A 144179-nucleotide genomic window follows, 5' to 3' on the forward strand; every position below is an offset into this window, starting at 1 on the left:
AACCCACCTCTTCAGGAAACACTATCCTTCCTCTTCGCCTTGTCTACTTGTTGTTAACTAGTTGTACGAACTCTTGTTTTATTGTTTTATTGGATCGTGTTTATTCGATACATTTATTTGTTTTAGCTCTTGCTCATTTGATTTTACTATATTGTATCATCTGGATATTGCACTTTTACTTTTGCGCTAGGTATACTCTTAGTTGCTTGTTTTAGAAGAGAATGCACTTAAGACTCCTGGTGATTAGTAGTTTCGTTCCCTACCTGTGTTGAATGCACTTATTGTAAGTCACTTTGGATAAAAGCGTCTGCTAAATTACTGTAATGTAATGTAACGTAAGGAAGCGCTGAAGGGAGATGGTGGTGGGGGGGGGGGGGGGGGGGGACTGGGGACTGGGACACAATAATGTGCATCTTATTTGAGATGTGATGATGAAAACTTAAATCAAAAGACAAGTTATCAAGGTAGAGCTGTATTGTGTCTACGTATTTAAGAGAGCTACCTGTGTCAATGACAGACGGGGTGGTCTCAGATGACCGGGTAGAGAGGCTGTCTGGTCATCAAAAGGTATGAGTGTGGAAGTGTCCCTAAGCAAGACACTGTTATGTTGGCACAGCATTTTTTTTTTATTATATGGAAAAGTCAAAGTCAGGACTATCTGATTGATCTGTATGTCTGAGTATTAGCCAACAAGTGATTTTGGATCCACACTTGACATGTGTTCATTTTTATTTTGTTTACAGTTTGTTAAAAGTGCTATACTGCCTCACAAGTTATAGCATTCTTAGACGATTTCTTTCAAAACAACCACTTACTCTTAGTCATTATTTGGGGGATTTGATCGTCTAAATCTGAAAAAGATGTGTCCTAATGTCCTAAAGAAGGTGGAATTAAGATTACTGTTAAAGTATTGTTTAAATCTAAGACAGGGAGGATTCTAAGAGATTGAAACAGAGGAGAGCGGGAACGCATAGGCTACTGTGTCATTTTAGATTTTTAGCTATAACCATTACTTTATACTTTGGGCTGTTCAAAAATAGCAGATCTACAAGCTTGTAGCGCGGCACTCGATGTTGTAGATCTGCTATTTTTGAAAAATCTTGAAAATACCTATATATTTTAAAAACATTTTAAAGGTTTCATGACGTTCAGTTTTACCAGACATTAAAAGTCTTTGTCATGGTCCTTCAAACGTGTATAGAAAGTTTTAACAAAAAATTCCACTCCATTGATCCATGGCATCCATTTTTCTCTCACATTTCTAAAGCCTTTTCAACTGCAATGAAAAAATAAATCTTTGCCTGCGGGTGTCGCTGGTGAGGGATTTTGCCTGTCAATCATCGCCTCTGCTCCGCCCCCCCCCCCCCCCCCCCCAAAGGAAAGGATACGGGAGGGGAGGGGCGAGGAGGAGAGTGGGCCGGATTAATCGACTGTGACCTCACTGTCGAAGGGCCAAGCTCAGATTACTTTTCAGCCTAATTATTCAGAAAACCCCAGACCACAGAAAATCCACTGAATGTTCAAAGTTCAGATTTTTTGGGTGTAATTGAGGTGAAAAAAAAAAAAAAAGTGAAAATGAATGTCATAGAACCTTTAATTCAAATCTTTGCTTCTGGAGGTCCCTGGTACAACATATTTTACAAACGTTCGCTTTTTACGCAATTACAGGCCAAGTGGAGTATGAAAACTTTGCCTGATGTGCATTAGTGCCAAATACTGTGCGGAAAAAGCTTTGTAGCATGTGTGGTGCCCCTTTGGATATAACGGTTTACTCTGTATTTATTTAAACATCCCTCGATGTATGGATCAAATGTGTAAAAGATCGACCAAAGTGTTCATGAATTTTGGCATTTTGTGCAAAACAAAGTGAACAAAGTTTGAAAGCCACATGCACAGCAAGCCATATTGGAAAGAAATTGGGCCTCTTCCTTACTTCCTTCACAGGTGTTAATGATAGTAATGAAGGCTCTGTTCTATTTAGTGTAGCACACTGTGGTTCTCAAACGTTTTAATTTCAAGGACCCCCGCAACTCTGAGAGTGTACAAATGGATGAAAATTAGCATCCCTGCTAACTCTGACTTATTTACACTACATTGCCACTCCACTGATCTAGTTTTACTGCTGTGTTCTAATATATACTGACCCCCCCCAAATAAACAAATGAAGTAAAGCAATTGCCTATTAGCTTTTCTAAATGTTCTACATTATCCTAGTAGAAGTAGATTTTTGATTGATGACTGATTGCTTGATGACACTTTATTGTCAGAGTAATCCAAAATGTGTCTTGCATTGGCAACCAGAACGCTCGCCCCAAAACACACAATTGTTTAACTTAAGTAAAAGTATCAGCACTGCAATGTAGAAACACACTGTTACAAGTAAAACATTTACTTGCGTAAAAGTACAAAAGTATTAGCATCAAAATATACTTAAAGTACCAACAGTAAAAGTACTCATTATGCAGAATGTCCCATTTCACAAGTTATCATGGGCCGGATTCATAAAGGGATTTACGACCATATTTTGTACGTACCGGCATTTAGGACAAATCCTACACCTAAAGTCGGATTCATGAATATTTTTTGGTCTGTTGTTTTGTGCGTCAGGTGCGCACGTTCTCAGGTCAGCCCGAGGCTGTCTTACCAGGGCTGAAATGTGCGTATAGAATGCTTTATTCTTCATGCCAAAATCAATTACAACAGTGGCAAACCTCAAATAAAATATATATGTGCCCAACATTTGTCAACACATATAGGCCTATATAAAAGATAAATAAAAAATGTCAAACGATGTAACCTTGCTTGTAGCCTATGCATAATATAGACATGATGTAGATTCCACCGCTTTTTATTTATTTTCTAGGCTATCGGTTCCATTTAGAGCTGAATTATTAGGACCCTCAGTGTGTTTGCCAGCGGGCCATCCAGCCAAAGTGTCACGTAATAATGAAAATAGGCTATCATGCCTTAATGAAACTGCGGAGGGACTGACGCACCAGTGTCCGTGCCGCGGTATTAATTTGTAGGCTAATAGCCTACTGTAGGCTACTCTACTGTATATTGATCACATGAACGCCACACACAACAGCCTAATAAATGTTACCATCTGATGAGGAAACTATAGTGATGAAAGCTGTGTCCAGAAGATACATTCCCCATTCAGACATAGGACAGTGATATATTAATCAAAAATTAACTAATTTAATCAATAAGTAATCAATAAGCTCTGGTCCATAATCGGATAGCAGCGTTCCACTTGTATGCCCTGGATTTATTTTCAACATCATCTTTTTACCTGGTAAACGTGAGCAATGTTATATCCTTTCCAGGTTATCTATTATTTGCTGGCGGGGTTAAACCTTGTAAACATTACACATTACGTTCAGCTGATCCATCGTGCAATAGTGGGACTCGCTTCCAGACAGATCAGAACGATGTTCAAGTTCTCTGTCAGTGTCAAGGCAATGCGGCCGACAGCTCTGCGTAGGTTTGGACGAGAAGTTAAACTTCTGCAGCTCCAGTGTTGCCAGATTTTGTGAGAGAAATAAGCAACCAGGTCTATGAAAATAAGCCCAAAAGAAGCAACTGGCACTTAGGCCATTTATTTTAAGCACTTTAATTAAACCGTTGTGAGCTTGTAGATCTGCTATATTTAAAAAAAAAATCTAAAATGTGGAATATTTGGAAGATTTTTTAAACATTCTAACAACACAAATCTGCCTCCAGCTGGCACAAAACATTTTCAGATGGGGCTTATAGGGATAAATTAGCCTGCTACATATTAACTTGGGGGTCCATGACATAAAAATATTTGAGAACCACCGGTTAAAACAATTGAACAATTGTGAAGCAAGCCAAAATAACCAACTACACTTTAGAAACAAGCCCAAAAAACCGCACACCACTACCAATAAAGCAACTTTACAGAAAAATAAGCGCAAATTCGCTTATAATAAGCGGACATGGCAACACTGTGCCGTAAAGTGACTTTAAAGTTGGATGCTGTTGGATGCAAACTTTGAGATTAATCAGCTCCTACACCTGGTCATACGCACGTCTCTGTCATATACGAACCCCTTTATGAATTGCACGTCCGTTTGTTCTACCAACTACACAACTACACATTTTTTAAAATAGTGAAAATAGCCGATCTACAAAGCTTTCAATTGTGAGCTTGTAGAACAGTTTTGCTATTATTATAGTAAAAATAGAAAGACAAAAACATTCAAATTGGGCTTAAGTGGTCACTTTTTCGCCACCCTGTAGCTTTTCTCTGAAATGACACCTGGCCAGTTCCATTGCTGTCAGCAGAAATGTGAGGCATGATGCAGTGGATGTGAAAATGGAACATGATGAACGTGTGCTCCTCTGTTACATAAATATGTGAGGTTGTGAGAGCGGCCGGTCATACCTGTTCTGTTCCTGCAGGACAAACGACATACTGGCAGGTGAGGATAATGTCGCTCACATCTAAACAACACACACATTGTTTTATTAGAACATTCTTTTACAGCAATATCTAGTATTTTTCTTAAAAGGGCCGGGGGGTGTAAGTGATTTATATATTTGTTTTGTGTTTTTATGTACAGTAAGTGTATATTGTCTGTAATCATTACTATAGTGTTAATTTTGGTGACTAAGACTAAGGCCTAGTACACACATTTAAAGCACTTCAGGCATGATTCACGCATGATTCATGGGCGGGGTGAAGCCGTTTCAATTCTTTCCCTATGGAAGTCACGTGGTTTTGATGCACTGACTTGTCTCATGGGGAGGAGGGGTGAAGCGGTGAAGCCATACGACAAGTCAGCGCATCAAAATTATTATTATAGTCGACTAAATCTACAGTTGATTTAGTCGACTAAAATGTATTTTGGCGGTGCCTTGATGGCGTGTTAATGCATGGCTGATTTTACACTTGGTTGCAGGCTGAAAATAGCCGATCTGCAAGCTCTCAACGGGTCGCCGTCGCCGAATATTTTTCGTCATAGTTTTAGTCGACGAAATCAACACTGGTGCGTGCGTGCGTGTGCGTGCGTGTATGTATTACAGACATGCAGGCAGTGAGCAGTGTGTTCCTGGCCACGGTGATGCTGTCAAGCAGTGTGCCGGGGGTCTGTTCAGACACTGAGGACCGCCCACCCGCAATAGACGCGGCAGCCAACTTCGCCATCGACCTGCACAACCGTCTCAACCGCTATGAACATGCCTTTAAGGTCATGTCTATACTGTCAGAGCATGTACAGGTAGGCACCTGAAGACCATGCTGCCATGCAATTAGCAGGAACTATGAATAATAATGATAATAATAATAGTATTATTAATAGCAATAATACATTTTTATACGTTGGCCAAGTGGTTAAGGCGCGTACCACATAATGCAGGGGTGGGCATCTTTGTTGATGGAGAGTGCCACTATATTTCCACACTCCACATTGCATTTACTGTCGGGCAGACACCTCTTATCTCCGTATTTTAACTTTCTTCGTAAATTCATGCATTCTATGTCACACAAAAGTAGCAAAGATAGCCGATCTACAAGCTCAAAACGCGTCGCCATGCGACGCGTTTTGAGCTTGTAGATCTGCTATTTTTGCTATTTTTTTATTTGAATCTTGAATTCGTTTTTTATTGGAATCCTGAAAAGTAAATGTTTTTATTTAATTTCAAATGCATTCAGTTATACTTATGTTAACTTCATGAACTTAAATACAAATACATTGGAAATTAAAAAAAAGACTGAAGTAATTAAAGGGGGTCATGTTTGCATGTTTGGAATTGTAACAGCTGAAATAAATAATATATCAGTATTCCGATATGAGCCTGCGGGCCGCATTAAGTGAAGGTGGGGGCTGCATGTGGCCCCCGGGCCGCCAGTTGCCCCATGTATGACACAATGGTCTCTGACGACTGACTTTGAGTTCTGGATTCGATTCCCGAGCCCGACTCTCTCTCTCCCCTGTTTCCTGTTCTTTCACTGTGGACTATCAATAAAGGCAGATAAAGCCCCTCCCCCCCCAAAAAAAAAGTTAGAACAATGTTGTCAGCAGGGAGTGATGGGCGGGAGGAGTAGGACAAAGTCTACATCCTCCCGACGGGGGTTCCTCACTGGCAGGTGAGCCAGTAGGATACAACAGCAAGCAGTGACAACTCACAGAAATGTGTTTGGGGAGGAATTAATTGGCATAACGACTAAGCTGGGGAGAAAAAGGGTCAAAGTAATTGGCCAATCTAAATTTTTGAAAAATATAAAAAGATTATTGCATATTTAGACAAGTCAGACCTCAAAAGAAATACATCTGACCATACTGTAACATCTTGCATGATTGTATTTATGTAAAGTATTGTTTAAATAAATAAAATGAATCAAATCAAATGCCTATATGCCCATACCCAAAATAAATATACTGGCTATGTCTATATATATGGCTGGCATATTATACCTGTATAATAACATGAATGCTAACCATCGTGACTACTAATTGAAGCCGAGGCCGAATTGGGCCAAATCGCATGGATGAGCCCTGACAGCACATGGTTGGTGCTACAGACTCCAAATTTCGCACACAGATAGCTCAGACCTTTGCCTACGATCTTAGCTAGGCCTCGACCCGACCCGATATGCGGTTTTCCGGAACCAACGCGAAAGGTTCGGAATCTCCATATGCGGAGTCCTGACTACTAATCCCATCCCAACAATACAATCAGAGAGCCGTGCGCCTTTGGAACCTCAACCACTAAGGAACAACTCACGGCCAAAGCACTGCTCCATTTCCCTCCCAACTTGCTACAAAAATCACTCATGCAAAAGTATATAAGTAATTCTACTTAATTTACAACCTTCACATGTGCCTCATTTTAAAATAATCATAAAGTGTCATAAAGTGTCTGCTCCAAATTTACTTCCGGGTGGTCAATCTCACCTGCCAATCACTTCTCGCACAAGCGCTGACTCATTGTGACATCACACCATAAAGGGCTCTGACATCACGTGGCATACGTGTCAGATGAAAGTATATAAGCCGGCTTCTAAGCTAAGTCCAGCACTCTTGACAGACCTCTGCATATAGTCTATAAGCAGCTCTCAAAAACAGATACATAGATCCCCATATATGGGCATGAAAGGGAAACAGACAGACAGATCCAGAGATCTCCATAATATAGTCAAAACGGGTCCAATGACAACAGGTATAATGGGGTTTGCATTAAAGGGGGAACCGGCACTGTGTCTGCAAGGGCTCTGACATCACGTGGCATACGTGTCAGATGAAAGTATATAAGCCGGCTTCTAAGCTAAGTCCAGCACTCTTGACAGACCTCTGCATATAGTCTATAAGCAGCTCTCAAAAACAGATACATAGATCCCCATATATGGGCATGAAAGGGAAACAGACAGACAGATCCAGAGATCTCCATAATAAAGTCAAAACGGGTCCAATGACAACAGGTATAATGGGGTTTGCATTAAAGGGGGAACCGGCACTGTGTCTGCAAGGGCTCTGACATCACGTGGCATACGTGTCAGATGAAAGTATATAAGCCGGCTTCTAAGCTAAGTCCAGCACTCTTGACAGACCTCTGCATATAGTCTATAAGCAGCTCTCAAAAACAGATACATAGATCCCCATATATGGGCATGAAAGGGAAACAGACAGACAGATCCAGAGATCTCCATAATAAAGTCAAAACGGGTCCAATGACAACAGGTATAATGGGGTTTGCATTAAAGGGGGAACCGGCACTGTGTCTGCAACACAGTCGAAGGCACAGACAGATACAGAGATCTCCATTATGGGCATAAAGGGACACAGACAACCAGATACAGAGATCTCCATATATGGGCATAAAACTATGACAGGGGATCAGATGGGACAGTCAACATCTGCTGGCCAGACAGGAGGAGCAGACGGAGGAGGAGACAGTGTTCCTGATGTCCCTGACGTTGTTATTTTTGCACCAGGAGACCAGACACAACCTCGAGACATTGTTCTGTACAGAACTCCAGCTGATGCACCTAATCACAGACAAACTACACATATCAATTCACTCCATCCTATGTATGACCCAGCTGCCTATCCCTTGATCTTGCCATATGGAGATGCTGGCTTCAGCATCGACAATCCCATCCTCAAGGTTAATGCAAATTCAGCCAGAGGCAAAGTCACTCTTCAGGAGTTCTTCAGATTCCATCTACAACAAAGAACTAATTCTTTCAACACCCTTCTGAAGTCAGGGAGACTTACTCAAGAATACTTCTGTGATCAATACTCCAAAATTGAAAGTTGCCGGATGAAATTCTACAGGAGTAGGGAACAACAAGACAAGTACAGGGCCCACCAGTATTCAGGTCTGGATGATGCCCTAACTGCACAGCAAGCACAGCCAGGACAGACTGAGGCCACCAGGATTGGTCAACAGATAATTCTTCCAGGCTCACACACTGGTAGCCCCAGATACCAATTCAAGCGCTTTCAAGATGCCCTTGCCATAGCAGCCAGATATAGAAGGTTTGACCTCTTCATTACCATGACGTCAAACGCAAGGAGTGAAGGTGTACTGAGTAACATCTTTCCAGGACAGCAGCCCACTGACAGACCAGACATTGTTAACAAAGTTTTCAAAAGGAGTTTGGATGAGCTCCTCCACGACACAACGCTCGGCGTCTTTGGGAAGATGAAGGCTAGAATACACACTATTGAAGGACAGATGAGAGGACTGAAACATGCCCACATACTGCTACTCCTACATGAGATTTTGACTGTCGATGACATTGATCAAATAATTAGAGCAGACATACCTGACAAACAAAAGGAGCCAGAGCTGTATGAGCTGGTGTGTCGATTCATGCTACATGGACCCTGTGGCCCGGCCTACCCTAACAGCCCCTGCATGGTCAATGGTATCTGTACTAAGAAATTCCCTAAAAACTTCTGTGCCAACACACGACTGCCTCATGATGGTCATGGCTACCCAGAGTACAGACGGCCCATTGTCGGTCACACCCATAAGAAGAATGACTTTCTGTTTGACAGCAGGTGGGTCGTTCCTTACAACGCTTGGGTCCTACTTAAATATAAATGCCACATCAATGTTGAATTTGTTGGCTCCTTCCGTACCATCAAGTACCTGTACAAATACGTCCATAAAGGAGTTGATGTTGGCACTCTCGATATTGAAGACAGGGATGAGATCTCCAGATTCATCAATGCCAGTGTTATGTTGAATCCCTGATCATAACCTCAAATTGAAAGTAGGCGCACCAGTCAAGCTGCTTAGAAACCTGCAATCAGGTCCTGACCGCACTCTCAAGAATGGCACCAGAATGGTGGTAATGCAAATGATGGACAGAGTCATTGAGTGTGAGATTGCAGTAGGCACAAACAGGGGTGAAACAATCTTCCTACCAAGAATACCTCACTATGACAGAGGTGAGCTTCCCTTCACCTTCATTAGACGACAGTTCCCTATCCGCTTAGCATTCTCTGTTACAATCAATAAGGGTCAGGGCCAAGAGAATGAACGAGTTGGCATCTACTTGCCTAAACCTGTGTTCGCTCATGGCCAACTCTACACAGCCTTCTCTAGAGGAAAGAGAGCCAGCGCTGTAAAAGTTTTCATTGTGGATAATGACAAGGGCATTACTGACAACATTGTTTATAGCGAACTCCTTTAGGATAATGGGCATAAATGGACACAGACAGACACAGAGATCTCCATATACGGGCATAAAAGGGACACACCCAGACACATACAGAGATGTCCATATATCACAGACACAGATAGCTCCATATATGGGCATAAATGCACACACAGATGGGCATAAATGGACACAGGCAAACAGATGGCCAAAACGGGTCCTATGACAACAGGTATAATGGGGTTTGATTTAAAGGGTGGAGCATTCATTCCCTATTTACATCGTTCCTGTGTAGGCCGGTCCCCGACTAGACCCTCGGCAACCCGAAGGGCTAGACGCTCGGCCGCCCGAAGGGCGGCCGAGCTTCTAGTCCTACTATAATTCTAGTAACCTCTGTCCGTAGTGGTGAGTGAGTGAGTGAGTGAGTGAGTGAGTAGGTGAAGCTACCCGGTTCTCCTCAGTGGCTGGACCAATTGCTCTGATTTTGCACACAGCCATTGACCATTACCATCTGAACTTAACTGTGAAGCCCGTTTTTCAATTTCATCAAATCTCAGCTTCTTATTAGCGTTTTTGTGTCAAACACTGTCGCCATGGTTACGGGGCTGCCCAGCTATGGGACGAACTGCCTCCCGGGTTGCCAGATCATGTGCGCATATCCCCCCACGGATGCGTCGACCGGGTATGGTCTAGTGTAATTAAATGTAATAGCCAAATTTTGTATCGTCTGAAAATGTGGACTATGTTTTAAACTGATATTTGTTGTGTGTTGTTTTGTAGCTGTATCCTCCAGCTCGTGTGAAGTTCAGCATGTCAGTGAGGGTTGGTGAAACAGTCTGCAGGAACCAACCTGGCATCCATCTGCCTTCATGTCAATTCCTGGAACCCTCACGCATGCATGTAAGATTATGAGTTTTCACTTGATCCTAAATGTAGGCCTACTTGGTTCACTGGGGTCACCCAGGGCTTTATACTAGGTCTGATAGTTATTCCCTCTTCCCTGAAAATAAAAGGAACCAAATGGACCCTTGCTAGTCCATTTTTGGTACCATTTGGAGTTACCCCCTCCAAATGACTGATTTCATTCATAGCTTGAATATAAGGAGATTTTTCTTGGGATAATATCGTGAGACTGAGCGTTGTTTTGGAGTTTATAAATAGAGTTTTCATAATGTTTTGCTGTTTTAAAAGAACGGAACCCCATTTTGGTTTAGGAATGCGCCAAAAAAAATCATCAATCAATGCTTCATGAGGTGTGTAATCGATAGAAAATGTGTAATTTTTTGAGTGAACTACTCCTTTAACTAACGCCCATGGTATATCATGCACAGTATTCACCTGTTTCCTAGGCTGTGTGTTTTCCACTTCCTGTCGATTTGATCCAATGAAATCCAATGAAACTGGTCAGATGACCAATGAAATCGACAGGAAGTGGAAAACACACAGTCTAGGAAACAGGTGCATACATCTGCTGCCATGCTCACGCAGCTTTAAATCTTATCTCAGGTACTATGTGTAAATATGTACATAATGGCTTTGTTTTCTTTGATTCATCTCTCTTCCCACTTCTTCTTCGCTTGCTTTTTTCCCCTCCTATGGATATAGCACAACGATAGAACTTGCACGAAAACAAATTTCACCCAATTGTTTTTTTTACTTCTGTAAAACTGTCATGTGACAACTGACAATAAAGCTGATTCAGATTCTGATAATGTTATGTGTTCACTTTTCAGATCATGACCTGCCGTTTCGTTGTGCTGTGCGTTCCCAACTCTCAAGTTCCAAGCCACCTGCTGGAGGATCATTGTGTCACTGGAGCTGGGCAGAGGTCTCACAGCGACATGGGATCCACACTCTGAAGTCACAAGCGACCATCAGTCTTGCCGTGTCTGCTTATTATCAGTGGTGGAAAAAGTACTCACATTTTTTACTTAAGTAAAATTAGGACGAAAAAAAGGACGAAATTTAAACCGAAGTTTAAACCAGTGGTTCTCAAACATTTTCATGTCCACCCAATGACCCCCCAAATGAATATGCATTTTCCCCCCCCCTCTATAATCTATAGCAGATTTGTGTTGTTAAAATGTTTTGAAAAAATATTCAAAATGTGTTTAGCTTTTTTCAAGATTTGTTTGAATATAGCAGATCTACAAGTCCTGACGTCACTACCAGTAGAGGGCGCTTTTCGCAGGTTCATGGCTTTACTTTTTGTGTTGATATCCTCATTGGGGAATCTTAGATCGCTTCATATAGACCCCTTAACAGACGACGTCATACTGGCTGCGTGCAGCCAGTATGCGCGCAACGAAACCCATTATATCAGGTCTCGTTAGGACGCGTCTCACTAGCCAACACACACAAGAGGGGGTTGGGGTGTGCTGAAACCAGTGCACCCCGAAACAGGTTGGGAATTGATTGCGTGAAACAATCACCTGTGCGTCCAGGCTCAATGTTAGTAAACAAATAATTGGTCTATAAGAACTGTGTTCCAAAAATAAACACACCGCCCTGGTGAATTTACTCATATGGATATGAAGCATCGACTGAAGGTGTAAATGTGCACATTTACCCAAAGAGTGACACAATATAAGCACTAGAAACGAGTCAAACAACCCAAAGACTACATTTCCCATGAACGCGGCTGCTGTAGGGACAGTGATATCAGACCCGGAAGTAGTAGTTCTGAAGACTTTTAAGGCAGAATTCATTCCATTTTCGCCAGAAACAGGCTGTATCAAATATGAATGAATATCATAAACGATGCAGAGCCACCCCCCTGACAAAAACGCTGGGGTGGTGTGTTTATGTTTGGAACACAGTTCTTATATGACGTGATCTAAGATTCCCAAATGGGGATTTCAACACAAACAATAAAGCCACGAACCTGTGGCCAGTGGCAGTGACATCAGACTTCAGTGTTCTACTGTATTTGAACCTTTTTTAGGGGCTCAGCTGTAGTTCTGGGCACAGCCCTGACTATAGTCTGTTCATTAAACCCACAAGATTTGGATGTTAGGCTACTTTGTATCTGCTTGATTGGATGGGCCAGCTGTGACCACTACCTTGGATTGTATCAGCTAAAGTGAGAGAGGCTGTGTGTGCAATTATACATGACATAGTCTGTTAATGAATGCATTTATGGTGAAATGTAACGCCAAAATGAAATACGATGAGTACGGGGAATGGAAATAACGTGTGAAGTGAAGCCAGCCAGTCCCATGTAAGCCAGTGCCAGGCTATTTGTTGGCGCTGTTACCAACTCATAGATAGACCAGTTGGTTCTCAAACTGTGGGTCGGGACCCAGATGACAGTGAAGTGACAATTTAAGGACTTATAAGACCATAAATTGTCTTAAAAGACTTTAAAGATGCTAATCTCAAAGTCTTCTACCGGAAATACACCCGGTTGTCAAATTATTGGCTCAGTAATGCGTCAAAAACAAAAAGAAACTCCCTGAATTCAAGGCTTCATGATGTGTGTAATTGATCGAAAATAAGTAGTTTTTTTGGGTGAACTATTCCTTTAAAAGTCCTTAAATTGTCACTTTGGAAATGTGCTACCATGTATACACTTATACAGGGTATACAGGTATAGGATACAGGGTACATACCCCGTATACCCTGCCAAAGAAAATAACTGCCAGACTACATTATAGGCTCTATTCACAGCAGCCATATTATGAAGACATTCACAGGTGTTACCAATGATACTAATGAAGGCTCTGTTCCATTCTGGTCAAACAGAGTCAGGGTGCTGATACTGTGCATGTTGGCCCACTGGAAACACTCTGTTACACCAGTGGGTCTACAGTTGGGGTCCAGGGACCCTCATGGGCTTCCAAATGGCCCCTTACGGGTCCATTTGGTTCCATTTGTACACTCTCAGAGTTATGGGGGTCGTGGAAACCACTGTGCTACACTAAATGGAACAGAGCCTTCATTAGTATCATTGGTAACACCTGGGAAGGAAGTGATAATATGGCTGCTGTGCATAGAGCCTATTGGCTACAGCAGAGCTCTGGGCTACTGGGCTCTTGGGCTCCCTACCTCCCTCTAGTGGCTGTAGTGGAACTGCTCATAGGGCTGCTGCCACTTGTGTCAAGTATAGCGCCGGGGATAACAGTACAAGGCCTATATACTATGGCCTAATACCACGTGCTGCTGTTACAAATGGATGCGACCCTTTCCTAACTCCCAAGCTGTCTGTTGCTAGTCCAGTGGATCGCACTTTGCACTGGCTCCCAGTTAATTATAGAATACATTTTAAGACTTGTCTTGTAATCACACACAGAACCCCCCAGCAGGCACCTCCATATCTATGTGGCCTACTCCAACCTTATGTGCCCAGAAGGTCTCTGAGATCCTCATCCAAAAAGCCTTGCTGGTTGTGCCTCCCTCTTAATCTTTTGAAAATAGCTGATCTACAAGCTCACAAAAAGGTGAAACATTTATGGTGAAATGTAACGCTGAAATGAAATGCGATGAGTACAGGGAATGGAAATAATAACGTCTGAAGTGAAGCCAGTCCCATTAAGCCAGTGCCAGGCTATTTGTTGGCGCTGTTACAGTACCAACTCATAGACCAGTCGGTTGTCAAACTCAATCCAGATGACAGTGAAGTGACCGTTTAAGGACTTTTAAGACCTTGAATTGTCTTAAAACACTTTTAAGACTTTTTTAATAGGCTTACTTTTTAATCTTCCCCAAAATAATCATATTTGAACTGGGGACCTCCACATCTATGTGACCTACTCCAACCTTATGTGCCCAGAAGGTCTCTGAGATGCTCATCCCATAAGCCCTGCTTGGTTGTTCCTCCCACAAAACTAAAAACTAAAGGTGATCGAGCCTTTGCTAGTTTTGCCCCCAGGCTAATGGAATGATCTCGCCTTCCACCTAAAAACTGTGGCCTCATGTGGACCTTTTTAAAAAAATCACACCCTGTGTGAAGGAAGCGGTGCCTTTGATGAGTGGCCTCCTGGTGGCGCTATAATAGGGCGGGGCGGGGCTTCAGCAATTAATGCTCGTCCCTATTGGTGGTGTAAGTCCACATACCAAATTTGGACTTGGTGGCATGCTGCAAACTGGAGTTATAGCAGTTGGAAGTCCCGTGCTCATCCCGTGCTGAAACGGACGACGGACAGAACATAAGCTGGGGGTCCCTGGACCCCTCTTTGATAGCCAGTGGCACGTGTGGGCAATGAGGGGAGAGTTGGCGTAGGCAATCTCCAAGTCTGTGTGTGTGTGTGTGTGTGTGTCTGTGTGTGTGTGTGTGTGTGTGTGTGTGTGTGTGTGTGTGTGTGTGTGTGTGTGTGTGTGTGTGTGTGTGTGTGTGTGCGTGTGTTTGTATGTGTTTCTTCTTTGCCGTCAGGCTCATACGGACAAAGTCAAGTGTAGAGAACATAAGCTGGGGGTCCCTGGACCCCTCTTTGATAGGCAGTGGCACGTGTGGGCAATGAGGGGAGAGTTGGCGTAGGCAATCTCCAAGTCTGTGTGTGTGTGTGTGTGTGTGCGTGTGTTTGTATGTGTTTCTTCTTTGCCGTCAGGCTCATACGGACAAAGTCAAGTGTAGAGAACATAAGCTGGGGGTCCCTGGACCCCTCTTTGATAGGCAGTGGCACGTGTGGGCAATGAGGGGAGAGTTGGCGTAGGCAATCTCCAAGTCTGTGTGTGTGTGTGTGTGTGTGTGTGTGTGTGTGTGTGTGTGTGTGTGTGTGTGTGTGTGTGTGTGTGTGTGTGTGTGTGTGCGTGTGTTTGTATGTGTTTCTTCGTTGCCGTCAGGCTCATACGGACATACGGACAAAGTCAAGTGTAGAGCGGTTGGCACCGCTAAAAAACGTTTAAAGACTCACCTATTCAAACAGGCCTTTACATAGCCTTTTATGATTACAGATGTTGTGTTGTAACACAATCCTGCATTGATTTCTTGATTACTTGATTTTCACCGGCTGATTGGTTAAATGCCGATTGTTTTATGTTTCATTTTGCTTTTATTGTTGTGAAGCACTTTGTGACTCTGATGTCTGTGAAATGTGCTCTGCAAATAAAATGTACTTAGGCTACTTACTTACACTTTATAGGCCAAGTGTGAGCTGGGGTCAGCTATAGTTCTGGAAATGTAACGCCAAAATGAAATGTGATGAGTACAGGGAATGGAACTAACGTGTGAAGTGAAGCCAGTCCCATTAAGTTGTTAATGAGTTTATGAGTTACCAACTCATATAGACCTCGCCCCAGCAGGGCGAGCAAGGCTGGGGCGTGCCGCGGGCATAATGTTTAAGACCACAATGATATATTACTGACTATTACTGGGCAATCGATCAATAATGCTCATCACCACTTTCACTACTACATGGCTGTTATATACTTACCTCACTCTGGATTGCTGTTGGTACATATTCGTTAATATGTTCATTGTTGATAGACTGTACATATGCATTAATATATTCATTGTTGATAGACTGTTGATATAATATATTCACTACACAACCATTATATGAATTCATATTCATTGTTGTATTCACACGCACGCACGCGCACACGCACACGCACACGCACACACACACACACACACACACACACACACACACACACACACACACACACACACACACACACACGCGTAGCTGATCTACGCAAATCCGCGTTCCTGATCCAATTTTTCAATATTTATAATTATTTATAAGTAAATAGGAGGCCAGTCTTAACTAGAGCAATACTATATTTAAAATATTTGCTCATAACGTGGACAGTAGTTTAGGCCTCCCAGTGATTACAGATTTGGAGTTATGCAGTTTTTATTATAGCTCTGCCTTGGCCTCCTATGTACTTCAATTGGATCAGGAATGCGACAAAAACACAAACATCTCCTTGAATTCAAGGCTTCATGGGCTTCATGAGTAATTGATTAAAAACAAATCTTTTTGGGGGGGGAACTACCCCTTGGCAGTACTAGGGCTCATTCACTTTGAACCTTTTTAGGGGCTCAGCTGTAGTTCTGGGCACAGCCCTGACTATAGTCTATTCATTAAACCCACTAGATTTGGGTTGCTGTGACCACTACCTTGGACTGTATCAGCTAAGTGAGAGAGGCTGTGTGTGCAATTACACATGACATAGTCTGTTAATGAATGCATTTATGGTGAAATGTAACTCTGAAATGATATGCGATGCGTACAGGGAACGGAAATAAACGTTAGGCGAGACCATTTTATTAAGGTCAGGGATTAAGCCATGTGCCAGGCTATTTGTTGGCTCTGTTACCAACTCATGCCCACTCTGTACTAAAACTGTGGGTCGGAACCCAGATGACAGTGAAGTGACATTTTAAGGACTTATAAGATCTATAAATTGTCTTAAAACCTTTTAAGACATTTTTAATAGGCCTACCTAAAACAGAGGAAAAAAGAAAGAAAAATTGCTGCATCAAAAGTAATAAACAAACCTATCCTATAAAAACTTGTCAAACATTGGCCATATTGTCAAATGATAGAAGAAAGATCGAGGCCAACATTGTGAAAATAGCTTGTAGATCTGCTATTTTCACTATTTCTATCAAAAAGTCAAACAAGATTCAGTGCCTCAACTCCTACAATTTCAGGTGCTTGTCAGGGTGGGGGGGTCCCCAGTTCAAGTATGATTCTTTTGGTGGGTCGCGGCCTGCAAAGTTTGAGAACCACTGCGATGGACATCTGAACTGTGACCCTGACTACAAAAACATCAAAACTAAAGTTTTGATGTTTAGGAATTTTTGATGTTTAGGAATTTAGGGAAGTTTCCTCCTGAAACGGGCTGGAGTGGAAACTTGTATGAAGTAGCATGCAATGGACATACTCAAGTAAAAAATCCTCAAAATGATACTCGAGTACGGTATTTAAGTACATTTACTTATTTACTTATAATTATCTAAGAAATAAAAGTAATATTAACATGTTCCAAATCATTTATCTGACAAGATATGCTGTAATGGCCAAATGAATTTCACCCAGCTGCACCCCACCACCCTGCCAATTAAAGATGATTTTTATAGCCACTGGCATGACATAAACCACATTGCTAAGACGTATCATGTGGATGTTGGAAGTATAACTTTACAATTGTATTAATAGATTTGAAATGTTGAATTTTAATGGCTACATGGATATTACTGCAATGTCAATAGGAATGAAAGGACCTTTTAAAGGCATCTCCTACTTTTACTTTCTGCACATCCTGCACTAAACACCTCATATAAAGCAGGCTGAGACGGGCCCATCCAGAGCTCATTGCAGAGGAGTTCAGAGTTCCATTTCGTGGTGAGTGAGACTTCATTCGTCCTTCATAGTCCTATTAATTTATTAGACATGTTAGCTATTCATACTGAGTCATATAAATGTTTTAGAGACGTCAGCTATTCATCGTCGTATAAATGTTATACTGATGTTGGCTATTCATAGTCATATAAATGTATCAGACAATGTTAGCTATTCATTTTGATCATGACTCCATGCATAGTGCCACATAGCTACACACATGATCCGAGGTTACACACACGTAAGAATGAGGGGACAGAATAATTGATTTTATATTGTACATATTTCAATGATTTTGTATTGTTTTATTTATAGTGATATGGTTTAGGCCAGATTGGAATTTGCTTTTGTTCATTCATTTCTATTTAGACAATTTCAATAATGTTGCGATTTTTTTACCAGATACTTTCTTACTCTTAATAAAGTAATTATTTGGAAGAGTACTTTTACATCTACTATTAGTTATTATTTTAAAGTAACAATATTTTTACTTGAGTACAGTTTGGCTAGTCTACCCGACTCTGAATGTAACCTTAATTCATACGATGGAATTAAAGTGTATAAGAAAAAATAGCTAGCATTGCTTCAGGACGAATTAAAAAAACAAGAAACATGGCTGTAATGGGGAAAAAAATAAAAACAAACCAAACAAAAGTTTGGAGTTGGAAAAGTATAATTTTATTTCATAGTCTGTAAATAATATTGAAATGGATCACTCTTTTTATAGATGTGGAACTAATGAGAAATAAAAAAATGTCCCTCTTACGAAGTGGTGTGTGGCAAGAATGAACATTTGGATGCATATAATCTAATTTAATTCATGATTATAAATAGTAGTGTATTAAATCATTCAACTCATGTTAATGTCTTCAAAATGATGTTTTTTTTCCCCCACACTTAAGGGTTGCACACAAAGTTTCACTGCTACTGGTAGAGGGGAAAAGTGAGTGTTCATCATTTTCCTATTAAACCTACAATACGCTATAACCATAAGAATAGTCCTACATAGTCCTACAGTTATCTGCTCAGATCTCAAGTCAGCAAAGGCATCAACACTATCTATTTGTCCGTCTACAGAAAGCCGCCACCATGAGTACGGACGCAGAGATGGAGCAGTACGGCAAGGCCGCCATTTACCTCCGTAAGCCAGAGAAGGAGAGAATGGAGTCTCAAAGTGCGCCCTTTGATGCCAAAACGGCAGCATATGTGGCCGATAAGGCTGAGCTGTACCTCAAGTGTAAAATTATAAAGAAGGACGGTGACAAACTCACCGTGGAAACGCTCTTGGATAAGCAGGTAGGTAGAGGTGTATCTAAAATAAAAGAGCGGAACAGTATAACTGTAATCACAATACATTCATTTTTTTCTTTTTTAGCAAAGAACCGTACCTGAGGCTGATGTCACCCCTATGAACCCTCCCAAGTATGACAAAATTGAGGACATGGCCATGATGACCCACCTCACTGAAGCCACCGTCCTGTATAACCTCAAAGAGCGTTATGCAGCATGGATGATCTATGTAAGGTTTTCTACATGCTGAGAACAGTACAACATTGCACCGGTCCATAGCAGAGAAACACGGACTACAAGTTATATTTCACATCAAGTGAAAACCATAGAATAACAAATTCAAACAAACTCATGGTTCTGAAGTGAACACTCTTGTAACAGAAGAATACTCTGTTACAAGTAAAAGTCCAGAATAAAAAAATACTACTTAAAGTACCAAAAGTAAAAGTACTACATTTTTGAAAATAGCAGATCTACAAGCTCACAACGCGTCGCGAAGCGACGCGTTGTGAGCTTGTAGATCGTCTATTTTCGAATAGCCTATGTATTAAATAGGGCTAACGTGGTTAATGTATGTTTCATTGTATCATAATTTATATCTGAAAAGTAACTAGTAACTCAAGTTTTCAAATAAATGTAGTGGATTAAAAGTACAATATTTGCCTCTGAGATGTAGTGGAGTAGAAGTAAAAGTATTGGAAATACTCAACTTTACACCACTGTTAGTTCATGCCACTTGCAACTTGTGACTAATCCCAGCTCTAGTGATCCGTTGTCCCTGATATGTGGCATGCTCAGTGCTATGTTGTGTGATGTTAATGTTCTCTCTCTCTTCTCCCCTTCAGACCTACTCTGGCTTGTTCTGTGCAACTGTGAACCCCTACAAGTGGCTCCCAGTGTACGACCAGGAGGTTGTAAATGCCTACAGAGGCAAGAAGCGTATTGAGGCTCCCCCCCACATCTTCTCTGTCTCTGACAACGCCTATCAGTTCATGCTGATGGGTACGTACTAGTCAGGACAATGTAAACAAAATATATAACTATAATGGTTTTGTGCTGTATCCATGACTAAAAGTTTGCTTTACATTTTACAGACAAAGAGAACCAGTCTGTCCTGATCACGTAAGTTTCCCCATCTACTAGGAATTCAAAAAAGAACATTGTACACAAATTCACTAACTGCATTTCTCTGAATGTATGCATTTATAACCAGTGGAGAATCCGGTGCTGGAAAGACTGTGAACACCAAGCGTGTCATCCAGTACTTTGCAACAGCTAGTTCTGCAAGTGGAGAAAAAGCGGCCGACAGTGGTAAAATCAAGGTATAATGTCCGGGTTTTTAACTTTAACAAATACATGTTTTCGAACATAAAGCATTTGTGTGCAATATAACAATCGAATTTGAAAGAATTCTGACCACATTTTTAATTGGGCGATGTCTAAAACATTCTAGGGGTCACTGGAGGATCAGATTATCGCAGCCAATCCCTTGCTGGAGGCCTATGGTAATGCCAAGACTGTGAGGAATGACAACTCCTCTCGCTTTGTAAGTGTAAATAATGACATTTTATGAGAATACCTGCAATATTTCCACAATGTAGAGGGATGCAACAAATTGTGCTATATATCAAACAGGGTAAATTCATCAGAATCCATTTCAACACAACGGGTAAACTGTCCAGTGCTGATATTGAGACCTGTAAGTATGAAGTTCACAGATTATACATTTTATATGCGTTAATTTGAGGATTACATTTTGAGTTATGAACAACCCATATAGATTATTATTATGATTATTATCATCATTATTATCATTATTATTATGAGCTATGTACAACCCACATAGATCTGCTGGAGAAGTCCAGAGTGACCTACCAGCTTCCTGCAGAGAGAGGTTACCACATCTTTTTCCAGATGATGACCGACCACAAACCTGAGATTATTCGTAAGTGGAATTACTGATGATGCAGTGAGAACATAAATGAATGAATAAAAACACAATGTCACCCTTTTTTTTTATCCCTTTTCAGAAATGTGCTTGATCACCAACAACCCCTACGACTTCCCGTTGATCAGCATGGGTCAGATCACTGTGGCCAGCATTAATGACAAAGAGGAGTTGGACGCTACTGATGTCAGTGAACATTGTTACCCCCCCACACACACACGCACCCCGACAAGCACTTGGAATTGTAGAAGTTGAGGCATTACACTTAGTTTGACTCGGTTCCACAGATAAATATTGTGAAAATAGCCGATCTATATATTTTGTATTTTGTTTAGTTTGCCTCTTTCTTAGGTAATATTTGACAATTTGGCCAAAGTTTGACAATTTGTAGTTTGTTGATGACTTTTGACACAGTAATGGTCTTATTTGTTTTATTTATTCATTTTATAGGTGTTACAAGGTCTTGAAAGTCCTTAAATTTACACTTTCGAAATGTGCAGATACCCTGCATACACTTATACTGTATGTTGTTTTGTTTACTGTTGAGTTGTACACAGTTTTAAAGGATGTTTGTTAATCTAATGGTTAATCTCAACATTTTGTACATCTCTGCTTATTGACATCAGGATGCTATTGACATCCTGGGCTTCGACGCTGAGCAGAAACAGTACATCTACAAGTTCACCGGTGCAGTGATGCATCATGGGGTCTTGAAGTTCAAACAGAAGCAGCGTGAGGAGCAGGCTGAGCCTGACGGCACGGAGGGTGAGCTGCATCTTTATTTATATTGTTTTATTTGTATTTGTTGGTATTATTATTATTATTATTAATGATGGCACAGAGGGTGAGCTGCATCTTCAACTAAGGAATTAAAATAATGCATACTTTGTCACAATTGTATTTACTATATTCTATTCTAAATGAACTAAGCTAAATATATTTTCAGTAGATTTCCATTATTCATTTTTTGATATTATGCAGTTGAGACTGATGGTTATTTGGTTTACCTATGATCCTATACTATCTCTATGCATTTAACGTATCACCTTACTGTATTCTTACTGTAAGTCGCTCTCTGGATTAAGAGCGTCTGCTAAATGCCTAAATTGTAAATTGCAAATTGTATGAACATTTCAGAGGCTGACAAGATTTGCTACCTGTTGGGCCTGAACTCAGCAGAGATGCTTAAGGCATACTGCTACCCCAGAGTGAAAGTCGGAAACGAGTATGTCACTAAGGGACAGACTGTGCCACAGGTGAGTAAGTTAGCAAACTCCCCATTGCAGTTAGAACTGCAGACTCACTCCCAATCTTCCGCTGTAACCTGAAGACTTCACCTTAGCCGCACTGGCCGTAGCACTTGCCCTTGATGACCTTGCAGGCTTATGCAAAGACTAAAATGCAATTTAGATAGTTATGATATGTAGACAGATGCCAGGTTCAATTGTAGACCTGGCATCCTATAGTGTGTATGGTTTCAATGTAGAGATTATTGATGTTATGAGCTTGTGCTGTTTAGACTGATGATAGGTTCTTGGTTTACCTATGACTGCTAAATGCCTAAATTCTAAATTCTAAATTGTGTAATTCACACCCCTACTAATAACATTCCTATTTCCTTAGGTAATGAACTCAGTCGGTGCCTTGGCCAAGTCCATCTATGAGAAGCTGTTCTTGTGGATGGTCATTAGGATCAACGAGATGCTGGACACCAAGCAGCAGAGAAACTACTACATTGGTGTGCTGGACATCGCTGGTTTTGAAATCTTTGACGTAAGCATGGACTTTTTTTTTTTTTAAAGTGGGAGACTAATTATTTTTGTCAGAATTACACAATTACAAGAGATTGGGCTAATGATATTTCCACTCACAGTTCAACACCCTGGAGCAGCTGTGCATCAACTTCACCAATGAGAAACTGCAACAGTTTTTCAACCACACCATGTTTGTTCTGGAACAAGAGGAATACAAGAAAGAGGGAATCCCCTGGGATCTCATTGACTTCGGCATGGACTTGGCTGTCTGCATTGAGCTCATTGAAAAGGTAGGTACATGGACTTGGCCGTCTGAATTGAGCTCCTTGAGAAGGTATACAATTATTTTGTGCTTTAATGGACATGACATAATTTTTTTCATTGGCGCCAAGTTTTTGTTTTTGGTGATGTGTCTCATTTGTCTCCTTTACAAAGCCCTTGGGCATCTTCTCCATCCTTGAAGAGGAGTGCATGTTCCCAAAGGCTTCAGACAAAACTTTCAACGACAAGTTGCATGGCACGCATCTTGGGAAGAACAAGGCCTTTGAGAAGCCCAAACCTGCCAAAGGCAAGGGTGAGGCCCACTTCTCCCTGGTCCACTACGCTGGAACTGTGGACTACAGCATCACAGGCTGGCTGGAGAAGAACAAAGACCCGTTGAACGACTCTGTGGTGCAGCTGTACCAGAAGTCAACAGTTAAACTGCTGGCTGTGTTGTATCCCCTACCTGAGCCTGAAGGTATGTTTATTAATATCATAACCTCCTATAATTCCCCAAAACTCTGTCACCGAAACCTGTCACCAAAACCTGTTCTGCCCGGTTCTCCTCAGTGGCTGGAGCAAAGGGAGGCAAGAAGAAGGGTGGTTCCATGCAGACTGTGTCTAGTGCTTTCAGGGTAAGAATATTCATTCATTATTATCAACATTATATTCCTGTAAAAATGAAGCATTATTATTATCAACATTATATCCATGTACGAAATAGGCACGTCTTTTCATGTTGGAATTAAACAATTTCTGTATCACAAGTTGTAAGCTTGTAGAGCAGCTATCTTTGAATGGCTGAAGTTTAAAATCGGGCTTAAGTGGTTAATGTATGTTTTAGAACAATCTAAATCTGTAAAGTAACTAGTATCTAAAGTGTTCAAATAATTGTAGAGGAGGAAAAAGTACACTATCACTTTTTTCACTCTTTTATGTCTCAATAGGAGAACTTTTTTACTAATAATAAGCCTACTCTCAATAGGCAAACTTGGGGTTGCTGATGACCAACTTGAGGAGCACTCATCCTCACTTTGTGCGTTGCCTCATTCCCAACGAGTCCAAGACTCCAGGTAAACAGAAAAAGAAGAAATATATAGAAATTTTGTTGCTTTCGGGCAGAAACCAGCTAACTCCATTTTTTAGCTTTTAATTTTTTTTCATAAATCAGTGCTATTAAACACCCTTTACATCTGTGTGTTGATTAAAAAAATATTGAACCAATGAAAAGTATTAAAAAGCGCTTCTGACAAAACCAGCTAACGCCAGTGGATCCTCAAACTTTCTGCTAAACCAGCTAACTCCAGCAAAAGGGGGTGGAGTTAGCTGGTTCCGCTGACTCCAACCTCATTGTGAGCTTGGAGGTCCATTCAGCTGTTTTTATCAATGATGAACTCCTAACTCCACTTTTTGTTTTGTCTTTTAATTTCCTGAAAAATGAACATTTTGGAGTTAGCTTGAGTTAGCTGGTTTCTGCCCGACAGCGCATATATATATATATATATATATATATATATATATATATATATATATATATATATATATATATAAACAATGATTGTGAGGTGGTCATTTAATGCAACTTTGGCCAGTGTGTAACTATTCTGTCCTAATAATAATAATGGAGCAACATATTTACAGGCCTGATGGAGAACTTCCTGGTCATCCATCAGCTGAGGTGTAACGGTGTGCTGGAGGGCATCAGGATTTGCAGGAAGGGCTTCCCCAGCAGAATTCCCTATGCTGACTTCAAGCAGAGGTATTCATTCCTTTTTTCCAGCAGCTTTTAGTTCCTAACCTATTAACGCAAAATGACCATGAACTTTTACAAAACAGGTACAAAGTACTGAATGCCAGCGCATGTCCCGATGGCGCGTTCATGGACAACAAGAAAGCTTCAGAGAAGCTGCTTGGGTCCATTGACGTACCTGTAGATGAGTACAAGTTTGGACACACCAAGGTAAACACACTGCAAATCTTGTTTAACGTTATCGACAGAGGACTAAAAGTTGATGCTACAGTTGTTCAGTTACATTGTAACATTGTATTGTAGGTGTTCTTCAAAGCTGGTCTGCTGGGTGTCCTTGAGGAGATGCGAGATGAAAAGCTGTTTGCTCTGGTCACAATGACTCAGGCTCTCGCACGAGGTTACGTCATGAGGAAGGAGTTTGTCAAGATGATGGCGAGACGGTACTTTGAAAACATTATTTATTCATTATTTTGTATCATTTTTAATAATAATAATGTGTTATAGTAAAGTATAAAGAACACTTTTCCCATTACTTTTCAATACAATTTTTGTTATAGTGTCAAATCACTTTAATAAAAGCTTTTGGTGACGGTGGCAAGGAAAAACTCCCCCCTTAAACGGGGGAAGAAGCCTGGAAGAGAACCAGGCTCTAGGGTGTGAGGCCATCTGGCCTTTACCTTGTCGGGTAAAGGCCAGATAGCAATAATAACGACACCAATAGTAACAACTATAATGACACCATTATAACAGCTGTATAATAACAGCTTGCAGTCGTATTTTGCAGCTCGGCAGGGTTCCACAATCAGTGGTGGAAAGTAACTACTTACAATGTTGAAGTATTTTGTTACTTTACTGGAGTATTTCCAATGTTCAATACTTTTACTTCTTCTTTTTACTCCACTGCAATTATTTGAAAACCTTAGTTACTAGTTACTTTGTAGAATTGAATTATTATTTAAAAAAAGTACATTAACCACTTCAGCCCTATACTTTGGCTATTTGAAAATAGCCGATCTACAAGCAACGCGTCACTTTGCAACATGTGAACTTGTAGATCTACCATTTTCAAAAGATTTTTTTATACATTTTAAAACTTGTGAAATGCAAAATGAGTACTTTACTTTTGGTACTTTAAGTATATTTTGATGCCAGTATCGCTATACTTTTATTTTAAGTACATTTTGAATACCAGACTTTTACTTGTAACAGAGTATTTCCACATTGCAGTATTGATACTTTTACTGAAGTAACAAATGTGAGTATACTTCTTCCATCACTGTCCACAATCATGACACACTTCAACCGTTTTCCCACAGAGAGGCCATTTACTCCATCCAGTTCAACGTGCGCTCATTCTGCAATGTGAAAAACTGGCCATGGATGGCGCTGTACTTCAAGATCAAGCCTCTTCTGCAGAGCGCTGAGACTGAGAAGGAGCTGATGAACATGAAGGAGAACTACGAAAAGATGAAGGTCGACCTGGCCGCGGCCCTGGCCACGAAAAAGACACTGGAAGAGAAGATGGTGGCTCTGGTGCAGGAGAAAAATAACCTTGCACAGGCATCGGCGTCGGTAAGTAACTGCACTTGTACAGGAAATGTTGATAATATTTCATATTGTTTATCATCCTATCTCAAATCTTTTATCTAATGTAGAATGTAGATGGCAGGGAATGTCTGGTGGTCGAACGGCTGTTGGCATCAATGTATAGCTACATGGCTACCAGCACAAAGGCCTGACCCGATCTATCGTTCTTCTGTGGGGGCGGTTGAATCTGCATACGCCACTGCTCCTCACCCACACACAACTATAGTATATCCTTTTGGAGGAGGTTGATAGCCTCCAGCTTCTTCCTTGTCCTCACCTCCGCCAACGCCTCCGTACCGTCCAGGCTCTGACAATGACAGAGCCTGCCTTTTTCACCAGCTTGTTCAGCCAGTTAATGTCCCCTGTGTTAATATACCCCCCCCCCCTCCCCCCCAGGAAGCAGCTGCAAAACGAATCTCATATATCTGACACAGAACAAATGCTGCAACAAGTTCCCTCACATATCTTTTTCGTTGACAACCAGGGAGATGAAGCACTGAACGATGCCGAGGAGAGATGTGAGGGTCTTATTAAAAGTAAGATCCAGTTGGAGGCAAAGGTCAAAGAGACGACCGAGAGACTGGAGGACGAGGAGGAGATCAACGCGGAACTGACCGCCAAAAAGAGGAAGCTGGAAGACGAATGCTCTGAGCTCAAGAAGGACATCGATGACCTGGAGCTCACCTTGGCCAAAGTGGAGAAGGAGAAGCACGCCACTGAAAACAAGGTTCGTGATCATACATTCTCCGGGGTTTTTATCAAGTTAAGTAGTCGTTGCTGTCAGTCGAAACCTCCTATCTCCATACTTTAACTTGTTGTGATTTTTCGCAAATTAACGGCCTACTTGATCATGTTGGGTTCATTTGGTGAAGAACCTGACTGAGGAGATGGCCTCTCAGGATGAATAACTTATTAACACTGTCTATGTTGGGTTCATTTAGGCGAAGAACCTGACTGAAGAGATGGCCTCTCAGGATGAAGGACTTATTAACACTGTCTATGTTGGGTTCATTTAGGTGAAGAACCTGACTGAGGAGATGGCCTCTCAGGATGAAGGACTTGCTAAGCTGACCAAGGAGAAGAAAGCCCTCCAAGAGGCACATCAGCAGACCCTGGATGACCTGCAGGCAGAGGAAGACAAAGTCAACACTCTGACCAAGGCCAAGACCAAGCTGGAACAGCAAGTCGATGATGTGAGTTCATAGAAGTGAACATACACTGTGTGTTTATTGCTGTTAATGAATGAATCATAAGAACAATAATATTATTATGTGCAGTTGGAGGGTTCTCTGGAGCAAGAGAAGAAGCTCCGCATGGACCTGGAGAGAGCCAAGAGAAAGCTTGAGGGTGATCTGAAACTGACCCAGGAATCCATCATGGACCTGGAGAATGACAAGCAGCAGTCTGATGAGAAGATAAAGAAGTAACGTGGACCACAATATGAATAATTAATGAATCATTTGCCTAATAATAATAATAATAATAATAATAATAATAATAATGAATAAACAATATTAAATGCCATGGAGAAAAAAACTATACCTAATATGATGTACTGTATTCCACAGGAAGGACTTCGAAACGAGCCAACTTCTGAGTAAGATTGAGGATGAACAATCTTTGGGGGCCCAGCTGCAGAAGAAGATCAAAGAACTCCAGGTATTTTTTTCCCCCTTTCTGTAAAATCATTAATAATAAGTACGTGTATTAGGATTTTAATATGTTAATCTAAAATCATAAATTTGAAAGGCTCGTATTGAAGAACTGGAGGAGGAGATCGAGGCGGAGCGTGCTGCTCGTGCCAAGGTTGAGAAGCAGAGAGCTGACCTCTCCAGGGAACTTGAAGAGATCAGCGAGAGGCTGGAGGAGGCTGGTGGAGCCACCGCCTCTCAGATCGAGATGAACAAGAAGCGTGAGGCTGAGTTCCAGAAGCTGCGTCGTGACCTTGAAGAGTCCACCCTGCAGCATGAGGCCACCGCCTCTGGCCTCCGTAAGAAACAGGCCGACAGCGTGGCTGAACTGGGTGAACAGATCGACAACCTCCAGAGAGTCAAGCAGAAACTGGAGAAGGAGAAGAGTGAATACAAGATGGAGATCGACGATCTGTCCAGCAACATGGAAGCTGTCGCTAAGGCAAAGGTAATACAAAATACTTGGTTCTATGAACCAAAACCTCAAAAAATGAGGGAATAAATGATTGATTGATTAATTTTCTTTATTAAAGTGTAATGCTTCCAAGGAAGTCCAGTCCATATGGACTTACAGGACACTTCTCCACTTCATGTAACAAACAATGAACAAACATGACAATTCAGAAACAATGATCCAACAGGTAGGTTACTTCAGTGATTGAATATGTCCCAATGTTAATTAACAGGGAAATCTTGAGAAGATGTGCCGCACCCTTGAGGACCAACTTGGTGAAATCAAGGCCAAGAGTGATGAGAATGTTCGCCAGATAAATGATGTTTCAGCTCAAAGAGCAAGACTGTTGACAGAAAACGGTAAATGTTCACCGTAAAGTCTACTTTGCCTACGTGGTTTGTCATACTTAAGCAAATTCCCTAATTAGAGATAATGCTTTCATCAGCAATTATCCCAGGTATTCAACAAAGATTTATTTAAATGTTTGAAACAAATATTCAAATTTCTAACCAGGTGAGTTTGGTCGTCAACTTGAGGAGAAAGAAGGTCTCGTCTCTCAACTCACCAGAGGCAAGCAGGCCTTCACCCAGCAGATTGAGGAGTTGAAGAGACATGTTGAAGAGGAGGTTAAGGTAAGCAGTTAGAACTGCAGACTCACTCCCAATCTTCCGCTGTAATCTGAAGACTCACCTCTTCACACTCCACCTTAGACACTTGCCCTATAGCCTTGATGACCTTGCAGGCTTATGCAAAGGTTAAAATGTAATTTAGATAGCATGTTATGTAGACAGATGCCAGGATCATTTGTTGATCTGGCATCCTATAGTAACGGTTTGTATGGTTTCAATGTACAGATTATTATATATTTTTATATTATACTGATATACTGAGGTTCTTGGTTTACCTATGATCCTAGATTATCATTTCTATGTATTTGATGTATTAAGTCGCCCTGGATTAAGGATTGTAAGGAACAACTTTTTTTACACATTTTTACAAATAGGCCTAATTTGCATCTTTTTGTAATTTTAACCATGCATCTGACATTAATTTGGCATTGTTTTCTTTTGACAGGCAAAGAATTCCCTTGCTCATGGTGTGCAGTCAGCTCGCCATGACTGTGATCTTCTGAGGGAGCAGTTTGAGGAGGAGCAGGAGGCCAAGGCTGAACTGCAGCGTGGAATGTCCAAGGCCAACGCTGAGGTGTGTCAGTGGAGGAGCAAGTATGAGACTGATGCTGTCCAACGCACTGAGGAGCTGGAGGAAGCTAAGTAAGTGGTCAATGTTTTACACCAGTGGTTCTAAAACCGTTTTTTGCCTATAGGACCCACAAATTGATATTTGGCTGCAGACCCTCCCATCTGTTTTGTGCCAGGGACCCCCCAGCAGAGAAGATTATTCAACATTTTTCAAACACTTTCAAGATTTTTTCAATAATGGTCAAAAATAGCTTGTATGTCTGCTATTTTTGAATAGCCAACGTATAAATAGATAAAGTGGTTAAAATAATTGTGATGCTCTATTAACACATTTTGCTGGGGACCCCCTGGAACCCCCCACTATCAGGCACCACTCACTATACAAAATACTGCCCACAATATAATTTGATTCCATTCAAAACCGACCAACAGGAAGAAGCTCGCCCAGCGTCTTCAGGAAGCTGAGGAGCAAATTGAGGCTGTGAATTCCAAGTGCGCCTCTCTGGAGAAAACCAAACAGAGACTCCAGGGTGAAGTGGAAGACCTCATGATTGATGTGGAGAGGGCCAACGGTTTGGCTGCCAACCTTGACAAGAAACAGAGGAACTTTGATAAGGTGCTTTGACATTCATCCTTTTAAAACAAAATAATCCTCCTTAAAGTGGGGTAAATAACACATGTCATTACTAACGGTGTGCAGTCCTCACGGTTGAGGTAAATGACACATTTCATTACAATGGTGTGCAGGTCTTTACAGTGGAGGTAAATGACACATTTAATTACAAACGGTGTACAGGTCCTTAAAGTGGGGTAAATGACACGTCATGTCATTACAAACGGTGTTCAGGTCCTTAAAGTGGGGTAAATAACACATGTCATTACAAACGGTGTGCAGGTCTTGGCAGACTGGAAGCAGAAATATGAAGAGGGACAGGCAGAGCTGGAAGGAGCTCAGAAAGAGGCTCGTTCTCTCAGCACTGAGATGTTTAAGATTAAGAATTCCTACGAGGAGTCTCTGGACCACCTGGAGACCATGAAGCGTGAGAACAAGAACCTGCAACGTGAGTTTCTCTCTACACATTTATTTTAATAACAGTAAGAAATTCATTAAATGTTCAAGATCAATAAGTGGATTAGGCCACACCAACTTAATTCAAATGCAATTGCTGATTGAAAAGTTCCTCATTGACAATTTTCAATCAACTGCAGAGGAGATCTCAGACCTGACTGAACAGATCGGTGAGACTGGAAAGAGCATCCATGAGTTGGAGAAGTCCAAGAAACAGACGGAGACAGAGAAGTCAGAGATCCAGACAGCCCTGGAGGAAGCTGAGGTAAAACCTTTAGGTTCTAGATGAAGAATGCAATTGTCTCTATCTTGGATTTCTTTCATGTTTGTATTCAAACAGTATATGATCAATGTTACATTAAAAGGTCCTACAACCTTTTGATCCCGTATTACATTTTAGGGTACTCTGGAGCATGAGGAGTCCAAGATTCTTCGTGTCCAGCTGGAGCTCAACCAGATCAAGGGTGAGGTGGACAGGAAGCTGGCAGAGAAGGACGAAGAGATGGAGGGGATCAAGAGGAACAGCCAGCGGGTGATTGACTCCATGCAGAACAATCTGGACTCTGAGGTCAGGAGCAGGAACGATGCCCTGAGGATCAAGAAGAAGATGGAGGGAGACCTGAACGAGATGGAGGTTCAGCTGAGTCACTCCAACCGCCAGGCTGCTGAGGCCCAGAAGCAGCTGAGGAATGTCCAGGGAATGCTTAAGGTGCAAAAGCATAGTAGTTAGACACGTATCCAAACAGTGGAGCTGCTCTGAACAATGAGTGGTCACATTCTGATGTTTCTCTTAACATGACCACCTCAAATGTGATTTATTTTAGGATGCCCAACTGCACCTTGACGATGCTCTCAGAGCCCAAGAAGATCTGAAGGAGCAAGCTACCATGGTGGAGCGTAGGAACGGCCTCATGGTCGCGGAGATTGAGGAGCTGAGAGTGGCTCTGGAACAGACAGAGAGAGGCCGCAAAGTGGCTGAACAAGAACTGGTGGATTCTAGTGAACGTGCTGGCCTGTTGCACTCTCAGGTAAGTCAGAGGAAAACTCTCAACATCAAATATTTAACATACAAGTCAAGCATACTTAAATTGCTAAACTGAATCTTTATTTTAGAACACAAGCCTTTTGGGCACCAAGAAGAAACTTGAGACTGACCTGATCCAGGTCCAAGGTGAAGTGGATGACAGTGTTTCAGAAGCAAGGAATGCTGAGGACAAGGCCAAGAAAGCCATCACTGATGTAAGTTAGGATGTCCGCCCCTTGTCCAATATACCAGGACAATTACAGTAGATAATATCCTTATGGCATGCTTAATATAAACATATACAATACAATACACCTCGCTCATGACAATAATCCCTCATTTCTTAGTCTTTATGTCAAAAATATGTGCTCGGGGAGACAAAGAAAAGTCTGAACCCAGCATTCCGAGGTGTTGGCTTCAGGCAGATGGCCGACACTATTATCTGTTTATTATTTAATGAGCTATTGTCTCACAGTCAACATGTGAATTGTGTGGTTAAGTATAATCTATGTACCATGTTTGTATATTGCAATTTTCTTGGCAAGTGTGTGGCAGCGGCATGGATACCAAAATGTATTTTCCTTGAGGGAAACGTATATTTTATCTTAATACAAAAATGACTTTCCAGGCTGCTATGATGGCCGAGGAGCTGAAGAAGGAACAGGACACCAGTTCTCACCTGGAGAGGATGAAGAAGAATCTGGAGATCACAGTCAAGGACCTGCAGCACCGTCTGGATGAGGCGGAGAACCTGGCTATGAAGGGAGGCAAGAAGCAGCTCCAGAAACTGGAGGGCAGGGTAAGATGTAATTAACTTCAACACAGGTTATAGTCAATGAAATAAGAAGAAATCATTTGATAATGTATAATTCAACTGTGAAGGTGCGTGAACTGGAGGGAGAGGTCGACTCTGCACAGAGAGGTGGAGCAGATGCTATTAAAGGTGTCCGCAAGTACGAGAGGAGAGTGAAGGAGCTGACATACCAGGTACTGTGTATAATCATGTTCACTTTAATGACCATCATGCCCATTGACAAGATGAATAGATTGCATGAACATAGAACTAACGTTATAAATTCACTCTCACTTCAGACTGAAGAGGACAAGAAGAATCTTGGCAGGCTTCAGGATCTAGTGGACAAGCTGCAGATGAAGGTGAAGGGCTACAAGAGGCAGGCTGAGGAAGCGGTAAGACAAATATACATAGTGATGCATTTTTTGTTGTGGTTGCCATGGGGCATAGTGTTGTTGTCATAGTGTAACTAAGGATTAACTCATTAAAACTGCGGACAGCATCTGAGTCATAATCATTTTAACCACTTTAACCATATTTTAAACTTTGGATATTGAAAAATAGCAGATATACAAGCTCATAGCGCGTCACTTTGTGCCGTGCTATGAGCTTGTAGATCTGCTTTTTTTTCAACATTCAACATTTTTTAATATATATATTTTTCAAAGCAAACATTTTCAACTCAAATCTTTGCTTCTGGGGGGTTCCCTGGAAAAAATAATATTTTAGATGGGGGTCGGCGGCCAAATACAATTTTGGGGGTCCTTGACATGAAAACGTTTGAGAACCACTGACATAGAAACATACGTTTTCCAGAAAACTGTTAGGATTTAGAAGACATTTTTAGAATCGGCCTCAGGTCTTAATGGGTTAATGGGAATCGGTAGAGTAAAAATTATGCCGACATGACCAACAGCCAAGCATTTTTCAGTGCCCATCTTGCTGCTTCCCACGAGCGGCACGCAGAATCTCTAGCTTGCCATGCTTCTGCAGTATGGCATGTGCACCAGGCACCACGGAACTGCACTGCACTGCACACATGGGTGTTGTGAAAACGACGTTGTGAAAAAGATTTTGTTGCCTATAAGCTGCATATTTTTGGGCTCGGGGTGTCGAACAAGAACACAACCTTGATTGTGCCGTTCCAATGATAACCTGTCAAGGCTCATTCATGTGGCCCCAAGGCACCGCATGAACATGCTGCATGGGCCACTGAATTATTCACAACCACACATTCCTGCAATTGTCTTGTTTGGGCTATAATAGGCTCTATGCACAGCAGCCATATTGGGAATGAATTGGGCCCCTTCCTTACTTCCTTCACAGGTGTTACCAATGATACTAATTAAGGCTCTGTTCCATTTAGTGTGGCATAGTGGTTGTCTTATTTTCAAGGACCCCCATAACTCTGAGAGTGTACAAATGGAACCAAATGGACCCGTACACTCTCAGAGTTACACACCCACCATTATTTGGGAACCAAAATGGAGTGTTTCTAGTGGGCCAACATGCACGATATCAGCACCCTGACCAGAATGGAACAGAGCCTTCATTAGTACCATTGGTAACACCTGTGAAGGAAGTAAGAAGAGGCCCAATGTCTTTCCAATATGGCTGCTGTGCATAGAGCCTATTGTCAGATGCTCTTTTCAAATATGGAGGCTGTGAACCATCTCTACCATATTGTAGGAGGAAGCGGCCAACACTCACCTGTCCAAGTGCAGAAAGGTTCAGCATGAGCTGGAGGAGGCTGAAGAGCGTGCTGACATCGCTGAAGGCCAGGTCAACAAGATGAGAGCTAAAAGTCGTGACTCCAAGGTAATACATGTGCAATATGAACTGAAGGTTCATTATCTTCAACCAAGATTTAACTAAAGATTCATGTTGAATATCTAAAATGATGTTCCTATTGTTACAGGGAAAAGAAGCTGCTGAATAAGTTCTCCAATTCAAGTCACCATACAAAGTTGTAAAATATGACCCATTGTATTCATAAAGTCATACAATATGACCCATTGTATTCAATAAAGGTGGCAACAAAATGATGTTGTTTTTCTTGTAGTCATTACTTTGTCCTGTCAATACTTTTTATTGTGAGGTTTGAATTCTGGGTCCAACTCACATGTCCACTACTATACCATTGTGTAAACCCATTGCAAAGATAAGTATAGTGTACCTAACAGAGGGTGGCGAATAGCAATATTACAAATACATTTACAGACTTGCGCGCGCGCACGCACGCACGCACGCACGCACGCACGCACGCACACACACACACACACACACACACACACACACACACACACACACACACACACACACACACACACACACACACACACACACACACACACTAAATAAGAAAAACCTAATTTGGTTCCGTTGGACCACTTAGAGTCAATTTGGTTCCATTGATACTCAAATACATTGTAAGTCAAATACCCTGTCACCCCCCAGTAAACGCCTGGAATCGCCTCCAGGCAGACCCATTGTTTCATCTAATAGAAAAAATATCCACATGTCAATTCCTTTCTCACACCACGTCACTCCTCCCAGCCTATGTAATAGATTCAATGGACATGATTAACACCCTAAAAAAAGTGGGGGATATTGAAGGGGAAGTGATCATGCATGGCCACATTGGATGTTGAGAGCTTATACCTGTCCTGTATGGTCCGCAAAGGTTTAAACCCACAGACAGTAATGCCTTGCTGAGAGCTGACAGTTTCCATCCAAATACCGCTGAAACGCAGCCTTCCGATTGGCCAGAAACAGACTTCAAAACACAAGCGGATCTCCTAGATATGCGCGTCATTTTATGTCGACAACTGCTGCAGAGCCTGATTCCAGGGAAGATTTCAGTTCAGACAGTGGGCAAGTGATGATGCATTTAGCATTAGTCACCCTCTGAAGCCAGGTCAGACAGCTGTGAGCTATGGCTCAGCCATGGTAGGCCAGATGTCCAGGAGTCTGCCCTCAGTCTGCACTGGCACTGCCAGACTGACACAATGAGGAACATAATATAACGTTCTAGCCAGTCAATATGTCCCCTCGGCTTCAAGTGCCCTACACAACCAGTACAGTTCCTACATGTAGTTCAGCGCTTGTGGGAGAATAAAATAGAGTGGGATGACCCGCAGTTACGAGAGGAGTTACTCCGTTTATGGCGTTCATGGGAGGCCGAGCTGGAACACCTGCCAGAGATAACACTGCCCAGGTGCTACTCCAGCCCCAAGATGGACCATCACAGCAGTATGAGAAACGTTCATATTTTCTGCGACGCCTCAGAGAAGGCATATGTGTCCGTGGCCTATCTTTGGACCGAGAACCCAGAGGGCAAGGTGGAGGTCTCCTTCCTGGCTGCACGGTCACGCGTCGCTACCCAAAAAACAGCAGTCTATCCCTCAAGGTGATCACCACGGAGTTGTCTCTCCCAATCTGCAGCTGCATATTATGGTCTGATTCACTGACTGTTTTTACATGGTTGCTGTCAGACTACAAAGTTTTTTGTGGGCACTCGAGTGGCGGAAATCCAAGAGCTCACAGAATCTGCTACGCGGAGATACGTGCCAACAGCCGATAACATCACGCGGGGGCTCGCTCTTCAGGCCCTGTGTGATGGCAGCAGGTGGACCCAAGGCCCAGCATTTCTGAAGCAGCCACCAGGGGAGTGGCCTGAGACGCTGTGTTCGACCCACAGTGAACCAGAGGATGAGATAAGACGATACAAGCTGTTACTGTTATGGCAATTTCAGTGTCACCATGGCTAAAATGCATGTAAAGGAGTTAAATATTGTTACTGTAGCCTATTTGTCCAGAGGCGTTGTCTTCATTTACAATGTCAGTTTTTGGCTCCCTGGCTACTACACAGTAAAATCCTGAGTGTTAGATTACTTGTGTAACCTTTTAAATGAAACAAAAGTTAGTTTTGAATCTGAAAAGAAAGTAAAAAGAAAAAATATATTTAATACATTTAAATATAATTAAAAGAACCACCACTAAATAAGGAAAGAACAGAGGTCTAATTTAGCAAAACACATTTTTGGAACAAAATGCCTCAAATCATGAATGCATTGTCCGATTGCCGTGAAAGGCATAAGAAGAAATGGTACCCTTCTCACATTGGCCTATTATAGCGCCACCAGGAGGCCACAATTACATACCTGACCTGTGCTCCGAGGAGCACTTTTTCTAGTTATTTTATTATTTTATTTTTCTGTTTACTAAATAGCTGGAGAGACGGGGAGACCCCTGTTACTGAACAGAAACACTATAGCCAATGATTAATGTCACAATATAGCCATTTAAGACTTATTTTAACAAAACAAAACAACAACACTTCTAGAGATCAAGATGTGAGTGTGTAACTGTGATGGAATAATAGGAATATATTTCAGTGCCATCCTGGTTGTACTTCCTATTTTCACAGTGATAACGTGATGTACTTATAGTCATCGTGGCTCCTTCAATTCAGCTTTCGGGGTCAAGTTAGCCGTTTCATGAAAGGAAAACATTACCAGTCCCCAGTGGTGGAAGAAGTACTCACAACATGTTTTACTTAAGTAAAAGTATCAATACTGCAATGTAGAAATACTCTATAATAATAGTACAAAAGAATAGGTATCAAAATATATCTAAAGTACAAAAGTAAAAGTACTAAAAGTAAAAGTATTGTGCATAATGTTCCATATTCACAAGTTCAAAATGTATACAAAATATTTTGAAAATAGCCGATCTACAAGCACACAATGCGTCACATCGCGACGCATTGTGTGCTTGTAGATCAGCTATTTTCAGTAGATGAGAATGTAGTGAGATTGTAGCAGATCTACACGCTTGTAGATCTGCTACAATATCTGTAGATCTGCTACAATCTGAGATTGTAGTGAGATTGTAGCAGATCTGCAAGCTCACAATGTTTTGAAAAAATATTCAAAATGTTTAGCTTTTTTCAAGATTTGTTTGAACATAGCAGATCTACAAGATCTACTTGTAGATGGGCTATTTTCAAACATCCGATGCATATAGGATGCATATAGGTTAAATTATTTATTTTGGGCTTGTTTCCATACACCTGGTTGCTTATTTCTTATTTCCATGACATGAAAAAGTTTCAGAACCACTGTGCTAGAGGACTCTTGTGTAACTCACTGCGTGTGGTGTGGCGTTTACGATTCTAAACCATTTCTCCTTCTCATTCCAGAATCAGTAGATGTTTCAATACGCTAATTATTACGTAGACTGCTACCTCTTCAAACAGAAGTGCTTTGGTAGCCTACATAACTACAGTAGTGTGCATGATTGGGCTGCCTTTTTTAGTTTTATATGATCAATTCCTATATGTTTTAGATTCTCTTGTATTCACTTTTAAAAGGTGTTTTACTGCAGTCGCCTTTCCAGCTTGAATTGTTGTCTTATTATACTGTAAAATCCCTTGTTAATTTGTTACAAATGGATACATTACCACAGAGGGATTTTACTGTGTATTAAGGATCACAAGGGAAATAATATACTTTCTGTTATAATCTATATATTGTATGTGTTTTACTTGGATACATTTTTACCAATTAAAATCAATCAATCAATCAATCATCAACATACTGAACAAATAACGGTGAAAAGGAGGTAAACGGTATTACAGGTTTTAATCACAACCTTAATGTCACATAATATTATGTTAGTGTTCACACTAACATTTGTGAACTTAGCAATAGAAGCTCTCCACTCAGTGTAGCCACTCCCATCAAAACCAGTGAAGTCATCACACTGTCTGGGATCCTGTTAAAAAAACTAAGCATAGTTTTCATACCCTGATGAAGACATAATATGTCGAAACGTTGGTAACTTATAAATAAAAAGGTTTATTGCATCGTGGCTGCGAGTCTGTGCGACCTCTCCTTTCCCTTTTTAAAAAAAACTAAGCACACACACACACACACACACACGCACGCACGCACGCACACACACACGCACGCGCACGCGCACACACACACACACACACACACACACACACACACACACACACACACACACACACACACACACACACACACACACACACACACACACACACACACACACACAAACACACACACACACACACACACACACACACACACACACACACACACACACACACACACACACACACACGCTGAGCAAAATAAAGAATGCTGTATTATTACTGTCAAAAATGGAATGTGAGCTTTTGACTTGCTCACACTTGTGCGTATCATCTGTTGAAAAGCTCACCGGGGAATGACACGGTATAAGCTACTGCATAGTTCATGTTCAACACACACTCATTGAAAACATTCCGAAGTCTTAGTGAATACCGAGGGGCCTGCTGCCTCTGACAGCACCTTAATCCATTTAGACCGGGAACGCAGCTGTGTGTCAATTTGGTATTTTTATTGGCTATTAAAAAATAGCAGATATACAAGCTCATAGCGCGGCACCGAGAGGAGGTTTCCACCCGACAGAGACGATATTTATTTCAAATATTAAATAGCGAGGATGGAACCTGAAGACAGCTGCATCATGGGTAATGAAACTGGTAGAGCATGGTGCCTCAAAGTACATTATCGTCACCTTGCTAAACTAATGGCCTAAGTCATTTTTTGAGGAAAATTATATTTTTGCCTATAAGTCAGCTCCTCATGACACTGGCCACCGCTGGTAAAATCGCCTATCTCCTAATTGAAAAGGATCATGCTGTTCCCTCCCATTTTAGTATAATGGCCTAACTCCCTGGTGTGACTTAGGTCAAAATAGTCACATGGTTTTGTGACTTAGGCCAAATTATTTACTGATTTAGGCCATTTCTTTACAATTTTTTTTGGCCAAAGTCAGATTTAATCCTATTTAAACCTATTTAAATCTCTTATGTTACATAACTGACAGACAGTGTTATTTTTCTTTTAATAGTCATAATTTGTTATAAACATTTTGGGTGAAATGATTAAGAAATATCATAGTTTTGTTTTGGATCATTTTTTTATTTTTCCTGAATTAAAAAAAAAACGACAGGCCATTAGTTTAGCAAGGCGACGTTATAGTAGAACGACAATTTCCCATCTTTGTTCTAATATTGTGGCTGTGGGTGTCACTCACTTTGGAGAAGTTTGACCTATAATAGAGAAATAAATAACTCTCTGAAACCACCTGCACTGCATGCACTGTGTGCTTGCTTGTAGAACCACTACGTTAGGCCTATACAAAGCCTGCAGATACACCTATAAAAACATAGATACGACCTAAATGAACGAAATACTTTTACTCCTATACACCCATACAAGATGTAACAAAGAGGCGAGCGGAGTGGGAAGCCAGAAACATGTCTAGTGTGAGAGCAGACGTGTGGCCAATTGCATTTTAGGGAAGAAAAAAAAAACAGCCAACCTAAAGGCCAAACCACACCAAATGTAAGTATAGTCGCAAGTCCTTGCAACAAAACCGTTTTAAGGTCAGCCACACCAATGCAACTCCTTGCAACTGCCATTGGGGATAATGGTTGCAAGTAGTTGCATGTTGCAAGGACTGGAGTTGCATGGCGAATCATTGGTGTGGATGTGGAGTGGGCTTAAAAGTACTCAGTACTTTACAGCCTTCCTAGAAATATACTCGAGTAAAAGTAAAATATTTGTCTTGAAAATGCAAGCCCAAATAAGCAAACGAGCCCAACAAAGCGCAACACGCAGCTACCAATATTTACAAGTGACTTAACAGAAAAACAAGCCCAAAGTCGCTTATAATAAGCAGACATGGCAACACTGCATTTAAGTTGTCCAGGAAACACAGCTGGGTATTAGGTTTATGATGCTGAAACAGTTGAATGGAACTAATAAAGTTTCCATTGAAGGGTGTCCACAACACAGGGGGTTCCTCCATAAGTATGCATTCCATTGCAGCCAGAAGAAATATCCTGTGGTCACACCTCATAGAACTTTACCATATACAGTGGCGTAAAGTAACTAAGTACATTTACTCAAGTACTGTACTTAAGTACACTTTTGAGGATTGTTTTTACTTAACTGGAGTATTTCCAATTTTCTGTACTTTTACCTCTACTGTCTCCACTACACCTCAAAGCCAAATATTGTACTTTTACTCCACTACAAGTTTTTGAAAACTTTAGTTACTAGTTGCTTAGCAAAATGTGATTATTTTTACAAAACATACATTAAAACACTTCAGCCCTACATACATTTCGGCCATTTGAAAATAGCAGATCTATGAGTAGGCTACTTTCTACTTTTGGTGCTTTAAGTACATTTTGGTACCAATACTTTCCAGACTTGTACTTAATTTTACTCTACATTGCAGTATGGTACTTTTACTTAGGGAAAACAATTAGAATACTTTTTTCACCACTGACCATATATCTCTCACAAGGAGGTGCTGGAGAGCTATAATTGTCTCATTCACAAACCATTCTCTCACTCTCTCTATCTCTCTCTCTCTCTTTCTCTCTCTCTCCCCCTTAAACAGTGTAAATACAGTCACAGTCTCTCTCACACACACACACACACACACACACACACACACACACACACACACACACACACACACACACACACACACACACACACACACACACACACACACACACAGACACACACACACACACACACACACACACACACACACACACACACACACACTGGCACATGCACAATGGCGCATGCTGTCTTCACACAGCTTATGGGAGCCAAGAAAGAAGCAAGCAGCGATACGTGAATGAAGGAGAAGCCGAGGCGTCAATTAAAGGGACTGTGAGTGGTCTTTTTTTTTGTGGGGGGGGGGGGTTCAAACAAAATGATTCTTGTTGAAAAGTTAAAGCTATATTCTGATGGTAGACACATGTTTGTTCAGTAACAGGGGTCTCCACATATCTCTAGCTCTTTCAATAAACAGAAGATTCATTTCCCAGGTGGATTGCCAATTTCATCCAATCAGGAGAGAGATAATCCATGTATTTCTTTATACTAGACCAGTATTACAATCATGTCTGCTACAGTGGTGTAAAGTAACTATGTACATTTACTTAAGTAATGTACTTGAGTACAATTTTGAGGTAGGCTACTTCTACTTTACTGGAGTATATTCACAATTTTCAAATCTTTTACTGCTACTCCACTACATCTCAGAGGCAAATATTGTACTTACTCCACCACAATTATTTGAAAACTTTAGTTAATAGTTACTTTGCAGATATAAGTTATTACATTATAAAACATACATTAACCACTTTATCCCTAGTTTAAACATAGGCCATTTGAAAATAGCCGATCTACAAGCTCACTTGACACAAGCTTGTGAGCCTGTAGATCTGCTATTTTAAAAAATGTTAGTACTTTTACCTTTGGTACTTTAAGTACATTTTGATACCAATACTTTTGTACTTTCACTCAAGTAAATGTTTAATTCCGAACTTTCACTTGTAACAGAGCACTTCCACATTGCAGCATTGATACTTTTACCTAAGCAAAACATTTGAGTACTTTCCATTACTTGCTTACACAGCACCTTTTAAGGAGAAGGAGAATGGAGTGCAGGGTCAGTGTCGTTCACTACCTGAGCTGGGGCTTCATCGTGTGTGCGCTGGCCTACCTTCTGAAGCAGACCAGGGAACACACCCCTTACGGGCGCTACGTGGACGCCCCCGGCCGGCCTCCGGGGGTCACCTTCCCCGCTAGACTGGCCTGGGTCATCCAGGAGGCGCCCTGCGTTCTGGTGCCGGCGCTCCTTCTCCTCACCACGGACACACAGCCTGGCCTGGGGAGACATATCCTGCTCTGGACCTTCTGCCTGCACTACGTCCAAAGGTCAGTGCTTCTATACGTGGTTCTGACCACTTAAACCCTCTAGTCTAGGCTTCGGTAAAAAAAAAAAACAGGAACCTCTTTCTTAGTCCACTTCCTCCCGGGCGTTTCTGTGTTTATTCCTACTAACAACAACACTACATGTTTAGGGCAGTGGTGCTGACAGATCATTTTGAGAGATTAAGACTTTGTAAACTAGACCTGAGTTGGCTCTGTACTTGGGACCGCTATTTCTCTCCGTCTACTCTACATCAAATCTCTTCGCCTTCTCTTCGATCTTCCATAATACATCTGTAGATCGGCTATTTTTATGTCATGGACCCCTGAATTGATACGTATACGGCCACAGACCCCCATTTGAATTAAAGTGTTCCTCATTTGGCCTGGGACCCCCTGGAACCCCCTCATAGAACCCTGATGTTCCTGGACCCAGACATTGAACACGACTGGCTTAGGCGCGCGGGTGGCGCAGTGGTAAAGTCACTGCCCACCACCACGGAGGTTGAGGGTTCGAATCCACTGTAATAATAATTGTCTACTCTAAATTAAAAAAAGAAGAAAGAAAACGACTGGCTTGATGGAAAGACGCTGCAAGGGTTATGGCGCGTTCACAGGGGCAGAAACAAAGATACAAGCTGCCATTCATTTTTCAACGGAAGCCAGCGATAGCAAGATACAAAGATACAATAAGCTACAAATTCAAGTTGAGCTGGGTTCAACTTCCAGATACAAAGATACAAAACCACAAACTGTAGCTCCGATGACGTTGATGACGTCAAAGACCTTGTTGAGCAACACAGATACAAATCGACAGAGGGACAAATATGCTGGGTATCTTGGTATCTTTGTATCCGCCCATGTGAACACAGCATTAGGAGGTCAGTTCTCTCTTATAACCCTTTAAGACCGGGAACGCATCTGTGTGTCATTTTTAGATTTCTTTGGCTATTCTAAAATAGCAGATATACTGTACAAGCTCTTAGCGCGGCATTCTGTGCCACGCTATGAGCTTGTATATCTGCTATTTTTGATAAATCACAAACATTTGTGCAAATATTAGATTTTTTTTTGGGGGGGACTTTTCTAACTCAAATCTTTGCTTCTGGGGGTCCCTGGAACTAAATGTTTTACCAATGTTCGCTTAAAAAAATATGTATTTTTTTCACAATTCACGATTTTAAAAAAAATAGCAGATCTACAAGCTCGTAGCGTAAGTGATGCACTGATGATCAGGTGCACTGGGCCCAGGCGTCTCCTCCAGTACAGTTCTGCCTAATAGGCCCCAAGGGCTGTTTCCTACTGTAGGTTTACATTTCCTTTGTGCTACAATATGCAGTGCTGTAAAACAGTCTTTTGTTTTTTCTTTTCTACATCGCAATGAAATGGTCCGTCATCATCAAGTTCTACACAAACAGTAAAAGCGCAAAATGTGAATCTTGTCCCTCTTGCAATCAATCTCTCATATTATATAGTAATGTGTAACCTTTTTTTTTTGCGTGGCCCACCGGCCGTTTTGCGGCCCGTAAATGGCGCGGCCGTTCTGGAATTTTCCCGAATTTCCCAGTGGCCAGGACGCCCCTGGTTTCCCTCCTCGTTCATATACCCTCTTTGACACATATCAGCATGTCCAGGATGAGATGTGAGGATATTCAGCTGCTCTCATCCTGACGGTGCACGTACAGAAGCCACTGTCGACCATGTTTACACACTCACTCCAGATGGCCACATTGCATATCTGTATTTTAACTTTTTTCGCCATTCTATGTCACACAAAAGTAGCAAAAATAGCCGATCTACGACCTCAAAACGCGTCGCAATGCGACGCGTTTTGAGCTTGTAGATCTGCTATTTTTGAATTGGAATCCAGAATTAGTTTTTGCTATTTTTGAATTGGAATCCTGAAAAGTAACATTTTGATGTAATTTCAAATGCATTTAGTTACTTACTTATGTTAACTTTATGAACTTAAATACAAATACAGTGGACATAAAAAAGACAGTAAAAATGTAATACTAGTCATTAAGCTACTAACATACTGTAGACGTAAGACGTAATTAAAGCGGGTCATGTTTGCATGTTTGGAATTGTAACAGCTGAAATCAATGATATATCAGTAATTCGATATTAACCTGCGGGCCGCATTAAGTGAAGGTGGGGGCTGGGCCGCCAGTTGCCCATGTATGTGATAGACTGAGGGGACTGAGGGGGGTAGATAATAGGCTGGTGAGGGGACAGACTGCAGGCAACAAGACTATGGCAGAAAGAGCTCCATCTCACCCCTCCCAAACAGGGATTATGTACCGCTCTGATTATGTTGTCTTAACCACGGCTGGCTGAGTACTACAGGAGCGCGGAGGTGGTTCCATGAGTACATGACTTTGGAATGTCTTTTATATATACTGTCTATTAAACTCTGACACAAAGTTACTTCCCCACCCGCCCATAATGAGTTTGGAGAATAGGGAGTGATGAATATTTTCCCTGTAATCAACCCATTAAGGCCTGATAAGTACATTCTAAACCAGTAGTTCTTTCAAGATTTTTTTTTTGAAACATAGCAGATATACAAGCTCGCACTGTGAGCTTGTAGATCTGCTATTTTTGAATAGCCAACGCTAACATCTAAAATGACACAGATGCTTCCCCGATATTTGTCATGGGTGGTGTTGACCGTAGTACCATGTGGATCATTATTTCTATTTTATTTTATGTTTTTCGAATAGGGGTCCGTGGACCCCTAGTCATCCATGGTGTAATTACAAGGGTCCAGTGAAAATATGAAATATATTTATATATGTATACATATAAGACCATAAGGCCTTAAGACATACCGTAAAAAAATAAAAAAAATAACCGTAAGCCTAAAGCCGGAAAACAGCAGATCTACAAGCTCGCAATGCGTCGCGCTGCGACGCGTTGTGAGCTTATAGATCAGCTATTTTCCGGTGCATGACACATGGCGCACAACTAAGTATAAATCATGTTTAACTCTAATTCCAATCCCTAAACCTAACCTCTAAATGTCTAATCCTAACCTGAATGTTTTTCTGATTGTTAACGTATCCATAAAAGCTTTTTTTTAACTATAAAACAACCATTTGTCTTGTGAGGACCAGGAAAACGGACCTCACAATGATATGTCTTCAAATTCTACTATACTTGGTCCTCACAAATATAATAATACACACACACACACACACACACACACACACACACACACACACACACACACACACACACACACACACACACACACACACACCACAGGGACTGCAGGAATGTGGAATGACATTATGAATGGTATTTGCGAGACTTTGATATAATCTCCCTGGAGTTCAACGTGGCATGGAAATGCGTAACCCAAACTGACCCAGATGTACACTGCAAAACTTACACACTGTAAAACTTAAACTTAAAGGGATAGTTCACCCCCAAAATGCCTTTTTTTCTATCGATTACACACCCCATGGAGTCTTGAATTCATGGAGATTTTTTGTTTTTTTATCACATTACTGAGCCAATAACTTGATGGAGACTCAAAGTGTCAACTTTGAGTCTCCTACCGGAGACATTAACATCTTCCTGCCGGTCATCAAGTTAGTGGCTCAGGAATGCGACAAAGACTAAAAACTCTCCATGAATTCAAGGCTTCATGGGGTGTGTAATTGATAGAAAATAAGTAATTTTCTGGGTGAACTATCCCTTTAAATCATTGTATGATTTACAGTGTGTTTTTGGTCATGTCATCCGTCGTTGCATGTTGCTCGGGTAGTGCCACCAGGGCTTCAAAAGGTGGGAGTTGCTTTAATACCTGTTATTTATCAATGTCCAAATGTGGGTTGTGGAGTAACACACCCATGTGTGTGCTATACACACCCAGTTTGAGCCACACACAATGAGCACTAATGCATGTACTGTAGGCTTTAAATTATAGTTCCCAGACAGTGCTTTAACTAAAGCTGCACTATGCAACTTTCCTATATTCCTGAGCAAGTCCAGAAATGTTTACCATTACACTGGTCTGCTTGCTCAGGGGATAAATTATATCTTGACCATCATGTCAAGATATACTTTATTTAAAGTAACTTAAGTATACTTTTGAGGTACTTTTACTTTACTGGAGTATTTCAAATTGTCTATACTTTTACCTATACTCCACTACATCTCGGATACAAATATTGTACTTTTACTCCACTACAATTATTTGAAAACTTTTGTTACTAGTTACTTTGCAGATATAAATTATTACATTATAAAACATGAATTAACCACTTTAGCCTTATTTTATAACTAGGCTATTTGAAAACAGCCGATCTACAAGCTCACAACCCGTCGCATCACAACGCGTTGTGAGCTTGTAGATCTGCTATTTTTAAACATTTTTGTGTTTTGGTACTTTAAGTACATTTTGATACCAATACTTTTGTGCTTTTACTCAAGTAAAGCTTTAATTCCAGACTTTTACTTGTAACAGAGTACTTCTGCATTGCAGTATTGATACTTTTACTCAAGTAAAACATTTGAGTTATGTTTCCTCCACTGCTCAATAACAGCAGGGAGACTAAATACAACCACCCCAATTGTATATTGTATTAACATAACATACTCTACCATACAGATTGGACACGATTACATTTTATTCATAACATTCAAACATTTTCATAGCAAGGACCCCCAAATGAATATGTGTCTGCAGACCTCCCCCCTTCTGAAAATATGTTGTGCCACAGACCAGTGGTGTGTTCTAGATTTTTTTGGAGGGTATACTATGATTATTCCCTGCCTCCCACACGCACGGCATGCACGCGTCTATAATTAATTAAATGTAAAAATGTGCGCGCGTGCCTCGCGCGCGTGTGTGGCCCACACGCAATATGCTTTGTACTGATTTTCTAGTGTTTCTGATGTCTGATCACCTGAGCTCAACCACTTCCGAGCTTGGATGCATTTTCAATGCAAAGCAAGGATTATTACCATGTAAGAGCACAAGGAATGAAGTACTCTAATCACTGCCTGATTAGAGTACTTCATTAGTATTTGCGTCGTTGAGTTAATGTGTGAATTCCGTCGCAGCCATTACTTATCACCTCAAGAACAATAGCTATACACATGATAAGCCATCAACTCAGAGTTAGCCCACATTCTTGCTGCCCCCCAGCCACTCCTGGAGTCCTGGGCAGTAGCGTATCAGACCGTATCAACGTATCAGATACGCTGTTTTGAACAGTTTTTGAAGGTATTCGGTGGCGACGCAAAAAATCTACAGGGCATACTACATATACAGCGTACCACGGTAGAACACATCACTGCCACAGACCCCCATACATGATCTGTGTGGATTTGGAAAATATTCCACAATTTCCATATTTTTTTCCAAGATGTTCTTCTTTGAAAATAGCCTATCTACAATGTGAGCTTGTAGATCGGCTATTTTCAAAAATCCAATGTATTTGTATATAGGTTAAAAGTGCTCATGTGGCCTGTCGCTTTTGTTGGCCTTGTTTTCATAAATCTGGTTGCTTATTTCTCTGGCAAAATCTGGCAACAACAACAAAAGGCGGCACGGGTTCCCGAGTGACAGACACGCTGCTCGCGCACACACATATTACACACACACACACACACACACACACACACACACACACACACACACACACACACACACACACACACACACACACACACACACACAGGCAGCTCACCGACCACAGGAGTGGACGGTAATATTGCAGGGGAGGGTCTGTTGCTGTTTGGTCAGGTCCATTGATCCTCTAGCCATGGTTGCTGCTGCTGTAATGTGCTCTCATTGGCTGTGGTGTGCATCTCCTCGCAGACCCCTGTCATACTGTATGATACTGTGAGATGTCTAGTCGGCGACATAGCCGAATAACTAACCTGGTAGTTATTTGAAAACGGTCGGAAAGCCATCCCAGAGCGGATGATCGCGGCAGAATCGTCTCGCAGAGCCTTTCACACACAGCGAGCATTATCTCGCGGATCAAAGGCCGATCTGCGTCAGATCGGGAGGTTTTGTCGGCGCGCGCCAAAAAAGGTCGCCGACAGCATAATCGGACCAAATATCCTGCAGTGTGTACCTGCCTTAAGGAGCCATGTTCAAAAGGAACATGTATGTCTCCTAGTACAGTGTTTATCAACCCTGGCAAAGGGCCCAATTTTGGGCCGCGAGTACTGCTGAGGTGTGCCGCGCCGTTTGAAGAAAGTGTGAACCCAGCCCCTCGAGAACAATAGCGGTGATCGTCCGTCAATCGATACGGCCATCATCCGTTTCACACACAGCCACGCCCGAGTCCATTCAGTGTAGCGACCATCACCCATAGGAATGCAAATATGTTGTCCTACCTGGTACTGTATAAAAGGGGCACAGGGTACATGCTTTGGCACTCAGTATTATTACTACAAGATGATGAGAGCTCCACCAGCAAAGAAGAGATGCACCCAGGGTCAGAAGACGCTTTTATTTCTAGGTTAAATTCTAGGTGTGCCCTGGGATATTATCCCATAATTAAAACCTGTTCAACACCTTTGTTTAAGCTAATTTGCTTGAGGTACAGTAACTTCACTAGGCAAAGAAAACACACCTTTATGGACATTTAAAGGTTTTATTGAATAAGATGGAATGAATGAAATGGAAAGGAATGGAAATAGATAAAGTAATGGAATGTGTTGTAATGTAATATAGTAATGATAATGGAATGGAATGGAGGGGTGGAGGGTTCCGGGGGAGGGTCGCCGACCCTGGAGTCTTTGGGGAGGAGGTCGTTAGCGTCGTCGCACGGCACACGCGGACGGCCGATGGCGTAGTCAGCATGGCACAACGCGGACAGCCGATGGCGTCGTCAGCACGGCACACGTGGACTGAAACCCCCAAAGAGATACAAAAGGGCAACTACTTGATCATGATACTGACGAGATGAAGATGTGATACTGATCGTGATAATGGCATAATACTGACGTGGAACTGACAATGATACTGACGGTATCATTGCGGGGAGCGCTGTGGGGCAAGAGCGCTGCGGAGCGTGCTATGGGGGCGAGAGAGCTGCGGAGCGCACTGTGGAAACTCTGAGGCAGGAGCCTGTTGGAGTGGAATGATACTGACATGATACTGACCATGATACAGACATGATAATGACTATGGTACCAACATGACACTAACGTGATGTTGGACGCGATACTGATGTGATACTGACACGGATACTGACCATGATACTGACATGATACTGATACTGACCATGATACTGACATGATACTGATACTGACATGATACTGATACTGTCCATGATACTGGTACTGACCATGATACTGATACTGACCATGATACTGACAAAATACTGAAATGATACTGACGATGATATTGACAATGATACTGACGGTATCATTGCGGAGAGCTCTGTGGGGCGAGAGCGTTGCGGAGAGCAATGGGGCTTGAGCGCTGCGGAGAGCGCTGCGGAGAGGGCTGTGGGGCGAGAATGCTGCGGGAGCGAGAGCGCTGCAAGCGCGCTGAGAGGCGAGCGCTCTGTGGAGAGCGCTGTGGGTGCGAGGGCTCTGTGGAGAGCGCTGTGGGGGTGAGTGTTCTGTGTAGAGTGCTGTGGGGGTGAGTGTTCTGTGGAGAGCGCTGTGGGGGTGAGATGGCTGCAAAGAGCGCTGTGGGGGTGAGTGTTCTGTGGGGAGCACTGTGGGTGCAAAATCGCTGCAGAGAGCGCTGTGGGTGCGAGAGCTCTGTGGAGAGCGCTGTGGGGGTGAGTGTTCTGTGGAGAGCACTGAGGGGGTGAGATCGCTGCAGAGAGCGCTGAGGGTGCGAGAGCTCTGTGGAGAGCGCTGTGGTGGTGAGTGTTCTGTGGAGAGCGCTGAGGGGGTGAGATCGCTGCAGAGAGCACTGTGGGAGCGAGGGCGCTGCAAGAGCGCTGTGGGGGTGAGTGTCCTGTGGAGAGCGCTGTGGGGGTGAGTGTTCTGTGGAGAGCGCTGCAGAGAGCACTGTGGGAGCGAGGGCGCTGCAAGAGCGCTGTGGGGGTGAGTGTCCTGTGGAGAGCGCTGTGGGGATGAGTGTTCTGTGGAGAGCGCTGCAGAGAGCGCTGTGGGGGCGAGAGCTCTGTGGAGAGAGCTCTGGGTGTGAGAGTTCTGTGGAGAGCTCTGTGGGTGCGAGATCGCTGCAGAGAGCGCTGTGGGAGCGAGGGCGCTGCAAGAGCGCTGTGGGGGTGAGTGTTCTGTGGAGAGCGCTGCAGAGAGCGCTGTGGGGGCGAGAGCTCCGTGGAGAGCGCTCTGGGTGTGAGAGTTCTGTGGAGAGCACTGTGGAGAGCACTGTGGGTGCGAGATCGCTGCAGAGAACGCTGTGGGGTGAGAGCTCTGGGGAGAGTGCTGTGGTTGCGAGATCGCTGCAGAGAGCGCTAGGGGCGAGGGCGCTGCAGGAAGCACTGTGGGGGCGAGGGCGCGGCAGAGGGCGCTGTGGGGCAAGAGCTCTGTGGAGAGCGCTGCGGGGGTGAGAGTTCTGTGGAGAACACTGGAGAGCACTGTGGGTGCGAGATCAACGCAAAGAACGCTGTGGGGCGAGAGCTATGTGGGGAGTGCTGTGGGTGCGAAGCGCTGCAGAGCGCTGTGGGGCGAGCGCACTGTGGAGGCGATAGTATGGAGGTAGCAGACTAAGGATTAGCCTGCTCTGTTTGACGGGCCCCCAAAAAAAAACACGAATAGCTGGTCTAGACTGGGGAAGAAATTTGAAAATGACCGAGTGGCTAACTGATGAGAGAGACTGGGGTGTGGAGGAGTGGGAACGGAGGATGGAAGAAAGTAGCCGTCGTTACCGTGTGGCAGGGCTAGAGTGGGGGGGGAGAGTTGGGAAACAGTTCCACTGTTGGAGTGGAATGATACTGACGTGATACTGACCACGATGCAGACATGATAATTACTATGGTACTAACATGACGCTGACGTGATGTTGGACATGAACGCGATACTGACATGGTTACTGACCATGATACTGATACATGAAAGGGGTGGGGGATAGAAGGGCGAGGCAAAGGAGTGGCAGGGAAGGATGGTGTAGCTCTGGAAGCCGTCACCAGCTAAGGCTGCTGGCCTGAAACGGCTTTAGGAGTGTCAGGGAGGGGATGGAGGGGTGGTGTAGTGCTGGAAGCCGAGTGGACAGACACTGGCTATGGCTTCAAGGCAGCCATGTCTGTGGCGGAAACAATGTTAGTAGCACCAAGCAGCCATGTCTGTGGAGGAAACAATGTTTGTAGCACCAAGCAGCCATGCCTGTGGAGGAAACAATGTTCGTAGTAACCAAGCAGCCATGTCTGTGGAGGAAACAATGTTTGTAGCACCAAGCAGCCATGTCTGTGGAGGAAGCAATGTTAGTAGCACCAAACGGCCATGTCTGTGGAGGAAACAATGTTCGTAGCACCAAGCAGCCATGTCTGTGGAAGAAACAAGTTAGTAGCACGAGGCAGCCATGTCTGTGGAGGATGCAATGTTAGTAGCACCAGGCATCCATGTCTGTGGCGGAAGCAGTGCAGTACAAACATTGGTTCGGGGGGGGGTGCCTGGGGTGCGCTGGTGCGGCCACGGCAGTGCTTGGGTTTTGGGTGGTAGGAGAAATGGAAGGAGACTGAAATGGATGTAGGGATGGGTAGGGATGTGGGGGGAGGGGTTATTGAAAGGAGGACAGGACAGCAAAGAGGGTGGTAGAGAGGCGATGCCACCGCTGTTAGTGGCAGCGATGTTTGGCTGGGTGGCATGCCCTGGAGTGGAAAAGAAATTGAAAGCAGGCGTGGCCTGGGTTGTGCTGGTGCCAGGTGTGGCCACGGCAGCGCTAGGTATTTGAGAAAAAGTGGCAGAGGAAGACTGAGGTGGATGTAGGGATGGTAGGGATGGGTGGGGGGGTATGAAAGTGCAGCCTGCGGTACGAGGGATGATAATGCTTGGGTTTTGGGTGGTAGGAGAAATGGAAGGAAACTGAAATGGATGTAGGGATGGGTGGGGTGGGGTGTGGGGGGGGGGGATGAAAGTGCAACCTGCGGTACGAGGGATGATAAGATAGACAAGAAAGACATTAGGGGTGACATATATTACGGAATATATTACATATAGCATATATTACATGAATTAGGAACGCTGTAGCGATAGCAGTAGCAGCTATAACCACGAGAGCAAAGGATGGCATGTATGGTAACTGCTAGCATGGGAGCATGATGCTAGTATCGCGCATGAAAGGAGGGAGCAACAATGCTAATAGCAGTGGTGCAGTAGTATGCATAGTATGAATGCTAGCGTGATAGTATGAATGGGTAGTGATCGATGCATTTGTGGTGATAACATCCAATTGGTGGATGAATAAGCGATGGAAGGCTAAGAGGGGAATAGGGGGAAGATTGGTTAATTATTAAAATATATCTAGATGGATGATTGGATTTACTGTATGACGCAGAGGAACAAGTGTAAGCCTTTTAACACCATTATTTATGGCCTTAAATATTCATTTATTATTATGGGGGAAACAATGTTAGCAGCACCACGCAGCGATGTCTGTGGAGAAAAACAACTGGAGGAACAATGTTAGTAGCACCAAGCAGCCATGTCTGTGTGGAGGAACAATGTGTGAAGTGAACAATGTTATAGCACCAAGCAGCAATGTCTGTGGAAGAAAAGAAACAATGTTAGTTCGGTAGGAACATTGTAATAATAGCGGTAGCAGCTAACAAAGGGGGCGATATTGGTAGTATGTGTATGGATGCTAGTATGGGAGCATGATGCTAGCAAGCTCATGAATGGAGCGAGCAGCAGTGTTAGGAAGGAAACAATGTTAGTTCGGTAAGAACGTTGTAATGATAGCAGTAGCAGCTGTAGCCACGTGAGCAATGTTGGTAGCATGTATGGTAAGAAAGCTAGCGAGGGAGCATGAAGCTAGGCTACGGAAATAGCAAATGTAAACATTTCTGAGCAATGGGTGGGTGGCAGGCACAGGGTTAATGGTTGGAAATGTATTGGAGGAGTAGTAGTTGGAAAAGAAATATGCAGGCTGGTGGAGGCGGTGTTATTCTGGGCAGGCGCGGCCCGGCCATCCCTGAAGCCTCCCGGAGCAGCGGGTGACGTCGTCCGGAGTCGCCGCGGTAGTTTGTGACGCGTGACGTCATTGGACTGCGACTGGCGCGACGAAGGCCCCGGTGTTGTTGTTGTGCCGGCTGTTGTAGTTAGCGTTGTGGCTGTAGCTGGTAGCTACTAGCTAACAGCTGGATGAGCCATGGTGGCACGGGCCGGGGGAGCTGCGAGGCAAGCGTTTCGGGGATTGTTGCGTTCCAGCGTTGCTGGCCGTCGGGGACGCCGAAGCTGCTCAGTGGTTGGTGGTGGCCTCCTTGCGGTTCGGCCCCGCTCCCGTTCCCAAGGAGTCGGGCGATGTTGTGTGGATGCGTGGGACCGACCTGAATGATGTCGCCGTTTGGCTGGATGGTGGTGGGATGATGGTAGATCGGCGTGGAAGTTGAGGTGTCTGGAGAAGCAGGATACGGAGGTGCTGGGAGAAATGGGACGGCGGGACTGGGACTGGCTGGAAGAGGTAAAGTGCTCTAGATGCTCCTGCTGCTGAAAACGTTATGAGCTTGAGTACGGATGTACGAAAGCGAATAAGGGGTTTCTGGGTAGTTCTGACAGGGTATAAATAGCGCCAGGTAGATTGGTGTGTGGGCGGAGTAAAGTTGTGTTTCTCCGCCTCCTGAACATCTGTTGTTCCAACGCCATATAATTACGAGGTCATGTTTGGGGAAGTTGTTTCTCTCTGGTGTCGGTTTCTGGTCTTTCTGGTTTTCAGCCTTGTATTCAATTCTGGGTTCCAGGAGAGATTTGAAGTATAGGTGGTCAAGGTCAAAGGTCACTGTGACCTCACAAAACATGTTCATTAAAGGTATTGTAGGCAACATTAAGCCTAAATTTAAAAAATATTTATATATATATATTTTGCATTTTTTCCCCTCTATCAGCCTGATGCTGGGGTGTTTTCCTGCATTGAAACAGTCCTTTTTCTGAAATCCGTATTTTCCCTATTGTTTATGTTTGTCCGGGACGTAAATTAACGCACGCATGTGCGCATCCGTGCGCATCCCTCTATGGAAGTCTATGGAAGCATCACCCCCTGGTGGCCGGGGAAACGAACTGCACAAACATAAACAATACAGGGAAAATACGGTTTTCAAAAATGTTCCCTTTAAAAATATATATATTCAAATATTTGCACAAAATGTCCAAGATATTTCAAAAATAGCAGGAGCTTGTATATCTGCTATTTTTTAATAGCAAAGGTGTAAAATAATGCTTTTTAGCTCAAATCTAAAAATGACAGATGCGTTCCGTGTCTTTTTTTACTGTTTAATTTTTATCCCATGATTTTGTAACCCCATTTTTTATACCCAGTGCCAATTGTCTATGTAATCCTGGGCACTACCTTCCCTCTGCCAACCTAGGGGAGGCCAGGGCCGAGCTCATGCCTCCTTCAATGCATGAGAGCCAACTGACCTTCTTGTCACCTGACAGGGGGGAATTTCCCTGGTTGGACGTAGCGCGTGGAAGGAACACGTTATTCCAACCAGTTCCTTTCCCCTCCATCAGGCGCCCCGGCTGGCCAGGGGGAGGCAGTATAGTGACCAGGATTACTGCATGTTTTTGTGAGGGTACCCTAGGGGACACGGGGAGAACATGCAAACTCCACACAGAAAGGCCCTTTCAGGTTACCGGTCTTAACGGATTAAGTATATTTCGATGCCAATACTTTTGTACATTCACTCAATGACCTTTACTTGTAACGGAGTATGGCTTCATTGTGCTGTTGCTGTTTTTATTCAAGGCAGACATTCGGAGTACTTGTCTTCATCCAGCATTGCAGGAAACTGAGCGTGTAAAGACAGGAAACAGGTGGCAGAGAGAAGAGGCACTAGCCCACTTTACACCACTTTCACACCTTTTTGCTTAACCTCACGTACATTGCTCCATTGCAACCATGTTTCCAAAACTGTTCATTTTCAGGATTCAAATAAAAAAAATAGCAAAAGTAGCAAATCTACAAGCTCGAAACGCGGCACGAAGCGACGTGTTTCGAGCTTGTAAATCTGCTACTTTTAATGCTTGTGTGATCAAGTAGGGCGTTAATTTGCGAAAAAACACAAGAAGTCAGAATATAGAGTACAGCTTTCTGGTCCTCCAAAAGGTCTTCGTCAGGTACCTGACATTTGGGTCAAAAAGTTATTCTGATAAATTCACGATTTTGGGGAGCATTTCAAACAGTGTGCTGATTTCGTCCTTTTCTTCGTCACCAGTTTTCCCCCCTCTTTTTTAAACCCATTAAGACCTGGGACGCATCGGTGTCACTTTTTGATTTGAGCTAAACATTATTTTACACTTTGGCTATTCAAAAATAGCAGATCTACAAGCTCATAGCGCAGCACCGAGTGCCGCGCTATGAGCTTGTAGATCTGCTATTTTTTGAAAGATCGAGAAAATGTGTGCAAATTAATACATTTATATTCTTTTAAATAATGTTTTTTAACTCAAATATTTGATTCTGGGGGTCCCTGGAACAAAATATTTTGAGATGGGGGTCCGCAGCAAAATTCACATGAAAAAGTTTGAGCACCACTGATATAGAAACATACGTTTTTTCAGAATACTGTTGGGATTTAGAAGACATTTTGTAGAATCGGCTTCAGGTCTTAAAGGGTTAAATGCTGCACCTTGTTGAGATGTTCTGTGGATAATATATGCATGCCATGCGTTTTGTTGAACTGAAGCTCATGCGTAAACTGTGCGTTTGTCCAGGACGTTCGTGTACGGCCTGCTGACCAGAGGACGTCCCACGCCGCTGCACATCGTGGTATCTTCCATCGTATTCTGCTCCGTCAACGCCTTCCTACAGAGTCACTACCTGCTGCACTGTGTCCACTACCCACACTCCTGGGTGACCTACACACGACTGACCGCTGGTGAGTGGGTCTATACCGTACATCACGGGTTCCCGAACTTTTTTAGCTCAAGAGCAAGACCCAAAAGAGAACGTAGAAGTTTCCCCTTGGATCCAAACTAGAGAAAATAGCAGATCTGCAAGCTTGCAACGCGGTGCTTGTAGGTCTGCTATTTTCATTCTTTCTTAAAGGACGACTTCACCGCTTTTCAACCTATCTTCATTTAATTGGTCCTCACTAATACTCATGATAAAATGGTACAATTTTTTTCTACTCGGTCTGTGTCTCAGAGGAGGGCTGTGGACAGTTCAGAGTCCCGTCTACCAGTGACATCATCAATGGGGAATCCATAGAAAACTGCAGGCTTTCTATTCCTGGAAAGTTGCAATGCAATAGCAGAAGCCATTGTTCTCGTGTTAATAAAAATCTTAATAAAAAATGTGAAATCTTGTTGGAAAAAAAAATCATGCCTAACGATGATGTCACTGGTAGACGGGTTTCTGGACTGTCCACAGCCCTCCTATGAGACACAGACAAAGTAGAAAAAAATTGTACCATTTTATCATGTGTATTAGTGAGGACCTATTATATGAAGACAGGTTGAAAAGCGGTGAAATCGTCCTTTAAACATTTTGTTTTCTAATGTAGGTTATTTTTATTTTATTCATTCAATTCTTTTTGAAAAATGTTTGTATTTGTTTTCGACTCATGAAAATGTGTGAATTTCTTTGGAAATCTTTAGTAAAAATGTTAAAATAATAACGAATGACAAAATGTAGGAAACAAAAATAAAGGGATATTCAGTCACTCGCGACCCACGGAAAAGGATCCGCGACCGACCAATAGCTCGCGACCCACTGTTTGGTCCCGTGGCCCAATACAGTGGTTCTGAAGGTTATTAAACACATACAGAATACAGATATAGAAAAAGAACAGAAAGTAACAGTAGGATAAGAATGATTACAAAACAAAACAACAGATGCATCTCGTAGTGTCCTGATAAAGCAGTGACCACGATGTCACAGCAAGTAGTATCAGAATGCTTATGAGAGTGAATGCGTACATTACATGTACTGGTCAAACATAAAGGTCCATTTCAAGATGGTGCCGCAGTAGGCTCGGGAGGTATAGAGCAGAAAACAGAGTTAGTGTCGATGTGTCCTTGAGCAAGACACTGAACCACTAAATGCTCTCCGAAGAGCAGGTTGGTGCCTTGCATTGGTTTCCTCTGCCGGTGTGTGTGTGAATGTGTGTTTGTGAATGTAATGCACATTGTAGGATTTTGGAAGGTCAGTGGTGGAAAAAGTACTAAAATCTTTTACTTAAGTAAAAGTATCACTACTGCAATGTAAACATACCCTGTTACAAGCAAAAGTCCAGAATTCAACATTCACTTGAGTAAAAGTACAAAAGTATTGGTATCAAAATGTACTTAAAGTACCGAAGGTAAAAATAATCGAATGTTTGAAAATAGCAGATCTACGAGCTCGCAATGCGTCGCATCGCGACGCATTGTGAGCTTGTAGATCGGCTATTTTCAAATAGTCTATGTATAAAATAGGCCTAAAGTGGTTAATGCATGTTTTATGATATAATAACTTATATCTGCAAAGTAACTCGTAACAAAAACATTCAAATAATTGTAGTTGAGTAAAAGTTTAATATTTGCCTCTGAGATGTAGTGGAGTAGAAGTAAAAGTATTGAAAATTGTAAATACTGAAAAAAGTGAAAAATACGTCAAAATGTTACTTTGGTACAGTGCTTGAGTTCATGCACTTAGTTACTTTACACCACTGATAAAGGTGCAGTATAAATGCATGTATTTACCATAACATGATTAAGAAAATGTTTTCAGCTGAAAGAGTCGGTCTGCTTCGCAACTCTGCTTGGTTTCTGTTGATAAACGCTAGATGGAGACGAGTGATAAGTCTGTTACTGTCAGGATGGATAAGATCAGCATCACGTTCATGAGAATGTGAGATCAGAAATCTGAAGTCTGAGCTGTCCTACCACACACTGACCTGGAAACCTCTTGTCTCACTGATACATCACACAGATATCCAGTGGTGTAAAGAGTAACTAAGTACATTTATTATGTACCTATAAAATAAGATTTTGAGGTATTTGTTTTACTTTAGTGGAGTATTTCCAATGTTCAATACTTTTACTTCTACTCCCCTACATCTCAGAGACAACTATTGTGCTTTTTATTCCACTACAATTATTTGAAAACTTTAGTTACTAGTTACTTTGAAGATTTTGAGTATTATTACAAAACATACATTAACTACTGCAACCCTATACATACTTTGGCTATTGAGCTTGTAGATCTGGTATTTTCAAAATATTCTTATACATTTAAAAACTTGTGAAATGGGCCATTCTGCATAATGAGTATGTTCTACTTTTGGTACTTTAAGCAAATTTTGATGCCAATACTTTTGCACTTTTACTCAAGTCAATTTTTAATTCCGGACTTTTACTTGTAACAGAGTATTTCCACATTGCAGTATTGATACTTTTAGTACTTAAGTAAAACATTTGAGTACTTTTTTTCCACCACTGCAGATATATCACAGTAACGCCTCCATGTCTGCGTCCTGATGAATGTGAGGCATCATCAGCATCCTGCTAACTGCAGCACACAAGTAACCTGATTCCTGTTAACCACATGAACGCTAGCTCACCTCACCTCAACTCACATCACAGGTTTACACGTGTAAGACACCTATTCTCTCAGGCTTATGGCAAATAGTGCTTTGTTGTTTTGTTCGGTTGTTGGCTGTTCATTGTTTTGATGTAAAGCATCCTTGGGTTCATGAAAGGCACTACTGTATATACATTCAAGCTATTATTATTTATTATTAAAAGAATGGGTGAAATTCTTTGTCGTACAGACTTGCAGTTTCAAGAGAGGAGATAAAGAAGCAGAAAAACAGGTCATGTGTCAATTTGAGCAGTGTGAAATATACACATAATGGTTAAAACTGCAGTTAAACAGCGTCCCTATTCTGGGGCCAACAGTCAGCAAAAATAGCTACATCATACATACAGCTATATCTACAAGCTCATGTGTGCGATGAGTTGAGAGGCTATTTTGGCTATTATTCGTTGTATGACAAAGAATAGGGCTCAAGTGGTCAATTTAACAATCTGTAAATACAATTATTTACAGATGTCAGAAATGCTTGAGAATGCCAGCTGAAATGAATAGTTCTATTTTGACTTTGTGTTGCTATGTGACAAGCATCAGCAGGCAATTTGGAGTGATTTTCCAAACCTAAACGAAATGCTTGGATTTCAGAACGTCTTGGTGACATTATTTCCATATTGCCCAGCAGTACTCCAGTCCATAGTCTTTCATACTGCTGGGCCCAGTCGACTGATAAGTTAACTCCTTGTCTGAAATGAAAAAGCATTAAACTAACAAATTTGTTGATGCCGCGATTGACTAGTGTTTCTGGTGGGAATGGCTATTGCAAGTGGGCCCCAGGAGATACGTGTTAAAACACTAAGATTTTAGTGACAACAGCATAATCGATTGATCATTAACATAAGCACGCTCTGAAGATGCACGCAGCGCACCCATCTGACCACTAACTCTAACTCATCTCATCGGTTCTCAAAGTGGGGTCCGGGAACCCCCAGGGGTACTTGAGGGGGTTCCAGGGGGTCCCCAGCTAAATGATGGATAGGAACCAAATGGACCCTTATGGGTCTGTAACTCTGAGAGTGTACAAATGGAACCAAATGGACCCTAACGGTTCCATTTGTACACTCTCAGAGTTAAATTAAAATTGATTTTACAATATGAATTGGGGTCCCAGGGATAGAAATTCCATTAAATGAGGGTCCGTAGCCTAATGCATGTCAAACTGGGGGTCCTTGAAATTAAAATGGTTGAGAATCACAGCTAGAGCCGTAAAAAATCTTCTCTTATGGGGGTCCCTGGCATATATTTTCGAATGGGGGTCCGCGGGCTAATAAGTGTCAATTTGGGGGTCCTTGACATGAAAAAGTTTGAGAACCACTGCTCTAACTAACTAACATTTGTTGCTGCAGGTTTGGTGGTGTTTGTGGTGGGAATGGCCATCAACATCCACAGCGACCACATCCTTCGCAGGCTGAGGAAACCTGGAGAAATTGTCTACAGGATTCCCCAAGGTATAGGAATGTATGGAAATAAGATGATGAGAAAAAAAATAGGATTAACCTTTATTTACACAGGATAGGTACAGGACAAGAGAGAGTAAAGATCTAAGAATAAGATTAAATCAAATAAATAGTCTTAGGGTCTGACCCTAGCCGTCTGCACTAGGCTCTATTCACAGCAGCCATATTGTGAAGACATTCACAGTTGTTACCAATGATACTAATGAAGGCTCTGTTCCATTCCGGTCAAACAGAGTTAGGGTGCTGATATTGTGCATGTTGGCTCACTGGAGACACTGTTACACCAGTGGGACTAAAATGTGGGTGCAGGGACCCTCATTGTTCCTTAAGGGGTTTCCAAATGGCCCCTTACGGGTGTGTAACTCTGAGAGATGTAACCAAATGGACCCTTACGGGTCCATTTGGTTACATTTGTACACTCTCAGAGTTATGGGGGACGTGGAAATTGAAAAATCTGAGAACCACTGTGCTACTGGAACAGAGCCTTCATTAGTATCACTGGTAACACCTGTGAAGGAAGTGAGACTATGGCTGCTTGGTTTAACCAGTGGATATATGCATGAATATACATCTATGCAACAGTGGATATGAGACTGATATAAGTACAGTGTCAGTCGGCCTTTAACAGTCATTATCTATATATGTAGTCTATCAACACAATGAATATTTAAAATGTATACATCCATCTATTACTAATCAACAGACATACATGTTTACATCTCAGTACTGTGTGTAAATATTCCAGAGTCAAGCAATCAGTCAGTATTCCAAGAACAGAACATGTGGCCTGATTGTCAGGTAGCCTAGGGTTTAGACCTGGTTACTATCTGACACAAAGGACTGTCCTAGTGGCTTTGTTCTGAGCTGGGGGACTTGGGGACTATCCTGTCCTGGGGAATGTGCCAGGGTGTAAACTGTAGTTTTTCCCCCGGGTCTCTCATGCTTTTCTAGGTCAAGTAATTCTAAACATGTGAAATGTACACTCATTTGGCAAGCAGCACACACCCTCTTGATTCAGTTTCACTTTACATTGAGAAGTCAAAATGCATTGTGGCGTTTCATTTTGGCTCCTATTGCATTATTTAATAATAAACAGTGTTGGAAAGTAACTAAAGTAATTTAACGAAAAAAGTAATATTAACTTTTTCCAGTAACTAGTAATATACGTTTTGAGTAATGAAAAATACAGTTACTATTTTCCAAAATAGTAACACGTTACTATTTACACTGGGGCTTGAGTGGGCTTGAGTGTCTAGACTTTATTTTCATTTTGTGATCGTGTGTTGTTTTTGGTCTGTTGATATAATGGTCAAATGGACATAAATGTCAAATATAGTATACTGTATTTAGCTATATTAATAGGCTATTTGAATTGTCATTTTGTTATAGCCAAAATGTTTGGTTCCCACATTCTTTCAGAAACCATGTGTTGCTGAGGGAGCCTTTTTCCAGAATTATTGTAGTTGAACTGAAGCGCTTTATAAAAACGACACATATTGTAGGCTTGTTATGTGTAATGCTCAGTGGATTATTTACATGTGTCAAGCCTGATCAATGTTTTGTTCGGCAAGTTATAGGACACCAGATGATTCACTAGATATCCATCCATACATAATGTTTAAGCCTATAATATATAAGTTAGTTAACACATTATAGGAGGAGTTCACCCAAAACATTACTTATTTTCTATCAATTACACACCCCATGAAGCCTTGATTTCATGGATTTATTTTTAAGACAATAATTTGATGACCGTGTGTATTTCCGGTAGGAGACACAAATAATCTACTTTGTGTCTCCTACCGGATACATTAGCCGGTAGGAGACAGGAATCAAATGATTAGCTTAGGAATGCGACAACAACAAAAAAGAATCCATGGATTCAAGGCTTCATAGGGTGTGCAATTGATATACAATTAGTCATTTTTTGGGTGAACTCCTCCTTTAAACTCATTACCTTCACTCAGGTTAATATTGTAGGGCTATTGTGACTGACTGGGACAAACTCGTTTTTGAATATCTTTGGATTGCATTGAAATGCACCGGCACACCTCCTCATATGGACTAGCACTTTGTTTGGAGCTTATCTGCTTTAATAAACAACAGAAGTTGTTCAAAGATTGTGTCTCGTTATCAGTTTGAGCCCAGGCGTGGTTTTCATTTAGTCTGTAAGTTATGAATTCATACACAGTAAAAGTCTTAGTGTTAATTTAATTCAAATGAGAGTACAACCAAATGGACTCATCATGTCATGTGTACAGTACACTTTTCGGAGTTAAATAAACTATGAGGATTTTACAATGTACTGTAGGCTGCTGAAAAGGGGGAAAACTGCTAATGTTGAAAATGCAAATTAAGACTTTAGGGGAGAAAGGATGCAATTACTGGGGGCGAGAAAAAAAGTAAAGTAAAGTAATGAGTTACTTTTGGCACGGAGTATGTCAAGTAATAATATTACTTTTTAAACAAGTAACAAGTAATAGGTAATGTATTACAGTTTTTGAGTATCTTTTCCAACACTGATAATAAACAACCCCATGAAGAGACCAGAGCAACACGGTAAATAATCCACACGTCACAACGTACAAAATCATTCATATTTCTCCTCTTGACTCAGGGGGGATGTTTGAGTACGTTTCTGGTGCTAACTTCTTCGGGGAGATAGTGGAGTGGGTTGGATATGCCATAGCTACGTGGTCCTTACCAACCTTCTCCTTCGCCCTCTTCACCATCTGCTCCATCGGACCGCGAGCGTACCACCATCACAGGTAACCTCCTACCTGCTTCATCACAATCACTCTGATGGTTCCAATCTATCAACAGTCACACACCCTGTCCGTAGCCAAGCTACATGGAAAAGAAAACATGACGTTTCGAGCCTCTAGGGATCTTAACATCTATCTAATGTCAATATTTACCTGCAGATCCCTAGAGGCTCGAAACGTTGTCATGTTTTGCAAATACATTTTCCATGTAGCTGGAGTGCAGGCTCTACTTTGCTCAACTGTAAAAATGTTCACATGAACTGTAAAGGTTGTTTTAACCCATTAAGACCGGGAATGCATCTGCATGTCATTTTTTGATTTCTTTGGCTATTCAAAAATAGCAGATGAACAAGCTTGTAGATCTGCTATTTTTGAAAAATCATGAAAATGTGTGCACAGCTTTGTATATATATATTTTTAAAGCGAACATTTTAACTCAAATCTTTGCTTCTGGGGGGGGGGGGGGTCCCTGGAACAACATATTGTTGAGATGGGGGTCCGCGGCCAAATACATATTCATTTTGGGGGTCATTGACATGAAAGTTTGAGAACCACTGATATAGAAACATAAGATTTTTTTAACAGTTATTTAGGCAGGATTTAGAAGACATTTGAGTTACAAAAGTTTGCTTCAAAAACATGCATATTCAAAGATTTGCATACATTTTCACCATTTTCACTCGGTGCCACGCTATGAGCTTGTATATCTGCTATTTTTGAATAGCCAAATAAATCATAAAAATGACACAGATGCGTTCCCGGTCTTAATGGGTAATAAACAGTGTTCTCCTCTCCCTCTCTGTGTTGTTCTCCTCTAGGGACTACCATCACAAGTTTGAGGATTATCCCAAGTCCAGGAAAGCGGTTGTTCCTTTCCTCCTGTGAGCAGACTACACTACAAGGCATCGCATGGCTGAAACCCTCTTTTTCTAATGAAAGTATTATTTGTGTGAAAGCAGCTTAGGTTACATTAGTACTCGGGTGGGACAATCATGAGTGGCTCATCTCCTCACAGGAAAGGAATGCCATCAGTGGAAGAAAACAGGGTTCCCTAAAAAGCAGAAGTACACCATGAATACGAAAAAGCTACTGTATGGTATAATGCAAAAAGTGCCAGAGGTCTACTGTCAGACTTCCAAGTCTTATTTATTTATGTTTTTAACCCATTGAGACCTGAGGCCGATTCTACAAATGTCTTCTAAATCCTAACAGTTTTCTGATAAACTTACGTTGCTGTATCAGTGGTGCTCAAACTTTTTCATGTCGGAGCCCCAACACTATATTTATTTGGCCGCGGATCCCCATCTCAGAATATATTGTTCCAGGGATCCCCCATAAGAAAAGATTTGAGTTAAAATGTTTGCTTTAAAAAATATATTTATATATTCAAAAATATTATATATCGTTGCTGTCTGGCAGAAACCAGCTAACTCCATTTTGATGCTTTTGCATTTTTTTTCCATAAATCAGGGCCATTGAACACCCTTTACGTCGGTGAAACATAATATTGAACCAATGAAAAGTATTAAAAAGCGCTTCTGACAAAACCAGCTAACTCCACCGGAGTTAGCTGGTTTTTAGCTGGTTTGATCTCCAACATCATTGTGAGCTTGGAGTTCCATTCAGCTGTTCTTATCAATGATGAACAAAACCTCCTGACTCCAAAATGTTTGCCGGACAGCAGAGATATATTTATATGCACAAATGTTCTAGGCTTTTCAAAAATACTAGATCTACAAGCTCATAGTGTGGCACGAAGTTTGTATATCTGCTATTTTTGAATAGTCAAAGTATAGCATAATGATTAAAGTGGTTACACAGATGCTTTCAAGGTTTCATATCTCTCTAATTATCTGTACCCATTTTTTAATTAAAAAAAATAAGTATAAAATTGGGCTTAACAAGTCAAATCGTTGCAGTACAATGTGACTGACCGGCTCCAATTTGTCTCAGCTGCTACGACCTCTGAATTTCCCCAGCTGAATCAATAAAGGTTTATCTTATCTTAAAAAGCAGTTATTTGTTAAAGCCTTCAACTAGGCACCCTTTACAACGTTTTTAGGCTTTCAGAAACAAGCAGGCTGGATATCACCAAAGTGGTCTGCATGTGTATTTGAAGGTTTTTAGCGGTGCCAACCGCTCTACATTTGACCGTGTCTGTGTGTATGTATCTATGTATGTATCAGAGCACGTGCGCGGAGCGGAGCGGGTGGAAATGCCGCTCGGCGCTCCAGGGGGCTGGTTTCACGCTCGCTATTCGCTCACGTCGACTCCCCCCGCGCTCTGCTCCCCGTCGCTCCTCGCTCACGTTGATTTGCGCAAATCTCGCTCCATGCTCCGCTCAAACCGGGTCGCTCAACAGTAAAAAAAATAAAAGAAAAAGAAAGAAGAAATTCTAATGACATCTCGGTGCGCTGTGCACTGCTGGATGTCTGTGTGTCTCTGAGTCCGTGCGACCGGGCATGCTCAAACATTCGGTGCGCGGCCCCCGCGAGGGCAGCTTGGAGTGGGAGGCGGTCCTCGCTCTGAGTAGCGCTCCAACCTTTTTATAAACCAGCTCCGCGCTCAAAATCGTGTCGCTCCGCTCACATGCTCTGGTATGTATGTAGTTATGTTTGAGCACGGCACACGCAGTGTGCAGCCCCCAGGAGGCAGAGTTTAGTAAAACACATTTTTGGAATAAATGTACAGGGATTTAACATTGTTTCTCTAGTACATATATAGCCCAATTAAATAAACTCATCAAAGGCACCGCTTCCTTCACACAGGGTGTGATTTTTATATATATATATATATATATATATATATATATATATATATATATATATATATATATATATATATGTTTTTAACTTTAAAGTCGGTGTCTTTCATTTTCTTCAATCTAATTTAAAATCATTGAATAATCTTTACCATCAATAACTATAGAACTCTAAGGTAAAGTAATGCTTTTGAATTACAGCAGACCAGTAATAAAGCTTCTGCTCAAGGATTATTATTCACCATTTATTATGGATAATGTCATACAGCTGAAAACATTAAAAAACTTAACGGCTATAAATGTAGCATTTTTTACAGGTTTTACTTCCTTGATTGAAAATAAATATTCACTTTCGCCATTCATTTTGTCATGACCGGACAGATCATTGATGTGTTAATTATAATGTACGTTGTTTTTCCCCACGTTGGCCCTTAAAAACTCTTCAACAGTATTATGTCACGGAAGTCTGTCCTCTCCAGAATGATAACAGCAAGATTGGGGCAACTGAGCAGTCTTGGGCACCTCAACGTCAAATTGGCCATTTTCTTCCGAAATGTGAGAAAATAAAGGTATGCTTTGGAAAATGGTCTGAAATAATGTAATGTATACATGATGTGAACATGATTATCAGACCTAAATGTACCCTTCGGCTTATTGTTTATGCCCATAATGACTGACTATCCACAGGTTTTGTATCAATTTAGTAGAAATTATGTAAATATTGGGCCTTACATGTTCAAATCATGTATACTTTACCTCATTTCAGACCATTTTCCAAAGCATACATTTTATTCATTTTTTTTTTACATTTTGGAAGAAAAACAAATAGCCAATAGGCTCTATGCACAGCAGCCATATTATCACTTCCTTCACAGGTGTTACCAGTGATACTAATGAAGGCTCTGTTCCATTTAGTGTAGCACAGTAGTTCTCAGATTTTTTAATTTCAGATTTCCACGACCCCCATAACTCTGAGAGTGTACAAATGTGTACACTCTCAGAGTTACACACCCGTAAAGGGCCATTTGGGAGTGTTTCCAGTGAGCCAACATGCACAATATCAGCACCCTGACTCCGTCTGACCAGAACGGAACAGAGCCTTCATTAGTATCATTGATAACACCTGTGAATGTCTTACAATATGGCTGCTGTGCATAGGGCCTATTGCGGTGCCACAGACATCTCACTCTTGCCGGTTACCCTCCCAGAGCGCCGACTGACCCCCCGGGGTCAGTCCTTCAGGTGATTTGTCCTTCAGTGCCATCTCAGAGCGAACCGCACTCCTCATGGCCCTCTGCATGAGCCAGGTGCCCAGGTGGACCACCACAAACGTCCCTCCGGCCACCCACAGCCAGTTCTTCCTCAGCCAGCTCTGAGACTTCATGTTGTCTCTACGAGAAGCACAATGAATGACCATTTACTTTACTTTACTTTTTACTCACCATGCAGCCACATATCTACACACTGTACAGCAGTGATTCTTAGGTTTCCACAAAATGCCTTCACCTTGAATCAGTACTCAATTTTCTGTGCTAGGGACCCCCAAAATTATGTATATTTGCCCCCCCCCAAAAAAGAAAATTCACATATTTTCCAGATTTTTTAAATGTTAAAAATAGCAGATGTACAAGCTCACAGGGCGGCACAAAGTGACGCGCTGTGAGCTTGTATATATGCTATTTTTGAGAACCACTGTTCTAAATTCTAAGATTTTTCTGAAAAACTTAAGTTGCTACATACATTATATATATATATATAGCTAAAATCTAAAATGACACGGGTTCTTTCCCAGTTTGAACGGGTTATTCATTTAAAAGGACCCACAGTTTGATATGAATGCATTAGACCACAAACCCCAAGGCCTGTCACAATTATTACATAAATCGCCTAATCACAATTATTTGAGATAACCACAATAATTGTTTTGCATAATCACCATGATCATTTCCATGTTGAAAAATGTTCATATATTTTCAAAAATAGTTTTTTTTTTTTTTGCTAAGTATAAAGATATTATTATGTAAGTTATTGGTCATATCTCCCCCGTGCAACTTTAGTTTATAAAACCCTGATAGCCAAAGAGAAATGTAATTTTTATTCATAATGTTCCAATGTTCAGCACAATTTAATTGTTAATCACAATTATTTGAGCGTCAATTTTCATAATCATGACAGACCTAAGGACCCCCCATTTGATAGCATTTTTTTTAAATATCTGGGACCCCAATCTCAAGTGTAAATTTAACTTGGAGCATTACGAATGGAACCAAAGAGTTACTGGCCTGTCGGGGATCCATTTGGACCCATGGTGGTCCCTGGACCCAACGTTGAGAACCAGTGCTTGTACATAACTGTCTTATATGACTCAATGTTCACTTGAAGCTACAATCCATCCATTTTATGAACTGTGTCTCCCTCTCCTGACAGAAAGCGGTAATTGCACTGATGTCAAAACTACATTGAACCCTAGTGTTCCTATTTGGTGAATATATGAGATCTACAAGCTCATGACGTATGGCAGTGCTATCTACAAGCTCACAAGTTGTGAGCTTGTAGATCACCTAATGCCATTGACGTACACTGAAGTATATTTAAGTGGTTAAATATGGCTGCCTATCTACTGTCTAATCTGGTGTGATGTCTGCTTCAAATAATGTACCAGACACCAGGCTCTAATTGTCTCAATGGAAGAGTAGGTAGACCACCTCCACCCACTGCACATGTACTAGTTATATTGTATTAACATACTCCATCATACAGATTTGTAAAAATTACACTTTATTAATTAAAATAAATCCCCAACTGTAGCTTTTATATATTTAAATAATGTAAGGATAACGGAAAGGTTTCTCTAGTTTCTCTATTGCTCCCACTATTAAAAAAAAAAAAAACATTTAGACCTGGAACGCGTCTGTGTCATTTTAGATTTCTTTGGCTATTCATAAATAGCAGATCTACAAGCTCATAGCGCGGCACAGAGTGCCGCGCTATGAGCTTGTAGATCTGCTATTTATTCATTTTTACTTGAAAATTTGTGCAAATCTTTAAATCTTTATAGAGTCTGGAACTACACTTCCCAAAAGCCGAGAACGGAAGCTGTCATCTGTTTGTCATTTCCGTTTACAAACATATATTTTAAAATATCTTTACATTTTATTTTAGAATTTCCATTTCTGATAAGCAGCAAGCTATATATGCTTTGATTATTTTTTATTTATAATAGGACAAAAAACAAAGTAGAATCAAAAACGAGCACACTGGGTCTGTATAATGCAATTTGCCAGGTTCACGGCTCACACAGATTTTCTTATTCCTAATATTATGGTCCCCACTTGTTTGTGGAATTTTCTGTCACTGTGTAGTGTTTTTGTCACATATGTGAAAAGAGTCCTCTGCATTTAACCCATTCTACCCATTAGGAGCAGTGAGCGCTATTTAGTTAGGGGTCTAGTGTCTTGCTCAGGGACACTTCCACATGTAGAACCAGGGACCTTCCGTTTCCCAGACAACCTCTCTACGCATTCAGCTATTTTGTGAAGCACTGTGTTGCATTTGATTGTATAAAAAGTGCGATATAATAAAATGATTGACTGACTGACTGTTTATAACTCATACACATCCTGTCTTCGTCTCCTGCCTACAAGCTCCTGTTCATTTCTCACCTTGTTATGATTCTATGGCCAAATGAGCCATATTATGGACAAAATCAAATCACAAAAAGTTTGACCAAATACATACATATCAATATTGTAATAGAACTTCTTACCGTAACCATAATACCAATTGTCAAAAACTTGTGAGCTTGTAAATCTGCATTTTCTTTGCTGATTTTTTGACAATGTTTTAAGTATAGAATAGGGCTTAAGCCTTAAGTGAATAAAACCAGAAAGACAACACGTATGTCAAATCGAAATATTCTGATATCCATCCAATACCCAGAAATCTATTTTTTACTTGCACCTTGCTATTAAAAAGGCTTTAACTGTCCGAGATGCTCCAGTGCCTTCCCTCCTTCTTAACCCATTAAGACCGGGAACGCAACTGTGTATGAATGATTAAAAAATGATCCGGGCTCTGGGAGGGTAACCGGCAAGAGTGAGATGTCTGTGGCACCGCAATAGGCCCTATGCACAGCAGCCATATTGTAAGACATTCACAGGTGTTATCAATGATACTAATGAAGGCTCTGTTCCATTCTGATCTTTTACTAAACGAATGATTAAAAAAAAAACAATGATAATAAAAACTCACAGTGGATGCCAAGTCTACTTTGCCTTGGCGGAGGTCACGGAGGTCACGTAGCCCACGATGCCCGGCTCGGGGACGTAGTCCTGCCTGTCCTTGTGCAGCACGGGGTGGCTTTTCAGAGTGTACCAGCCCAGGTGGATGAGCCCCAGACTTGTTCCCATAACAATCAGCACCTTATAGTTCTGCCAGAAGCCCATGGTGCATGACGGACCGGGGACACACGCGCTGCTGCACAACAAAAAGCACAGTTACTACTAGGCTCTATTCACAGCAGCCATATTATGAAGACATTCACAGGTGTTACCAATGATACTAATGAAGGCACTGTTCCATTTAGTGTAGCACAGTGGTTTCCACGACCCCCATAACTCTGAGAGTGTACAAATGGAACCAAATGGACCCGTAAGGGTCCATTTGGTTCCATTTGTACACTCTCAGAGTTACACACCTGTAAGGGGCCATTTGGAAGCCCACGAGGACCCCAACTGTAGACCCACTGGTGTTTCCAGTGGGCCAACATGCACAATATCAGCACCCTGACTCTGTTTGACCAGAATGTAACAGAGCCTTCATTAGTATCATTGGTAACACCTGTGAATGTCTTCATAATATGGCTGCTGTGAATAGAGCCTCTTGCCTTGGGCTGAGGGATATGATGATAAATGGTGATTGTCAACTTTTCTTTTCCTTTAAATGCATTTCAAGGACCCCCAGTTTGATATGCGATAGGCCACGGACCAACACTTTGATCTCTGGGTTTATCAAACTCTGAGAGTGTACAAAATGGAACTGAACCAAATGGACCCATGAAGTGTCTATTTGCTTCCATTTGTACACTCTCAGAGTCGCAGACCCATAAGTGCCCATTTGGTTCATAACTATTAATCATTCATCTTTTTGTATTACAGCTAACAATACAGCTAATCGTGAAAATGTGTGCAAATCTTTGAATATATATACTTTTATAGAAAATATTTGTAACTCACATTTTTGCTTCTGGGGGGTCCTTGGAACAAAATATTTAAGCTCATAGCGCGGCACCGAGTGCCGTGCTATGAGCTTGTAGATCTATTTTTGAAAAGCCAAAGAAATCTAAAATGACAGAGCTGCGTTGCCGGATTGAATGGGTTAAGACTGTTTTATATAATTGAGATTGATTTTGAAATGTTCTTTTTAACTGTCTTCTTATACTGTAATATATTGTTTTACATTATGTAATGTCATTTATTTTGTGTGGACCTTTGGAAGAGTAGCTGCTGCAATGTTGTGTTAGTTGTTAGTTTAGTCATGTTTATTTCGAATATTATGTTAATAAAAACAAACAGAGAATGTATAACAATGACTATTCAAATCATAGTTTTCTCCCCACTTATCAGTACAGAGTCAGACAGCTGTAGAATGATATACTAAGTCTAATCTAACAACTGATCTGATAAGATCTTCTCTGATCTTTTCAAATGGGGGTCCCTGGCTTAATAAGCACCAATGTGGGGGTCCTTGTTTTGATGTGTTTGAGAACCACGTCCACTGCTGAAGACCAGCGGTTGTCAAACTTTTTCATGTCAAGGACCCCCCCAAATTGATATGCATATAATGGACCCCCTATAATCAAAAGATTTCACACCACGGAGGGACCCCCAGAAAATTTCCAAGATGTTTTTTTCTAAAAAAAAAATCAAAAATAGCCAATGCATGAAATGGTTAAAGTGGTTTAAAATGATTGTGATGCTATATTAACTAATTTGTCTGGGGACCCCCGGACACCACTTAGAGAACCACTGCTGTAGACCACCACGCATGGTCCACACACTTTACAAACACACACAATATGCATCTGCATACACTAGCTCAGTGGTTCTCGACCTTTTCAGGCAGTGACCCCCCAAAATAATCATATTTGAACTGGAGACCCCCCAAAAATAATCATATTTGAACTGGAGACCCCCCAAAAATAATCATATTTGAACTGGAGACCCCCCAAAATAATCATATTTGAACTGGAGACCCACCAAAATAATCATATTTGAACTGGAGACCCCCCCAAATAATCATATTTGAACTGTAGGAGTTGAGGCACAGATAAATATTGTGAAAATAGCCGATACAAGCTCACAAAGCCTCGCAACACCATTTGTTTTTTCTTATATTATTTGACAATTTGGCCAATGTTTGAGCAGTGTTTATATAGATTGTTGATTACTTTTGATGCAGTAATGGTCTTTTTCTTTTCTTCCTTTTTAAGTATTAAAAGTCCTTAAATTGTCACTTCACTGTCATCTGAAGTGACCCCCCCCTCCACCCCCAGTACTCCACTACTCAATCTCAATCAAAGGCAAATATTGTACTTTTACTCCACTACAATTATTTGAAAACTTGAGTTACTTTGCAATTATCAATTATATTATAACATTAACCACTTTAGCCCCATTTTATACCTAGCCCCCCGCCACTGGTTGTAGACCATGCACTTTACACACACATGTATAACATGCATCTGAATACATGTTAGCCTACACTAACTATGTTAATAAACAGAGAACAGACCCCTCTGGTTACTGAGCTACAACGTTATACACGTCTGCACATACAAAAACTACATGATGTCTGCACTAAATAACTATATATTTACATGTTCAGAACGGTAGTAAACTAATGTCACTCTATTCACAATGAACAAACTGTTCTCACCTTCAGCTGTGATCTGCGTTTCTTTCTGTTATTATAAAACCTCTACGTCATTTCCGGGGTCCTACATTAGGCGGCCTGCGTGATGCCCGTTGATAAATGTAAATATAATTTTCTCTACGTTTTCAGTGGGGACCTGTCCCCTTTCAGGTGTTACTGGTTACAGTAGTGGAAAGTAACTAAGTACATTTACTTAAGTACTGTACTTAAGTACAATTTTGAGGTATTTGTACTTTACTTGAGTATTTCCGATTTCCAATACTTTTACTTCTACTCCACTACATCTCAGAGGCAAATATTGTAGGCTACTTTGTCTCCACTACAAATATATGAAAACGTTAGTTACTAGAACTTTACTCTAGATTATTGTTACTTTAGATTATATTGATTATTGTTTAAAAAAAAAACATACATTAAGCACTTCAGCCCACATTCAGCCATTTGAAAATAGCCGATCTACAAACTCACAATGTGTCGAATCGCAAGGCATTGTGAGCTTGCTATTTTCAAAAGATTTGTATACAGTGGCGTTCCCAGAAATTACATTTAGGGCAGGCGAAAATTTGTTCTCTACCTACCCCCCCCTCCTCCGAAGGGGCGGGGGGTACTCGGGGAAAAAATCTCGGGGGAAACAATTTAACAACGCAACACTGACTACAAAACTGAAAAACGTTAATAAAAACAATATGCCAGTATAATCAATCAATCAATTATTCAGCAGTGGTCTCTTCATGTTGTAGTTTAATGGTTCAAGCTGCTCTCATACTCAGAGCCCCTTTTATGCCTGGTGAGTACAGGTGAATGGCCCAGAGACCCCCACACCTGGCACTCCTGGCACCCCATGAAGATAAAGGCAAACATTTGCATCACTATAGTATAGGCGACGGCGCTCTGCTGTTTGGATACGGTAGTGATTAGCTGCCTGCCCGCGTGAATGGACGAGGTCCGACGGCCAAGTATTCTCTTTGGATTTTTTTCACTGCCTGTTTTTCAGTCTTTTACTTTATTTTCTAGGGGAGGCTAGATTTTAATTGGGCAGGCGTTCGCCTGCCCTGCCTCTATGGTGGGTACGCCACTGTGGTATACATTATGAAAACTGAAATGGAACATTCAGCATTATGAGTACTTTCTACATTTGGTTACTTTAAGTTCATTTTTATTCCAATACTTTTGCGCTTTGTACATTTTGAATTCCGGACTTTTACTTGTAACAAGAGTGTTTCTGAATAATATAACATGTGAGCACTTTTTCCACTAAAGCAGGGGTCTTCAACGTTTTCAGGCCAAGGACCCCCTAGCTGAGAGAGAGATGAAGCAGGGACCCCCTTTATATTGCATAAAATTGAGTTTCAGATCAAGTTTTGCTGCTCTTTTTTCCCTCTACACACCAATAACTCTTTGCCAAAAATAGCCGATCTACAAGCTCACAACGCCTCGCAGCGCGAGGCGTTGTGAGCTTGTAGATCGGCTATTTTTGGCTAAAGTTCTCCTCAGAAAAGGGATACAAGGGTTCAAGTGGTTAATGTAAAAAAAACAAAAACATATCACACAAACATTTGGGGGACCCCCTGTAGTAACTCTGAGGACCCCCTAGGGGTCCCGGACCCCCTGTTGAAGACCCCTGGTTTAAATGGTAAAAAAGGGGAGTGAGTGCCCACTAGTTCTTCCCCCAAAACAGGCCCAGTTCTCTCAAGTCCCAGTTCTGGTAGATAGTTTCATGTAGCAATGGCGCCATCTTGTGGAGATCACTAGGACTTGCAAACACAGGACAGATGAATCAAGGTATATAAAAGAAGGTATAGTAAGCCCACGGGCTGGTCAGTCACCATTGATGGAACCAGAAGTTTGGTGAAATACATTGAGGTCTATGGCACCCGGCTGGACCAACTTGTGAACAAACTATTTCTGCACGATTGCGTCCTTTGTCAGTTAATCGGTTCAGGAATATAAAAGAAGACATATCACAGGTTGTTTTCCAGTTTTCAATAGTTTTTCAATGTGCACACTATCATTTTATTGAGGCATCTAAACAGTGGCATTTCTCGTTTCTGGCAGTGTTGCCAGATTTTGTGAGAGAAATAAGCAACCAGCTGTGGGAAAACAAGCCCAAAAGAAGCAACTATAAGGCACTATAGGCCATTATAGCCGATCTACAAGCTCACAACGCTCTTCTATTTTCAAAACATCTTGAAATAAAATGTGGAATATTTGGAAGATTTTGAAACATTCTAAAATATTACAGGGACAAATACATATTAATGTGGGGGTCCATGGCATGGAAATATTTGAGAACCACTGGTTAAAATAATGTAAAAATTGTGAAACAAGCCCAAATAAGCAACTACACTTTAGAAACAAGCCCAAAAAACGCAACTCACAACTACCAATATTTACAAACAACTACATATTAACAAGCCCAAAGTCCCTTATAATAAGCGGACATGGCAACACTGGTTTCTGGTTCGGCTCTCATTGACTCCAATGTACCACGGCTGCAATTTGGCTCCCAGTTGACGAAAATGGCGTACTGTAGATGGGTACCTTCTTTTTATAGCCTTGAGAGGAAAGGGGAACTTCTCAGTGAAAGTGAAAGTTTTATTTACAGCCACATGCATTCATATGAGGAAGACAGCAGACACACGGACATTACATTGGTATGTGAAAACATTATGTATTCATAGTTTTAAATAATGATTAGTTAACCTCAACCATTTCTCCATTATAACACGGTTAACTTATGCATAGGCTTAGTTATAGCCTACAGTATGTACTTTTGAGAACATAATTAGGCTTAAAGTACAGTGGTAGCTACGTAGCCTATTGTGAGCTGAACCATCTTATTCAGCAGGCCTAGAGTTCCAGTCCAGACTTTTTGTACCAGTTGACATATTTTTTTAGTTTGTCCTCACGTTCAATTGTTCTTTTCTTCTTCATAGTTGTCTTGGTGTTGATGTGGTCAGAAGACTAGATGGAAAGTGATGCAAGGTTACAGTAAGCTCAGCTGTGTGAACTGAGACGAGGTAGGATGTGGATTATTCTTCTGCTGTCAGAGTTAAATGTTTTATTATGTGTTGTAGCTCAGTGGTTCTCAACCTTTTCAGGCCGTGAACTGAGGACCCCCCAAAATAATCATATTTGAACTGGGGACCCCCCAAAATAATCATATTTGAACTGGGGAACTGGGGACCCCCCAAAATAATCATATTTTAACTGGGGACCCCCCAAAATAATCATATTTGAACTGGGGAACACACACGCACACGCACACACACACACACACACACACACACACACACACACACACACACACACACACACAAACATACATAATAATCATAAACATTGCCGGCATTGTGAGCTTGTAGATTGCAGTTATTTTCAGAAATGTTGCCTCTTTCTTATATAATAAGAATATAAGTATAGTTTGTTGATTACTTTTGATGCAGCCAGTAATGGTATTTTTTTAGGTATTAAAAAGGTCTTAAAGGTCCTTACATTGTCACTACACTGTCATCTGGGGACCACCCCAAAATCACGTGGGGACCCCCATGGGGGTGCGGGGTCCCGACCCACAGGTTGAGAACCACTGTTGTAGACAATGAAAACATAGCATCTGAAACTAAATGTTTCAGATGCTTAAAATTCTTAAAAATGAACACTGTTTCCTTCACAGTGAGTGGTGTAAAGTAACTAAGTACATTTACTCAAGTATTATACTTCAGTACAAGCTTTTGGTATTTTTACTTTACTGGAGTATTTCCAATTTTCATTACTTCTACTCACTCTCAGAGGCGCAAATGTTGTACTTTTTACTCCACTACAATTATTTGAAAACTTTAGTTACTAGTTACTTTTTTTTTTTTTGATTATTATTACAAAACATACATTAACCACTTCAGCCCTATACATTTTGGCCCTTTGAAAATAGCAGATCTACAAGCTCACAATGCTTTAGATCGTCTATTTTCAAAATATTTTTATACATTTTATACATTTGAAAACTGTTTTTTTGTACTTTAAGTACATTTTGAATTCCGGACTTTCACTTGTATTTGTATTTGTATTACTACATGGCAGTATTGATATTTTTTACTTAAGTAAAAAATCTGAGTAGCTTACTTTTTTCACCACTGTGGCGGTTATATTTTGTCTCCCTGCTCTTCTATTGAGACATTTAGATCGTGTCAAAGGTCATGTCTCACCTAGACAGGATCTGACACGAATTTTGACCAGATATGTTAGTATAGGAAATCAAAGGTTGTGTGCATGGAGACCAAGCAAGTCGACTTGTCTCTGTGCCGTCTTGTTTTGACAGGGTGAAGTTCGCCGCTGTGCGTGTCGGCGTCATCTTGTTTTGACAAGGTGAAGTTAATGGTTGTGCGTGTGGGTACATATGCAAATGCAGATAACAGCTTCTTCTTTGTAACCACGTCCTCTGCTCTCATGAGAGCAGAGGATGTGGTCACAAAGAACCACATGCCTTGCAAACAAAACCTGCCTCTCTGCAGGCATGGATGTCGATTTATGTTGGGTGGGTAGGGTACAACTTTCATTTATTGAATTTTCTATTTAAAAATGTTTCGTTTTTTTTGTTTTTCATATTGTTATACTCCCCTATCTCTATCGCGTTTAATATCAATCATCAGTATGGTGACTTGACATGGTATCTCCCACTTCTGTTTAGTTTACGTTCCGGACGCAGTGAACAAGAGAGACAGTGTTCCCAGATTGGCCAATTTTTAAAGTAATTGGGCTGGAAAATATAGCATTGGGCGGGCACATTCGCTTGCTTTTTAATATATATGGTGGCACAGAAGTTTCCTCATCAAATGTAAAGAGAGCTGCTCACGGACACATCCTACCACGAAAAAAACGACAGCTCGTGCGTTTTCCAAATTTAGACATTGCTTTCAGAATGTATCTCTCCTAGGGTTGTCCGATATTGGCTTTTTTACCGATAACCGATATACCGATATTGTCCAACTCTTAATTACCGATACCGATATCAACCGATACCGATATATGCGGGGATTATTGTGATTAGGGTAAGCTCAAATTTCATATCACACACACCATATACAGTAAGAACTCCTGTAACTTATTTATAAAGCAAAAAAAAACAAAACGATACCGATATTTTCCCGATATCAATTTTTATGCTAATATCGGCCGATAATATCGGGAGGCCGATAATATCGGACATCCCTAATCTCTCCCCTGTCTCAGTAGCGGGGAAAGATCATTTTGCAAACTGGAAATGATCATAAATAGAGGAGTGCATCGATTCATGACAACAGACTGAACCATCTAACTTGTCCAATGAATCACCCGTTGCATCAATTGGATATTTCCGACCTTATAAAGGACTTCGCCTAAAAATAAATCACTAATAATTTATTGTCAAACGTGCAGCACTAAGCGTTCATTTATTATATATACCCTGCATGCTGTGTTTGGCCTTCATGTAATGTATGGTTGGACATTGGGCAGCAGTGACTGCAGTGGTTTCTGAGAGAATGGAACGGCTGATGTGTGCATGGTGCACAGGGCTTACAATGATGATTAGCACTTTCCCCGTGACGACCGGCTCCATTAATAGGCTAATTGCAAAGCACACAGCACAGTAATTTTGATAATGTCTAATAAACAATGTCGTTGTCTATTGATGCATGCGCGCATTACGCACATTATGCCGTCTGGTCTGCTGGTGCTTGAGACACGCACGCAGCACAGACACACTTTCCGAGAGTGGAGGAAAGTTTGTGTGGGGGGGAGGGATTTTGCACTACACCACTGACTGTGAATGAATGTATCCCCTAGCTGCCAGATTCATATCTTAGTTGGAAAACTGCAAATGCATCATCAGAGAGTTGAACACTTCTCCATCATGTAAAGAAAAGTCATTGAACACAGTGCCAGGTACCTACCGATCAGAGAAACGCGGAAACTTTATCAGCACTGATTCATTGTGTGTGTGTGTGTGTGTGTGTGTGTGTGTGTGTGTGTGTGTGTGTGTGTGTGTGTGTGTGTGTGTGTGCCCTGGGATCTTTTGGCTATGCCAGGTGTGGCAACAAAAAGGTTTGGAAACACTGGTCTAAATAAAATACTGTGACGTTGCGGGGTAGCTAGAAAGACGAGGCGAGGAGACGATGTGCAAGTTGCCAGCTCAAACACACTGAGCCCAGATTTATTCCCTTGCCGCACAAAGCTAACCCGAGGTTGAGGGTCACTGGACATAACACAATAAAGAGGGTGGCTAGCCCAAGGCTAATAATAATGAGGAGTGTGCTGTCTCTCAGTTCACTCAGTCCCGCATTACAGCACCCCAGAGCAGCCCAACTTAACTAACTCTTTCTCCCTCCCCGGCACACATGTAGCCTATACCCAAATCAGTGACACCTCCCTCAATCAAAGTAACAGGACACACATGCGTATTAGTACCCCAGCGTTACAATACTATAATACTATAGATATAATAATCTGTACATTGAAACTATAGGAAACCAGGTAAACAATGAACCTAGCATCAGTCTAAATAATATACTATAGATATAATAATCTATACATTGAAACTATAGGATACCAGGTAAACAATGAAACTAACATCAGTCTAAATAATATACTATAGATATAATAATCTATACATTGAAACTATAGGATACCAGGTAAACAATGAACCTAGCATCAGTCTAAATATAGATATATCTATGTAAGGAAATGGGTTCTATGTCTGCCCAGTAGAGGGCACTGTTGTTTCATTTTGTACAGGGTTTGAAGCGAAACTGAAAAGTTGTGCTAGGCTGTCATTTTATATCATTTACTTGGTTGCACTCAATGACGCACACCGAATATAGCAGATCTACAAGCTCACAATGTGTCACAATATATGGCTGGCTGGTTGATTGATTGATTGATTGATTGATTGATTGATTGACTGACTATAGCCTATTGCATTGTCTGCATCATCAACAACATTAAATACAAGACAAATGTAAAAAGAAGAAAACATTTAAGTTTCTATCATATAACCGTAGTAACTCTGAGGACCCTCTAGGGGACTTGGCCCTCCTGTAGTAACTCTGAGGACCGCTAGGGGTCCCGGACCCCTGTAGTAACGAGGGTCGGTCTCTCTCTCTCTCTCTCTCTCTCTCTCTCTCTCTCTCTCTCTCTCTCTCTCTCTCTCTCTCTCTCTCTCTCTCTCTCTCTCTCTCTCTCTCTCTCTGCCAGAGGGGAGTGGTGTAGGAAAAGTATTCAGGTGAGCTTGTGTGGGAGGGGAGTGGCTTAATGACATCATGCAGGTGTGTGTGTGTGTGTGTGTGTGTGTGTGTGTGTGTGTGTGTGTGTGTGTGTGTGTGTGTGTGTGTGTGTGTGTGTGTGTGTGTGTGTGTGTGTGTGTGTGTGTGTGTGTGTGTGTGTGTGCGCGCGCGTGGGTGCGTGGGTGTGTGCATGTAGGTATGTGTGTGCTTGTGTGTGTGTGTCAGGGAGTGGTGTGTATGAAGTAACATAGTTTGTTCAGACTTGTTTTGTCACAACACAGAGCAACAGCAGCGAACAGTGACTCCATTATGAGATACCATATGTAGGGTAGGTATACCGTGTTTATGTCTCTATTGTGTAGTTGTGTTGATGTGTGTAGTCGTGTTGATGTTGTGTAGCTGTGTTGATTTGAGAGCGTTATGAGAGCTTGTAGATCGGCTATATTTTCGGTGCACAACACCGACACTCAGCCAAGTATAAATCACATTTGTTGACACAAGTTGACTACGCTAACAAAGGGGGAGGAGTCAAGGTGTCAACTGACAGATCAAGCATCCAATCAGGTGCTCTGGGCAGAGAGCTGTGTGTGTGTGTGTGTGTGTGTGTGTGTGTGTGTGTGTGTGTGTGTGTGTGTGTGTGTGTGTGTGTGTGTGTGTGTGTGTGTGTCACATGTCCCAGGGGCATGCTGGGAGTAATATGGTGGTGTGAACACGGAGGTGAAGCACCGGTGAACGCCAATGTTGTTTTTATAGCAACTTAAACACACCCGTCGTAACTACCGTCGTTAATGTAGTGATGTGCACGATGATTTTGTGGAAAACTGTTTGGACAAACACGTGACATTATATTTCACAGTAAACGGGATTCAATTTTGAATTGAGATATTGCTACGAGGCTCTCCCATTTGTTAAATATGCTGAACAATGATGACCAGTATGTGAGAGAGCTTGCACGTTCATCTCTGTTCTTGGACCTAAAACGACGTAAGGTCCCCCTGGCATGTGGCTTGGATCCTAGCTTCCTAGGCTTCAGGAGGAAACCTAGTGGAAAGCTAGACAGTCGCTCTCCCGGCTTCGGTGTGTAGTCAGACTGGCCGGACATAAACGATCTGTGCTGTTGGGCTGATGTTACCTTGGGAGTGGGTAGGGTCTAACTCTGAGGCGATGGCTGTCTCGGAGGACTTTATATCTGACTCCAGTATCTCTGTCAGAGCATCTATGACTGTGTGTGGAACAGAACACCAACTCCCACTGACTAATGTCCGAGACCGCCTCTTATGGGCACAACAGCAAAGGCAGCGGCAGCATTGGACTGAGCTGAGGCTGCAAGGGAAGCCTGCATGTCTCCCTGCTGCGGACCATTCTGTCTCTCACTCTGTGTTCAAAAATGTTGCTTTAGACGAATGCATTGTCTTTACTCTGAAAGCGAGGTTACAGGTTTTACCATCTAAACTTAACCTCCCCATCTGGTTTGCAGGCAACCATGCTCCTCACTGTATACATCATGGTCATGAACAAATAGCTGAAACCATGTCCCACATCTTAAATGGGTGCCATGTATACAGGGCACTCTACATAAGTAGGCTTGACAGAATAATGGATTTGATATCAAAAGATATCACTTCTATTTTCAGGTCCTCCATCATGCTGTATAAGCATTCTACTGTGAAGCCGAGCATGTTTAGCCTGTGTAATGATGATTCTGTGTTCTCTAACATTTCAGCTAGCACCCCTGATGTCATTGTTGTTAATGAAAAACCATAGGGAGGTGTTAATTCTCGAGGTCGGCTGTACTAACCAAAGTGCTAAAATATCATCAGCTAGAACAGACCATCTCTCAGCTAGGCTACAGATGTAAACTTTTGTTTTTTATCTTTGGTAGCCTAGGACACGTGCACAAGTTGATTATGAGGGGCCTTCAAATGGCCTAAACAATTAGCAAGGTACTGCTCAATATCAGCTATTATAGGAAGCCGCTCAATTTGGAGGCGGCGTTGTTTCCTTTACCCATGATTGTTGTCTGCTGTGCTTGACAAGTATGCCAACATTATTGAATGTAATGTTCTGCCTTACATGCACTTTGTAACTGTCTGTTTTCCCATTATCCGATGGCACTGGCAGTGTTTATGTCCTTTGTACAAGGCATTCTTGTACTTCTGTTTAAGTGGACATAAATAAATATTTCAAATGTGTGTGTGTGTGTGTGTGTGTGTGTGTGTGTGTGTGTGTGTGTGTGTGTGTGTGTGTGTGTGTGTGTGTGTGTGTGTGTGTGTGTGTGTGTGTGTGTGTGTGTGTGTGTGTGTGGATATAGGTGAATGTTTGACATCGGACCAATTCATTTCTTAGGCATTAGATGATGCACCACAACATTTAATCAAGCTCTATATGTGTCATAATACTGTAAACAAGCTGTTTTTACATTATTGTGAATAATACATTTACAGTGTTCAAGCTCACAGCGAGCTTGTAGATCCGCTATATTCTAGGCTCAACAACGTCGTATACGGAGCATGTCTGTCTGTCTGTCTGTCTGTCTGTCTGTCACATTTCTAGAAATGTGCATAAAATAAATTAATTTGATGTTAAATATGAACACAGAGAGGGTGTTGATTTCCATCGCCTGTGAACCCTGGGTGTTGGGAGCTAAACATGTTGCACAAAATCATAACTTGCTTTCATCCACTCAATTTGATATAATTCCCACTTTTCATATACAGTAGATTTATTTTTTTAAGTTTCAAAATAGCAAAAATAGCAGATCTACAAGGTCACAAAGTGGCACTATGCTACACATTATGCTTCATGCATCATGCTACACATGACTGTGTAGATCTGCTTTTTTTTTTTTTTGTCTTATTAGAAATATATAGATCATATTAGAAGTATATAGGTTGTATTTAAAGTATATAGGTTGCATATAAGTATATAGGTTGTATAAAAGTATATATGGTAGGCGGCCTGCAGGTTGTTTTCTAATCAATTGTTTTTCGATGTGCTCACTCTATCATTTTATTGAGGCATCTAAACAGTGGCATGTATCGTTTCTGGCAGTGTTGCCAGATTTTGTGAGAGAAATAAGCAACCAAGTGTAGGAAAACAAGCCCAAGAGAAGCAACTATAGGGCACTACAGGCCATTATAGCCGATCTACAAATGTGCTATTTAAAAAAAATCTTGAAATAAAATGTGGATTATTTGGATTATTTGGACACAAAACATTTTCATATACATATAAATGTGGCCCATGTCATGGACCTCCAATGTAAGGGTCCATGACATGGGAATATTTGAGAACCACTCGTTAAAATAATGTAAAATTTGTGAAACAAGCCCAAATAAGCAAATACACTTTAGAGTAACTTCACAGAAGAATAAGCCCAAAGTCGCTTATTATAAGCGGACATGGGAACACTGGTTTCTGGCTCGTCAGTATCGCGATACTTTGGCACGTGTACACATCGAAAAGGAACACAGCAGAAAACAATGTGTGATATGTATTAGTTTATTTTCCTGGACCGAGTATTTTATAAAGGTCACAGTTGTTCAGAAATAGTGCTTGTTCCACCATGGCTCTCATTGACTCCAATGTATCCCACGGCTGCAGTTTGGTTCCCGGCCGATGAAAATGACGTAAATTGCCGTACCTCCTTTTTATAGCCTTGAGATGAACAGGGAACTTCTCAGTGAAAGTGAACGTTTTATTTACAGTCACATGTATTCATATGAGGAAGACTGACAGCAGACACAAGGACATTACATTGGTATGTTATGTGAAAACATTATGTATTCATAGGTTAAAAAAATTATTATCACTTAACCTAAACCATTTCTCTATTATAATACTGTTAACTTATGGATAGGCTGTAATAGTTATTTCCTACAGTACAGTAGTAGCCATGTAGCGTATTGTGAGCTGAACCATCTTATTCAGCAGGCCTAGAGTTCCAGTCAAGACTTTTTGTACCAGTTGACATATTTTTTTTGTTTGTCCTCAAGTTCATTTGGTCTTTTCTCTTTTCTTCTTCATAGTTGTCTTGGTGTGTTGATGTGGTCAGAAGACTAGATGGAAAGTGATGCGAGGTTATAGTAAGCTGTGTGAACTGAGACGAGGTAGGATATGGATTATTCTTCTGCTGTCAGAGTTAAATATTTTATCATGTGTTGTAGCTCAGTGGTTCTCAACCTTTTCAGGCCGTGAAAATAATCGTATTTGAACCGGGGACCGCCCAAAATAAAACTGGGGCCCCCCCAAAATAATCAAAATCATATTTGAACTGGGGACCCCCCAAAATAATCATATTTGGACTGGGGACCCCCAAACCCCGCCCCCCCCCCAACATAATCATAAACATTGTAGACTTGCAGATTTCACAAATTTTGCCTCTTTCTTATATTATTTGACAATTTGGCCAATATTTGACCAGTTTTTAATAGTATAGTTTGTTGATTACTTTTGATGCAGCCAGTAATTACTGTCATCTGGGGACCACCCCAAAAATCATGTGGGGACCAGTGGCGTACCCACCGTAGAGGCAGGGCAGGCGGCCACCTGACCAACTAAAATCTCAACTCCCCTAGAACATGAAGTAAATGACTGACTGAAAAACAGGCAGTGAAAAAAGTCCAAACAGAATAGTGGCCGTCGGACCATTAGCCCGCCTCCTCGTCCATTCACGCGGGCAGGCAGCTAATCACCACCGTATCCATTCAGCAGAGCGACCCTCGCCCATATAGTGATGCAAATGTATGCCTTTGTCTTCATGGGGTACCAGGAGTGGGGCTCTGGGCCATCACCTGTAGGACCTACTCACCTGGCATAAAAGGGGCTCTGAGAGCAGCTTGAGCCATTCATTACTAAACTACAACATGAAGAGACCACCGCTGAAGAATTGATTGATTGATTGATTATACTTGCATATTGTTTTTATTGACGTTTTTCAGTTTTGTAGTCCGTGTAGTTAACAATCGCCCTTTTACTTTGAAGGGAAAATGATTAACTAAAGGAAAAACAACAAGATCGGCAGGTTTTTAACTGAAATTACTTTATATAAGTTAGCCACAAAATAAACAATTGTCAAAACAAATGGTAAATAAATAATACAATTCTGTAATTCTAAATCAACTTCTGTCCCTACCTCTTTCCCTAATAAACAAAAGAAATAAACAAACAGATGAACAACCCAAACATTTCTCTCACAAACCCCTCAAATCACAGATTCACCCGTGGACAATAAACAGAGCGCTGCACGGACAGCCGCTTACTCGCTTTGTCAAACAATAATAAACAAGCCCTTTTTAACGTCCGAACGGCCTCTGGTGTAACCGCGGTCTCGGGAATGTCTATTGTCTTTATATCCAACCGAAAAGGTAAACGTCTTCTGCACTGGCGTCCAAATAATAGCTAAAGTTCGGGCGGGGTACCCCTAATTTGTAATCCACAAAGGAAATCGACGCTTGGTTTTGACTCACCAGCCGGGGCTCCTCCCGATTGGCACCTCGCTCACAAACTCCACAGCACTCGAATCCCACGGCACGGCAGCAACGGCAGGTCCGATGGGCTCGAAGGTTCTCTGTTGGTGGCTGCAGTTTACTATTATGTTTAAACTTTGTTCCTTAAACTCAGTAATACTGGCGCCTGTAGGAGATCTCCTCTCTCTCTCCTGTCGCGTCTGCTACACAGGTTTGTGTGATCTGTCCTCTGCGCGCGCCACACCCTCTATTTGTCAAGTAGTGTGCCATCAATCACTCAATCACCTCCAGTGATCAGACCCATTACCTCACGTGAATTGGAAATGTCCCACATAACACTCGTATATAATAACATGTATAAGTAGGGCAGATGTTACATATCACACGTATAAAATAACAGCCATAGATCAAGCAGATAAATATAATAAATATAATGTGCATTTGTCACAGTAGTGTTGTTGTTAACTTGGGGGGTGAACGGGGGGGGGGGGGGGGATCTCACCTGCCCTATTTATAATTCCTGGGAACGCCACTGGTGGGGACCCCCGTTGGGGTGCGGGGTTCCGACCCACAGGTTGAGAACCACTGTTGTAGACAATGTAAACGTAGCATCTGAAACTAAATATTAGTCTTAAAAATTAACACTGTTTCATTCACAGTGAGTGGTGTAAAGTAGCTATTGTACTATTGTAAGTATTGTACTTTAGAAACATTTTGAGGTATTTTTCACCTTACAGGAGTATTTCCAATTTTAAGTACTTCTACTTCTACTCAACTACATCTCAGAGGCAAATATTGTATTTTTTACCCCACTGCAATTATTTGAAAACTTAAGTTACTGGTTACTTTTTTAGATTTTTATTATTATTACAAAACATACATTACCCACTACAGCCGATCTACAAGCTCACAATGCGTTGCGATGCGACACATTGTGAGCTTGTAGATCGGCTATTTTCTACATGGCAGCATTGGCGATTTTTGCCTCTGCCACCAGGGGGGGCAAAGGAAATATACAAACATATATTTTTATATACATACTGTACAGTATATGTCATAATGTGACATATTCGGAATTGGCCGCCTGCATATATGTCTCTACATATGTGTAGGCCTACATATATATCCATATATGTGGCACTGGACATAATATAAGGCTAAGCTATATGAGACAAAAATAATGTGTTAATGAAAAACGGCCCTCGCGTCCAGAATTCGGGGCGCAGCGCGGCCCTCGCGTCTGGAGTTTGCTGGCGTGTGACATCTTTACTGTCCCACCACTAACAAAATCACCAATACAACACTGGACACATGCGCAGTAGGGCTGCCGCACATGTGCAGTGGGCCGCCCTCTACTGGGCAAAAGCTTCGGCAACATCTGAGTTTTAATCAAAGTTTAAGGGAAATATGAAAGTTGCAATCATGATAGGTAGTTTGTTGGATTTCTCATGGCATATCTACCTTTATATGATGACACAGCCATTCCATTCATTTCAACCTCTCGCCGCTGACGCCATACCCACAGCATTGATTTCGACTAAACACAACAACTACATCGGACCTCTCAACACAAAACCAGCCACAACGTGCACGCTGAATTTACGGGTAGCGTAGGGCACCTCTCATTGCTCACTACATATTTTCCACCTCGCAACATAAGTAATTCCACTCACCACATTACGACCACAACGGAAGGGGAAACAGTTTCGCACCATTTACCGTGCGCACCACCGAACGCCAACGGCCACAGCCGAAACAAAACGAAGCGACGGCCATTGAAATCTCCGCATCTCCGCATCGCCAGAACAACAACAGAAGCGCGTCCTTCGCTTCAACCCCCGCCCCTTCTTGCTTACCTTTTTGTTCCACCCAGGCCGTTGCTTTCACTTCAGTCATGTCTGTATCACAATATGTCCGTCATTCACGTGCCATGTACATCCCAAACACAAAAAAAAAACACGCAGCCGACTTTCTCATCTCCCCACAACAACTACACAGTGAAGACACAGTCTCCATCTGCGTTGCCACGCTGCCAAAAGAAGACAAGCACAAAACACAAGAAAATATCAGTGTTGCCACATTTGCGCCAGAAACAAGCAACCACCTTCATGAAAAAAAAGAAAAAACAGCCAAAGGGGTCCGCCATGTTCCACGGGGGTCCGCGGGGGTCCCAACACTCCCAGAGGGGTCGGGGACCCCCAGGAAAAAATATATTTATATATATATTTTTTTACTTTTTTTTTTTACTTTTCTTTTGGAAATGTGTATGCCACGATTTTGGTCCCCCAAAATAAGCGCGCCCTCGCTAGAGACCCGTGCGCGGCTAGCGGGCCGGCCGCCCGTACGACGGCCGGACCTCTAGTGCATTATATTTGTGAAAAGTTTGGAGGCAATTGCACCACTGGTGTGGCATTAGGAGGCGAACGGATAAACGGCGGACACCTTATTAACTGAAGGATAGGATAAATGGATTAAATGACCTATTTTTGTACACATTGTCTTTGACTTACCAAAATAAAATGGCCTAGGTCACACACGTAGGCCATTATATTACTGGGGCGGGAACAGGCAATTTTACCTGAGGTGGCCAGTGTCATGAAGAGATCATTTAGCCAAAAATGTTAATAATTTTCCTCAAAATATGACCTAGGCCATTATTTAAGACGATATTGTAAAATGTCAATAAACATGTGAGGTCCACACTGCTTTAACTGAGAGGAGGGTTTCCTGCGTGTTTCTGATAACAGGATTGATGACCTGCATGTGTGTGTGTGTGTGTGTGTGTGTGTGTGTGTGTGTGTGTGTGTGTGTGTGTGTGTGTGTGTGTGTGTGTGTGTGTGTGTGTGTGTGTGTGTGTGTAAAAGACTGCATATCACAGAGCATTTCTGTTCTTGTTTTATTGATTTGTACAGAGACACAACCTCCATACAGTTCCCATCAGAAGAGCAACCAGCAGATGTTTGAGGTTTGGGTCTGAACTTCAATCAACACAGCCATAGAACACAACACACATCACACAGAAGATAATGGATGTGCATCCAGACAGATATAAGACTGATAGAACCAGAAACACATGTTAAACCTACAATATGTTTATTTCAGTATATCTTCAATATTCTGTCAACAAATGGAACAAAATGTCATTCATCATTTGACATAACACTACTAACAATTCTCTAGGCTATGGACTCAGGTTAGTATAGGCTACATCTTTGAGAATAAAGTGACATGGCGTCTACGAGTCAGTCAGCTGTGGAATACATCAAGAACGCCAGAACCCACCTGGTGGGGGGGCTACAGAATCTTTCTGTTATTGTAGAGAATCTGTATCAGCGAAAAGTGTTCACTGAGGAGGAGGTCAGTAAAATAAACTCAGAGAAAGATGACTTTGATAAAACAAGGACAATACTGGACTGGGTCACAAACAAAGGGGAGAAAGCCTGCTATGAATTACTAAAGGTCATTGACCTAACTAGGAAGAGGACCTTAAAGGGACCACTCCATGTATCTGAAAATGTAGACTCAACATCCAATCAGAAGAGCCATTTTGACCTACACTATTGGATCAGCTGCTTTTCTTTCAAAGAAGATGTAGAAATGGATATCAACTATTCTAAAGGTATTGTATAAAGGAAACATTATTATTAGTTATTCAACATTTATATCCTGATTACTTTTTGCATTGTGAAGAGTGGGTAGAGTGTTAAAATGTGTTACATTTTGAACCCATAATCTGTACAACAATACTGCATGTAGGTTGTCAGACAATTTACAGATTTATCCACTTCATTTTCATTTTAGGTCCAAGACCATGCCACAGATACCAGGAAAAGTTAAAGTCAAAAGCTCTTAAGCTATCAGAAGATGTGTGGAAAGAAAGTACAAAGATTTTAGACCTACCAAAGGATAGTCTGTCTTACACTCCACTGGTATTAGATACAAATGAAAATGAAAAGACACCATATAAAAAACAAATATTATTCAAAAGCAAAAAATGCAAGAAACCTCGCTCCAAAAAAATGAAGACCTACATTCCTGAGGATAAACAGGAACCATCTGTAGATGACTTACTCAAAACACGTGAGAAGAAAATTATCCTGGTCGGTAAGCCTGGAGTTGGAAAGACAACAGCTGCACATCAAATTCTGAACATCTGGGGAGGAAGAGACAACAAGGACCTAGATTATATGTTCTATTTTGATATGAGAAGAATCAGAAATCCCACAAGTTTGGAGGATCTTCTCTACAATACATTTATTGAACCAGGTGAAGGAAAAGAAGAGGTCTTGGAGGACATAAAGAGGAATTCTGAAAGTGTTACTATTATTTTTGATGGACTCACAGATCTCAATTCCTCAGTGATAGAGAAACTTGTTATGGGGGACCTGCTACCTGATGCAAAGATTGTAATCACATGCAGACCAGAGGTTGAATCAGAAGACTTACTCTCAGACTGGGCTTCTCTCCGAGTGGAGGTGAAAGGCTTCAGCACAAAGTCCATCAGAGCATACCTAACTAAGATGTTGAACACTGAGCAGTTGAGCAATGTTGAGAAGAATCTGGAGCTGTTCAGTCTTTGCCATGTCCCAGTATATGCATTGATGGTGGTTGCCTGCTTTTCTTTTACAAAATCTATGGCTCCTCAAGAATCATGCACAGCAACTGAAATATACATCAACATTCTTCGTGGTTGCATTCAAAAGCACAGTGGCAAGGCAATACCAACAAATAAACTAAACAACTGCATCAGAGACGAAAGTGATGCAATATTTTCATTGGCAAAAGCTGCTTTTCAGGCAACTCAATTGAAATCTGTGAACCTAACAGCACTGTCCTGTGAAGAAAGCTGTGTTCATTCAGCCTTCCTGAAGACACTTTATGTTAAAAGTGCACCTACAGCATGGAAACCCCACTCTGCATTTCTCCACTATACCATACAGGAGTTTTTTGCAGGGTTGTGGTTTTTGAAGAATCCTGACAAAATAACTGATCTTCTACAACAGTGCTGCACCGAAGAGATGAAACACATGAGACATGTGATCCTGTTCTTGTGTGGTTTGTTTAGGAAGGAGAATCTTGACATGTTGGAATGTCTGGCTCCAGATCAGCAGGGGAAGGACATATCTAAGTCTTTCATCAGGGATGTGGTAAACACATTTCTCCCGTCTCCACCAAACCAAGATCCCAGTGACACTGATGACAGCAACATTCTGTTCTTATGCCAATGCTTGTATGAATCTCAGTCCACTGAGGCTTGTCTTTACTTTCTGGCCAAACTGGATTATTGCCTTGATTTGAGTGAAGAGAATCTTGACCCTCACCATTACTGTGCTGTGTCTTATGTAGTCAGTCAGTCCCAAGAGAGAAAAATAAATCTACAACTTGAGGAAACTGTACCAGAACAAGGACTGAGATTAATGCTTGGCTGCGTGAAAAATGTCCAGTTGGATGGGTGAGCATGTATTTTGATTTTCATGTGGTCTACACTCTACAAGTGATCTAATTAGGCAATTACCATAGCACTCATACTGTACATTTGTCATAACTTTTTTAAATATACAAAATTGTATGGGATGATTCATTATTTTACTCCAATGGGATTCAGATACTAAGCTTTTAAGTCTACCAATTGGTACAAAACCCTAGTTCTGTACCAATTAGGGTTTAACATTTTCCGGGAAATAGCTCATTTTAATTCCCGGGAATTTTCAGACCTTTTCCCGGGCTTCCCGGGAATTCCCGTTAAAGGGTAAAAAAAAAAAAGTGCCCACTAAAATGCATTTATGTGTAGATACTTAAATAGCCAATTTTACATCGAGGTGCCCAAATGTCCCTATTGTGTCCACCTATGAACTTGCACTAATAATGACTTAAAGGTAGGGTAAGTGATTTTCTTTGGTTAAAATACGTGTTAAATAGCTCTGTATTCTGATAGTACTCATTGCTATAGAGTGTTTGTTTAGTAAAAGGAGTCTCCTTGTCTCTCCAGCTCTTTATAAAACAGAAAATGCATTTTCGTTTCAGTTTCAGTTTCATTTCCAATTTTATCCAATCAGGATAGAGAACTCAATCAGGATATAGATTAAACAAGTGAAATTGGAAGTGATGACATTAAGAAATGAGCAGGCAAAATTGGAACTGGAACACTATAAAAATGAAGCTTAAAAATAGGTACTTTCTCCTGATTGGCTGAGATTTTGACACCTACCGGAACATGTATTTTCTGTTTATTAAAGAGCTGGAGAGACGGGGAGACTCCTGTTACTGAACAAACACTCTATAGCAATGATTACTATCAGAATATAGTGCTTTAACCTTTTAACAAAATACTTTTTGTTTTAACCAAAAAATATCACTTACCCTACCTTTTAAGTTGATTTTTTAAATCATATAAATATAATATATAAATATAATATAGTGCCCTGGCGGAGATCTGCCCTGTTGCGCAGCAGCGGGTGAAGACAATTAACTTAAACGAGGAGCTGCGCTGTGCACCCAAAACGCACTCAAACAATGTCAAACTCTAGCTGCTGAAATAAACGTTCCATTTATATCATTATTGACAAGAAAATCGGACCACATCGGTCCAATTCTCTCTCTCTCTCTCTCTCTCTCTCTCTCTCTCTCTCTCTCTCTCTCTCTCTCTCTCTCTCTCTCTCTCTCCCTCTCTCTCGCACACGCTCTCTCTTGCTCTCTCTCTCTCCAGCTCTCCAGTCTCTCCTCTCTCTCTATCAAAAGCATTGCTTGCACTCATTTTAAGCTGGAATATAGGCTCGAAATCAAACCTACCTACTGTTTATGCAGCGTTTCACTTGATGTTGAATCTCAACTAGTCAACTGGTGTCTACCGTATTGACAGCAGAGGAAACGGTGAAATCAGCGTGCGCAGGGCAGGCAGGGGGCATCACGGCCACGTGTGTTTTATTTTGTTCATTACTGTTACATCAGTGCGTCCCATATTGGTTCACAACGGGACGATGGGACCCTGCCCTGGTCGGCAACGCGGCAAGTATCTTGCCTAATTATAATAGTAATTGCTCCGCGCTGTAGATAGGCCTTTCTACTAATTAGTATTCATTTCTAACAAAAAAAAAAAAAACGGGATCCCGGGAACCAAAGTCAGTTCCCGGGACGGTAAATAACCTCGGGATTCCCGGGATTCCCACATCCCGGGAATCCCGGTGTTAAACCCTAGTACCAATAGTATGTAGAAACTGTAATAACAACATGTCTAATTACCTGTATATTGAGGGGAAGGTCTCACTTCAGGAAAACCTTTCTTCCAGGTGTGACACCTTGCAAAGCCAGCTCTGGGAGGCTTTACTCCTCAGTGAGGAGGAGATGGACTACAGAGGTTTACTTGTCCTTGGTGGAAATGAGTTGCACCTTCCAGTCTGTGGTGTTAAAAGACAAGTGTTTGAAAGAGCAGTAGAGATCATGCAAAACAGTCCAGAGACGGTTAACCTCTGCCTCCTCTGGGACAGGAAGACCAGTGCCTGTCAAGATCTGAGACGGAGCCTGTTGGAGTCTCTGCCTCATATCAGAACACTCAGGTATGTGATTCAATAATGTTGATACTTTATTATTTTCTCATAGGATTCAAAATGAAAGGTGGTGTAAGTGATATGTATTTGTTTACTCTTCAAAAGTTAATCATAATATTAATAATACCTACTATACCATACCATGGTATAGTAATAATACCATACTTATAGTGTGCTTTTCTAAGTACCCAAAGTCGCTAAATCAATGCTTCAAAGTATTTGTTCAGTAACAGGGGAAGCCTGTCTCTCCAGCTCTTTAATAAAGATCAAATACATTCTCAGGTCAGGATACCAATTTCATGAGAGAACGCCACTAAGATCATTATGTTTAATCACTAACAATTTTACTAGTTAAGTTATTTATCCTGTATCCTGTGTGAGTTCTCTCTCCTTATTGGATTAAATTGGTATAACCACCTTAAAATGTATTTTCTTTTTTACTAAAGAGCTGGGGAGACCTGTGTTATTGAGCAAACACTCTATTAGTTTAGTAGACCTTGTATTGTGCATTTGTACTTCCATGTACTGTTATGTACTGTCATGTACTGTTCTCATGTCTTACTAAATAAAGTACATCAATCAATCAATTACAAGTTAACTATAAGAATATAGAGCTTTTTAACCCTAAAAATATCTCTTACACTACCTTTAAACACCCCCTTTGCTGCTTGAATTAAATTTAATAAATAAAAATAAAAATAAAAATAAAAAACATTTAAACAGTTGTATTTTTAGAAGAATATTGTGAACACATTTCTTGTTTGATTACAGTGATACTAGAATGTTAAACAAATGTGTTTTGTGACCAATTTTTGTTTGAATACTGCAATTTCAAGGTTCAGAGACACATCCAGGGTTGCAGACTCACAGGTACAATTCCCTGGAATACTTGAGGGGAAGGAGAAGAAGCTGTTACTAGATCTGTGCCTGGATGCAGCAATTCATAAGAGGAAAGTATTTCAGAGTTCAGTGAATACGCTCTTCGCATTGTTCTCTGTTTACACTACGAGATATGACATCTTACTTGATCTTTACCTACATGTCAGCAGTATAGGATATACACACATTATTCCAATTCTGAAGCCACTTTACCTGCCAGCTCCTACAGTCTGGTCCATAGACCTGTCAGAGAGAAAGGTCTCTGTCCTCCTAGAATGCTTGAAACTCCAACCAGAGAAGAAACCAGTAGAGCTGAGAGGCTGGTCAGATGAAGAGAGTGAAGTGACATACTTCCTTCAGTGTCTACCCTACATCTCAAAGCTCAGGTAACTGGGATTATGTTGTATATAAAATAATTGTACCTCTTTATATTTAAACCTGTTAATTTACATTCAAAGAAAGTAACTGAACAGTTAGCTCTCACAAAGGTGTATTAGAATAATTGACATGAATATAAATTTAGGTAAGACATTAGGTAAAATTAAGATGTTATAGTTATTTATTGCATGCAATTCCAAGCTCATTGACTGAATAGAACTGGAAGTTATATTTAGTCATTTATGTGTTAGCATACAGCAAAAAAAAATATGTTGACAATATATTTTATCATGCCTTATTTGATGCCCAGATTTTGATGTATCTTGCTATATTGTACCATGTCCTATATACTTAAAGTGGTGGTTATAGCAAAATCATGTGTTTTTTTACGTTTATCATCTTCTTTTTCATAAAATACAGATTGACTTCTCAGAATGAAACAGGACACAAATTTCTGATGAATCTGTGTGTGCAAGCAGCTCTCCATGAGAGGTTAAACACACAAACAATAGAGGAAGTGTTTTCACTGTCTGAATATTGGCATCACAAATGGGACTTCCTTCTAGACCTGTACTCCCATGTCTATGAGACTCAAACAGGTAGAAGTGTTCTTCCAGCTTTACAACCAGTTTATCAGTCAGCTCCTACAGTCTGGTCCATAGACCTCACAGAGAGAAAGGTCTCCCTCCTCCTAGAGGTGATGAAGCTCCAACCAGAGAAGAAACAAGTAGAGCTGAGAGGCTGGTCAGATGAAGAGAGTGAAGTGAGGAACTTCCTTCAGTGTCTACCTTACATCTCAAAGCTCAGGTAACTGGGATTATGTTGTATATTTAATAATTATAACTCATTATATTCAAGTCTTTTCATTTACTCTTAAATAAGTGTACTATACAGTAGCTCTCAAAAACGTGTGTTTGAATAATTAACATGACTCTTCATTTAGGTATGATTTTAATTAATATGTTGTAGTTGTTTACTGCATTTAATTCCAAGCTCATCGACACACGCTTAAAATTCCCAGTCTTAGAGCATGACATGTTTTCTCTCACAGTTATAGTTAGTATATTTTGTATTTATTAGCATACAGCTAAAAAATATATATTGACAGTGATGTATCTTGCTATCTTGTAACATGCCCTATATTAAAGAGTCACATTTGATTAAATCTAGTTCAAACTGAATTGTGGTGTTTTTAGACACACATATTACCTTTTCGACTTGTATAAAAAATAGAATGTTTTAAGTCCATTAATCAAGTTTTTAATTTCAATTTGCCTTTTTTATATTCTACAGGTTTACTTCTCAGAGTCAAACAGGACACAGATTTCTGATGAATCTGTGTGTGCAAGCAGCTCTCCATGAGAGGTTTAACACACAAACAATATGGGCTGTGTGGTTACTGTCTGAATATCGGCCTTGCCAATGTGACTTCCTCCTAGACCTGTACTCCCATGTCAAAGACTATGAGACTCAAACAGGCAGAAGTGTTCTTCCAGCATTACAACCAGTTTACCAGGCAGTTCCTACAGTCTGGTCCATAGACCTCTCAGAGAGAAAGGTCTCTGTACTCCTAGAATACTTGAAACACCAACCAGAGAAGAAACCAGTAGAGCTGAGAGGCTGGTCATATGAAGAGAGTGAAGTGAGGATCTTCCTTCAGTGTCTGCCCTACATCTCAAAGCTCAGGTAACTGGCATTATGTTGTATATTTAGTAAGATATTAGTTCAACTAAGAAATATGTAATTTACAGTGCTGTCAGAAATGAATTCCTAGATTATGGAAAGCAGCTAAAATACCCTTTTCTAAGAGCATGAGTAGTAAAACACCCGTTCCTAAAAGCACAAGTTACAGTATTCATCACTTGGAAGATTATTTTAATATGTCAGCATTTAGCTAACAATATGTTAATTATGTTTTAACCACTTAAACCCTCTAGTCTTTGTGAAACAGACCTGAGTTACAACTGTACTTGGACCATGTTTGTCCATCTTCACCAACTCTCTTTGCCAAAAATAGCCGATCTACAAGCTCACAACGCGCCGCGTTGCGGCACATTGTGAGCTTGTAGACGGCTATTTTTGGTAAATGTTCCCCCCAGAATAGGGATGCTGGGGTTCAAGTGGTTAATATTGATTCTTGAAAATCTCCTTTTTCATGTTTTACAGGTTTACTTCTCAGAATCAAACAGGACACAGATTTCTGATGAATATGTGTGTGCAAGCAGCTCTCCATGAGAGGTTAAACACACACACAATAGAGGAAGTGTTTTCACTGTCTGAATATTGGCATCACAAATGGGACTTCCTCCTAGACCTGTACTCCCATGTCAAAGACTATGAGACTCAAACAGGTAGAAGTGTTCTTCCAGCATTACAACCAGTTTACCAGTCAGTTCCTGAAGTCTGGTCCATAGTCCTCTCAGAGAGAAAGGTCTCCCTCCTCCTAGAGGTGATGAAACTCCAACCAGAGAAGAAACCACTAGAGCTGAGAGGCTGGTCAGATGAAGAGAGTGAAGTGAAGATCTTCCTTCAGTGTCTACCCTACATCTCACAACTCAGGTTCATGTTTTTCTTTCATTAAATATTTGTTTAAATATGAAAGCTATCTCATTAGCTTATTTGAAGATATTGTTCAAATATTATGATTTATTATGCACTCTTGTGTATTTAATCACTTTCAACCTGGTGTCCCTATTTGGTCCAGCCATTATATATACAGTAGGCGAAAAATAGAGAAAGTATTAGATCTATAAGCTCACAACACAGTCACAAAGCTGTTTATTATGATTTCTGCCACAGGCTGTGGGATTGGTACACAGTGAAATCCTGAGTGTTAATTTAACTCAGAGAGTGTATACATCTAATCAAATGGACCCTTGGGTTACATGTGTACACTCTCATACTGTATAGTTACAAATGGATAAATGAACACTGAGGATTTTACTGTGTAGTCGTGGTCAGGACTGTGTGCACCCCTGGATATGGACTAGTAAAAAATTATAATACAAAGAGAGAGTTTTCTTTCTTAATACAAAGAGCTGTGAAGCATATCCGGGATAGAAGCACAGTGCAGAGAGAACAACAGCAACTATATGCTATAACTATATGCAATATATCAGTGGTTCACAACCTTTTTCACCTTGGAGCCCCCCCTTCTTACATCTGACAACACACACACACACACACACACACACACACACACACACACACACACACACACACACACACACACACACACACACACACACACACACACACACACACACACACACACACACTTACTAGTGTTTTTTTGTCATTTTAACCATTTAAGGCCTATACAAACTCACATCACGTTGTGATGAAACATGTTGTGAGGTTGTAGATCTGCTATTTTTTATTTTATTTTTATTTTGAAACATTTATTTTAATGATGTCATTAGTGTGCTCCACAATGATGTTATGCGAGTTAGTTATGATTTTGTGCAACAAGCTTGTAGATATTTTTTTTCAATCTGATGGATATAGTGTCCATAATTGTTTAGGTCTGTTTATGATGCAGAGAATAATATTTCATGTTGGTTTTCATTTGAACAGTTGCAGTGTTCTTGGTCCAGAACGAACCAAGTTCCTGGGGAAACTCATCTGTGAAGCAGCAGAACAGGAAGAAGAAACAGGAGAGAAGATTCTGGAATTGTTGTCTTCTGTGTGTAATTACAAAACATTCCTCTTTGACCGGGTTCACAACAGGAAGTCTCAATGTGACGTACTACTGGACCTTTGCTCCTATGTGAAGAACTATGAGACTCAAACAGGCAGAAGTATTCTTCCAGCATTACAACCAGTTTACCAGTCAGCTCCTACAGTCTGGTACATAGACCTCTCAGAGAGAAAGGTCTCCCTCCTCCTAGAGGTGCTGAAAGTCCAACCAGAGAAGAAACCAGTAGTGCTAAGAGGCTGGTCAGATGAAGAGAGTGAAGTGAAGATCTTCCTTCAGTGTCTACCCTACATCTCACAACTCAGGTTACTGTTTTTTTCTTTCATTGAATATTTTGTTTACATATGAAAGCTATCTTGTTAGCTTATTTGAAGATAATTAGGTATGATTTAAGTGCTCTTCTTACATATTTAACCATTTTCAACCTGGTGTCGCTATTTGGTCCGGTCATTATACAGTAGGCGAAAAATAGAGAAGGTATCAGATCTATAAACTCACAACACAGTCACAAAGCTAGGATTTCTGCCAAAGGCTTTGGGATTGGTACACAGTAAAATCCTGAGTGTTAACTCAGAGAGTGTACAAATGTAACCAAATGGACCCTTGGGTTACATGTGTACACTCTCATAGTTATAAATAGATAAATGAACACTGAGGATCTTACTGTGTAGTCGTGGTCAGCACTGTGTGCACCCCTGGATATGGACTAGTAAAAAATTATACTAAGAGAGAGTGTTTTCTTTCGTAAAACAAAGAGCTGTGCAGCATATCCAGGTTAGAAGCAAAGTGCAGAGAGAACAACAGAAACTATATGCTAAAACTATATGCAATATATCAGTGGTTCACAACCTTTTTTACCTTGGAGCCCCCCTTCTGACAAAGCTGAGACCCCCACATATGTGTGCGCACACGCACGCACACGTACACGCACACGCACATGCACACACACAAACTTGTTTTTTGTCATTTTAACCATTTAAGGCCTATACTCATATGAAGAAAAGCAAAAATAGTGGATCTACAGGCTCACATCACGTTGCTATGCAACACGTTGTGAGGTTGTAGATCTTCTATGTTTGCTTTTCTTTTTCTTTTGTCACTTTTTGAGAGATGTATGAGGTAGTTAAAACATTCAGATCTACAAGCTCACAACACAGTTGCAGAGCTGCTTATTAGGATTTTTGACACAGGCTTTCTGATTTGTACACTATAAAATCCTGAGTAAGTGCGGGTCCATTTGGTTACATGTGTACACTGACAGTACAAATGGATACATTAACACTGAGGACTTTACTGTGTAGTCACAGTCACTGTCCCAAGTGTGCACGTGTGTACCCTGGATATGGACTAGTTTGTTGACTAGTGTTAGTGTAACTATTGTCCTATGAAAAGATCACAACACTGCAGTTCTGATAACAATGATGTTAACACACAACTCAGCAGTCATTCATGTTTACACATATAGTATCATACAGAGATCATTTATTCTCTGATTATATTCTTACTTATGATTGGTTGTATCATAGCAGTGTTTCCCAAAGAATGGGTCAGGGACCATTTTTGGGTCACAGACCCATTTTTATGGGTTGTGAATAAAAATCGCTTTTTAGATTTGTTTGCATTTCTTTTAATTATTTATAATAATAATAATAATAATACGATTTTTTACAACCATGCAGTCTTATGCAAAGGTTAAAATATCATTTAGATAGCATGTTATTCAGACAGATGCCAGGTTCATTTGTTGACCTGGCATCCTATTAATAGTTTGTATAGTTTCAATATACAGAATATTTATTTTGTGATATTATACTGTTTAGACTGATACTAGTGGTTCTCAAACGACTAAATGACCAAATGCTACAGACCCCCATCTGAAAAGATTTTGCCAGGGACCCCAAAAGAGAAGATTTATGTAAAAACATTTTTGATATTTAAAAAAAAAAAAAAACTAAAACATAGCGCATGTACAAACTCACAGCGCGGCACAAAGTGACCCACTATGAGCTTGTAGATCTTCTATTTTTGAATAGCCAAATGGATAAAGTGGTTAAATGAGTGTGATGCTATATTACTAATTTTGCTGAGGAACCCCCTGGAACCCCCCATAGGACCCTTTGAGAACCACTGCTCTACATTTGTGCCCCTATTCTGGGTCCATCTGCCCGCCCCTAACTATCGTTAAATAGGGAGAATGGAGCTGCGCAGCCCCAATATGTTATTCTAGCACCTGCTAGCACCTGCGCTACCCGTCCCCCATTATGCCGACGCCGTTAGTTGCGCGTGGGGGTGTGGCCGTGGGCGTGTTGTTGCTATATCCCCCACATTGCCATTCTGCAGACACACATGGGTACGGCTTTGGGGGGGGGGATAGTGCATTGTAAAAGCACCCGCCCGTTTCTGAAACCACCCGCCAAGTGCACACAGACACTGCAATGTCTTTGTGCCCGTGGACCATTAGCCGTGTTGCCATGCAGCCTTGGTGAGAAAAATAACCATATTTGAACTGGGGACCCCCCCATTTTGTTTGACTCGGTTCCACAGATAAATATTGTGAAAATAGCAGATCTACAAGCTCACCAGGCGTTGGGTGCTCCATTGTGGTGTCGACCCACAGGTTGAGAACCACTGCATTAAAAGCTCCAAGCAAGTTACATGGGGAGGCATGCGTTAATCCGACAGACCTTTTCTCCGACTATGTGGCATCCGCGTGCGGTTAGGGTTAGGGTGCGGGTTTGGTTCGGGTTTAGTATTGGAAACGTTGGAGCGCTGCGCTGTCGGAGGAATGCGCTGTCGGACTAACGTACTGCACCCAGTTACATGTCTATGTTGTTGACCACGTAATGTAATATTTTTGGTTCAGTGTTAGGCTACTCCGTGGCGCGCGCGCCTCATTGTTATACGCTGTCCAAAATAACAGATCTGTAAGCTGTTGACACGACATGACGCAGCGTGTTGATAGCTTGTATGTCTGTTATTTTGGGTAGGTAGTAGAGATGCGCGGATGGCCTCTCACGTCACCCGAATCCAAATGTACAAATTAATTATCCGCCCGTTATCCAACCGCAACAATTATATTATCCAATTTAAAAATCCGCATCCGCACTAACCGTTTTTCCCGTATGTCAAAATATTATTATTTTCTGGTATTCCCCGTTAGTTTTAGTATTAGTTGTGCGATGCGAGCACAAAATGCATTGATTTCGCCTGTGGAAATGTCAGTGCGTCTTTTTTCTTTTTTTTAAACCGGTGCTGCGCTGAACATTCTGTGCGGCATCGAACATACAGGCATCCAACCAGTGGTGGAAAGTAACTAAGTACATTTAATTAAGTACTGTACTTAAGTACAATTTTGAGGTATTTGTACTTTACTTGAGTATTTCCAATTTCCAATACTTTTACTTCTAGGCCTACTCGACTACATCTCAGACGCAAATATTGTACTTTTACTTCACTGCATTTATTTGAAAACTTTAGTTACTAGTTACTTTTCAAATATAAATGATTATATTATGAAACATACATTAACCACTTTAGCCCTATTTTATACATACACTGTAGGCTATTTGAAAATAGCCGATCTACAAGCTCTCAAAGGTGGCATCACAACGCGTTGAGAGCTTGTAGATCTGCTATTTTCAAATATTTTAGTACTTTTACTTTTGATACTTTAAGTACATTTTGATGCCAATACTTTTGTACTTTTACTCAAGTAAATTTTGAATTCTGGACTTTTACTTGTAACAGAGTATTTCTTATATTGCAGTCGGTACTTTTACTTAAGTAAAGAATTTGAGTACTTTTTCCACCACAGAGCACACTGCTAGCACCGGTTTAAAAAAAAGAAAAAAGACGCACCGACATTCCATAGGCTAAATCAATGCATTTTGTCATCGCATCGCACACTGCTCTACACACTCACACAGCCACAAGCACGCAGAGATTTAGCTATTTTATGGATAGATATAGGCTATTAGATGTCATTAATTTATTTACCGCAATATTTCACCCGCGGTTTATCCGATATTAATTAATAATTATATTTGATTGACCCGAACCCACCCAAACCGTGGTTCGCAGCAATGTGTCTGGGTTTGAGAGGCCATGATTGATGTAAACTTAAAGTGTAGCTCTGTTCGGGATTACTGAACAAAGGTGGATGATGAAAGATAACGGGGACAATATGGATGTATAATAGTTAACTTTAACGGCGTCACTTCAGAGGAAACTATGGAGCAACTTCACACCCCTGTTTACACACCCCTGGAATCCATTAGAATGGTGGAAATAGAACAATAACAGCCAAAGTGAGTACATATAGACCTTTCCTAAAACTGTCCCATTTATTATACCCATGTGCTACTGTATGTCAGTGTACCACCGCCCAGCCCTGTGGTCGACCAGCTGGAGGTCCATGGGTGCCTGTAGGAGCGTTGTGGCAACATGATGTAATGAATTATTTGGGAGCAGCCGGTGTCTACCAATAGTATAAATATTTTAAATGGCTTTAAGTTTCATAATACTATTCCGGATCTGACTAATATGACACGCTTATTGTTAACACAATAGGCTACAAATTAATATAAAAATGTATTTGGATAAATGAAATAAAAAAGAAGGAAAACAAGCCCAATGTGGCTTATAATAATCAGACCAGGCAACAGTGCAGAGGGGGAGATAGGCTAGAGCATATATTGGATCGGGGATGACGGCTAGCGCAGTCTTCTCTTAAAGGCAATGGCTTCTGGCACGGTGATTGGTTTTATCATTGTAACGCCCAAACCACACCTATGCATAATGTAACGGGGAGCGCAGGTGTTTTGCGGGGCGGGGGAGTACCACAGAATACCAAATTTTGCGGGGCAACGCCTCTTGCCTAGTCCGCACTCCGTAATTAGCGGTTTGTTCCAAGTTCACCCAGAATAGGGGCCTCTATGTATTTACCTTGCTTACTGTAAGTCACTCTGGATAAAGATAGTCTGCTAAATAACTAAATTGTAAAGAATTATACTTCTAGTAGAGAGAGTTTTCTTTCTTAACCCATTAAGACCGGGAACTGTCATTTTAGATTTTTTAGCTATAACCATTATCTTTGGCATACTTTGGGCTATTCAAAAACAGCAGATATACAAGCTCATAGCGCGGCACCAAGCCGCGCTATGAGCTTGTAGATCAGCTATTTTTTGGGAAAATCGTGAAAATGTGTGCAAACTTTGAATATCTACACATCTTTTTTAAAGTGATCATTTGTAACTTAAATCTTTGCTTCTGGGGGATTCTACAAAATGTCTTTTAAATCCTAACAGTTTTTTGAAAAAACGTATGTTGCTATACAAGTTCTCAAACCTTTTCATGTCAAGGGCCCCCAAGATTATATGTATTTGGCCGTGGACCCCCATATCAAAATATGTTGTTCCAGGGACCCCCAGAAGTAGAGATCGGAGTTAAACATTTTCGCTTTAAAACATATATATATATTCAAAGATTTGCAAAAATGTTCACAATAGTTCCAAAGAATAGCCAAAGAAATCTAAAATGACACAAGATGCGTTCTTAATGGGTTAATACAAAGAGCTGTGCAGCATATCCAGGATAGAAGCAAAGTGCAGAGAGAACAACAGAAACTATATGCTATAAGTATATGCAATACATCAGTGGTTCACCTGGAGCCCCCATTCTTACATCTGACGAAGTTGAACCCCCCCACGTACGCACACACACAAGCACACACGCACGCACGTGCGCGCACACGAACGCGCACACACACACACACACACACACACACACACACACACACACACACACACACACACACTCACACTCACACTCACTCACACTCACACTCACACTCACACTCACACACACACACACACACACACACACACACACTTGTGTTTTTCAGACATTTTTACCACTTAAGGCATGACAAAGAAAAAACTCATGACAAACTCATTGAAAAAATAGCAGATCTACAAGCCACAGCACCTCAGCATTGTGATATGTTGTGAGCTTATAGATCGGCTATTTGTTTTTTTACTTTTTGAAACATTTATTTTAACAGTGTTATGAGTGTGCTCCACAATTATTTATTTCAACTAAAATCTTATGAATACAGTATTTATTTTTGTTTGGTTCTGTTTATGATGCAGAGATCAATATTTCATGTTGGTTTTCATTTGAACAGTTGCAGTGCTAATGATCCAGTACCAACCACGTTCCTGGGGAAGCTCATCTGTGAAGCAGCAGAACAGGAAGAAGAAACAGGAGAGAAGATTCTGGAATTGTTGTCTTCTGTGTGTAATTACAAAACATTCCTCTTTGACCGGGTTCACAACAGGAAGTCTCAATGTGACGTACTACTGGACCTATGCTCCTATGTGAAGAACTATGAGACTCAAACAGGCAGAAGTATTCTTCCAGCATTACAACCAGTTTACCAGTCAGTTCCTACAGTCTGGTCCATAGACGTCTCAGAGAGAAAGGTCTCCCTCCTCCTAGAGGTGCTGAAACTCCAACCAGAGAAGAAACCAGTAGTGCTGAGAGGCTGGTCAGATGAAGAGAGTGAAGTGAAGATCTTCCTTCAGTGTCTACCCTACATCTCACAACTCAGGTTACTGTTTTTTTTCTTTCATTGAATATTTTGTTTACATATGAAAGTTATCTTGTTAGCTTATTTGAAGATAATCAGGTATGATTTAAGTGCTCTTCTTACATATTTAACCATTTTCAACCTGGTGTCCCTATTTCGTCCGGTCATTATACAGGCGAAAAATAGAGAAGGTATCAGATCTATAAACTCACAACACAGTCACAAAGCTAGGATTTCTGCCAAAGGCTTTGGGATTGGTACACAGTAAAATCCTGAGTTTTAATTTAACTCAGAGGGTGTACAAATGTAACCAAATGGACCCTTGGGTTACACTCTGTGTACACTCTCATAGTTATAAATAGATAAATGAACACTGAGGATCTTACTGTGTAGTCGTGGTCAGCACTGTGTGCACCCCTGGATATGGACTAGTAAAGAATTATACTAAGAGAGAGTGTTTTCTTTCGTAAAACAAAGAGCTATGCAGCATATCCAGGATAGAAGCAAAGTGCAGAGAGAACAACAGAAACTATATGCTAAAACTATATGCAATATATCAGTGGTTCACAACCTATTTTACCTTGGAGCCCCCCTTCTGACAAAGCTGAGACCCCCCACATATGCGTGCGCACACACACGCACATGCACACGCACAAACTTGTTTTTTGTCATTTTAACCATTTAAGGCCTATACTCATATGAAAAAAAAGCAAAAATAGCGGATCTACAGGCTCACACAGTTGCTATGCAACACGTTGTGAGGTTGTAGATCTTCTATGTTTTCTTTTCTTTTTCTTTTGTTACTTTTTGAGAGATGTATGAGGTAGTTCAAACATTCAGATCTACAAGCTCACAACACATTTGCAGAGCTGTTTATTAGGATTTTTGCCACAGGCTTTCTGATCTGTACACTATAAAATCCTGAGTAATAATTTAACTCAGAGAGTGTATACGGGTCCATTTGGTTACATTTGTACACTGACAGTACAAATGGATACATTAACACTGAGGACTTTACTGTGTAGTCACGGTCACAGTCCCAAGTGTGCACGTGTGTACCCTGGATATGGACTAGTTTGTTGACTAGTGTTAGTGTAACCATTGTCCTATGAAAAGATCACAACACTGCAGTTCTGATAACAATGATGTTAACACACAACTCAGCAGTCATTCTGATTACACTTATATCATACAGAGATCATTTATTCTCTGATTGTATTCTTACTTATGATTGGTATTTTTGGGTCACAGACCCATTTTTATGGGTTGTGAATAAAAATCGCTTTTTTAGATTTTTTTCCATTTCTTTTAATTATTATTATTTTGTATTATTTTTGATAACCATGCAGTCTTATGCAAAGGTTAAAATATCATTTAGATAGCATGTTATTCAGACAGATGCCAGGTTCATTTGTTGACCTGGCATCCTATTAATAGTTTGTATAGTTTCAATATACAGAATATTTATTTTGTGATATTATACTGTTTAGACTGATACTAGTGGTTCTCAAACGACTAAATGATTAACTGACCCCCAAATTGATATGTATTTAGCCGCAGACCCCCATCTGAAAAGGTTTTGCCAGGGACCCCAGAAGAGAATATTTATGTAAGAAAACACTCAAAAATCTAAATTATAAAATAAAATATAGCTGCAAGCAGCGATAATACGGGGCCAGTGAATAGAGAGAGAGAGAGAGACATGGAAACGGAATAGATTGAAGAGAGAGAGAGTGACATGGAAACAATAGATTGATGAGAGAGAGAGATGGAAACATAATGGTTTGATTGGACATCTCAACCTACTGCCATTAACACATTAGCTGCCAAAGACGTATATATACGTCTTTTAATTATCAGCTGTTGTCTGCCAAAGACGTATATATACGTCTTTGGAAAAAAGGGAATTTTTTTTTTTTTTTTTTTTTTTTGCATTTTTTTATAATTTCAACCCTTGTCGAATTATGAACAGATTAGGAGCTAAAAATGTTCGAAGATTTGCTGCTCCATTCACTTCAATGTTAAAATTCAAACGGACAAACAATTCACTTTGTTTTTTGGTTTAAAACTACTGCTTTTGAGCTATATTGAAACATCAACCAAACATGTCAACGAGGTCAAAATGACCTCGTTGACATTTGTGAAACCACACCTGAATCTCATCTGTGATTAGAAACCATCTGGGGATCAATCATACTGGAGGAAAAAAATCTGTGGCTACACGAACAGGTACCAAAAACATGGCAAAACCCTGGCAGGCAACAGCTAAAAATCTGAAAAAACTCTGGCAGGCAATGTGTTAACAGGATTCGAACTCTCAACCTTCAGACTAATAGGCTGCAACACTACCTATAGTGCTATAGCTTTGTCCAGGCTGATATTGTCTGTTGAAGATCATAAACTCTTGCCTTCTTTCATGAACCAAGCCCCTGTTTCACTAACACTAAGATCACTCGTTCACAAACCATTTACCAATGAAGAAATTGTACATCTCCTCAGAACCAAAACTAGTGAAAGTAGTCGATCTACAAGCTCACAAACCATGAAAAGTTGTGAGATTGTAGATCAGCTATTTTCAGAATGAAGTATGTCATACGTTGAAAAAACGTACTCTAAAATAAGCATTTCAGGTTATCTTTACCATTTGCATATGTATTCATTGATACAGTCATGTTGTTTGCAATTCAACTTAAATTAAGTCTGCATCAAGTGAGGCTTGAACTGGCAACCTTGAGATTGTGAGGCATTCATTTAAGGGAGACGCCATTGGCCCAGCAGACAAGTAACTGTGAAAAAGGAGATCACACAGATGATACAGTTTCACGCAAATAGCTGAAAAATCCTGGGTTTAAGTGTTTTTCAAACTGCTCAAAATTGCGGACAATCTAAGGGCGGCACTTACTGGTCAAAGCGATAGATGTGTTCCTCATGAGTCAAGGCACATGTGTAAGCAAGTTTCACGACTTTCGGCCAAACGAGGCATGACTTATGCCTGTTTAAAGTCTGCCTTTTAAAAAAATTGCTATAGCGCCCCCTTTTGGCCAATTGGAGTAAGATTGGTTTCAGTGATATTTGGAATGACCCTGTACATTTCTGCAAAGTTTCAAAGAAATGTGAGTCTTGAATGTATGTGTTAGGGGCAGATGAATAATTTTCATAAAACTGCAATAGTTAAAATCTATCTCCTCCTGGGATTTTTGAGCAATCTGCACGAAACGTTTAACACTTGAACTTTGGACCTCTGCCTACAAAAATTTCCAACGGATTTTCCATAAGTGAAAAAATGCAGAAGTTAGGAGCCAATGACTGTTATTCATATAATGCAAAATGCTGGGAGATCTAAAGGTCAGAGGTCAAAAGTCAGAGGGTGAAAGTTGTTCAGCATGAGGAGACGCATATGTGTATTCAAGTTTCATGGCTCTAGGTCAAACAGGGCATGAGTTGTACCTGTTCAAAGTTGCCATTTTCAATTGAGTGCTATAGCGCCACCTTTGGACGAAAGATTGTGAGAATTATTTCTTGATCGTTTTTCATGACCATCTACCATATGGCAGAGTTTCGTAAAAAGCGACTGCACAGTTCAGCCAGAACTGCGAAAAGTGGCAGAAGAAGTGACAGAATACTGCCAATAACAAAACAGGTCCAGAGCTGAGTTCTGGCCCCGTAATAATAGCACAATAAGACATGGAAAGGGAATAGATTGAAATTGAGACAAAGCAAATGATTCCAACAGGCGAATATTCTTTTCAGCCCAACCCAGCTGAGGTGGTCATATATAGGACGCAGGGGGGCAATCCCAGGTGAAAAACCTCACCCATTGACATCTCAACCTATTGCCATTGACAGGAATCAAACTCTCGACCTTCGGATTCACAGGCTGAGACACTACCTATAGGGCTATAGCTTTGTCCAGGCTGAGGTCATCTGTTGAAGATAAAAGTGAACCAGTGAAAGCAGCCGATCTACAAGCTCAGAAACATGTTGCTATCTGAAAAGTTTTGAGATTGTAGATCAGTTATTTTCACAATGAAGTTTGTCATACATTGCAAAAACATACTCTCTCCAAGAAGCATTTCATCATTACCTTTAACAGTTGCACATGTATTCAATGATACAGTCATGTTGTTTGCAATTCAACTTAAATTAAGTCTGCATCAAGTGAGGCTTGAACTGGCGACCCTGAGATTGTGAGGCATTCATTTAAGGGAGACGCCATTGGCCCAACAGATAAGTACCTGTGAAAAAGGAGATCACACAGATGATACAGTTTCACGCAAATAGCCGAAAAATCCTGGGTTTAAGTGTTTTTCAAACTGCTCAAAATTGCGGACAATCTAAGGGCGGAGCTTACTGGTCAAAGAGATATATGTGTTCCTCATGAGTCAAGGCACATGTGTAAGCAAGTTTCACGACTTTTGGCCAAACGAGGCATGACTTATGCCTGTTTAAAGTCTGCCTTTTCAAAAAATTGCTATAGCGCCCCCTTTTGGCCAATTGGAGTGAGATTGGTTTCAGTGATATTTGGAATGACCCTGTACATTTCTGCCGAGTTTCAAAGAAATGTGAGTCTGCATGTATGTTTTAGGCACAGATGAATAATTTTCATAAAACTGTAATAGTTAAAATCTATCTCCTCCTGGGATTTTTGAGCAATCTGCACGAAACATTTTACACATGAACTTTGGACCACTGCCTACAAAAATTTCCAACGGATTTTCCATAAGTGAAAAAATGCAGAAGTTAGGAGCCAATGACTGTTTTTCATATAATTCATAATGGTGGGCGATCTAAAGGTCAGAGGTCAAAAGTCAGACCACGAAAGTTGTCGGGCATGAAGAGACGCATGTGTGTATCGAAGTTTCATGGTTGTAGGTCAAACAGGGCATGAGTTGTACCTGTTCAAAGTTGGCACTTTCAATTGAGTGCTATAGCGCCACCCTTTGACGAATGAGTGTGAGAATTATTTCTTGGTAGTTTTTCATGAGCATCTACCATATGGCCGAGTTTCGTAAAAAGCGTATGCACGGTTAAGCCAGAACTGGCAAAAACAAGTATTTTTCAAACTGCTCAAAATTGCGGAAAATATAAGGGCGGAGCTTAATGGTCAAATCGATACGTGTGTTCCTCATGAGTCAAGGCACATGTGTAAGCAAGTTTCACGACTTTCGGCCAAACGAGGTATGACTTATGCCTGTTTAAAATCTGCCTTTTCAAAAAATTGCTATAGCGCCCCCTTTTGGCCAATTGGAGTAAGATTGGTTTCAGTGATATTTGGAATGACCCTGTACATTTCTGCAAAGTTTCAAAGAAATGTGAGTCTGCATGTATGTTTTAGGCACAGATGAATAATTTTCATAAAACTGTAATAGTTAAAATCTATCTCCTCCTGGGATTTTTGAGCAATCTGCACGAAACGTTTCACACTTGAACTTTGGACCACTTTCTACAAAAATTTCCAACGGATTTTCCATAAGTGAAAAAATGCAGAAGTTAGGAGCCAATGACTGTTTTTCATATAATTCAAAATGGTGGGAGATCTAAAGGTCAGAGGTCAAAAGTCAGAGTGTGAAAGTTGTTCAGCATGAGGAGACGCATATGTGTATCCAAGTTTCATGGCTGTAGGTCAAACAGGGCATGAGTTGTACCTGTTCAAAGTTGCCATTTTTCAATTGAGTGCTATAGCGCCACCTTTTGACGAATGAGTGTGAGAATTATTTCTTGATCGTTTTTCATGACCATCTACCATATGGCCGAGTTTCGTAAAAAGCGACTGCACGATTCAGCCAGAACTGCGAAAAGTGGCAGAAGAAGAAGAAGAAGTGACAGAATAATGCGAATAACAATACGTGTCCAGAGCAGAGCTCTGGAAACGGAATAGATTGAAGAGAGTGACATGGAAACAATAGATTGATGAGAGAGAGAGATGGAAACATAATGGTTTGATTGGACATCTCAACCTACTGCCATTAACAGGATTCGAACTCTCAACCTTCAGACTAATAGGCTGCAACACTACCTATAGTGCTATAGCTTTGTCCAGGCTGATATTGTCTGTTGAAGATCATAAACTCTTGCCTTCTTTCATGAACCAAGCCCCTGTTTCACTAACACTAAGATCACTCGTTCACAAACCATTTACCAATGAAGAAATTGTACATCTCCTCAGAACCAAAACTAGTGAAAGTAGCCGATCTACAAGCTCACAAACCATGAAAAGTTGTGAGATTGTAGATCAGCTATTTTCAGAATGAAGTATGGCATACGTTGAAAAAACGTACTCTCAAATAAGCATTTCAGGTTGTCTTTACCATTTGCACATGTATTCATTGATACAGTCATGTTGTTTGCAATTCAACTTAAATTAAGTCTGCATCAAGTGAGGCTTGAACTGGGGACCCTGAGATTGTGAGGCCTTCATTTAAGGGAGACGCCATTGGCCCAACAGATAAGTAACTGTGAAAAAGGAGATCACACAGATGATACAGTTTCACGCAAATAGCTGAAAAATCCTGGGTTTAAGTGTTTTTCAAACTGCTCAAAATTGCGGACAATCTAAGGGCGGAGCTTACTGGTCAAAGCGATAGATGTGTTCCTCATGAGTCAAGGCACATGTGTAAGCAAGTTTCACGACTTTCGGCCAAACGAGGCATGACTTATGCCTGTTTAAAGTATGCCTTTTCAAAAAATTGCTATAGCGCCCCCTTTTGGCCAATTGGAGTGAGATTGGTTTCAGTGATATTTGGAATGACCCTGTACATTTCTGCAAAGTTTCAAAGAAATGTGAGTCTGCATGAATGTTTTAGGCACAGATGAATAATTTTCATAAAACTGTAATAGTTAAAATCTATCTCCTCCTGGGATTTTTGAGCAATCTGCACGAAACATTTTACACATGAACTTTGGACCACTGCCTACAAAAATTTCCAACGGATTTTCCATAAGTGAAAAAATGCAGAAGTTAGGAGCCAATGACTGTTTTTCATATAATTCAAAATGGTGGGCGATCTAAAGGTCAGAGGTCAAAAGTCAGACCACGAAAGTTGTCGGGCATGAAGAGACGCATGTGTGTATCGAAGTTTCATGGTTGTAGGTCAAACAGGGCATGAGTTGTACCTGTTCAAAGTTGGCACTTTCAATTGAGTGCTATAGCGCCACCCTTTGACGAATGAGTGTGAGAATTATTTCTTGGTAGTTTTTCATGAGCATCTACCATATGGCCGAGTTTCGTAAAAAGCGTATGCACGGTTAAGCCAGAACTGGCAAAAACAAGTATTTTTCAAACTGCTCAAAATTGCGGAAAATCTAAGGGCGGAGCTTAATGGTCAAATCGATACGTGTGTTCCTCATGAGTCAAGGCACATGTGTAAGCAAGTTTCACGACTTTCGGCCAAACGAGGCATGACTTATGCCTGTTTAAAGTCTGCCTTTTCAAAAAATTGCTATAGCGCCCCCTTTTGGCCAATTGGAGTAAGATTGGTTTCAGTGATATTTGGAATGACCCTCTACATTTCTGCAAAGTTTCAAAGAAATGTGAGTCTGCATGTATGTTTTAGGCACAGATGAATAATTTTCATAAAACTGTAATAGTTAAAATCTATCTCCTCCTGGGATTTTTGAGCAATCTGCACGAAACGTTTCACACTTGAACTTTGGACCACTTTCTACAAAAATTTCCAACGGATTTTCCATAAGTGAAAAAATGCAGAAGTTAGGAGCCAATGACTGTTTTTCATATAATTCAAAATGGTGGGAGATCTAAAGGTCAGAGGTCAAAAGTCAGAGTGTGAAAGTTGTTCAGCATGAGGAGACGCATATGTGTATCCAAGTTTCATGGCTGTAGGTCAAACAGGGCATGAGTTGTACCTGTTCAAAGTTGGCATTTTCAATTGAGCGCTATAGCGCCACCTTTGGACGAAAGATTGTGAGAATTATTTATTGATTGTTTTTCATGACCATCTACCATATGGCCGAGTTTCGTAAAAAGCGACTGCACGGTTCAGCCAGAACTGCGAAAAGTGGCAGAAGAAGAAGAAGAAGTGACAGAATAATGCGAATAACAATACGTGTCCAGAGCAGAGCTCTGGCCCCGTAATTCCAAACATTTTTGATATTTTGAAAAAAAAACTAATAAATAGCAGATGTACAAACTCACAGCGCGGCACAAAGTGACGCACTGTGAGCTTGTAGATCTTCTATTTTTGAATAGCCAACATTTAAATTAATACAGTGGTTAAATGAGTGTGATGCTATTATTACTAATTGAGCTGAGGACCCCCTGGAACCCCCCATTAGGACCCTTTGAGAACCACTGCTCTATACATTTGATGTATTTACCTTGCTTACTGTAAGTCACTCTGGATAAAGATAGTCTGCTAAATAACTACATTGTAAATAATTATAATACAAGTAGAGAGAGTTTTCTTTCTTAACCCATTAAGATCAGGAACTGTGTCATTTTAGATTTTTTAGCTATAACCATTATCTTTGGCATACTTTGGGCTATTAAAAAAAGCAGATGTACAAGCTCCTAGCGCGGCACTGTGCCGCGCTATGAGCTTGTAGATCAGCTATTTTTTGGAAAAATCGTGAATATGAGTGCAAATTTTGAATATCTACAATTTTTTTTAAAGTGATCATTTGTAACTTAAATCTTTGCTTCTGGGGGATTCTACAAAATGTCTTTTAAATCCTAACAGTTTTTTGAAAAAACATATGTTGCTGTACAAGTTCTCAAACTTTTTCATGTCAAGGGCCCCGAAGATTATATGTATTTGGCCGTGGACCCCCATATCAAAATATGTTGTTCCAGGGACCCCCAGAAGCACAGATCGGAGTTCAACATTTTCGCTTTAAAACATATATACATTCAAAGATTTGCAATTCAAAGTTCACCTGGAGCCCCCCTTCTTACATCTGACAAAGTTGACCCCAACCACGTAGGCGCGCACACACACATGCACGCACGCACGCACACATACACACACACAAACACACACACTTGTGTTTTTCAGACATTTTAACCACCTAAGGCATGACAAAGAAAAAACTCATGACAAACTCATGACAAAGAAAAAGTAACAGATCTACAAGCCACGTCAGCATCGTGATATGTTGTGAGCTTGTAGATCGGCTATTTTTTCAAAACTTTTTGAAACATTATTTTAACAGTGTTATTAGTGTGCTCCACAATTATTTATTTCAACTAAAATCTGATGAATACAGTGTCTATTATTGTTTGGTTCTGTTTATGATGCAGAGATCAATATTTCATGTTGGTTTTCATTTGAACAGTTGCGGTGTTTATGGTCCAGTACCAACCAAGTTCCTGGGGAAGCTCATCTGTAAAGCAGCAGAACAGGAAGAAGAAACAGGAGAGAAGATTCTGGAATTGTTGTCTTCTGTGTGTAATTACAAAACATTCCCCTTTGACCGGGTTGATTGGTTCGACAGGAAGTATCAAAGTGATGTACTATTGGACATATACTCCTATGTGAAGAACTATGAGACTCAAACAGGCAGAAGTGTTCTTCCAGCATTACAACCAGTTTACCAGTCAGTTCCTACAGTCTGGTACATAGACCTCTCAGAGAGAAAGGTCTCCCTCCTCCTAGAGGTGATGAAACTCCAACCAGAGAAGAAACCAGTAGAGCTGACAGGCTGGTCTTTTGAAGAGAGTGAAGTGAAGATCTTCCTTCAGTGTCTACCCTACATCTCACAACTCAGGTTACTGTTTTTTTCTCTCATTGAATATTTTGTTTACATATGAAAGCTATATCGTTAGCTTATTTGAAGATTATAAGGTATGATTTAAGCGCTCTTACATATTTAACATATTCAACCTGGTGTCCCTATTTGGTCCAGCCATTATATAGTAGGCGAAAAATAGAGAAAGTATCAGATCTATAAGCTCACAACACAGTCACAAAGCTGTTTATTAGGATTTTTGCCACAGGCTGTGGGATTGGTACACAGTAAAATCCTGAGTGTTAATTTAACTCAGAGAGTGTACAAATGTAACCAAATGGACCCTTATATTACCTTTGTACACTCTCATAGTTACAAATGGTTAAATGAACATTGATGATTTTACTGTGTAGTCGTGGTCAGGACTGTGTGCACCCCTGGATATGGACTAGGAAAACATTACACGCACGCACACACACGCACACACACACACACACACACACACACACACACACACACACACACACACACACACACACTCAAAAATAGCGGATATACAGGCTCACATAACGTTGCTATGCAACACGTTGTGAGATTTTAGATCTGCTATGTATGCTTTTCTTTTTCTTTTGTTACTTTTCGAGAGATGTATGAGGTAGTTAAAACATTCAGATCTACAAGCTCACAACACAGTTGCAGAGCTGTTTATTAGGATTTTTGCCACAGGCTTTCTGATCTGTACACTGTAAAATCCTGAGTAATAATTTAACTCAGAGAGTGTATACGGGTCCATTTGGTTACATTTGTACACTAACAGTACAAATGGATACATTAACACTGAGGACTTTACTGTGTAGTCACGGTCACAGTCCCAAGTGTGCACGTGTGTACCCTGGATATGGACTAGTTTGTTGACTAGTGTTAGTGTAACCATTGTCCTATGAAAAGATCACAACACTGCAGTTCTGATAACAATGATGTTAACACACAACTCAGCAGTCATTCATGTTTACACATATAGTATCATACAGAAATCCTTTATTCTCTGATTGTATTCTTACTTATGATTGGTTGTATCATAGCAGTGTTTCCCATATGGGTCGGGAACCATTTTTGGGTCACAGACCCATTTTTATGGGTTGTGAATAAAACTTTTTAGATTTTTTTGCATTTCTTTTAATTATTTAAAATAATAATAATAATAATTCAGACAGATGCCAGGTTTATTTGTTGACCTGGCATCCTACTAATAGTTAGAATACTTATTTTGTGATATTATACTGTTTAGACTGATACTAGTGGTTCTCAAACGACTAAATGACCAAATGACCCCCAAAAAATGATGTGTGTTTAGGCCTAGACCCCCATCAGAAAAGGTATTGCCAGTGACCCCAGAAGAGAAGATTTATGTAAAAAAAACTAAAAATTCTAAATTATAAAATAAATTCCAAACATTTTTGATATTTTGAATAAAAAATAGCACATGTACAACCTCACAGCGCGGCACGAAGCTTGTAGATCTTCTATTTTTGAATAGCCAACATTTAAATGAATACAGTGGTTAAATGAGTGTGATGTTATATTACTAATTTTGCTGAGGACCCCCTGGAACCCCCATTAGGACCTTTTGAGAACCACTGCTCTATACATTTGATGTATTTACCTTGCTTACTGTAAGTCACTCTGGTTAAAGATAGTCTGCTAAATACAGTAACTAAATTGTAAAGAATTATAATACAAGTAGAGAGAGTTTTTCTTTCTTAATACAAAGAGCTGTGCAGCATATCCAGGATAGAAGCAAAGTGCAGAGAGAACAACATAAACTTTATGCTATAACTATATAGAATACATCAGTGGTTCACCTGGAGCCCCCTTCTTACATCTGACAAAGTTGACCCCCACCACGTACTCGCGCGCTCATACACACACACACACACACACACACACACACACACACACACACACACACACACACACACACACACACACACACACACACACACACACACACACACACACACACACACACACACAAACACTCTTGTGTCTTTCAGACATTTTAACCACACAAGGCATGACAAAGAAAAAACTCATGACAAACTAATGACAAAGAATAAATTGCAGATCTACAAGCCACAGCACGTCAGCATCATGATGTGTTGTGAGCTTGTAGGTCGGCTATTCTTTTTAAACTTTTTGAAACATTTATTTTAACAGTGTTATTAGTTTGCTCCACAATTATTTATTTCAACTAAAATCTTATGAATACAGTATCTATTATTGTTTGGTTCTGTTTGTGATGCAGAGATCAATAATTCATGTTTTCATTTGAACTGTTGCAGTGTTTATGGTCCAGAAGCAACCATGGTCCTGGGGAAGCTCATCTGTGCAGCAGCAGAACAGGAAGAAGAAACAGGAGAGAAGATTCTGGAATTGTTGTCTTTTGTGTGTAATCACAAAACATTCCCCTTTCAGGTTCACAACACGAAGTATCAATGTGATGTACTACTGGACATATACTCCCATGTGAAGAACTATGAAACTCAAACAAGCAGAAGTGTTCTTCCAGCATTACAACCAGTTTACCAGTCAGCTCCTACAGTCTGGTCCATAGACCTCTCAAAGAGAAAGGTCTCCCTCCTCCTAGAGGTGATGAAACTCCAACCAGAGAAGAAACCAGTAGAGCTGAGAGGCTGGTCATATGAAGAGAGTGCATTGAAAATCTTCCTTCAGTGTCTACCCTACATCTCACAACTCAGGTTCATGTTTTTTCTTTCATTACATATTTGTTTAAATATGAAAGCTATCTCATTAGCTTATTTGAAGATATTGAAATATGATTTATTATGCACTCTTGTGTATTTAATCACTTTCAACCTGGTGTCCCTATTTGGTCCAGCCATTATATATACAGTAGGCGAAAAATAGAGAAAGTATCAGATCTATAAGCTCACAACACAGTCACAAAGCTGTTTATTCTGATTTCTGCCACAGGCTGTGGGATTGGTACACAGTAAAATCCTCAGTGTTAATTTAACTCAGAGAGTGTACAAATGTAACCAAATGAACCCTTGGGTTACATGTGTACACTCTCATAGTTACAAATGGATAAATGAACACTGAGGATTTTACTGTGTAGTCGTGGTCAGGACTGTGTGCACCCCTGGATATGGACTAGTAAAAAAATATATTACAAAGAGAGAGTTTTCTTTCTTAATACAAAGAGCTGTGCAGCATATCCAGGATAGAAGCCAAGTGCAGAGAGAACAAAAGAAACTATATGCTATAACTATATGCAATATATCAGTGGTTCACAACCTTTTTTACCTTGGAGCCCCCCTTCTGACAAAGCTGAGACCCCCCACATATGCGTGAGCGCGCGCACGCACGCACGCACGCACGCACGCACGCACGCACGCACGCACGCACGCACGCACACGCGCGCGCGCACACACACACACACACACACACACACACACACACACACACACACACAAACTTGTTTTTTGTCATTTTAACCATTTAAGGCCTATACTGATAAAAATAAAGAAAAGCAAAAATAGTGGATCTACAGGCTCACATCATGTTGCTATGCAACACGTTGGGAGGTTGTAGATCTGCTATGTTTGCTTTTCTTTTTCTTTTGTTACTTTTCGAGAAACGTATGAGGTAGTTAAAACATTCAGATCTACAAGCTCACAACACAGTTGCAGAGCTGTTTCTTAGGATTTTTGAATGGAAGTGCCAGTTTCCTCTCTCGGATTTTGGGAGTTGTAGTTCCAGACTCTATATAGCATTCAGAGGTTGTGGAATAGTTGTCTGGCTACGCGAGACTACACATGTAGTATCATACAGAGATCATTTATTCTCTGATTCTTACTTATGATTGGTTGTATCATAGCAGTGTTTCCCAAAGAGTGGGTCGGGGACCATTTTTGGGTCACAGACCCATTTTTATGGGTTGTGAATGAAAATCGCTTTTTAGATTTCTTTGCATTTCTTTTAATTATTTAAAATAATAATAATAATAATAATAATAATAATAATAATAATAATAATAATAATAATAATAATAATAATAAGGGTAATAATAATAATAATAATAAGGGTAATAATAATAATAATAACTAGAAATGTGCTCCTCGGAGCACAAGTCTCCGCCAGCAGACTTGTGTTGGGAATGTTGGGAATGTTCTAATTCTTACAAAAAATAGAACATGTTACTGTGTCATAGTAACATGACACAAGTGTCCTATCCGTCTGTATAAGTGTCCTATCCGTCCTGTCTGTATAAGTGTCCTATCCGTCCTGTCTGTATAAGTGTCCTATCCGTCCTGTCTATGTAAGTGTCCTATCCGTCCTGTCTGTGTAAGTGTCCTATCCAATTGTTACAGTATCCGCCATTTCGTGATTATTCCTGTCTTACCTCACTTTGAAAGAGGCACAGACTCTTTCAAAGTGACACATGTATTTATAGGCCGCTATACGTCACTAGCCAATCAGATCACACTATTTCACCGTATTGTCACGTGTCACGTGAGGCTTGACCAATGTTAGTCCCAGTTTCAGAAAGTGAAAACAAACTCTCTTGGCGGAGACAACAATAATAATAATACGATTTTTGACAACCATGCAGTCTTATGCAAAGGTTAAAATATAATTTAGATAGCATGTTATTCAGACAGATGCCAGGTTCATTTGTTGACCTGGCATCCTATTAATAGTTTGTATAGTTTCAATACAGAATATTTATTTTGTGATATTATACTGTTTAGACTGATACTAGTGGTTCTCAAACGACTAAATGACCAAATGACCCCCAAATTGATGTGTATTTAGCTGCAGACCCCCATCTGAAAAGGTTTTGCCAGGGACCCCAGAAGAGAAGATTTATGTAAAAAAAAACTAAAAAATTTGAATTATAAAATAAATTCCAAAAATGTTTATATTTTGAAAAAAAAAACCCTAAAAAATAGCACTACAACCTCACAGCGCGGCACAAAGTGACACACTGTGAGCTTGTAGATCTTCTATTTTTTAATAGCCAACATTTAGATAGATAAAGTGGTTACATGAGTGTGATGTTATATTACTAATTTTGCTGAGGACCCCCTGGAACCCCCATTAGGACCCTTTGAGAACCACTGCTCTATACATTTGATGTATTTACCTTGCTTACTGTAAGTCACTCTGGATAAAGATAGTCTGCTAAATAACTAAATTGTAAAGAATTATAATACAAGTAGAGAGAGTTTTCTATCTTAACCCATTAAGACCGGAACTGTGTCATTTTTTTGCTATAACCATTATCTTTGGCATACTTTGGGCTATTCAAAAATAGCAGATATACAAGCTCATAGCGCGGCACCGTGCCGCGCTATGAGCTTGTAGATCAGCTATTTTGGGGAAAAATCGTGAAAATGTGTGCAAATTTTGAATATCTACAGTTTTTTTAAAGTGATCATTTGTAACTTAAATCTTTGATTCTGGGGGATTCTACAAATGTCTTTTAAATCCTAACATTTCTTTAAAAAAAGGTATGTTGCTATACAAGTTCTCAAACCTTTTCATGTCAAGGGCCCCTAAGATTATATGTATTTGGCCGTGGACCCCCATATAAAAATATGTTGTTCCAGGGACCCCCAGAAGCACAGATCGGAGTTAAACATTTTCGCTTTAAAACATATATATATATTCAAAGATTTGCAAAAATGTTCACAATAGTTAAAAAAAATAGCCAAAGAAATCTAAAATTACACAAGATGCGTTCTTAATGGGTTAATACAAAGAGCTGTGCAGCATATCCAGGATAGAAGCAAAGTGCAGAGAGAACAACAGAAACTATATGCTATAAGTATATGAAATACATCAGTGGTTCACCTGGAGCCCCCCTTCTTACATCTGACAAAGTTGACCCCCACCACTTACGCGCGCACGCACGCACCGCCATGCACGCACGCACGCACACACACACACACACACACACACACACACACACACACACTTTTGTTTTTCAGACATTTTAACCACCTAAGGCATGACAAAGAAAAAACTCATGACAAAGAAAAAATAGCAGATCTACAAGCCACAGCACGTCAGCATCATGATGTGTTGTGAGCTTGTAGATCGGCTATTTCTGTTACTTTTTGAAACATTTATTTTAACAATGTTATTTAAGTGCTCCACAATGATTTATTTCAACTAAAATCTGTATCTATTATTGTTTGGTTCTGTTTATGATGCAGAGATCAATATTTCATGTTGGTTTTCATTTGAACTGTTGCAGTGTTGATGGTCCAGAACCAACCAAGTTCCTGGGGAAGCTCATCTGTGAAGCAGCAGAACAGGAAGAAGAAACAGGAGAGAAGATTCTGGAATTGTTGTCTTCTGTGTGTAATTACAAAACATTCCCCTTTGACCGGGTTAATTGGTTCGACAGGAAGTATCAAAGTGATGTACTATTGGACATATACTCCTATGTGAAGAACTATGAGACTCAAACAGGCAGAAGTGTAATTCCAGCATTACAACCAGTTTACCAGTCAGTTCCTACAGTCTGGTACATAGACCTCTCAGAGAGAAAGGTCTCCCTCCTCCTAGAGGTGATGAAACTCCAACCAGAGAAGAAACCAGTAGAGCTGACAGGCTGGTCTTTTGAAGAGAGTGAAGTGAAGATCTTCCTTCAGTGTCTACCCTACATCTCACAACTCAGGTTACTGTTTTTTTCTCTCATTGAATATTTTGTTTACATATGAAAGCTATCTTGTTAGCTTATTTGAAGATAATTAGGTATGATTTAAGTGCTCTTCTTACATATTTAACCATTTTCAACCTGGTGTCCCTTTTTGGTCCGGTCATTATACAGTAGGCGAAACATAGAGAAGGTATCCGATCTATAAGCTCTATAAACACAGTCACAAAGCGAGGATTTCTGCCACAGGCTTTGGGATTGGTACACAGTAAAATCCTGAGTGTTAATTTAACTCAGAGAGTGTACAAATATAACCAAATGGACCCTTGGGTTACATGTGTACACTCTCATAGTTTTAAATAGATAGATGAACACTGAGGATCTTACTGTGTAGTCGTGGTCAGCACTGTGTGCACCCCTGGATATGGACTAGTAAAACATTATACAAAGAGAGAGTGTTTCTCTTTCTTAATACAAAGAGCTGTGCAGCATATCCAGGATAGAAGCAAAGTGCAGAGAGAAAAACAGAAACTATATGCTATAACTATTATGCAATACATCAGTGGTTCACAACCTTTTTTACCTTGGAGCCCCCTTTCTGACAAAGCTGAGACCCCCCACATATGCGTGCCCACACACACGCGCACGCATGCACACACGCACATACAGTACGCACGCACGCACGCACGCACGCACGCACACACACACACACACACACACACACACACACACACACACACACACACACACACAAACTTGTGTTTTATTATTTTAACCATTTAAGGCCTATACTCATGAAAAAAAGCAAAAATAGCGGATCTACAGGCTCACATCACGTTGCTATGCAACACGTTGTGAGGTTGTAGATATGCTATGTTTGCTTTTATTTTTATTTTGTTAATTTTTGAGAGATGTATGAGGTAGTTAAAACATTCAGATCTACAAACTCACAAAACAGTTGCAGAGCTGTTTATATAGGATTTTTTTGCCACAGGATTTCTGATTTGTACACTGTAAAATCCTGAGTAATAATTTAACTCAGAGAGTGTATACGGGTCCATTTGGTTGCATTTGTACACTGACAGTACAAATGGATACATTAACACTGAGGACTTTACTGTGTAGTCACGGTCACAGTCCCAAGTGTGCACGTGTGTACCCTGGATATGGACTAGTTTGTTGACTAGTGTTAGTGTAACCATTGTCCTATGAAAAGATCACAACACTGCAGTTCTGATAACAATGATGTTAACACACAACTCAGCAGTCATTCATGTTTACACATATAGTATCATACAGAGATCATTTATTCTCTGATTGTATTCTTACTTATGATTGGTTGTATCATAACAGTGTTTCCCAAAGAATGGGTTGGGAACCATTTTTGGGTCATAGACCCATTTTTATGGGTTGTGAATAAAAATCGCTTTTTAGATTTTTTTTTCCATTTCTTTTAATTATTATTATTTTGTATTATTTTTGACAACCATGCAGTCTTATGCAAAGGTTAAAATATAATTTAGATAGCATGTTATTCAGACAGATGCCAGGTTCATTTGTTGACCTGGCATCCTATTAATAGTTTGTGTAGTTTCAATATACAGAATATTTATTTTGTGATATTATACTGTTTAAACTGATACTAGTGGTTCTCAAACGACTAAATTACTAAATGACCCCCAAATTGATATTTATTTAGCCGCAGACCCCCATCTGAAAAGGTTTTGCCAGGGACCCCAGAAGAGAAGATTTATGTAAAAAAAAAATGATATTTTGAAAAAAAAACAAAAAAATAGTACATGTACAAACTCACAGCGCGGCACAAAGTGACGCACTGTGAGCTTGTAGATCTTCTATTTTTGAATAGCCAACATTTAAATGGATAAAGTGGTTTAATGAGTGTGATGCTATATTACTAATTTTGCTAAGGACCCCCTGGAACCCCCCATTAGGACCCTTTGAGAACCACTGCTCTATACATTTGATGTATTTACCTTGCTTACTGTAAGTCACTCTGGATAAAGATAGTCTGATAAATAACTACATTGTAAAGAATTATAATATTTAGCTATAACCATTATCTTTGGCATACTTTGGGTTATTCAAAAATAGCAGATCTACAAGCTCATAGCGCAGCACCGTGCCGCGCTATGAGCTTGTAGATCAGCTATTTCTTGGGAAAATTGTGAAAATGTGTGCGAATTTTGAATAGCAAAAAAAAAAAAAAGTGATAATTTGTAACTTAAATCTTTGCTTCTGGGGGATTCTACAAATGTCTTTTAAATCCTAACAGTTTTTTGAAAAAACGTATGTTGCTATACAAGTTCTCAAACATTTTCATGTCAAGGACCCCCAAATTGATATGTATCTAGCTGCAGACCCCCAGCTAAAAATGTTTTGCCAGGGACCCCCAAAAGAGAAGATTAATGTAAAATGTAAATTATTGAAATATTTCCGAACATTTTTGATATTTTTTTTAAAAAATGAAAAAGATAGCACATGTACAAGCTCACAACGCGGCACAAAGTGACTCACTGTGAACTTATAGATCTGTTTTAAATGCATAAAGTGGTTAAAAGAATGTGATGCTATATTACACACTTGCTGAGAACCCCCTGGAACCCCTCATTAGGACCCTTTGAGAACCACTGCTCTATACATTTAATGCACGTGTTTACCTTACTTACTGTAAGTCACTCTGGATAAAGATGGTCTGCTAAATGCCTACATTGTAAAGAATTATAATACAAAAAGAGAGAGTTTTATTTCTTAACACAAAGAGCTGTGCAGCATATCCAGGATAGAAGCAAAGTGCAGAGAGAACAACAGAAACTATGCTATAAGTATATGCAATACATCAGTGGTTCACCTGGATCCCCCCTTATTACATCTGACAAAGTTGAACTCCCCCATGCATACACACGCACGCACGCACACACGCACACACGCACGCACGCACGCACGCACGCACGCACGCACGCACGCACGCACACACACACACACACACACACACACACACACACACAAACACTTGTGTTTTTCAGACATTTTAACCGCAGATGTTGTGAGCTTTTAGATCGGCTATTTATTTTACTTTTTTAAACATTTATTTTAACAATGTTATTAGTGTGCTCCACAGTAATTTATTTCAACTAACATCTGATGAATACATTATCTATTATTGTTTGGTTCTGTTTATGATGCAGAGATCAATATTTACTGTTGGTTTTCATTTGAACTGTTGCAGTGATGATGGTTCAGTACCAACCAAGTTCCTGGGGAAGCTCTTCTGTGAAGCAGCAGAACAGGAAGAAGAAACAGGAGAGAAGATTCTGGAATTGTTGTCTTCTGTGTGTAATTACAAAACATTCCCCTTTACTGACTGGCTTGATGAATTGGAAGACAGGAAGGCTCAATGTGATATACTACTGAACCTATACTCCTATGTGAAGAACTATGAGACTCAAACAGGCAGAAGTCTTATTCCAGCATTACAACCAGTTTACCAGTCAGCTCCTACAGTCTGGTACATAGACCTCTCAGAGAGAAAGGTCTCCCTCCTCCTAGAGGTGATGAAACTCCAACCAGAGAAGAAACCAGTAGAACTGAGAGGCTGGTCAGATGAAGAGAGTGAAGTGAAGATCTTCCTTCAGTGTCTACCCTACATCTCACAACTCAGGTTATGTGTTTTCCTTTCATTTAATCTCTCTCTCTCTCTCTCTCTCTCTCTCTCTCTCTCTCTCTCTCTCTCTCTCTCTCTCTCTCTCTCTCTCTCTCTCTCTCTCTCTCTCTCATTCTCTCTCTCTCATTATTTATTTTGTGATATTATACTGTTAGACTGATGCTGTTGTAGGTTCTTGGTTTACTTATGATCCTATATTTCGGAGGCACTACACTGTCTCTATACCAGTGGTTCTCAAACATTTTCATGTCAAGGACCCCCACATTGATATGTATTTAGCCGCAGACCCCCATCTGAAAAGGTTTTGCCAGGGACCCCAAAAGAGAAGATTTATGTAAAAAACTAAAATATCTAAATTATTGAAACATTTCCAAACATTTTTTTTATATTTTTTAAAAGACATTCAAAAATAGCACATGTACAAGTTCAGAGCGCGGCACAAAGTGACGCACTGTGAGCTTGTAGATCTGCTATTTTTTAATAGCCAACATTTAAATGGATAAAGTGGTTAAATGAGTGTGATGCTATTTTACTTTGAGAACCATTGCTCCATACATTTGATGTATTTGTTTACCTTGCTTACTGTACGTTGCTATGGATAAAGATAGTCTTAAAAGATCGTAAAATCCTAAGTGTTCATTTAACTCTGAGAGTGTAAGGGTCCACTTGGTAACATTTGTACACTACATTGTATACACAGATAAATGAACACTGAGGCTTTACTGTGTAGTCACAGACACACCTTCATATCCAGGATAGAAGTAAAGTGCAGAGAGAACAACAGAAACTATATGCTATAAGTAAATGCAACATATCAGTGGTTAACAACCTTTCTTTTTTTCCTTTGACCCCCCCCTCTTACATTTGACAAGGCTGAGACCCCCCCCCGCCCATGCGTTGTGAGCTTGTAGATTGGCTATTCTGTTTTACTTTTTAAAAAAAATGTTTTAACAATGTTATTAGTGTGCTCCACAACAATTTATTTAAACTAAAATCTGATTAATACATTATATATTGTCTGGTTCTGTTCATGATGCAGAGATCAATATTTCATGTTGGTTTCATTTGAACTGTTGCAGATTTCATGGTCCAGATCCAACCAAGTTCCTGGGGAAGCTCATCTCTGAAGCAGCAGAACAGGAAGAAGAAACAAGAGAGAAGATTCTGGAATTGTTGTCTTCTCTGTGTAATTACGAAGCATTCCCCTTTATTGACTGGGATGATGAATGGGAAGAAGAGGACAGGATCGGGTGTCAAAGTGATGTACTACTGCACCTATACTCCTATGTGAAGAACTATGAGACTCAAACAGGCAGAAGTGTTCTTCCAGCATTACAACCAGTTTACCAGTCAGCTCCTACAGTCTGGTCCATAGACCTCTCAGAGAGAAAGGTCTCCCTCCTCCTAGAGGTGATGAAACTCCAACCAGAGAAGAAACCAGTAGAACTGAGAGGCTGGTCATATGAAGAGAGTGAAATGAAGATCTTCCTTCAGTGTCTACCCTACATCTCACAACTCAGGTTAATGTTTTTCCTTTCATTTAATCTCTCTCTCTCTCTCTCTCTCTCTCTCTCTCTCTCTCTCTCTCTCTCTCTCTCTCTCTCTCTCTCTTTCAGATTATTTATTTTGTGATATTATATTGTTTAGACTGATGCTACTGTAGGTTATTGGTTTACTTAAAATAAATGATTAAAACAATTTTTGATATTTAAAAAAAAAAGGCAAAAATAATAGCACATGTACAAGCTCACAGCGCAGCATGAAGTGACGCACAGTGACGCTATTTTTGAAAAGCCAACATTTAATGGATAAAGTGGTTAAATGAGTGTGATGCTATATTACTTTGAGTGCCCCCCCCCCCCACACGTGCGTTTGTACCAAGGGGCCAGCCTGACATATTTACATTGAAGCCGATACGGAAGAGGGACAGTTCATATGAATGGCCTGTATGGTGCCGTTTTACCCCTGTAGGTGTCAGAAAGAATATTCTCTCATTGTAAGCGGATGGGTTTTTGACAAACTTTAGACTAGATTTTTTTACCTTAATAAAAATAGTCATAAATACTATATGCTTCCAGTCGCTAGTTTAAAGTCTCCTTTCAATCATCAGGATATGCGTTTTGCTAAATTATGGTCCCAATTATTTTAAAATTGACGATAAAGTAGGCTATGCTCCAGGAGGGGCGGGATTATTTGATTGACAACCTACACAACCAATAGCATTCATTCCCCGCCCCCGCTCTTGATTGACAAGCTACCCAACCAATAGCGTTCTTTGGGGATTGTTTTCCGGTTCCCTGGTCACATGTCTAGTTGACCCGCCCAGTGGCGTCAGTTCAGCAAAAGCTAAGGCATGGCAGCAGTAGGGTGACCTCATGCACTCGCGCGCAGCACGCGTGCATGAGGACCCCCAATCCGCCCAGAACTTTTTTTTTTCCGGTTCTGGGCGGATTGGGTTCGTTTTTTTCCAGTTTTTGGTTACTTTATTTTGGTTTTAGGGTTAGGATTCGGGTTAGGTTAGGGTTATGTTATTTAATTCTTATTTTTGCCTGATTTTACAGATTTATTATCAAAAAAATTAAACACAATTAAAACTTAAAACTTTTTTGCAAAAAGTGGGGGGTATGAAATCTTCTCTGTAATAGGAGTATGATAATAATACTTTGGATCTGATGGATAGGGTTCTGTGCAGACTGCAGTCCATTTAGAAACACTTGGTTGGACCCTACCTGCTCGTAGTGTCACTGTTGCCTGGTCCATTGCTCCTAACATTATCAGAATGGCAGCTGCTCTGATCTCTGATGACCATAACATTCTCCTCTTCAATACCTTCGGTTTTGGTCAAACTACCCCCCAACTTGGAAGCACCAGGAGGTTGTTTGTTTATAATTATTCACAACGTGGTCGTTAGTTTGAGTCTTGGCGGGGGTTTATCACTCGGTAGCTTTCACTGTTTTAAAATACTTGCTTAAATATGCACACTTTGCAGCTTTGCACAGATAGCTCTTGTATCCTCTTATATGTTGTTGAGCTCCTGATTATTTTCTTTCCGACTTGTATTCCACCAACAACACGTGATTTAATTCACTGCTTGTTCACAAGAACGCCTCGTCCAAAAAAAACACTTGCCCCAAAACACACACCCATTGGCAGGGTGAACTGTCTGTGAACTGTTTTTTGGCCGCGCAGCTTAAAAAACTTTTTGGGGTTCAAACCCGCCAAAACACTCCCAAAATGCATAGAAAACTATGCATTATACCTATAACACAATTGTCTTACACCTACATTATAGGCTGATAACGCAGATAGACAGAGACATTCATGGATTTATTTTTAAAAGTACATTTTATTTTTTTCCCCCTGGAGCCAGGGTATGGCAGCTGCAATACCCTGCCATACCCAATTGACGCCTCTGGACCCGCCCCCGCTTTGGTCACATGTCTGGTCTCAAGCAATAGCGTTTGATTTGCGACGTGCCCTTTGGTATATATTAAAGATGGCGGATTGCACATTCCTGAACAATCGGCTTCATTTACGGTCTGTAGAAACCAATGGCGTGACGCTGTCCATTCATTTTATACAGTCTATGGTTTGCACACACACACTTAACCACTTATGGTCTTTAATCATGACAAAGAGAACAATAGCCGATGTAATTGATTTGCTCAACAATAATGTTACATGTGTGCGTTAGTTGTGATGCGTTTTAAGCTTGTCGATCTGCAATGTTCGACACCATGAGGGAGTATAAAATAAAGCTCTGTAACTCTTGTGACTTTATCCCATCTAAAGATACACTTTGTTCTTCACAGCTTAGTTATTCTTATAATAGTTTTAGGAGTGAAAAACAGCAATAGCATCTGTATTAATGCTTAACATTATTACGTCTGTGATGTAACATTTTCTTCAATAACTCATGCACGTTTCAGATGTAAAGCAGGATTCTTCCAGCACACGTGTAAATCCATCACTGTTAGATCCAGAGAGGAGGTGGAACAGCTGGTCTCTCTCCTCCGTCTCCTTGATTTCACCCTGGTGCTGACAGGACAGTTATGGACAAACACCTGCAAGTCTGTGGGGAAAGTTCTGCAACTCTGTGGCTCTAGAGTGGATCTGGTCCTGACACCCAGCAAGATCTCTCTCAAAGGAGTTTCACTGCTTTTTAGACATGTAGCACAAATCCAAAGCCTTGGGTAGGCTATGATTATAAAGATATTGGCTATTATTCCTAAAGCCACGTTACCTTGGCTCTGAAACATATGAGGTAACTGTGTAGTTAAGACCAGAGTGTTAATTTTCTTTACTTTTCATTGATTTTCAGGCTGTCTGAAAGCATGGTGTTGCTACTTTTTCGATGGGTAAGAACAGGACGTTTGCCCTCTCCAGTGGCTATTGGAGAGCTTTCCCTTCTGAAGACCACTCCACAATCAGAGAGACTATTGTCCAGGGTTGTTAGTAATGTGGCATCCCTGCTGAGACACTGGTCAGTCAGATGTTTGGACATGACCAAGTCCACCATCCATTCATACCTCCTCCTTCCACTGTTGAGTCACCATGATCAACTGACAATCAAGTAAGGCTGTTTGTTTTGTTGAGCCATAAAACATGTCAGTGATAAAAACCTTAACCAACCTTTATTGTAAACATGTTTATTAATGTATCTACATGCTGTACGCTGATCCATCATTTCATTAGACTGTGCCCAGAGGTTCTGCAGGAGCTAGCTGGTGTTGTGTTTACAGCTCAGGATGAGGACTTGACAAAGTGTTTCCTGGAGAAGGTTGGTGGAGATCTGACCTCCTGCTCTCTAGACTGGGAGGTTCTTCTCTATCTGATACAGCAGTAATCAGCCCAGATGATCACTGTGGACTTGAGGAGGAACAGGATCTCAGAGAGAAGCATCACAGGTCTTTTACCCTTTCTGGACAGAATTTTATTTAAAAGGTGAGTTTAAAATTACCAGTGAATGTAACTTTGTTTCCTTGTGTTTCTCAATGAAATGTAGACAATATTATTTGACAATACAAAATAATAACTAATACATTTAATTGTACACAGTTAGTGTTGTTACTGTAATTGTAATTCAACATTCTATACCAACAATAATCCATGTTTTCAGACCCAGTCCCAGCTTTACATTGGGTGCCATCAGAGAGACATATAAATGTCATTCCAGTGACTGTGTGACCAGTTTATTGAGGTCATTAGAACATGTAATCAACCTGAACAACACAGAGCTGGACACAGTGGACTGTGATGCTCTGCTCTTTACCCTCAAACACTGTGACAAAGTGACACAACTCAGTCTGTTGTGGACCTCCATACCACCAGAAGCAGTTAAGAGCATCCTGTACTCTCTGGACAAAGTCTCTCATCTCAGGTAGGTTGGATGTAGCCAATTATCAATGCTGTAACATGCATTTAGATTATGCAATGTGAAGATTATGATTATGAATATATTATCCTAAATGGGTAATTCAAGGTGTGTAGTTGCTTTTTATTTTTGTGCACCATATTTGATTATGATATTAATTAGTGAAGTGATGATTTAAAGGTAGGGTCCATTTTTAGCGGTGCCAACCGCTCTAAGCTTGACTTTGTCTCCGTGTCTGTCCGTCCGTCCGTCCGTCCGTCCGTATGAGCGCGGGATGAGCACGGCAAAGAAGCAAACAGCTATAACTTCCGTTTGCAGCATGCCACCAAGTCCAAATTTGGTATGTGGACTTAGACCACCAATAGGGACGAGCATGAATTGATGACGTTATCAAAGAGGGGTCCAGGGACCCCCAGCGCCCGTATGAGCACGGGATGAGCACGGGATTTTAAACAGCTATAACTCCAGTTTGCAGCATGCCACCAAGTCCACATTTGGTATGTGGACTTAGACCACCAATAGGCACGAGCATGAATTGATGAAGTTATCAAAGAGGGGTCCAGGGACCCCCCGCACCCGTATGAGCACGGGATGAGCACGGGATTTTAAACAGCTGTAACTCCAGTTTTCAGCATGCCACCAAGTCCACATTTGGTATGTGGACTTAGACCACCAATAGGGACCAGCATGAATTGCTGAAGCCCCGCCCCCTCTGTCTTCCCATTGGCTGGCCTTCAAACAGCCATAACTCAAGTTCGCAGCATGCTATGGAGTACAAATTTTGTACATGGACTAAAGCCAGCAATAGGGACTAACTGTCATTACTTAAGCCCCGCCCCCTCTGTCTGCCCATTGGCTGGGCTTTAAACAGCCATCATTCCAGTTTGCAGCATGCTACCAAGTACAAATTTGGTAAGTGGACTCAGACCACCAATAGGGACGAACTGAAATGAGTTAAGGCCCGCCCCAAAGGCACCGCTTCCTTCACACAGGGTGTGATTTTTTTGTATTATTATTTTTTTTGTTAAAAGGTTAAAGTACTATATTCTGATAGTAATCATTGCTACAGAGCGTTTGTTCATTCACAGGGATCTCTCCAGCTCTTTAGTAAACAGAATATAGTACATTTTCAGGTAGGTGACAGCATTTAAGCCAATCAGGAGAGAGCACTGAAAATGCATTCTCTGTTTAATAAAGAGCTGGAAAGACATGGGAGACTCCTTTTACTGAACAAACACTCTATAGCAATGAGTACTATCAGAATATAGAGATATTTAACACTTATTTTAACCAAAGTAAATCACAACCCTACCTTTAATGTGTTACTGTATATTGTACATCCTCATACTAGTGTTGACAGGAGTCTGCTGCTGGCGTTCCTCCACTGCTGCACTACCTGTCAGACACAGCAGGGGGCAGCAGCACCAAGTCTGCTCAGAGCTCTACAGTACAGACTGAATCTGTCCTGCTCTTCCTCTGTGGACCTGTCAGAGCAACATCAGGTGGTGGCTCTGTCTCTGACTGTCACACACTGCAGGGACATCTCTACTGTCCTGGGACACAGCAGCAGCAGCAGCCAGACACACAGCTCATCCTATCAGACTGTGAGGTAGAGGACAGTGGGCTGGACCTGTTGTTCCCTGTCCTCAACAGAGTCCATCTGAGGTGAGAAGGACAACACTTTGCTGCCTGCTGTTGCTTTTTCATCACTGGTCTTATGTGTTGACTAGAAGCAGGTTTACAACTGCTCATTGTTGTGTATTTCTTGTCCAGATGCAGTAAATCCCTCCTTCTCCAGCTCCTAGCTATCTCTGGTCTCTGTGGGCAGTGAAAGGAACACAGTGATGCGAGCAGGTTCCCTGGCTGGAGCCCTGGGTGGAGAGCTGGACCTCAGTGAGACCAGACTAGATCAGAAGGCCTGCAGATGTTTGGCCCTGGTTCTGGAACACTCTGAGGGACTGACAGAACTGGACCTCAGTCACTGTCACCTCACTGACCAGCTACTAGAGACTCTGATCCCCCACCTGCACAAAGCACACGTCCTGGAGTGAGTAGTGTTATAGAATGGAGTGGTGTGTGTGTGTGTGTGTGTGTGTGTGTGTGTGTGTGTGTGTGTGTGTGTGTGTGTGTGTGTGTGTGTGTGTGTGTGTGTGTGTGTGTGTGTGTGTGTGTGTGTGTGTGTGTGTACAGTAAGTGTGTCCATGAGATACTAATCTATTCATTTGTTCTTTCTCTTCCTTGTGTTGTTGTAGTCTGAGTCACAACAAACTCACTGATGCTCTAACAGACAGATTAGTCCAGCTGCTCTCCATCAATACCTCCATCCAAACTGTACGGTGAGTAGAATGGACTTGTTATTGAATGTGTGCATTATTAATAGAAGAACCTAATGTTCTCAGGTGTGTAGAGAAGTCAATCATTAACATGGTTTACATTATCTGCTGATTAAAATGTTCAATCCTTTGATGTCTTTCCAGACTCTTCAACAACTGCTTCAAGGACAGAACCCCCTTTCTGAAAGACAAACGCTTTGAAATATGGTGAACCAATCAACAGCAGGCTCTGAAATGTGGTGAACCAATCACCAGCGAATGTGTCATGGTACCCCAAAATGTTCTAGTCATGAGTCAACTGTGCTTAATGGGAAAAGCCTGACATATGAAATATTTAAACTTTTGTCAAATATGAGCCAACATTTTTTCCCAACTTTTTGTCTCTCTGGTGACACTGGCTTTTATTGAAATTGTCCTCAAAGAAATGTTTAAATGTAATATGTTTCTATTTATAGGCTTAAACATGTTAATCATGTTTCACAAATATCATTAAATTAGTTTCATAAAACCAAATGGGAAATGGGAAAACAGAATTACACAACTTAAGGTAGATTTGTTGTCTAAAAATTCAAGCCATGCGGTGTATTCAATAGCTTTTTAATGCCTTCATGAATTGAATTCAATGAATTAAAATAAAACTGTATTTAATTTAAGACCACAGGCAACAGTGGTGATTTTTTACATTTTAATTTTTCTTAACCAATGTAGGAAATGTATCAGAGATCAGAGGGGTCAAATGTGGCCAATCAGGTGTATCAATCAGGTTCTGTCCACAAACTGTGTGATGATGAAATATCATTGTTTGTTATTTGAACATAGTGATATTTCTGTAAATATACAGCTCTGGAAACAATGAGGAGATCACTCCATTCTGTTATTAAATCTCAACATCTCTACATGATGTGTAGAGGTGATTATTGTTTGGACCCAATGTTTTATACAATTGTGTCAATATAGTAACTAACTAACTAACTGTCATTCCATTCTACTGTCTGTTAAATATTAACATAAGTATGTATATTACATTTTATTGTATTCATATTGCACTTTACATTTGAAACAAACCTCAAAGTTCCTCAACCTCAACAGAATTAAAAACATTGGCATAAAACAATCTAAAAAAGGAGGGTTTTATTAAAAAGTAAAGTCTTTAGTCCTCTTTTGACAGCATTGACAGGCTGTGGAGCTCTTAGGCCTAGCTGGTCCAGGAGTGAGTTCCACAGTCGAGGGAAGCTGAGCCTGGTTCTACTTAAGGAGGTACAGATTAACAGTAAGAAAATAATAATTTTACTCATCAACCAGCTAAACTGATCATTCTTTAGTTGTCTCTTACTTTTTTCCTGACAATTATATCATCTGTCATATAATGGGCTACACAATAATTCAGAGGCGGGGGGGGGGGGGGGGGGGTCGTCAAAACGTCGATACATTTTGACAAATCACATACATTTGCCCAACACAGGGATGCTAGTAGTGTTAATGTGGTTAACATCCATTTTAATGAAATAGTTAAATTGTGATGTTATGAAACATTATGAAACAGATCAGATCAGTCTACATCAGTGGTTCTCAAACCTTTTCATGTCAAGGACCCCCAAAATGATATGTCTTTGACCGCGGACCCCCATCTTAAAATATGTTGTTCCAGGGACCCCCAGAAGCAAAGATTTGAGTTACAAATGTTCGCTTTAAAAGAATATATATATTCAAAGGTTTGCACACATTTTCACGACCTTTCAAAAATAGCAGATCTACAAGCTCATAGCGCGGCACCGCTTGTATATCTGCTATTTTTGAATAGCCAAAGTATAAACGGTTACAATTATTGTGATGCTATATTAACACATTTCCCTGGGGACCCCCTGGAACCCCTCCAAGGACCCCTGGGGGTACCCGGACCCCACTTTGAGAACCAAGGGTCTACATTACCCAAAAGGAAATGCATGTATTTCATTCAGTCTGACCTGAAGCAGGGATAAAACATATGGCCATAAAAAATGATAATGACTAGAGGGGATATTAAAAGCAGAGGCATGGACGGTTATCATGTTTTAAAGTACTTATTGGACCTTACAAACAAACTGGTACCAAAGAGATCTGGCCTCTTTAGGAGATCATTCTGCTCTGGTCCTTGGATTAAGATTGGAGAGAAAAATCCAGATTGTTGTCCACACGGGGGAGCTGTTGGTTTATCATTATAACAAATGCAGGTTAGGATTAGGGGTTGAGGTTAGATTTATGCCTGAGTTATATTTAGTTGTGCTCTGGTGTCATGTGAATAGCAGAGCGTGTAGATTGGCTATTTCTGGCTACGGTTAGGGTTAAACATGGCAAAACAAATAAATGCATGCCTCAGGGACCAGGGTGCACTATACATTTACCTCCAGCCCCCGGAGAAGCACGAGAGCCCGCCTGCCTCAGCATCCCAGGACTTTGTGTTGGGTGAGAGGGATTACCACTAGGGACCATTCAACCTCTCAGGCAGTGGTGGAAAAAGTACCCAAAGTACCCTTTACTTAAGTAGAAGTACCAATACTGCAATATAAAAATACTCTGTTACAAGTAAAAGTCCATAATTCAAAATTGACTTGAGTAAAAGTACAGAAGTATTGGCATCAAAATGTATTTAAAGTACCAAAAGTAAAAGTGCTAAAATATTGGAAAATAGCAGATCTACAAGCTCACAACGCGTCGCGATGCGACGCGTTGTGAGCTTGTAAATCGGCTATTTTCAAATAGCCTATGTATGAAATAGGGCTAAAGTGGTTAATGTATGTTTCATAATGTAATAATTTATATCTGAAAAGTAACTAGTAACTCAAGTTTTCAAATAATTGTAGTGGAGTAAAAGTACAATATTTGCCTCTGAGATGTAGTGGAGTAAAAGTATTGGAAATTGGAAATACTCAAGTAAAGTACAAATACCTCAAAATTGTACTTAAGTACAGTACTTAAGTAAATGTACTTAGTTACTTTCCACCACTGCTCTCAGGTGGGGGCTTTGTAGCATCACAGGATATTACTGGCTGAGGGGGATTCCCCAGCATGTCCCAGGGTGCACACACATTGTTTTTATTTTTGTTGCGTTATTGTCAGTTAATGATGTTGTTATTTACATGGGGAATGTGTTGGGAGAGAAATGTGTGAGTTATGTGGTGTTATCATTTGTGTAACCATGTGGTAGAGGGTCAATCATGGGAATCACCCCTCCTCCATTGGGTGCGTTGGAATTGAGTTGGTTTAGTTTTGTGGTTGAGTTATAAATAATAATAATAATATAGTTATAATGGCTCTGGGTTCACTGGTCATTACATGATTATGGAGAAGAAGGTAAACCAGTGTGCGGATGTTTCACCTTCTTCTCCTTGATTCTTACCTTGATGTCCAGAACCTGGACTAAATACAGGTACAAGATGTGAATCTCCTCTGTGAACCATTACATGTTTATGATTTTTTTTAGAGTAGCCAATCATTTTTTACCCCATTTTCCCCCGCAATTTAGTCGTTATACCAATTGACTCACCTGCTCACAGGTGCCCCCCGCCCCCAGCCCGTAGGAGTACGTGTGGTGACACATATCACCTTTCCCGCCCGGCTTCCCTCCCCTGCGAACACGGGCCAATTGTGTTCTTATAGACGCTCGACAAAGCCGGATGCACCGCGGTGGATTCAAACCCACAACCTCCGTGGTGGTGGGCAGTGACTTCACCACTGCGCCACCCGAGCGCCGATTATGACACTTTTATGATCACTAATCTCATCATTTAGTTTAGACTCTGATGTTGAGTTGGTTTGCATCTCATTATTCCATCTGAGCAGTCAGCATTTATATGTTGCACAATGTATTCATTTACCCAGGAGATCCACTGTTATACACTGTGTTTGTGTGTGTGTGTGTGTGTGTGTGTGTGTGTGTGTGTGTGTGTGTGTGTGTGGTGTGGTCAGGGTAGGAATTTAAACTTGGATCAATGAATAAGGAATTGTTTCCAAATCACTTTGTGCTGGTTCTCACAGTGTGGTGTTGACAGGCCGCTCTGCCTGTCATTGTGATTGTAACGCTGGGGGTTTCTCCTTTGTTTCTGCCTGAAGGACATGAGCTGCTCCTCCAGCAACAGGCCCAAACACGGCACAACGCTCTCCGAAAGCAGGATTAGTTCCACGTCCACAACCAGGATCGTATGAGGAATCTGCTCTGGCACGTGGTGCGAAGACAACCTACCATTAGACCATTAACACACTGATGTACAGATAGAGCGGTCTTACATAGACACAGAGTGGTACAACAAACACACTGCAGAACATGGCCCAGAGCAGGAAAACATGGCTCAGTGACTGGTTGTTTCCAAAGACTACTTTGACTTTGGATTTGTTCACCTGCGCAAAGATTAGTTGAACTGAAAAGGTCATCAAAAAGGTGGTTGAAGACGGTTACAGTTTAAGGCCAGACCGCACCAATGCAACTAGTCGCAACTCCTTGCAACTGCCATTGGGGCTAATGGTTGCAAGTTGCAAGTTGTTGTTATCTTGATGATGATGCTATCTTGAAGTTAGTTTGATGTTAACTTGACGTTAGCTTGAAGAAAGGGGTCCAGGGTTCCAGGTAATATGTAGGGTCAGGTTTGTGTGACGGGTTTTTTCATTTTATCATACACGCCCCCTTCCTATACAAACCCATTATAACGTCAAAAGGAGTTCACCCGAAAAGATTACTTATTTTCTATCAATTACACAACCCATGAAGCATTGAATTCATGGAAATTTCTTTCTTTTTGTCGCAAAGATGCTAATGTATCCGGTAGGACTTAAAGAGTCTCCTTTGAGTCTCCTACCAGAGAGACTGCCGTCATCAAATTATTGCCTTAGGAATCAAACAAATCTCCATGAATTCAATGCTTTAGTTTATGGGGTGTGTAATTGATTAAAAAATAAATCATTTTTTGGGTGAACTACTCCTTTAAGTGAGTGGTTATTCATTGGTTTGATTATGATAGAGACATATATCGAAAAGAGGTCGGGTTCAGGTTTAAAATGTGTACCTGTCGGGTCGAGTCTGACAGTTGCAGTTACCGACCGGGCTCAGGTTTCAGTTTGATGCTCATACAGACCTGTAAAGAGCTATACCTTCACTTCTCCAAATGGGATTTTCCACAAAATTGAAATTGCAATTCTCTTTAACATTCTTTTTAAACATCTGCATCATTCTGCTCTTGTTGTGTATTGAATATTGTTTCATTTCTACAAGATTCACCTATATTCTTAGTATCTGATTCCTTCCTCCATTCTGCCATAGAATAAGAAACGCTCACAGAGTGAGAAATAATGATAGAAAAGTTGTTGTTGTACGAAGCTGGATGACATCAAATGAACCCAACCGTTACCGTTTCCATGACAACATAAACACATTATGTTGGAGTTTGCAAGAGGCTTATAAAATCAGCTCCGAGGTCGCTCCTTAAAGTCAATTAATGGGTTTATAAGGAGAGGGCTTGGAGAAAGGATAAATTAGCCACATTGACTCTCATTGAATGCTATTGAAGGATCTGCTGACAGGTGGCATTCATCTGAGAGCTGAATGGAGTCTTAACAACAAAACAATGAACCATGGGGTCAACACATGGTGGGCTTATAAAGGCTAATAGAGGGTCTTATATTCATGAGCAGACTAATATCCCTCCTCTCCTCTCCTCTCCTCTCCTCTCCTTGCCTTTGTCTGAGGCTGTAACGTTTCTTAAGACCGTTTGTTCCATTCCTGTGAATCCTGTCCAGTATAAAGATTATGGTAAGGAGGCAGATCTGTGTGTGTGTGTGTGTGTGTGTGTGTGTGTGTGTGTGTGTGTGTGTGTGTGTGTGTGTGTGTGTGTGTGTGTGTGTGTGTGTGTGTGTGTGTGTGTGTGTGTGTGTGTGTACGTGTGTGTGTGTGTGTGTGTGTGTGTGTGTGTGTGTGTGTGTGTGTGTGTGTGTGTGTGTGTGTGTGTGTGTGTGTGTGTGTGTGTACGTACGTGTACGTGCATCTACGCGTGCATGTGCATGTGAATGAGGGATATCATTGTTCTGACGACTTGAAATGGCAAACGACAGACGGTGCACCAATCAGGCCGCCCGCCCCCCACGGTATTCTCTCTCTCTCTCCCTCCAATAGGAGTCCAAAGGTGGACGAACAACATAGCGATGCCCCTCATAAAAGCTTCTTTAGGTGTCTTTAGCGCGGAAACCATCTGTGCCTCTCATGCGGCGTGAACAGGATCATCGAGTCTCACAGAGAGTCTCGTGAATGGACTCCGTTTGTGTTCCGTATAAGAATGGTTTCACAGCACATCTGCCCGTGTTCCATTCACTCCCATTGAGCCTCCCGTCATTTGGCACACTCAATTAAGCCCTCATAATCCCTTTATTGAAAGCGCAGGGGGCTTCTGTGAAACACGGCGAAGTGCCCCCTTCCCTGGAAAAGTGGCAACAAATGAGACTTTAGTGAGCGTTTTGTTTGGAAGGGGAGGGAGTCTCGGTCAGAGATTGATGTGACTGTGGTAGAAAAGGAGCGTGACACTGCAGCTGCTGATAATCCGCCGGCGTGCTCCCTCGTCTATTTGTCGGCCATTGTTCCCCTGGCTTATGGGCTGCCTTTTCACTCCACTGTTACAATTAATTAGAGCAGTGGTTCTCAACCTTCTTCCCCCCCCCCCCCTGCTCTGGACCACTAGCACATTATTATAGGCTCTATGCACAGCAGCCATATTGGAAAGAAATTGGGCCTCTTCTTACTTCCTTCACAGGTGTTACCAATGATACTAATGAAGGCTCTGTTCCATTCTGGTCAGGGTGCTGATATCGTGCATTTTGGCTCACTAGAAACACTCCATTTTGGTTCCCAAATGGCCCCTTATGGTGGGTGTGTCACTCTCAGAGTTATGGGGGTCCTTGAAAATAAGACAACCACTATGCCACACTAAATGGAACAGAGCCTTAATTAGTAACATTGGTAACACCTGTGAAGGAAGTAAGGAAGGGGACCAATGCATTCCCAATATGGCTGCTGCGTGCATAGAGCCTATTTCGAGCAATCCTCAAGGACCACCCCAACCCAACCCACCTCCCCACAGCAATTTTGCATAAGGCATAAGACAGTCGTTTAGGTTTTGTTTATTTGCGGCGTTGTGCGCTTGTATCAGCCACCGTATTTTCGGTGTCTGACAGCGATCTATAGCCTGATGTACGGAAGATGGAGATGACTGGACACGCTGCATCTATAGGCTCTATGCACAGCAGCCATATTGTCACTTCCTTCACAGGTGTTACCAATGATACTAATGAAGGCTCCATTTAGTCTAGCACAGTGGTTTAGTCTAGCACAGTGGTTTCCACGACCCCCATAACTCTGAGAGTGTATAAATGGAACCAAATGGACCCTTACGGGTCCATTTGGTTCCATTTGTACACTCTCAGAGTTACACACCTGTAAGGGGCCATTTGGAAGCCCATGAGGGTCCCTGGACCCCAACTGTAGACCCACTGGTGTAACAGAGTGTTTCCAGTGAGCCAACATGCACAGTATCAGCACCCTGACTCTGTTTGACCAGAATGGAACAGAGCCTTCATTAGTATCATTGGTAACACCTGTGAATGTCTTCATAATATGGCTGCTGTGAATAGAGCCTATCTCATGCACAATGTGTTGTGAACTCTTTTGCACCTTATAGTGTCTAATCTCATTCTCATGTGAATACTGTACCTGCTGTAGCCGAGGGCGGGACGGTTAACTCGAAGAAAACGAGCACTCCTTTTTCAATCTGACTGTTTTTTCAATCATACCGTAACATATTTATATTTGATATATAAACTGCAACAAAAGATCAATGAATAGAACACACAGTAGGCACAACATGTAAAAATAGACCCATGCAGATATAATCAATGAAACGAAAAGTGGCACGAACATTTTAAAGAAAAGGCCTTAGCATAGAGATGGGTAGAAGAAATGTAAAATATGACACTGAGGGCCTTATCTGAGGATCTGAGGCTGCGTACAGGCAGTGGTGTAAAGTAACTAAGTACATTTACTCAAGTACTGTACTTAAGTACAATTTTTAGGTACTTTTACTTTACTGGAGTATTTCCAATGTTCAGTACTTTTACTTCTACTCCACTACATCTCAGAGGCAAATATTGTACTTTTACTCCACTACAATTATTTGAAAACTTTAGTTACTAGTTACTTTGCAGATGTAAATAATTACATTATAAAACATACATTAACCACTTTAGTCCTATTTTATACCTAGGCTATTTGAAAATAGCCGATCTACAAGCTCACAACGCGTCACATCGCGACGCGTTGTGAGCTTGTAGATCGGATATTTTCAAACATTTAGTACTTTTACTTTTGGTACTTTAAGTGCATTTTGATACCAATACTTTTGTACTTTTACTCAAGTGCATTTTTAATTCCGGACATTTACTTGTAACAGAGTACTTCTACAATGCAGTATTGATACTTTTATTTAAGTAAAACATTTGAGTACTTTTTCAACCACTGCGTACAGGCTTGTAAGGTTCCAGCATGTCAGAGATATAACTGGGAGCCTGTCCATTCAAAGCTTTGAAGGTCATGAGTAAAATTTTAAAATCAATTCTGAAATTAACGGGTAACCAGTGAAGAGCAGCTAAGATGGGGGTGATATGGTCACGTTTCTTAGGGTTGGTTCTGTAATTTGAGACAGGATATTGCTTTTTTGCAATGATGCTCTGCCTCTCCCTGACGTGATGTTTTTCTTCATTGTTTGACTTTTCGCCTTAGCTCCACATGTTACAGTTTCTTATCATTTTGAACAGTTGTGTTCATTGATAGAGGTATTGCATTAAATCAAAAGAAAATCATCTCATACGGTTTGCAATGTGTCTATTTCAAAGTTGTGTCAAAATGAACAAGTCATTTGATTCGGTGAACGAATGATGAAATCTATAGAGAAATGCAGAGCTTTTGATTATCCGTTGTGAAGACTGTACCCAAGGCTTTGAAAAATGACCTCACGGTTGTGAAACTTGCTGGGATTGTCTTCCTTTGTTATGGTGCTGTAAACAATTATGGCTACAAGCAGCAATCCATAAAACACTTATAGAGTTTTAATAAGCTGTTAAATCCCTTTTCCCAGAGCGGCTAGTGACATAGGACTTTCAGATGAGATCAGGGCTAGCGCTCAGTGTGTGTGTGTGTGTGTGTGTGTGTGTGTGTGTGTGTGTGTGTGTGTGTGTGTGTGTGTGTGTGTGTGTGTGTGTGTGCGTGTGCGCGTGTGCGCGCGTGTGCGCGTTTGCGCGCATGTGCGTGTGCGTGTCCGTGTCAGTGTGTCCGTGTGTCCGTGTGTGTGTGTGTGTGTGCATGCATGTGTGTGTGTGTGTGTGTGTGTGTGTGTGTGTGCGCGTGTGTGCATGGGCGTGCGTGTGTGTTTGTGTGTGCATGCGTGTGTGTTTGCGTGCATGTGTGTATGAACATGAGTCTGTGCTTGTGCGCATGTGTGTGCATGCAAGTGTGCATTTCTGCGTTGTGTGGGGGCATGCGTGCAAGTGTGCATGTGTGTGGGGGTATGTGTGTAAGTGTGCATGGGTGCGTCCTACAGTATATGTGCATGCGTTGTCATGCGTGAAAGCGAGAGTGTGTGCGTATATGCGGCTACGCGCACTTGTGTCAAAAAGTGAAGAGAGTGTCGAAAAGCCGAACGCATAAAGAGAGCCTTGCAAGGCTGCCGGTCTTTCTTCTATGACATCACTGCCAAAAAACAGGAATAATTCACATGCCTTGTTTGCTACTGTCAACAGGCTAACAAAACCCTCCTGTGTCCGTGTAGCCTCTGAACTCTCATCCATCAGAGCCTGCGATGAATTTGCCTCCTTCTTCACTGACACGATTCTGACAAAATTAGACATGCAGTCAGTGCATCTATATCGGGTACAGGATATGTGTGTCCACTTAAAACTAATTCAGATATCATGAGATCTGTTTTTATCTGATCAACCATGAAAACTCGGAGGACATTACAACATCTGAAACCCTCCTCCTGTTTGCCTTGATATTCTGCCAACACGGCCTTTATCAAAGATGTTTCAAATTGCATGGCCTCAGATCCGCTACAAATTACCAACAAATCTTCTTTTCTCAGGTTTTTTTCGCCCCACAAGCCGTGAAAACTGCAGTCATCAAGTCACTCTTGAAAAGAAATAATCTAAGACGCATCACTAACAAACGGCTAATAGGCCCATATCAAACTTCCTGTTTGTGACTAAAATCACTGAAAATGTCAACAACTGAACAACTTCTTGGCAATAAACGGCTTTGATACTGCTCTTGTTAAATAATAGGCTCTATGCACAGCAGCCATATTGGACAGAAATTGGGCCCCTTCCTTGCTTCCTTCACAGGTGTTACCAATGATACTAATTAAGGATATGTTCCATTTAGTGGTTCTCAAACTTTTTAATTTCAAGGACTCCCATAACTCTGAGAGTGTACAAATGGAACCAAATGGACCCGGGAGGGTCCATTTGGTTCCATTTGTACACTCTCAGAGTTACACCCCCTCAAGGAACCATGAGGGTCCCTGGACCACACTTTGAGACCCACTAGTGTTTCTAGTGAGCCAACATGCACAATGTCAGCACCCTGACTCTGTTTGACCATAATGGAACAGAGCCTTCATTAGTATTATTGGTAACACCTGTGAAGGAAGTAAGAAGAGGCCCAATTTCTCTCCAAAATGGCTGCTGTGCATAGAGCCTATTCAGTGACAATCACTTAAAGACGGACAGTGGCAGAATGTCAGTTTATTTTTGCAGTCTTTTTAAAGCAGCACTATGTAACTTTCCTCTTCTACCCAGTTTTGTGCGCAAGTGCTGACATTTTTACCATTGAGCTAATAGACCACTGCCTGCTTGCTCAGGGGATAAATTGAATCTTGATCATCAAGTCATAATTCGTGTCAGTTCCTGTATCTATAGGTGACATGACATGACCTTTGACACAATCTAAATGTCTCAATAGAAGAGCAGGGAGACAAAATACAATCACCCCAATTATATAAGTTATATTGTATTAACATACTCTACCATACAGATTAGACAAAATCACATTTTATCCACAAAACAGTTACATAGTGAGGCTTTAATGCTCTATGTTTAAAATCTCAATGCTTACTGTTTTATGTGAAAACCCATTGAATTACCTTGTTGAAATGTGCTATGCAAATAAACTTGCCTTCTCTGTGTGTGTGTGTGTGTGTGTGTGTGTGTGTGTGTGTGTGTGTGTGTGTGTGTGTGTGTGTGTGTGTGTGTGTGTGTGTGTGTGTGTGTGTGTGTGTGTGTGTGTGTGTGTGTGTGTGTGTGTGTGTGTGTGTGTGTGTGTGTGTGTATGTGTAGAGGGCAGTACAGGCCGGGCAGTCATGGTACATTGAGTG

The 144179-nt window shown here is 40.9% G+C and overlaps 3 protein-coding genes and 1 long non-coding RNA gene across 5 annotated transcripts; 3 read left to right on the plus strand and 1 right to left on the minus strand.

Annotated features, from left to right (window-relative positions):
- Positions 1 to 17901: 17901 nt before the first annotated feature.
- LOC311062083 (myosin heavy chain, fast skeletal muscle-like) lies at positions 17902 to 34791 on the plus strand. 2 transcript variants are annotated; one of them, XM_084080869.1, is made up of 41 exons: positions 17902 to 17931; positions 18831 to 18871; positions 19006 to 19224; positions 19304 to 19447; positions 20064 to 20220; positions 20313 to 20340; positions 20432 to 20540; positions 20672 to 20764; positions 20854 to 20917; positions 21065 to 21163; positions 21249 to 21352; positions 21793 to 21931; positions 22304 to 22422; positions 22790 to 22939; positions 23040 to 23210; positions 23356 to 23659; positions 23752 to 23816; positions 24167 to 24254; positions 24823 to 24940; positions 25018 to 25141; positions 25235 to 25371; positions 26248 to 26503; positions 27003 to 27245; positions 27535 to 27711; positions 27796 to 27941; positions 28087 to 28177; positions 28268 to 28657; positions 28896 to 29022; positions 29177 to 29295; positions 29738 to 29934; positions 30295 to 30478; positions 30758 to 30923; positions 31072 to 31196; positions 31332 to 31640; positions 31756 to 31959; positions 32045 to 32170; positions 32584 to 32754; positions 32838 to 32942; positions 33048 to 33143; positions 34438 to 34566; positions 34667 to 34791. In XM_084080869.1, the coding sequence occupies exons 3-41, from the start codon at positions 19018 to 19020 to the stop codon at positions 34685 to 34687; spliced, it is 5802 nt and encodes a 1933-aa protein (XP_083936995.1). In that variant the 5' UTR covers positions 17902 to 17931; positions 18831 to 18871; positions 19006 to 19017; the 3' UTR covers positions 34688 to 34791. The 2 variants fall into 2 exon arrangements, with proteins under 2 accessions (XP_083936995.1, XP_083936994.1); XM_084080868.1 differs by having other exon boundaries at positions 32838 to 33143.
- Positions 34792 to 41394: 6603 nt separating this feature from the next.
- On the plus strand, positions 41395 to 66201 carry srd5a2a (steroid-5-alpha-reductase, alpha polypeptide 2a). Its single transcript, XM_084075115.1, has 6 exons — positions 41395 to 41522; positions 42274 to 42575; positions 56391 to 56554; positions 60597 to 60698; positions 63325 to 63475; positions 64291 to 66201. The coding sequence occupies exons 1-6, from the start codon at positions 41418 to 41420 to the stop codon at positions 64355 to 64357; spliced, it is 891 nt and encodes a 296-aa protein (XP_083931241.1). The 5' UTR covers positions 41395 to 41417; the 3' UTR covers positions 64358 to 66201.
- A 260-nt stretch (positions 66202 to 66461) lies between these two features.
- On the minus strand, positions 66462 to 73225 carry LOC311064637. The gene is made up of 3 exons (XR_014602731.1): positions 73170 to 73225; positions 70485 to 70709; positions 66462 to 67624 (listed from the first exon to the last, which is right to left on the minus strand). It is a non-coding gene; the product is annotated as an uncharacterized lncRNA (long non-coding RNA).
- A 16269-nt stretch (positions 73226 to 89494) lies between these two features.
- Positions 89495 to 133817, plus strand: LOC311035437 (uncharacterized protein). The gene is made up of 22 exons (XM_084043634.1): positions 89495 to 89509; positions 91237 to 91342; positions 93177 to 93443; positions 94271 to 94699; positions 95112 to 95498; positions 95985 to 96377; positions 96858 to 97250; positions 98268 to 98693; positions 104573 to 104998; positions 114269 to 114706; positions 117004 to 117426; positions 120948 to 121379; positions 124600 to 125031; positions 126114 to 126554; positions 128964 to 129227; positions 129356 to 129607; positions 129730 to 129978; positions 130154 to 130414; positions 131760 to 132073; positions 132182 to 132455; positions 132661 to 132744; positions 132886 to 133817. Exons 2-17 carry the CDS (start codon positions 91308 to 91310, stop codon positions 129878 to 129880), a joined length of 5589 nt encoding a protein of 1862 aa, XP_083899760.1. The 5' UTR covers positions 89495 to 89509; positions 91237 to 91307; the 3' UTR covers positions 129881 to 129978; positions 130154 to 130414; positions 131760 to 132073; positions 132182 to 132455; positions 132661 to 132744; positions 132886 to 133817.
- The last annotated feature ends 10362 nt before the right edge of the window (positions 133818 to 144179 follow it).

Source organism: Gymnoscopelus microlampas, assembly GCF_963454915.1.
Source record: "Gymnoscopelus microlampas genome assembly, chromosome: 2".
NCBI lineage: Eukaryota > Metazoa > Chordata > Actinopteri > Myctophiformes > Myctophidae > Gymnoscopelus > Gymnoscopelus microlampas.

Bases quoted from the DNA above. Each gene is read 5' to 3' on its own strand.
- LOC311062083 (XM_084080868.1), top strand. From the start codon at position 19,018: ATGAGTACGGACGCAGAGATGGAGCAGTACGGCAAGGCCGCCATTTAC. The intron at 20,221-20,312 runs GTACGTACTAGT...TACATTTTACAG, and splicing joins CTATCAGTTCATGCTGATGG to ACAAAGAGAACCAGTCTGTC. The intron at 34,567-34,666 runs GTAATACATGTG...CTATTGTTACAG, and splicing joins CTAAAAGTCGTGACTCCAAG to GGAAAAGAAGCTGCTGAATA.
- srd5a2a (XM_084075115.1), top strand. From the start codon at position 41,418: ATGCACAATGGCGCATGCTGTCTTCACACAGCTTATGGGAGCCAAGAA. The intron at 42,576-56,390 runs GTCAGTGCTTCT...GCGTTTGTCCAG, and splicing joins TGCCTGCACTACGTCCAAAG to GACGTTCGTGTACGGCCTGC. The intron at 56,555-60,596 runs GTGAGTGGGTCT...TTGTTGCTGCAG, and splicing joins CTACACACGACTGACCGCTG to GTTTGGTGGTGTTTGTGGTG.
- LOC311035437 (XM_084043634.1), top strand. From the start codon at position 91,308: ATGCTTGGCTGCGTGAAAAATGTCCAGTTGGATGG. The intron at 97,251-98,267 runs GTTCATGTTTTT...TCATTTGAACAG, and splicing joins CCCTACATCTCACAACTCAG to TTGCAGTGTTCTTGGTCCAG. The intron at 126,555-128,963 runs GTTAATGTTTTT...TGCACGTTTCAG, and splicing joins CCCTACATCTCACAACTCAG to ATGTAAAGCAGGATTCTTCC.